This window comes from Phacochoerus africanus, chromosome 4, assembly GCF_016906955.1.
Source record: "Phacochoerus africanus isolate WHEZ1 chromosome 4, ROS_Pafr_v1, whole genome shotgun sequence".
In the NCBI taxonomy this organism is placed as follows: Eukaryota; Metazoa; Chordata; class Mammalia; order Artiodactyla; family Suidae; genus Phacochoerus; species Phacochoerus africanus.
The window spans coordinates 129,611,363-129,745,960 of NC_062547.1; the positions used below are offsets into that span (position 1 = coordinate 129,611,363).

General features: G+C 43.1%; 3 protein-coding genes and 1 pseudogene across 4 annotated transcripts; 3 read left to right on the forward strand and 1 right to left on the reverse strand.

The window, feature by feature from the left end:
- Positions 1–17,468: 17,468 nt before the first annotated feature.
- Positions 17,469–67,087, reverse strand: ALDH7A1 (aldehyde dehydrogenase 7 family member A1). Of its 2 annotated transcripts, none has more exons than XM_047778531.1 (18): positions 66,786–67,087; positions 60,700–60,753; positions 59,812–59,877; positions 52,074–52,154; positions 51,611–51,734; positions 48,680–48,812; positions 46,894–46,938; positions 43,019–43,096; positions 40,368–40,465; positions 33,476–33,517; positions 30,905–30,999; positions 28,619–28,703; positions 27,417–27,523; positions 24,155–24,271; positions 22,702–22,799; positions 22,401–22,474; positions 20,543–20,618; positions 17,469–19,030 (listed from the first exon to the last, which is right to left on the reverse strand). In XM_047778531.1, exons 1-18 carry the CDS (start codon positions 66,816–66,818, stop codon positions 18,976–18,978), a joined length of 1,461 nt encoding a protein of 486 aa, XP_047634487.1. In that variant the 5' UTR covers positions 66,819–67,087; the 3' UTR covers positions 17,469–18,975. The 2 variants fall into 2 exon arrangements, with proteins under 2 accessions (XP_047634487.1, XP_047634486.1); XM_047778530.1 differs by lacking the exon at positions 66,786–67,087 and adding an exon at positions 62,810–63,053.
- LOC125123886 (small ubiquitin-related modifier 2-like) lies at positions 38,185–39,568 on the forward strand (annotated as a pseudogene).
- A 60-nt stretch (positions 67,088–67,147) lies between the features above and the next one.
- PHAX (phosphorylated adaptor for RNA export) lies at positions 67,148–77,966 on the forward strand. The gene is made up of 5 exons (XM_047778532.1): positions 67,148–67,298; positions 68,837–69,450; positions 72,658–72,778; positions 74,250–74,333; positions 77,650–77,966. The coding sequence occupies exons 1-5, from the start codon at positions 67,203–67,205 to the stop codon at positions 77,917–77,919; spliced, it is 1,185 nt and encodes a 394-aa protein (XP_047634488.1). The 5' UTR covers positions 67,148–67,202; the 3' UTR covers positions 77,920–77,966.
- Positions 77,967–81,379: 3,413 nt separating this feature from the next.
- On the forward strand, positions 81,380–85,226 carry TEX43 (testis expressed 43). Its single transcript, XM_047774484.1, has 3 exons — positions 81,380–81,503; positions 82,037–82,145; positions 84,982–85,226. The coding sequence occupies exons 1-3, from the start codon at positions 81,391–81,393 to the stop codon at positions 85,189–85,191; spliced, it is 432 nt and encodes a 143-aa protein (XP_047630440.1). The 5' UTR covers positions 81,380–81,390; the 3' UTR covers positions 85,192–85,226.
- Positions 85,227–134,598: the final 49,372 nt, after the last annotated feature.

Below are 134,598 nucleotides of genomic sequence, written 5' to 3' on the forward strand. Positions count from 1 at the left end.
AGTACTTGGATTGTCAATCCTATGACTTTCGTCAGTTTCCTCAAAAGATCCAGTACTAGTTTCTGAACAAATACACTGATACAAATGTAGTGATTGGAGGGGTCGAAAGGAAAGCGTTCATCATACACTGGCCAGACTTGTGCTATTGCAGTTTTTTCTCCGCCTCTCCCTGATCTCTGCCCTTTGCCAGCCTCCTTGCTCACCCCCGGTGACCTGCCCTGAGCACAGAGCACAGGCAGCAGCCCCTCCAGCCAGCCAACCTCTCCAGCCTGGAGGCCTAACTTCCATGCCCAGTGGGGCTTTGCAAGCATTGTCTCCACAAAGATGAAGTCCCCTCTATAAGGAATTTACTAACTAGCTGCAAAGAGAGTGTTTTCACTGATTGCATCAAGTGATAATCACTCGATTTCATTTATTAGGTAATTTGAAAACTTAGTTCTCAGTCAAACACACTAAAAAGGATCACAATATGCCATGCCATTTGGGCATAAGAATTATTTTATGCTGAAGACTTTTGAGTCCCTGAAATCCCTTATCTACCACAAAGCAGAGCCTCCTCAAAGAACTCAATTGACATAAATCCCCTCCCTGGGAAGAACACTAATCTAACCAGACAGACAGACATTGTTGCAAGACTACCATGTCTCCATCTAGTCTCCTAAGGGTCCATTTATCTTTCCAAACATCATTTGTTCTCCCCTACATGCCTTTTCTCTCACCTCCTTCTTTTACCAAACAGGGTAAGACTTCAAGTCTAACTGCATCTTCGAGATTTTCATTTTTGTAAAATTCCTCATACATGTAAAATTATTATTATTATTTTGCTTTTTTAGGGCCACCACATGCAGCCTGTGGAAGTTCCAGGCCAGGGGTCAAATCGGAGCTGTAGCTGTCGGCCTACACCACAGCCACAGCAATGCAGGATCCGAACCACGTCTGTGATCTACACCACAGCTCACGGCAACTCCAGATCCTTGACCCACTGAGTGAGGCCAAGGATTAAACCCTCATCCTCATGCATACTAGTCAGGGTCATTATAACTGAGTCACAGTGGGAATTGCTGTAAAATTATTAACATCAGTAAAATCTGTATAGTTTTCTCCCATGAAGCTGCCAATTAACAAGTTTTGTACTGAACCTAAGAGGGTAAAGGAAAAGTTTTTTCTCTGCTACAATGTCAGGTAAAGTCCATGGACATTTGTACCATTCATCCAGTAGAACAATGAGAAGAATTTTGCATTTTAAAATCAGACCTGGTCCAGCCAAAGGACATTGATATTCTTGATATTCTCAGGAGTTCTGGAAGAAGAGGCAATATTCCTAAACCAAAGACAGCAGACTTTCTAAACCCAGTGATTTATGAGCTCAAAGGCAGTTATGAAGTGTTGAGAGCATGGGTTCTGGAACCCAAATCTCATGATTCCAATTTCTCTTCTGTGACTTACTAAGAGTGAGGTTTGGCAAAGTTCCCTATCTTTTTGGCATTAGTCGCATTGCCTGGAATGGAGATAATGACTCACATTTCTGCAGGTCTGTTGGCAGCATGCAATGAGATAATGTACACAATGACTCAGTAACAGTGTCACCCAGTGCTCTTTGCGGCCGCTGAGGTGGCATCATGGGAAGAGAGCCCGAGCCTTGACTACCAGGAATATTATATGCATAATTCCCCCTTTATGATGTTTTTTACTTAAGGATCACTTCTGTTGGAACTGAGCACCTCATAACTGAATGTAATTAAGAACAAACCTGGAGCTCCCATCGTGGCGCAGTGGTTAACTTATCCGACTAGGAACCATGAGGTTGTGGGTTCGATCCCTGGCCTTGCTCAGTGGGTTAAGGATCCTGCGTTGCCATGAGCTGTGGGGTAGGTCACAGATACGGCTCAGATCCCGCGTTGCTGTGGCTCTGGCGTAGGCCAGCGGCTACAGCTCCAATTAGACCCCTTGCATGGGAACCTCCGTATGCAGCAGGTGCAGCCCTAGAAAAAGACCAAAAAAAAAAAAAAGAAACAAACCTGAGGTTTTTCCTTATGAATGACAAATTATATGAATATTGTCTTCCTCATACCAAGAGTAACAGGGACTTGTCACAAAGCTTTTTTTCATAGGAAATGTCTTCAAGCCACAGAAAAATCTGGCCCCTCAAAATTCATCCTCATATTAGTATTAAAATTTCACAGATGAGGAAGCCAGATCCTGAGACACTAAATGACTAAATACATCACAAATGACTATGTCACAAACCAGCTATAATATGGACAAGATTAATATGACCATTTTTTAAAATAACCCAGTTTGCATTTTTGTTAGATATAACAATACCTCAAGAATTTACATTTTGCCTTAAGTTATGCAAACTTTCTCTAGAAACTTTGAAATAAGTTTGATTTTCATCTTGCTAGGAAAACCATTGCTTAAAGGCAAGATACTGGGCCCAAGAGCCTTTCAAAATCCATGCAGTGCTATGATGCTGTGATTTTACTGAGACCTGAAGTTTTAAGTTCAATTGTACGACCAGCGTTTGTGATTACAGCGTTGTCACTGGTAACCTGCCTCCATATTAGGAAGTTTAATGCACATATAAGGCTGCTATTAAGGAGGGAACAAATTCATTACTAAGTTATCTTTGATAAGAACTAATTGACATCCACAGAGTGTTGTGAAATTACTGTTTTCTGGATTTTAGGGGAATGCAAATCAATTCATGTATTACTAGTATTAAATGTCTTTATTTAAGAATCTGGTCCTAGGAGCTCCCATTGTGGTTCAACGGAAACAAATCCAACCAGTAACCATGAGATTGCGGGTTTGACCCCAGGCCTCACTCAGTGGGTTAAAGATCTGGCACTGCCATGAGCTGTGATGCAAGTCACAGATGTGGCTCAGATCCTGCGTTGCTGTGGCTATGATGTGGGCAGGTGGCTGTGGTGTGGGCAGGCAGCTGCAGGCCATTTAAAAAAAAAAATCTGCAAGTTCCCGTCGTGGCGCAGTGGTTAACGAATCTGACTAGGAACCATGAGGTTGTGGGTTCGGTCCCTGCCCTTGCTCAGTGGGTTAACAATCCAGCGTTGCCGTGAGCTGTGGTGTAGGTTGCAGACACGGCTCGGATCCCACGTTGCTGTGGCTCTGGTGTAGGCCAGTGGCTACAGCTCTGATTCGACCCCTAGCCTGGGAACCTCCATATGCCGCGGGAGCGGCCCAAAGAAATAGCAAAAAAAAAAAAAAAAAAAAAAAAAAAATCTGGTCCTAGGACATAAGATTTAAACATCCAGATTCTATTTGAAGCATCTAAGACACTTTGTTCTCTGCATCACCCAGGTAACAATGAAATTCCTCATTTGCTCCATTAGTTTCTCCCCCTACACAATTCATTTACATCACCTCAGTTATCCAGATGTCAACCCCAGAATTCTCAAGCAACCAGACTATTGCAGACCCTGATAGTTTGAAGGGAAAGAAAGCATTGGTGATAAAGAGGCAAAAGTCAACCAAATAATTAAAAGTGAAACAGCCTGAAGATTAACTAGAAACATAACTTTTGGAGGTCTGTCAGAAAAGAAAGAGCATCTAGGTTTCTGATGACCAGGATTGGCTCTTTGTGGAAAGTCCCTAAAGCAATGGGGGAAGAGAAGATGACTAGAGAAAAAGAGCAAAGGAAATGAGAAATGGCTGGTGGTAGCAAGGAAACCACAAGCACCATGGAGCCTGGCAGCACCCACTCAGCAGAAAAGACATCAGAGGGGTCTCCCCCTCTGAGTGGGTCACTCACGCTTCTACCAGCCCTGCAAGTGCCAACCTCAGATCACTCTGTGTGGGAGGTGCCCTGCACTGGACAAATAGCCTGGAGGCCAACCAGTCCCCACTATCTCAGTGGGAGGAAGGTTGCAAGACTTAAGGAGAGCTCATTCAGTACTGATCACACCCTCCAACTTCGATACTAATTACCATTTACTGAGCAGTTACTATGTGCCAAGTCCAGCTCTAATTACATCTTCAATTCATTCAATTCTACCTCTGAGGTTGATATGCTATTTAGCACCCTGTATTAAAAACAGGTCCTTTAAGAATCAGATGCCAGGGAGTTCCTGTTGTGGAGCAACGGAAAAGAATCCGACTAGGAACCATAAGGTTGCAGGTTCGATCCCTGGCCTTGCTCAGTGGGTTAAGGATCCGGCGTTGCTGTAGCTCTGGCGTAGGCTGGCAGCAACAGCTCTGATTAGACCCCTAGCCTGGGTACCTCTGCTGATGCGGCCCTAAAAAGACAAAAAGACCAAAAAAAAAAAAAATCAGATGCCAAGAGAGTTCCCGTCATGGCTCAGGGGTTAACAAACCCAATTAGTATCTATGAAGACATGGGTTTGATCCCTGGCCTCGCTCAGTGGGTTAAGGATCCAGAGTTGCTGTGGCTGTGGTGTAGGCCGGCAGCTATAGTTCTGATTCGACCCCTAGCCTGGGAACCTCCATATGCCTCAGGAGCACCCCTAAAAAGAAAAAAAAAAAGTGGACTGAGTAGGGAATTCCAGCTAGGTGGGGACTGAGCATTCTCCCGCAGAGTAAGAACGTAGAGGTGTCTTTTCTTATGACCCACCAAACAAAGCTTTCCACTTCACAAACCAACCTGAGAAGAGTGTCTCTTTTCTGACACCTGTGTAAACCCTGGGACATCACCCACCATGTAAAAGAGGTCCCTGGCTTACTCAGTTTATCGTGTTTTGAGTAAGCCTGCCATCAAGTACCACCCAAAGCACACCAAATCATTTTTGCCATATGTGTCTCCCCATACATTGTCTTTTTCATGAAAGCCTGTGAAGTTTGACTAGTTAGGACTGGATACTGTGACTCTCAGGGCTCAAACTCTGAAAGCAACTCACATGCCAGGTTGGCACATGCCATATTCCCAGTGGCCCTTTCAGTGATTATCAACTGAAGATAGTGATCGTGGCCAAAAAAACATAGTGATGCAAAACAGACCACCTCCCCAAATGCCCCGCTGATCTGCCAGCGGAAGGGGGGGCATATTAATTTCTCAGAGAAATCAGCTTAGCACTCTGACTAAATATAGAGCTCTGTGAGATTCTGAAGAAACTAGGAGGAGATAGATAATGTCATGTTAAGGTGTTACAATGTAATTAATGGTATTAACATTGTGTACAAATTCAATTCTGTTCTCTGTGCCTCAGAGAAGGCTGGGGATAGGCCAGGAAAGAAAGACAGACAGACAGAGAGAGAGAGAAAGGAGGGAGGGAGGGAGGGAGGGAGGAAGGAAGGAAGGAAGGAAGGAAGGAAGGAAGGAAGGAAGGAAGGAAGGAAGGAAGGAAAGGAAGGAAGAAAGGAAGAAAGAAAGAAAGAAAAGAAACGGACTGATAATTAAAAAAGAGTAAGTTGGGAGTTCCTGTTGTGGCACAGCAGAAATGTATCCAACTTGGAACCATGAGGGTGTGGGTTCGATCCCTGGCCTGGCTCAGTGAGTTAAGGATCTGGCGTTGTCGTAAGCTGTGGTGTAGGTCACAGATGCAGCTTAGATCCTGCGTGGCTGTGGCTGTGGCATAGATTGGCTGTGATGGTGTAGCTCCAACTGGACCCCTAGCCTGGGAACCTCTATATGCCTCAGGTGCAGCCTTAAAAAGAAAAAAAAAAAAAAAAAAGGAGTAGGCTATATACGACTAGGGATATAGAATTTTTCCATTTTTGCTTTAAAACTACCCATATAATTAAAGGCCCCAGGGGACAGAATTCCAGCTCTCTTGCCAGTCCCATGAAAGTGTGTGTGATGGGTCCTGCCCACCTCCCCTGTCTCACTCCAGACCAGCCACACTGGCCTCTCCTTCCTGCTCCTGGGAAGTCTGTCATATGTGCCAACCTCTTCCTGCTGAAGGCGGGAGCGACTGCTTCTCCACCCTCTCAGCTTCTCCAGCTGGGGTCTATGAGCTGTACCGACAAAAGAGCAATGGACAATACAAATTCTCAATAAGGCCAACCTGATGACCCAATGTGCCTTCTGGGCAGGGACATGCAGAGGTAGAAGTTTTTATTTTAATGTACCAGGACTTCAAATAGATTGATAAAGTACCCAATTTCATGATTGTCTGAGCTTAGTAGGGATTCTTATAGAAAATATACATTTTTTTAATCACTTAAAAACAGAAGCGGAGTTCCCGTCATGGCACAGTGGTTAACGAATCTGACTAGGAACCATGAGGTTGCGGGTTCGATCCCTGGCCTCACTCAGTGGGTTAAGGCTGTGGCATTGCCATGAGCTGTGGTGTAGGTTGCAGACTCGGCTCGGATCCCGCGTTGCTGTGGCTCTGGCGTAGGCAGGCGGCTACAGCTCCAATTCGACCCCTAGCCTGGGAACCTCCATATGCCACTGGAGCAGCCCTAGAAAAGGCAAAAAGACAAAAACAACAACAACAATAAAAAACAGAAGGGAAGGCATTTTCTCTAAAACCATGGCTCCCAAACCTGTTTATCTAGAGGTATAGCTCCCAGAGGGCCCCCTTCCCATTGTCTGCATGTCACCACAGCCGCCGCTCCTTGAAAAAAGACAGAACTTCCTTGTTCCTTACAGTTAAGAAGGTAAATGAAGCATAGTTTAGACACCCAGCATATGCGGGAAGGCACTTGTTTACAAAATAAGGAAATGTGCCCCTGTCGAGAAGTTCTTACTCATATAAGCTATATTAAAGTAGGCAATAAAGAAATTCAAACCCTATAAAGGGCATCAGGAAAAAGAAACTGCTTCCAATGACAGAAATATAACCAGCAAAAAAACTAATTGGTTGCCTTCTCCTTATGCCTCAGAGTGAAAAGTTCCACTGCCTTTATTGCCTGTTGGAGGCTCACAGCCTAATGGGACACATCAAATATATCAGCATTTAATGTACTAATTTGTTATTAATATTTCTTTTTTTTTGTCTTTTTTTTAGGGCCACACCCTTGGCATATGGAGGTTCCCAGGCTGGGGGTCTAATCAGAGCTGTTGCTGCCAGCCTACACCACAGCCACAGTGTCTGTGACCTACACCACACCACGGCAACGCCAGATCCTTAACCCACTGAGCGAGGCCGGGGATCCAACCTGCAACCTCATGGTTCCTAGTTGGATTCGTTTCTGCTACACCACGATGGGAACTCCTGTTATTAATATTTCTAATCGAAGGGGTAAGAGGGGAAAAGGGACATGCTCCACCTTGATGAGTGGATAAATATGAAATAAATTAGCAAAAAAAAAAAAAAAAAGAGAGAGAGAGAGAAGCTCAGCTGAGGCTATTATAAGATCCAGAACACCTCTACTGGGCATGGTTGGCTATGGTCATCTGAGCTAGATTTGGATTTTTAATCCCAATCTCTCCCTGGTCCTCAGAAACGCACATGTTAAACAAAGGTACCTGTTCCAATTAGGTGTGGCTGCAAGGAATAAACAACACACCAAAATTACAACAGCATAGGCAAGAGAGAAGGTTATTTCTGTGCCTCAGAAGAGTTTAGGGTCAGCAATTCAGAGCTGATGTCTGTACCCAGAAGTCCAAGCTGCTCTGACACCCGGCCACGCCTTGCGACCAGAGACTGGAAGATGCTGCCTTTCTTCTCATCAGCCATGCACCCACCACAAGAGGGAGAGGATGGATGCTGGATTAGGAAATGAGCCACCTCTGCCACGTCCAAATTCTACCAAACACATGAAGGGGATCACAATATGCCACCCCCAAAATATGCCCCTTTGGCATAAGGATTATTTTGAGTTGAAGGCACCTGAGGAAAAGCAGACAAAGGAAAAGCTCTCCGCCCATGCCCCACCTGCCCAAGGGTCTAACTTGCCCTGGGAAGGTGTCCTCCTCTCTTATACCCAGAAGGAAAGAACAGCCTTTATCAGCAGGGATGGAGAGGGCACCAAGACGAGTCTGCATAAACTAAGCTGTACTAGGTAAGCCTTGCCTCTCATTAGTTTCCCCCTGTATATGTATCCCACAATTTACTACTCCTAGAAGCCCAAACACCTTTTCCTTGGTCTTGTCACTTCTCTACAATGTGTCAACCTCTTGTTAAAATGCTAGGTAAGCCCCCAAAGGTAACTACTTCTTTGGGTCTTCATTTGTAAGAAGGCCTCTGTGCACATAAAAAGTAATAACAAAGAGTAGTTCCCGTGGCTCAGCGGTAATGAACCCAACTAGTATCCATGAGGACACAGGTTCCATCCCTGGCCTTGCTCTGTGAGTTAAGGATCTGGCACTGCTGTGAGCGGTGGCATAGCTGTGGTGGACCTAAAAAGACCAAAAAAGAAAAAAAAAAAAGGGAATATCAAATAAAATTTGTATTTCTTTTGTCTCGTTTGTTTTTTCCCCTGTGTTTTTAGGGCTGCACCTGCAGCACATGGAGGTTGCCAGACTAGGGCTCGAATCATAGCTGCACCTCCTAGTCTATATGCCACAGCCACAATGCCACATCTGAATGACATCTGTGACTAGACCCCATTAACAGCAATGATGGGAACTCCTTTTTTTTTAATTAATCTTTTTTTTTTAGTTTCATCCCCAGCTCCCAATAAATGAACATAAAAAAGTGGAGGAATTTTTTTTCCTTCCCTTTACATATATTTAGAAGCCAAAACCTCCACAAAGCATTGATTTATTTGCTTACCTAACAAACATGTGCTGATTCCATACTATCTGCCAGGTAGCCTGTTCCAAGCAGGAGAAACAGAGAGCTTGAATAAGCTAGACAAGGTCCTGCCCTCACAGAGCTTTCCTTTAGGGAAGGAAACACATGAAAATTACAGCTGCCTTGTAACCCCAGGGTGCAGAGAGGGAGACCTCAATTTCACCCTGGGTTGCGGATGATCAAACAAAGCTTTCTGTTACCTTCCTTGTTAAAGAACAAGGAAGAAAAAGAAACTAGAAGAAGACCATTGAGTGTCCAATAATAAGCCTGAAGCGAAGTTCCTGTAATGATTATTTGACTCTGAGCCACAGTGCAGCTGGCTCAGAGCTGCTCAGTGGTAAGCAAAGGTCAGCCAGGGAGACTTTGCTGGAGGAAATCGTTTGTCGTTAAAAAGCCCCTTTTATTTCTGGAAGCTACTAAAAATCCAAGCCCTTCAAGTCATTTAGGCAACTCTGAGGGAACAATTAGGCTTTCCACTACTTCAATGAACACACTTCACAGAGCTGAATTCTGCTGGGGGGACTAGGTTATTCGTAAATGCCCAGGACCTGACCAGCCCATGGACTAGGTTACTTGTAGATGCCCAGGACCTGACCAGCTCATTAACTAGGTTATTTGTAGATACCCAAGACCTGACCAGCACACTGACTAGGCTATTTGCAAACGTCCAGGACCGAGGGGATGCCTGAGAGGCACGTGGGCTGTGTCGGCTTGACGGTGGGGCCTGCTCTCTCTGCCAAGCCAGCACAGCCAGCATGGCTCTGTGCTTTGGTGAGCACGAGTAAAATGAAATCCCTCAAGGAGGAAAGGAGGCAGGGTGCTTTCGAGAAAGCGCTCATTAAATGTGTAGAAATCAAAAATAAAATAGGGAATGAGGCCAGGAGGTGCTCAGCTTACCTGTGTTCTCAGGAGATAGTGTAATGATCTGCCACTTACCTGGCAGGGAAAGCGGAGGGCAGAGGAAGACAGAGGGAGACGTCTTCTCTGTCTGACTCCTTGCACGGGGCAAACTGCGAGAAAAAAAATGTATCATCATTCCTACAGAGTCTACAGTCCAGAAGCTGTAGAGAGCTTCCTGGTACTGTCTTCTTAGAGGTTCTTTTCCACTTGAAGAAGTTAAAATTATTTCACTCTATTTGGGGGTCGCCAGAGTCTGGATTTAAAACACCAGGGAGTTCCCATCGTGGCTCAGCAGCAACAAATCTAGTATCGATGAGGATGCAGGTTCGATCCCTGGCCTGGCTCAGTGGGTTAAGGATCTGGCATTGCTGTGGCTGTAGTGTAGGCCAGTGGCTATTGCTCTGTTCAACCCCTAGCCTGGGAACTTTCAGCGAAGGCCTAAAAAGACAAAACAAAACAGAGCAAAAACAGGGAAATATTGTGATGATTGTGTACAATTTTTTTTTTTTTGGCTGCACCAGGGGCATTATGGAAGTTCCTGGGCCAGGGATGGAATCCAAGCTTCATCTTCGACCTACACCACAGCTTTACTGAATCCTTTATCAACCAACACTGGATCCTTTGATCCAGCACACCCAGCCAGAGATCAAACCTGCACTGCCCAATGCTTAACCTGCTGTGGTACAGCAGAAACTCCTAATTTTTCTAAGTTGGGACAGATCTCTCCTTCAAGACAAGAGAGAAAAATCTTCCATGAATCATCTTGGTTATTCTTAGAACAGTTTGTTATATTTTTTAAATGAAAGCCATTAATTCTGAGGGAAGTATAAAACTAACATCTGACTCTCCAACTTGCATGGCAAAATAACGTGAGATGCATGCCTGAGACACAATCCCTCACATTATCCCAGGGAAAAATAAAGTAATATGTTGTCTCCTCCCCAAAAAGGAAACAGGCAAAGCCTCTCACAGGCTCTTTTTGAAATCGTGAGCAAAGCTTACTTCCCGGCTCACAGCTAAATGTCCTCATGTTTGTAGCATACTCAAATGACGCCTAAACTGGAAAAAATGTCTCCTCTTTCCACTCCGAAGACTTTCATAGCTGAAAGCCAAACAATTTGAGGATGAGTTCACCAGCTTAAGTCAGGTCAAAAGGAGACAAATTCAGTGGGATGGCTATTAGGCTCTCTGCAATCCAAGATCCAACCAGTTCCAGTCATGGTGCTCGAGTTCCTGTCTAAAGTCCTGGGCTAAGACTTCCTTAAAGGGACTTGGAGGTCATCTCGGGAAGCACTGGAGAGCCCCACACACCTGCAGTAGCCCAGTCCAACGCACTTGTACACCTGAGACACGCCCATCCCTCCTCCGCCTCCTCCCTTCCAGGTGTCTACCCTGAGAGTGCAGGTCCTGGACCTGCCCGATAGGGGCTGGTCCCCTAGACTATGTGGTCTCCCCCAGAGTCTGTTTGCTGAAGGAATGGCCTTTGAATCAGCAACAACCCCTATCAGTCCAGAACTCTGGGCCTTTTTCGGGGGGGTTGCACCCAAGGCATATGGAAGTTCCCAGGCTAGGGGTAGAATCGGAGGTAGAGCTGCCAGCAATGTTGGATCTGAGCCAAGTCTATAACCTACACCACAGCTGATGGCAACGCCAGATCCCCAACCCACTGAACGAGGCCAGGTATCAAACCTGCGTCCTCATGGATACTAGTCTGGTTCATGACTCCTGAGCCTCTTAATTCACTCGGCACCCTTGGGTAGGTCCAGGCCTAGACCAGCTCCACGCAGAACACAGGGAGCTCCCCGCCTTCTATCAGTAACCCCACGTGTCTGTTACACTTTATACAAGAAGTTCTCATGTCTGATATCACATATGTACTTCAGAGTAGCGCTAGGGAGAGGGGTGGGGAGGAAGATTACGCCCATTTTATAGAGGAAGAGGGACCTTGGGAGAAAGGTGGTTTTCCCAGGGTTCTGTGGCCCAGAGCTGGGAATCAATCCAGCTCTTCTGAAGCCCTGATGCGAAAGATTAAGAATTGACTGAGCCAGACTAGAGAATGGAGCAAAGAGGAGTTCCCATCGTGGCGCAGTGGTTAACGAATCCGACTAGGAACCATGAGGTTGCGGGTTCGGTCCCTGCCCTTGCTCAGTGGGTTAACCATCCGGCGTTGCCGTGAGCTGTGGTGTAGGTTGCAGATGCGGCTCGGATCCCGCGTTGCTGTGGCTCTGGCGTAGGTCAGTGGCTACAGGTCCGATTCGACCCCTAGCCATATGCTGTGGGAGCGGCCCAAAGAAATAGCAAAAAGACAAAAAAAAAAAAAAAAAGAACGGAGCAAAGAGATAAGGACTGGGAAGCACACGTCTGGCTCCCCCCTCTCTCCTGTTTCCCACTTTTCTTTTCCAGCACTGACTTTTCCAGGTACCTTCTCATTCCATTTGGCCTGTTGGCTCCCCACAGGATTTCCTAACTTCGCCAGCCCTGCCTCCAACTGTCCCATTTGTCCCGACTCCTCTCTTCCATCTCCCACTCTGTCCTACCCAACTTTGAAATTTCCCCAATGGGCTGCTTTTGGAAGCTGATTGCTGCTATTTTTGTTATGAAGGGATGAACAACTGTCCTAGGACATGATAGCAGAAGGAAGTAAAAGGACACATGACAGGTGTTCCAAACAGGGGGCGGAGAGGGGTATTTTTAAAAAACAGTGACAGGAGTTGCTAGTTACCACCCCCCCCCAATATCCATTCTGCCCCCTCTCAACATAATAGAGCACCCGAGTTTTGCTGGAGTACATGGTTCCCCAAAAGAAAGGTTTCTCCACCGCTCATTCGGCTGTATGTGCTATGTGACTAAGTTTTGCCCATGTGAGTGGAACTGAGTATGCAACTTCCAGGTCACACCCTTAAATGGAAGAGTGCCCTCCCCGTGGCAGCGATAAGCCATCCTACACAAAGCAGAATAACAACCAGAATTTGCCTGAGGCCCAGACACCACCAGGTCACCAGTCCACCCTGGCCTACTAAAGAGAGAGAAACTACCCTGCTGAGCCTTCATTCTTAGAGTCTCTGTTAGAGCTGCTAAAATCATATTCAAAATACCAGGGCCCTGCCTAGACATCTATATGCTGTTTCACTCTTCTTGGTAGAAAAAAAATGTCTACAGCCAAGTAGGGTTAGAGTGAGGCTAAGCCTAATTCATCAGAGACTAAAGAATAAAATGGAATCCTTGGGCTGGAAGGAAATGTGTGAAGCTGGGAAGGATTACCCACCCTGTGGCCTACCTGTGGCTCATTTGAGAGCACAGCCCCCACCTAAAGAAACGTCCATTTGATTTTTTTTTTTTTTTGAAAGCCCACTCCTAAATATAAACCAAGCACATAGGCCAATCTCGGCCCTGGGACTCCAGTTTTTTACTTCAGATTTGGTCCAGCCTCTTCATTTTACAGATGAGAGCGAGGGCACCAAGGTCAAATCACTCCTCTAAGAAACTCCAGCCCCTGGAAAGCACAGCTGTGTCTAGAACACAGGTGTGCCTCCTCCCAGACCTGGGCCACCCTAGTTCACGCCTGTGTTGTTCAAGAGTCAACTGTGCATGTATTTCCCAGCTCTGTCCTCCGAGGACCTAGAAGCAGTGACATCTTCAGGTCAATAGGCCAGATCTTGACTTCTAAACTCAATTCTTGACTAAAAAGAATCAGGCTCTTGGGAGAATTGGCTGATTCCAGGGCTGGGATAGGACAAGCCCAAGACCCACATGGGACATCTTGTTTCAAATAGAAAGGAAGTGCTTCAAGAACAGGGACACATCCAAAGAGCACAGAAGGCAGCTTGAAGGGAATCCTGCTGGTCAAATCAGGAACATCGAAATGTATTTGAAACATCAAAATAAGTAATGAAATAAGTGGATTATAACTTACTGGGACACAATTAAGTGAATCAATGGAAAGTCTGATGGAGAACTGAACAGTTTCAAGGGCCTCCTCCTAAGATGTTAATTTACATTTTTATGATGGAAGCAGCTGGTAGACATCACTCTAGTCAAAACACCAATGGGAACATGAGTAATAGACAAACGGCAATCATGCACCACCTGACCCAATGCAGTGAGGGGAACATGGCGTCACTTCTGCAACTGTACTGCCCGAGATGCACAACCTGAACCTAATCATAAGGAAACATCAAGTTGAGAGACATCCTACCAAAACACGCGGTGGTCATTTCCAAAGCATCAAGGAGCATCAGGAGACTACAGGAAACTAAGGAGACATGACAACATGACTCCTTTTGCTATAAAGGACTTTAGTGGCTCAAGTCACACAAGTTGAATGGATCCTGGAATCAGAAGGTAACATATCAATTTCCTGATTCTTATGCTTGTATATGATCATGTAGGAAAATGTCATTTGTGGGAAATATGCTAAAATGTTTGGAGTTGGTGTGGCACCAGGCCAACAACATATTCTCAAACGATTTAGAAAGATAAAGTTTGTAGGTTCATGATTATTTAAAAAATAAAAAGCATTACAAAAGAAAAAAGGAAAGATCAGCCATTGAGAAATAGGCAGGCAGGGAAGGAGGGCGTTGGGAGAAGTCCTGTTTCAGGGGCGCACTTTATATCACCAGAGCACAAAGTCTGGGTGCAAAATGCAGTCCCCACGTTTATCGGCTGTGAGACGGGGAAGTTGCTTACCCCCTTAGTAAACTGAGGATCGTAATACCTACTTTGCAGATCGTTATGAGAATTAAATGGCTTCTATGTAAGTGCCCAGATTATAGTTTAAGTAAATCAAAACGGCCACTGGAGTTCTTAAAAGTGGAGTAACTTCATACACATGCTCACTGCAGGCAGGGAGAGTGGATAGAAATAAAAATTGTCTTTTTTAAGACACTACTCTGCAATTATAGCACTTGTTTCCTCTCTTGTTTGGGGAGCTCATGTTTTACCTAAGGAAAGTAATCACCTGCAGCTGAGGTGATCTGTGTGGTTACCTGATGGGAGGGAGGGAAGCGGGTTACCAGCAGCGTAGGAATGGAAACAGCGCATACAGAGTGGGGCACTGAGTTCAGCACATGCTTGAGGAACACAAAACCTTTTCCATGGTGTCTTCCTGGATACCAAAGAGTAGACACAACTCACTCCCCTGCCAAACTGAGGCGCTTGCTCTGGACAACAGTGCCACCTACAGGTCAACACCGTGAAGACAACTTAATAGCGCCGTTCCTGGCCAGATTTTTAGAATCCTGGAATTCCCAGAGTGAAAAGACCTTCAACCAGCAAAGAGCAAACGTTAAGGAGTTATTGGATCTGTGCTCCTATTTTCAGACATAACCTACCTTGAAAAGTAAATGCCCTCTGCAATAATTCACATGACAGAGAAATCCAATTGACAAAATCATAAAATATGTAGTAATAAACTTTAAAGAATTTTGACAAGAATCCTAAGTACCTGAATTCAACACACATATCACATACCCAGATTTTATTAAGTCACGAGTATTATAAATTGGTTCTTTCCTAATTTATGATCCCAAAAACCTCAAAAGAACTTCACTTTTCAAAAATCAGAAAAATGTGTCTACATTTCATTAAAGAAAATACATTTAGGAGTTCCCGTCGTGACGCAGTGGTTAACGAATCCGACTAGGAACCATGAGGTTGCGGGTTCGGTCCCTGCCCTTGCTCAGTGGGTTAACGATCCGGCGTTGCCCTGAGCTGTGGTGTAGGTTGCAGACGCGGCTCGGATCCCGCGTTGCTGTGGCTCTGGCGTAGGCCGGTGGCTACAGCTCCGATTGGACCCCTAGCCTGGGAATCTCCATATGCCGCGGGAGCGGCCCAAGAAAATACATTTAAAAATAAAATAAAGGAGTTCCCACCGTGGCACAATGGGTTAGGCAGTGTCTCCACAGCACCAGGACGTAGGTTCAATCCCCGGCACAGCACAAAGGGTTAAAGGATCCTGCATTGGCACTGTTACAGTATAGGTCGAAACTGCGGCTCAGATCCAATCCCTGGGTAGGCAACTTCCATGTGCCTCAGGGTGGCCAAAAAAGAAAGATATCTGTAAGTGCAAAACATGGCAAACACCCCAATAAAATGAACCAACAGCTCTTACGATTGCCAGGCACTATTACTCTTGTAACTTTTCGTCTTCAATCTTTACAGTTAAGAGTGGGCATTATTACCATCCCATAGATCAGAAGCGCTAACCACAGCTCATGTTCACTGTGGGGGGCTGAGAACTGGCAGTATGGCTACAAGGCTGGATGCAGGCAGGGAGGGGCAGACAGTCACAGGGGTTCAGTTTCACCAGGAAGCAGTTCAGGACTCCCAGCACCTTAAAACACATGGCCGGCCAGTAATAACACATACCAATGTACATTTTAGCTCCTATAATTAATACCAATAAGTAACTTTTATTAAGTCAGTAAAAAAAAGGGAGTTCCCTTGTGGCACTGAGTTAAGGATCCAGCCTTGTCTCTGCAGCAGCCTAGGTCACAGCTGTGGCACAGACTCAGTCCCTGGCCTGGGAACTTCCACGTGCGGCAGGTGTGGCCAAAAAAAAGTCAGGAAAAAAGAACAGAGGGCCAAAGGCAAAATTTTTAAATAAATGTTTTGACAAAAAAAATGTCCTTATTGCAGAAAATTTGTGAATTAGTTTACAAGAAAGCTTTCAGCGTCAGTTTAACTTGATTTCTATACCTAAGGTCAGAGCTGGCAGTACCCCTCTCACCAGTATACTGGAGATTATTATTCCAAATTGGCTACCATGGCATGGCTTTAATATGTATACAGGAATGGAGAGCCCCTCTAAATATCCCTAATTGGAGAAAAATCACAAACATAAAAATTTTAAAGCTAAAACATTAACACTGCTTCTGTTTAACACTGAATACTGGTTTAAAAATAGCATCCTTGGAAAAAAAACAGGATATAAAAGTATTTCCATCAAAATCATACACAATTATTTCACAAAATGAAAACAGCCAATTGTAAATGGTTCCCAAAAATATTTTAAATAGGGCTTTATTTTCTTCAGACCGCATTACACACTCTAAAGACTGGGCTACAATAGCTAACATTGTGACTTATAAAGAAAAACCATAGCAAGGTTTTTTAAGCAAATGCCCAAACTGCATGATTTTCTTGAGCAACTGCTTATGTTCAAATGTTTGAAGAGTTTCCGTTGTAGCTCAGGGGTAGTGAACCCAACTAGTATCCGTGAGGATGTGGGTTCAGTCCCTGGTCTTGCTCAGTAGGTTTTGGATTCGGCGTTGCCAAGAGCTGTGGTATAGGTTGCAGACTCAGCTTGGATCTGGTGTTGCTGTGGCTGTGGCATAGGCCAGCAGCTGCAGCTGAGTTGACCCCTGGCGACTTCCAAATGCCATGGGTGCGGCCCTAAAAAGCAAAAAAAAAAAAGAAAAAAAATTATTAAGAAGTTCCCACTGTGGTACAATGGGGTCAGCAGCGTCTCTGCAGTGCTGGGCTGCAGGATCCATCCCTGGCCCAACACAACAGGTTAAAGGATCCAGCATGCTGCAGTTGTGGCATAGGTCACTACTGCAGCTCAGATCTTAACTCCATGCACCACAGGGCAGCTAAGAGAGAAAAGTATGTATGTATCACGAGTTCTCTTGCGGCACAGTAGGTTAAGGATCCAGTGGCTTGGGTCACTGCTTTGGCATGGGTTCAATTCCTGACCTGAGAAATTCTGTATGCCACAGGCCAAAAAAAGAAAATATGTATTATGTATCAATATGAGGTAACCCACTTTGAACTTCAGGATAAGGAAGTTGGTTTCAGCATAATCATTTCATGAGACATTTAAAAAGGGTTCCTTGTTCAATAACAGGGAGGCGACATCGTGCACCTGGGGCAGGGTGGGCGAGGACCATGAAATGGATTACAAGCATCTGATTCTGACTTTTTTTGTTGTTGTTAGTTTTAATTTTTAATCAAAAGTTATACATCTTCTTGATATAAACTCAAAAGCTCTACAAGACTTGTTATGGAAAAAAGCAATCTCTTCTGTCTCGGTGCCCCATTCCTCATTTGCTCTCCTGAAACAATGATTTTTCATTGATAGAAACAATGATAGAATATACCTATCTTTTTAAGCCTATATTGTGATTTCTTACTTTTGTAATTTTAGGCATTACTGATTTTCCACTACCAAATATAAACTGCCTGCCTTTCTAACCTACCCTCAAACGCTGAATTTTTCCTGCCAACATGCTTTCCAAACACCTATTGTCCACGTCTGGCTTAATATTCCAGGCTGACAAGGCATACTTCGGTGAATGCTAGTCCCCGTGGGGCCATGGAGCATGTAATCAATACCCTTGCTTTCCTGATAAATTTATAATGGCTTTGTTTTTTTCATCTGCTTGCTTCTCCGCCATAACTCAACTCCAAACTCTCTGCCAGTTGTCTAAATCTCTCCATACATCCTGACACATGAGGTCCTGGACAAATGTCACTGTCTTTGAAGGCTTCTGCCCAATCCAATCTGGCAGGAATCAAGTAGGTGCTGGCTGCTACCCGTTAGGGAAGCAGAGACTGCTAGGAAGATAGAATTACAGGAGCCAGCGTGGGCTCAAAAGGGCCCCAGGCTGAACCACTCCAGGGGCTCCTGAGCAGCTTCTCAAGAGAAGGAAGCTGACTCTGAGCACAGAGAAAGTGAACTGTGCTGAGTTCAGCGCCAACATGTGCTGCCACACGTGGTTATTCTCCTAGAACAAACCTAAGGGCAATCCCAGAAGTCTGACAGCTACAGAAAACGGTCGGAGGTTGCATAAGAAATCCAGATGCACTTTGCATGGAATTCCATGTCGTCAGGAGGTCCAGGCAGGAGCGAAATGTCTGTCCACACTACACATTGCTTCTGTAGTGACCAGCTATCCTGAGCAAGAAGCGGTGATGGTGCTGAACGCCCTTGGTGTCACTGCACAGGGCTGCTGTGCTGTGCTCCTCCACCAGCAGGGGGCACACCCCTCTGCAATCACACCTTCTTAATACCTGCTGAGGAGGGCGACCTGAATCAATACGCGCCGACTTCTTTACCTGCTTGGGAGATGTTCCTGCATCCACTGACAAGACTTCTATTTTCTTCCTTATTAAGGTCTGTGTTTTTTCCAAATTCCTACCATGGCAAGTATTATTTCTTCTAAATTATAAAATAATTCTAAACTTAAAAAAAAATTGGTAACTACTAGTAACATAAAAATTCATCTACTCTTTCACTAAATAAGGCTGTCATGCTAATTTTTATTTTAAAAAAAAAGTCTCTTGATTAGGGCCTTGGAGGCACTGTCACATTCAAAATGATGCATTTACTCAAGGCACATCTTAACTTTCATTGCCTTCTTCAGAAGAGTTGCAGCAATGCCTGAAAGACTTGAAAGGTCGGCATAAAGCACTTTTACTGAAACTTGATTCCTTGGGCCAGAGGAAGGTCCTTACTGTAGTTGATGGTACTAAGAAGGGAAAAAGGAACAAAATTCAATAAAGGACAGTGTACACCTATCTTATGCCATTGAACAATGTAGATCTGTATATATTAACAAAGTGAAATATCCAGATGGTAAGCTGGGGGAGAAAAAAAAAAGTGAGCATACAAATGTTAGTATAGATCCAGTTTTGTACAAGAAAAAGGAGAGCGAAAAGCTGGAAAGACACACAGCACACGTGTTAGTCACGGTTTTCAGGGCGCAAGAATTTGGGACTGTAACTTCATCTTCTTTATGTGTCTGCTTAATTTGTAGTGAATTAGCAGGAAGAACACAAACATTGCCATTTTGATAGATAATAGAGGTTTCCCTCTTACCCACCTGGTTTCTCTCATTGGAGGAAAAAATGTCCCCATTAAACGTGTTGCAAAAAAGCTGCAGCTACAGGCTTGCCCACCCCCAGTCCCCCCATCTCAAGTACACAAGCAAAGTAAAAGGAACAAAACTGACTTCAATGAATGGGAATCAGGCAGAGTGTGCATGTTTGAGGCTGAAGCCACAGTCAAAGGACCTCAGAAACTCCTGACATATACATGAAATCTGCTAGGAGGAGGATTGTCTGTCTGTCTGTCTGTCTGTCTGTCTGTCTCTCTCTCTCTCACACACACACACACGATGCTGTGAGGTGAAGGATGGGCTAATCTGACAGCGGGAATCATTTCACATCATGTTATACCCTTTAAATACATCACTGTTTTTTTGATTTTTTGGGATTTTTTTGGTCAATTATACCTCAGTAAAGCTGGAGTAATAACAAAAATTCCCAACAGACATGAAGTTGCTAAGAGGTGAGCAATCAAGGAGGATAAACCCCCCAAGGTTCCAGAGCCAGTGAGAAGCAGTAAACAGGACTAGGACGGTATCCACGGGTCCCCACTCCATGCTCTTTCTTCAACCTAACACCACGCAGGCCTGACCCCACACACCACTTTATTGCACTAGGATAAAGCTATTTCTGTGCAAGGGGTGGGGAAACAGAAAACAAGCAGAAATCAACTCCTGGTCAAAACCCCGCAGCAGCAGCCTCCCCTCACTGGGTACCTTGGTGCTAGGTGAACGCGCTCATCTACTCTCGAGGCTCCTGCTCACTCTTCCCAGAGCTGTAGGACCCAGCGTGTTAGCCAGGCCCACCTCCACGTCTTGACGCCCCTGCAGTCTGCACGCATGGTAACCACACCCCAAGAGAAAACTCAACAGACAGACTCTTCCACTCTCTCCTGCCGGCTGACCCCCAGTCTCCTCCTCCTACACTATTTGTAGACAAAATCCACCATGAGATGGTTTCACAGTCTGGAGCTGGGCACTGGCAGAAGCTGGACAAGAACGAAGGAAACTGTTAGCAAGGCACAAAGGCTTTGGGAGGGGAGAGCTATGTGCTTGTATGTGTCCTGCATTCCAAACAGAGCAGAAAGCACAAGAGTGGAAAGCCCGTTGCAGAGGCTTTAAGACCGAACCCGTTTTCCCAAAGCCTTCTCTTACCAAGTAGATCTTCTCATGTACTGTTTCCAGGCATCACTGCCAGACTCCCTGCCGCCGCCAGTGTGCTTTTCTCCTCCTAGAGAAAGACAGGAGCAGCTCACGCGTCCTGAGCAGGGCCTCTGTGGGGGCGCCTACTCAGTAGCACCAGAATGAGGACACCAGGGGACCAGAGCCAGAGTATCTCCTCTGACAACAAAGACATAAAAGGCAGAGGCCAAAACAAACAGGGAAAAGGGAACCAAAAGGGAAAAGAAAACAGAAGGAATTAAGAAGAAAGAGAAATGTCAGGAAGCAGAAGAAAACCTTTAAAAAATTCTTACCATTAGACTAAGGTGCTCAGGGTGGAAACCTCTGGACAGGGAAAATATAATTTTATTTTTTTCATTTATGCGCATCTGTATGTAATTTTCTACAATATAGAGAAATTGATTCTATAATATTTTTAATGTTATAGTAATATCTTTAGAGAGGTTACAAGAATGATTCCATAAAACGAAAAAAGAGGGTACTGTTTAAAAGTGTGTGATGTCTTGTGTCTGCAGCAGCACAGGTTTGAGTCCCACCCTCAGCACAGTGGGTTGAGGATCTGGCATTGCCACAGTTGTGGTTAGGTTGCAGCCGAGCCTTGGAGTCAATCCCTGGGGCCCAGGAACGTCCATGTGTCATGGGTGCAACCAAAAAAGAAATTTTTTTTTTAATTTAGAAAATAAAAGTGTACCATCAACGCACACTTGATATTATTTTGAATAACAGCAGAGAAGAGGAAAATGTAACAGATGGACTAGAAGAAAAGTTTAATGAAACCTATTGTTTAAAAAAAAGCCTAGGAGTTCCTCGTGGCGCAGCAAGCTAAGGACCCAGCATTGTCACTGCTATGGCTCAGACTGCTGCTCTGGCGTGGGTCTGATTCCTGGCCCCAGAACTTCTGCAAGCCATGGGTATGGCAAAAAAAAAGAAAAAAAGGAAAAAAGGCTAAAGTGATAAAAAGAGGAAAAAATTAATAACATTGGAAAATCCTTCACAAGATAACGTTCAAGTAATAGGAGTTCTAGATATTAAAATAAAGAAAAATCAAGGGAAAAAACTGTCAAAGAAAATCTACTAAAATAAAATAAAACTGTGAAACTTTTCAGAACTGAAAACTGTGAGTCCCAATTGCTGGCTCACTGACAGTCAAAAAAAGCGTTTTCACAAAGATCTCCATTGAGGTGTATTACTGAAAAATTTCACAACATCAGACATAAACAATAAACCTAGCATTTTTGACAGATATCAAAGTGGATTGGACTTTTCAACCACAGTAATGGAAACCAGAAGACAAGTAAGTAATAGCTTCAGAAGTCTGAGGAAAATTTACAATCTGGGCAGAAAAGGCACAGCAGGCCTGCTTATAATGTTGGCAGCTGTGGCCCTCAAATAAAAAAGGAAAAGAAAGAAAAACTGAGGTAACTTCAAAGGTCAATTTCCTTTTCCTTCAGTAAGAATCTCTAAGTAGTTACATCTGGGAGAGAAGGTTCCTTAGAATGAAGCTATATTTGGCAACAGCATCCTTAAGGCGGTAATGAAGGTTAAAGGAAGTCATGAGGGTGGGGTTTTAAGACAACAGGACTCATGCCTAAGAAGAGAAAGAGACACCACGGGTATACAAGCACAGAGGGAAAGGCCCTGTGAGGACACAAGAGGAAGGCAGCAGGAGAATCCAAACCCACCTACACCTTGATCTTGGACTTCCAGGCTCCAGAACTCTGAGATAATACCTTTCTGTGGCCTGAATCCCCCGAGCGGGTATTTTGTTACGGCAGCCCCAGCAGGCTAAAACCCTGCCCATCATGGAAAAGGGGAGTGACCCCCTACATACCAAAGGCACCTCCAATTTCAGCCCCACTCGTTGGAATGTTGACGTTTACGATGCCACAGTCGGATCCTTTTGGTCTGTGTGTAAAATGGGGGGCACAGTGAGAGCACAGTATAGGGAAGTGACAAACGCAAAAAAACAAATATAGAAAAATTGATAAATAATCCAAACAAAACCTGTAAAGACTCAGTGCAAAAGGAAAAAAAAAAAAAAGATTTTCACCCATGATGGTTTTCTTTTTTAAAAGTCCACTCACTATACAAATCAGACTTTAAAAAGTTTTCAAAGTAGTCAAAGTTATTACCCAAGCCAGCGGAAGATTCTGCCCAAATCCTTGGTAAAGATGCTACTTGAAAGTCCCTGTTTTACTTCATTATTCCATGCAAAGACCTCGTCTTCATTCTAAAAGGACAGACATTGCAAGTTGTTAGATGAGTCACAGCCTTCAGGTTCAAGTTCACTGGTGGTGAACTCATTTTATGAGATTTACCAGTATAATTTTGGTGCACAGAAGGAAACTAAAGAGTCAACATCTCCGTAACTCTTGTTTCTTTTGCACAGTGCTTTATGGGATTTCCCCCTTAATTTTACTTAGAGAAAAAAAACCCTTGAGTACATTTTTCCAAGCAAGCCACTACATGTAAGAGCCAGTATTTACTGAGCTCTTACCATGTGCAATACACTGACTGAGGCACTCAGCATGCACACAGTTATTTAATTCTCACCCAATGACACAGGTTCAATATTATTCCTAATTTACAGATTAGGCAAGACAGGCTTACATGGTTTCCTTAGAAACTCATTGTCAAACACACAGACACACCACAAAACATGAAATCATACTCGCTAGTCACTCTATGTGCAACAATGATAGACAATTTAAAGCCAGATTTTAATTAATGCTATCATATAATTGCAACAAGGTATAAGTGTCATTATCCTCTGTTAATCATGGCAGAGTCAAGCCTTGATTCACTTTCTAAACATCTGGCACAGTAGGGTCTGTCCCGTGCTGGCAAGAAAACCCTCTAATTACCTTCATCTGTTAAAACCGTCACAGGCTGTCCTCGGATACGGTTCTAAGTGTAGATCTGTAGGCTGCCTTGTATCTTCTCATTTTGTCCACTGACCCTTAGCACTCAGATTATCAAATTACCTGGTCCCTTTTGTGTAGAAGCTGACTTCAAAGCCCACACAGCTCAGAATCAGGTGATACAGACAATGGGGGCTACATTCTCCATAAATTCCAACACTGACCCTCTGCTTGTCCCAATTACCTGGCAGCTAGCTTGATATGCTCTACTATACATAAGCGTTCATTCCATCAGTTTGTCCTTAACTTTCAAACCTCTACTATTCAGAGTGACTTTCTAAAACCCCCTTAGGTAGTTCCTGCTGTGGCTCAGCAGGGTAAGATCCATGAGGATGTGGGTTTGATCCCTGACATCGATCAGTGGATTAAAGGTCTGGGCACTGCCTCAAGTTGCAGTGTAGGTTGCAGATGCGGCTTGGATCACTCGTTGCTGTGGCTGTGGAGTAGGCCACTGGCAGCTACAGCTCCAACTTGACTCTTAGCCCAAGAACCTGCATATGCCACGGGTGCAGCCCTAAAAAGCAAAAAAAAAAAAAAAAAAAAGAAACCAAAAACGAAAACCTCCCTAAAGGTTAATCAATTTAAATTTAATGTGACTTCATTTTCTCTAAGTCGTCTCAATTTTTTCAACACTCAACTAGAGAAAAGAGAGACAAAATCTTACCTTGAATTTAAAGACATAGAGAATTGGGGCAAAAGTCTCTGTGTGTACAATGGATGCCCTGTGGTCAAGACCTGTCACAATTGTCGGTTCTACGTAATTTCCAGGGCGATCCATAACCTGCAGTAGAGAAACGAAATAAATCCAAAGAGAGCATTTTGTTTTCTGGTACTTGGGGTCAGAGGATACCATTATTTGCCTGTACTTAGGAGAAAAAAAATAAATGCCATTTATAAGTGAATTATTTCTCCAAAGTAACTTCCCGTCATGAAAGAAAATTTTCTGTTTCCTCCTGGTTCTAACTTGGTCAGAACAAAAAAAAGAGAGTTAAGGATAGAGAACTGGACCAGGTATCATGATCAAGTCACACTGAAAAAAACAGTTACAGGTAGTTATTTTTGAATTTATATAATCTAAAAAAGCGTTCATCTGGAGCTCCCATTACAGCTCAGCAGTATCGAACCCAACTAGCATCCATGAGGATACAGGTTTGATTCCTGGCCTCACTCAGAGGGTTAAGGATCTGGCGTTGCTGTGAGCTGTGGTCCAGGTTGCAGACATGGCTCAGAACCTGAGTTGCTGTGGCTGTGGTGTAGGCTGGCAACCGCAGCTCCAACTTGACTCCTAGCCTGGGAACTTCCTTATGTCCCAGGTGTGGCCCTCAAAAAAAAAAAAAAAAAAGACAAAAATAAATAAATACCCACTATGTTATAAACTGTACTGTATTCTCATTCTCCATTCCCCCAAATTCTTATTTTAAAGTCCTAACGCCTCTAGTGTAACTAAATTTGGAGAAAGGTGGAGTTACCGTCATGGTGCAGTGGAAAGGAATCTGACTAGAACCATGAGGTTTCAGATTTGATCTGTGGCCTCGCTCAGCAGGTTAAGGATCCTACATTGCTATGAGCTGTGGTGTAGGTCGCAGATGCGGCTCAGATCTGGCATTGCTGTGGCTGTGGGTGTAGGCCAGCAGCAACAGCTCGGATTAGACCCCTAGCCTGGGAACCTCCATATGCCTCGGGTGCAGCCCTAAAAAGACAAAAGACAAAAAATAATAATAATTGGAGAAAGGACGGTTACTGAGGTCAGGTTAAATGAGGTCATGTGAGTGAGGGCCAGTCAGACAGAACCAACATTCTCCTAAGAGGAGGAAGAAGAGACACAAAGGACCTCGTCTCTACACAGGAAACAAAGACATGGAGAGAAGGTGGCCAGGTCTGCAAGCCAGGGACAAAGGCTTCCCCAAGAACTAACCCTGCCAGCACCTGGATTTTGGAATCAGCCTCCAGAACTGTATGACAATAAATTTGTTGTTTAAGCCACCTCGTCTGTGATATCTTCTTATGGCGGCCCTAGCAGAGTAACACATATTAATACAGAAATCCAAAGCTCCAAAGGGCGTACTGCAGACAATTTCCTAACTAACCTCCACATAACCACATCACTAGTTGGTTTCTACTTTGCATCTATGAAATATTCTGACACCTGCGGCCCTGCTTGGCTGCTGATCAACTCTCCAGTGTACCTGTTTAATTGTGCTCTCATCCTCTGACCTGTCTGTTTACCAAGAGTCATCTGTATCTACTTCCAACCCTGTGCATGGCAGCTGTATTTGTCTTTCCAATACCGTATTGCATCATGTAACTTAAGTAAATATTACACAAAGGGGAAAAGTGAACTACTTTTAAAGATTAAATGCCTAAAAAATTACAATGTAAATAAGTAACAAAAGAATACATATATGCACACGCCCCCCCCCCCATCCAATGAGATGCGGGTATGTCAGGGTTAAGAGACTAGGGACAAGGATTCTGCCCTCAGAGAGCTTTGCAAGAGACTCAGGTCTCAGTGATTTTTAAACAAAGAGAAAATGACTTGTAGATAATAAACTACAGGTATAGCTTATTCAAGGACAAGGAAAAATTCCTACCAAACATGAAGAAAACACCTCGGATCTATATCTGAAGTCCAATAAATAGAGTGAAATGAAATTCACGTTTTACAGCAAGACAAGAAAAACATAAACATCAAAAATTTTCTCTGCCGTTTGGCCTCCTCTTCCCCTGTACTGTACATTGTGCATCTGTACTGTCTTCAATCAAGCCTCCCCCATCGGCAGAAACATCTGCTAAACCATAAAGAGCAGCATTCTTCCAGCATCTATAAGACAACGTCCTACAAGATAACATTCCTTCTTGATCTCGTAAGGGGCCGCAATGACACTTACACCTACATTTTGTATAGTGTCAGTAGTATGTCATTTCATGTACCGCCCTCAGTCTCAAAAAACTTACATTACTGTGTCTTGACTTCTAATAAGCAGAACAGTTTTTAAAGCTTTCTGAGATGCTATCCCAGGTTATAATCCTCCATTTGGCTCAAATAAAATTTTCCCTTTCTTTCTTAGATTGACTGATTAATGTTTTGTCAATAGTAATATGTGTTAAAAATGTTTGTGTATGTATTTGGGGGGCAGAGGAGGTGGGGGGCAGCTGTAATGTCTTTTTTGACTCCTTGCTTTAAATGACTTTTAAAGTCACAGTTAAATACAGGTTTTTGGTTTTTTTTTTTTTTTGGCTTCACCCAGGGCACTCGGCAGTTCCAGGGCCGGGGATCAAACCCACACCACAGCAGCAACCTGAGCAACAACAGCGACAACACCAGATCCTAAACTTGCTAGGCCACCAGGAAACTCCTAAATATAGATTTTAAATTGCTCTGAATATAGAGTCTGCTACTATACCATGAAAAGGAGGTTTCTCTGGTCTTCAAATCCCCAGGGACTCAATTTCAAAGGCAACCATGACTCAGTACATATCCTTCAGAAATGTTCCACGCATTTTTACATTGTCATTCTTTTTTCTTTTCTTTTGAGGGACACACTCACAGCATATGGAAGTTCCCAGGCTAGGAGTCAAATCAGCAGAGGCATAGCTGCCGGCCTAACACCATAGCCACAGCAACATGGGATCCGAGCCGCATCTGCCACCTACACCACAGCTCATGGCAATGCCAGATTCCCGGCCTGCTGAGTGAGGCCAGGGATCAAACCTGCATCCTCATGTATACTAGTCAGATTTGTTTCCACTAAGCCACAATGGAAACTCCCTACATTGCCATTTTTTAAAGCATGTACTTCCCCATCACAAAAGGGATGGAAAAAAGAAAACTGGCAGTGGAGGACCCTTTACCAGCTTACCCAGAGCCCTGCTTGTGCAGAAGGGAAAGTAAAAACCTGTCACTGCTGAGGTCCAGTTGTCATTACCTTGCCACCATAGACCACTGTGCCACCTTCCTTCTTTGCTTCCTCCACTGCTCCAAGAAACATGCTCACTGCCTGTTTGGTGTGGAGTGGCCCATAGAGAACATTAGCTGGAGAGAAAAAGGAATACTCTTCATTTCACCCTAAATGGCATCATTTTATTATTATATCAGCTTTCCCAATGAACAGACCAATCCCTTCATTCACCCTCTCAGTTTAGACCAGGAGTCAGCAACCTTTCTCTGCAAAGAGCTAGCGTATTTAAAGCTTTGCATGGCATCTGCGGTCTCTGTCGTGACGACTCTGCTCTGCCAACGCAGTGCAACAGGAGCCACAGAAGACACGCAAAGAAGCAAGTGTGGCTGTATCCTGATAAGTTTTCTATACAGAAACCCAGAGGGCCAAACCTAGGGAAAGAGCTCTCAGTTCATGAGAGATATTCCTTATAGAGTGATCCCTCTCTAAGAGTTTTACAGGCTCAGCCTGGCGTATAATTTAGGGGAGAGGATGATGCTGCTGCCTTTTGTCTGGTTGCCAGAAACCAGAGCATTAAAGGTGACCCCAGGACAGATGAAGAAGAAAGGTTCAGGCAGGCCTCAGTGAGGAGGGGGAACGGGCTGGGCAAAGAGCATTTCTAGCAGAACAGAGCCTGGAATGCCAGGAGCACTGAGAGAAGGTAGAAGCTGGAGCTCTGGGAGCAAGGGGACAAGCGGTGCACAGGGGGTAGAAAGTCCCTGGGGAGGCAGCCAAGGACAGATCACTAAAGACTGTGAGCTTGCACAAAAGGATCTTAAAAGAAATGGAAATTTTAGTCCAACAGCAACGAGTGTTTTGAGCAAGACAGTGAATTATTGAATAGCATTGTTTTGTTACTGTGGCAGGCACAAGTGGAAGCAAGTGTCAGGTAGGTGATTTTTACAGCCTTGCATGAGAGTGAATGGTAGTGGCTTGGACAGAAGCGAAGATGGAAAAGCTCATCAAACTCAGCCCATCTCAACACCATCTCCCAGGCTCAATCACCAGCCCACAGCAAGCACTTAGAGTCTCACTTAGGAGCAGACATGTCACCCCAAATGCCCAATAACCTGCTTTGCATTCTCTTGGGCCTCTCAGGAAAGAGGGAAAAAAGAGAAGTAGAAAATAAGAAACACTTGAACCACCAGCTGTGAAAAAAAGAACATCTTTGAAATCAACCAGATACTCACCATCCCATGGGTTCCCAACACGGATCTGAGCATAGGCCTTCGTGAGTCTATTAACGACTTCATCGTGGATGCTTTCATGTAAAAACTAAATGAAAAAAGGAACATTCCAGGGATTGTACATATAAATATTCTATTAAATCGTACACATAAATAGCACAAATAAATGCACAAAATTGTTAGCACTGTATAGTTTTTCTCAGTTGACCGCTGAACAGCATGGGTTTGAACTTCACAGTTCCACCTGTATAAAATTATTTTTTGAGAGAAAACGCTACAGGACGACAGGATTCCCAGTTGGTTTTATCTACGGGGATGGAAGAACCATAGTTATAGAGGGTCAACAATAAATCACAGAGGTCCGTGGTATTGAAATGGATTTTTCTATATACCACTGCTGTTGTTACGGAAATTGACTTGGGTTATGACTCACAGTATCTGCCAATATTTAACACTAAAAATAAATCAGGGCTATGTGTATTGGCTCCAGGACACAAAGGAAAAATAAAATTGAACTGAATAAAGAACTGCTTGACTTTTATGTCATTTCATGGTTTACCATGTAGTTAAGATTATAATCTTTTAGAGTACCACTGCTTCCTTCTTAGCCTTAATGAGATAAATGTTTAAAATGAACAAATTTAAGAAACTGTAAATGCTTTATGACCACCAGAGCTTAGATTTTTTTTTTTTTTATAACTGCAACTGAGTAATATAAAAGCAAACAGGTTCAATCTCTGGCCCCGGAACTTCGGCATGCCGAACTAACTAAACACTGAGGAGCTCTCAACATGGCACAGTGATTTAAGAATCCAACTGCAGAAGCTTGGGTTGTTGCAGAGGCACAAGTTCAATCCCCAGCCCAATGCAGTGGGTTAAAGGATCCAGATTCAAAGGATCCAGATGCAATGGTTAAAGGGTCAGATTCAATCCCTGGCCTGGAAAGTTCCATATGCCACAAGTATAGCAGTAAAAGATAAAAATTTCTGAAAGACTGGTATTCATTCATTATAAAATACAAGAAAAACTGAGTATGAAAAGATATAGGAAAAGTAAAGATTTTATTTCCCTCTTATTTTAATTAATTTAGTTGATGCCAAAGTTGTAAAGAATTTGTTTATATTCATTGCGGGCGAGAGGAAAAACCCACAGCCAGCTGCCTCCATAATTCAACTATAAATTGTTTCTTTTAATTATATGAGAAAAGCAGAATAATTTTTAAAAAGACAAATGTAGCTAAACTTTATAAACAACTGAAACTCATGCGGCAGTTTTTCAGTGGCATGAGTCATAAAAATCCAAGTTTTATCTCATACAAAAACTAAAATCTAGGAGTTCCCATCGTGGCACAGTGGTTAACGAATCCGACTAGGAACCATGAGGTTGCGGGTTCGGTCCCTGCCCTTGCTCAGTGGGTTAACGATCCGGCGTTGCCGTGAGCTGTGGTGTAGGTTGCAGACTCAGCTCAGATCCCGTGTTGCTGTGGCTCTGGCGTAGGCTGGTGGCTGCAGCTCCGATTGGACCCCTAGCCTGGGAACCTCCATATGCCGCAGGAGCGGCCCAAGAAATAGCAAAAAGACAAAAAATAAAAAGAAAGAAAGAAAGAGAGAAAGATCTGTAAAAAAAAACAAAACAAAAAAAAAAACAAAACTAAAATCTAGCTCAAATCTAAGTGTGGAGATTAAACTTCCCAAGACTTGAACACTGAAGTGAAGCCAGTATCATCTCTTATGCACTTAATGTATCCTATTATATGCAAGCAGACTATAGTTACATAGAGAGAACACACACACATTTACTTTGCAAAAAACCATGGCCCCATCAAGTCAAATCCAAGACTAGACTTATAGGCCCCCAATTAAAATTGTTAAAATACTTTACTACCTAAAATGTTTTTACCAAAAAGCCAAGACTGTCTATACCTTTTAGCTAATACTTCTGACTTTTTCCAAGTTTTAAGCTTATTTTAATTCTCTAACTGAAATGGAACTTTGTCCACATTGTTCCAGGTATAGGACTAAAACCATGTCTTGGCTCTCAAGTCCACTGCCCCCAGTGAGGGCCAGACCACTTTATTTACGGCAGAGGTAAGGCAGAGTCCCTGGCTGGGCAGAACATCTGCTGTGAGCACAGAATAGAGCAATAGGGCCAGAACGGCCAACCAGGCCCAGGGACACGTTTCCAGCAGTGCTTCCACCGCACCTCCTTACTGGTATAATAGGTTTAAAAAAAAAAAAATCAGTGTTGGAAGAGCGGGATACCCTCACGTGCCCACAAAGACACACTCACCAGGCGCCTCGCAGTGGTACACCTCTGGCCGGCTGTCCCCACGGCCGCAAAGAGAGCTGAGGGAACGACTAAGCTGAGGTCCGCATCCTCGAAAGCTTAGGGAACAGAAACACACCCATCAGTGTAAGGAAGTGGGCAGACGAGGGACTCTATTCCCTGGTCTAAGATGATGCCTTTAGAAAGTGCACTAAGAGAACATTAGAACTACCCGTAAAATAAGCAGGTTCCGGGGAATTCCCGTCGTGGCTCAGCAGAAATCAATCTAAGAAGCCTGAGGACGCAGGTTTGATCCAATGAACAGGGAGTTCCCCTTGCGGCTCAGCGGGTTACAAACTCAACTAGTACCCATGAGGATGCGGGTTAGATCCCTGGCCTCGGTCAATGGGTTAAAGATCTGGCATTGTCGTGAGCTGTGGTGCAGGCCGGTGGCTACATAGCTCTAATTCCACCCCTGGCCTGGGAACCTCCATATGCCGTGGGTGCAGCCCTAAGAAGACAAAAATAAAAATAAAAAATTAAAGTAAGCAGGTTCACACTGCAGAGGCAGCTCTTCTCCCAGGGAACATGCTATGAGAAGAGAGCAAGGAGCTCTCCCTGCTGTGACCTCTTCATCTCTCCAAGCTTCTGATACTGACGAAGCCCCCTCTGCACCCTCCCGTGGTCTCTCATCAAAGACCACCATCACCTTTGTCAGTTTTACCTGCCTCCAGACTTACCTCACAGCCCACTTAGACGGCAGCTTCCCTGGGTCCACAGGGAGCAACGGGGCCCTTCCGATGTATTATCACCGTCAAACCAAGCTCTCCAACATCTACGCCCTCACCTGCCCTCAGTCTGTTCCGTTAAATGCCTCTCGCTGTCCCCTCTAGAGGAGCTTTTTCAAGCCCCTCAAGCTCTTTACTCCTGCACCAGATGACCTCACCCTCTACTTGGTGGAAAATCTCAAAAGGGATCAAAGACAAGGTTCTTTCCTGCTTCCTCTGCAACTCTGAAGAGATCAATGCAAAATCACTTTCAGATTCCTCTGTACTTTTGTCTATTCCTTCCTCCTTCTCTTCCGTCTCCTGAAGAAATAACTAACATAGTCTTTACAAGGTTAACCCTTCCACGGATCCATGGTATCATTTATAATTCCCTCCTCCTTTTATCCCTTCCAGAAACTCACAGCCCCGATTCCCTCCTACATCTTCAAATTTCCCCCATGCAATCTAATACCATTCTCAGATTATTATGACAGTTACAAAGGCAGTTTATAGAACTGAACCCATAAGACCAGGGTTTTTATCCATCTCCACCACTTTTTAGATATGTGATGCAACCTTTCTAATAAAGCATCAGTTTTCTCATCCATAAAATGGGATAATAATATCTGGGGTACTAAGGGATAACAGTAAGGAGTTAGGCAAAGAGCTGTGTGTGGGGGTCTGATTGCCGGGATATAAATGCTGGCTCTGTCACTTGCTAGCCTATCACTTCAGGGACGTAACCATTTTAAGTCTCAGAGGATAACCTTCAAATGAGATTAATAAAGGTATCTGCCACATGGGATTATTGTGGGGATTAAATGACATACTGCATATGAAACAGAACACAGCTGGCAAATACCCAATGATAAATTAATGCTAATTTGTATGTGTGTGTGTTTGCCTTTTCTAGGGCCGCATATGGAGGTTCCCAGGCTAGGGGTCTAATGGAAGCTGTAGCCACCAGCCTACACCAGAGTCACAGCAATGCGGGATCCCAGCCACATCTGCGACCTACACCACAGCTCACGGCAACACCTGATCCTTAACCCACTGAGCAAGGCCAGGGATCGAACCCACAACCTCACGGTTCCTAGTCGGATTCGTTAACCACTGAGTCATGACAGGAACTTCTAATTTCTAATGTTAATTTTTTGATCAACTGTTTTTACAAGATTAGAAATTTATTCAGAACCCTTCACCATAAACTTTGTATGTTTCTGGTGTACACCACAAAAACATAAACATTTAAACATGATGATAATGATGACAATATACCATTAGCAAGATTTCCTTTTTTTTAATCACAACATCCATGATTCTATGACGTCTCCACCCAGGGGTGTTCATTGCATTATCCAAAAGTTATGCTGGTAGACTATTTCCTTTTGTGACAAATAATGGAAAAAGACAACCTCCAAAGCTATAGGGAAATGATAAAACGCTGGTGTTCCTTCCCAGTACAGAAGTACTTAATTTTCCACTAAAGACAAACTAATATTAGAAACAGCAGGTCACGAAGGAATTACTTATTCTAGAGAAACTTGGCAAGTTTTCAAAAACAGCAGCAAAAACACGAAACAATGCCATACTTGCAAGTCTCACACACAAGTTCTAAGCCTGAGGTAACATTTTCCAAACATGAACACCTTGTCCTCCTAGTTCCTCTGCCTTCAAACCATCGTGTCCTATTTCACAAGGAAGATTCCTCAACATGGGAATTAGACAAACATAACGCAGAAAGGAGGGTCTTTCACAAGTTCTGTGTATTCAGAATGACTAATAAAGATATTTTAAACAGAAAACAAAAAAGAAAGGGCGGCCTTACCTATAATGGCATTGTTTCCTCCAAGTTCTAATAAACTTCTCCCTTTAAAGATACAGAAACACCAATGAGTGCCTATTTCAGTGGTTAATGAGCACAACTAGATGGCCTCAAACCATAACCTATCCCAATTGTTTTATTTCTTGATTTAAAACATAGCATGAGAATAAATCAACTGTACTTCAGTTAAAAAAAAAAAAAAAAACACTTTTCCAAGTTCTCTTGTGGTGGAGGGTTAAGGATCCTACATTGTCACTGCAGCAGCTCGGGTTGCTGCTGTGGTGTGGGTTCAGTCCCTGAGCCAGGAACTTCCAGATGCTGCAGGGTGGCCAAAATGATGAAAGAAAGCTTCCCAAGGAAAAATATTTAGCATGAACACTGCATCAAGTTTCCTGATTTTAATAACTGTTATCATGGTTATATGACTGTCCGTGTTCTTGGGAAATATACCAAAATACGTAGTGGTAAAGGAACACCATGTCTTCAATTTTATCAAAAGGTTCAAAAATAATATGCCCTCACAGCATGTATGTATACATTTATGTATTTATGTTTATGTTGCTAGAGAGAAAATTATAATTTTTTTAAGGGCCGCACCCACGGCACATGAAGGTTCCCAGGCTAGGGGTCCAATCAGAGCTCCAGCCGCTGGCCTACACCACAGCCACAGCAACACCAGATCCTTAACCCACTGAGCAAGGCCAGGTATCAAACCTGCATCCTCATGGATCCTAGTCAGATTCGTTTGGGCTGCGCCACAACAGGAACTCCAGAAAATGATTTTTAAAATGAGGCAAAATGTAAGCAATTGGTAAATCTCTTTGAAGGATACACAAGAAGTCCTTGCATTAGCCTTGAAATTTCTCTAAGTTCGAAATTACATCCCCCCAAACTCAAGTTAGTATGAAACGATGCAGTTACAGTGGAAAATTGTATGAAAATTTCCTAAGAAATTAAACACCACCACATGATCTAACAATTCTATCTGTGGGTACTTAACCCAAAGAAGTCAAAGGGGGACTGCACAGTACTTGTGGCAGCATTATTCACAGTAGCTAAAAGGCAGAAGAAACCAAAGTGTATGTTGAGAAACGCACGGCTAACAAATAGTAGAACTGCCATGCACTGGAGTATTATTCAGCCTTAAAAAGGAAGTTGTGACACATGCTATAACAAAAATGAAATAACCCAGTCACAAAAAATAACCACTATATGATTCTACTTCTAAGTGGTTCTTAGAATAGCCAAATCCGTAAGACGCAGAAAGCAGAATGCTGGCTGCCAAGAGCTAAGAGAAGGAAGAAAGGGGGTCTTAATGAGTAGACCTGGCAAGACAATGAAGTTCTGGAAATGGATGGTGGTGATGGTTTCACAACAATGCGAATGTAAATATAACTGTACCTAATGCCACTTCTCATAAAATAAGTTTATGATAGATATTTCAAAACAAATGCTATGTTTTAGGTTATATATTTCTCTCATTACAATAAAAAAAAGGACGTTCCTTGTGGCACAGGAGGTTAAGGATCCAGTGTTGTCCCTGCAGTGGCTTACGTCAATGTCGTGGCACAGGCTTGATCCCTAATTCCAGCCTGGGAACTCCTAGATGGTATTGGTGCAGCCAAAACAACCAAAGTTTAAAAATTATGTGCTCATTGTAGAAAATTATTAAAAAAAAAAAAAAGGCATAAAGGGGAGTTCCTATGGCTTAGCATAAACGAATCTGACATCCTTGAGGACACAGGTTCGATCCCAAGCCTCACTCAGTGGGTTAAGAATCAGATGTTAACGTGAGCTATGGTGTAGGTGGCAGACGTGGCCCAGATCCCACATTCCTGTGGCTGTGGTGTAGGCCGGCGGCTGTAGCTCAGGCCAACGGCTATAGCTCCGATTCGACCCCTAGCCTGGGAACCTTCATATGCTGCGGATGTGGCACTAAAAATAGGAAAACAAAAAACAGCATAAAGAATCAAGCAGGAGAGTTCCCATAGTGGCGCAGTGGAAAAGAATCCAACTAGGAACCATGAGGTTGCAGGTTCAATCCCCGGTCTCGCTCAATGGGTTAAGGATGTGGTGTTGCCGTGAGCTGTGGTGTAGGTCACAGCTCGGACCCCATGATGCTGTGGCTGATGTGTAGGCCAGAGGCTATAGCTCTGATTGGACCCCTAGCCTGGGAACCTCCATATGCTGTGGGTGCGGCCCTAGAAAAGGGCAAAAAAAAAAGAATCAGGAGTTCCCGTCATGGCTCAGTGGTTAACGAATCCGACCTGAGGTTGCAGGTTCAATCCCTGGCCTTGCTCAGTGGGTTAAGGATCCGGCATTGCTGTGAGTTGTGGTGTCGGTCGCAGAAGGGGCTCAGATCCTGAGGTGCTGTGGCTCTGGTGTAGGCCGGCAGCTACAGCTCCAATTAGACCCCCTAGCTTGGGGACCCCCATATGCCGCAGGTGTGGCCCCAGAAAAGACAAAAAAAAAAAAAAGACTCAATCAGGCAAAAGCTGTGGTCCACAGGGCACTATGAAATCACTCCCAATATGATACAGTGCTTTCTAATCTCCTTCCTATAAATTTTTATTTAGTTGAGATCATACTAATTAATTTTGCTTTATTTTCTGATTAATAATTTTCGCCTTTTCCCAAAGTTATTCAGAGCTATTTTTATTTTTTTTAATGATTTTTATTTTTTCCATCATGGCTGGTTTAGTGTTCTGTGAGTTTTCTATTGCACAGCAAGGTGACCCAGTCACACATACATATATACATTCTTTTTCTCATATTATCACGCTTCATCTTAAGTGATTAGATATAGTTCCCAGTGCTCTACAGGAGGATCTCTGCTTATCTGTTCCAAAGGCAATAGTTTGCAAAAGCTTTTTTTTAAATCACTGCATAGCATTTCATCACAATGATGTGCCAATTTTTATTTAGCCACTGCCCTCGTATTGGATATACTGGTTATTGATTACCTACCTCTTGATTATCTACATAAGTCAGGGCCAAAAGGTATGGATATATCAGATCTGCTGATACAAAGTACCAACATACTTTCTAGGAAAGGTACACAGGAGCCTATGAATGCCATTCTCATCTTACACTCTTGAGCATAAAGACTGGCGATGTGAAGAATTCCCATAGTGGTGCAGTGGTTAACGAATCCGACTAGGAACCATGGCGTTGCAGGTTTGATCCCTGGCCTTGCTCAGTGGGTTAAGGATCTGGTGTTACTGTGAGCTGTGGTGTAGGTCGCAGACTCAGCTGGGATCCCAAGTTGCTGTGGCTCTGGCATAGGCTGGTGGCTACAGCTCCGACTAGACCCCTAGCCTGGGAACCCTACATATGCCCAAGAAATGGCAAAAACACACACAAAAAAATTGGTGATTTGTTTGCCTGAATTTAGAGCTATATTTACTACTGACCTCTTAAATATAAACTTATTTTCCCTTAACTGCACTTTAAATTCAACTTCTACCTAAGTAACTTTTTAAAAAATTTTATTGTAGTTGACTTACAATGTTGTGTTAGTTTCAGGTTAAGAGCAAAGTGAATCAGTTATATATCAATATATATCTCAGTTATATATCATATCTTCAAAAAAATTAAAGCAGTTGAAAAGTAAGTAAATACAACTTTCCAAGAGAATGGGAGGTTGGGGAAGGCAACCTTCGTGATTTTTAATACATGCTAACAGACTGCCAAAATTATTCGCAGTTAAGCACCAAGTGGCTATTAAAGAGGAGCAAGTCACTGAAGGCTACATAACCCGTGTAGTCTCTGCTCCCACAGTTGATTTAATGGCAGCTTGTTGGGCACAGCAGAGCACTGTGCCAGGGGCTAAGAAAAAGGAGGAAACACATGCTACTCGTAACATCAGCTCCTCCTGCCTGGCTTCAAGCAATAAGTAGCCGAAGAGACGGAACCATAACCTCCACATCCTTTCAGTTCTCTAGATGCTCCCTAACCATGTTCAGAACCACCAATCCCCTCCAGGAAAAGCATCGACAACTTAAGACGGATGAATTACTTAACAACTGTAATCCGCCTAATGGTTCTACTTACTAAAGAACAACCAACTACTGCTTTGAGTAAGAAGGGGAAGGGAGGAGGACGGTACCTGCTAGGGAGTGAGGCAGGATTAACCATCCTGAGCACCACTGCACACACTTACTGGCCATCTGTTTATGTCTGAAGAAAGACCTATTTAAATACTTGCCCACTTTTTAATTGGGTTATCTTTATAGCACTGAATTCTGAGAATCCTCTATACAGTCTAGGCACAAATCCCTTATCGAAAAAAGGACTTGCCAATATTTGCTCCCATTCAGTAGGTTGTTCTTTTCACTTTTTTGATGGCACGCCCTTTGAAATAGCTAAGTTTTTAGTTTTGATGAAGCCTAATTTATCTATTCTTTCTTCTGTTGCTTCTGCCTTAAGTGTCATATATAAGAAACCAAGGACTAATCCAAGGTTACAAAAACATTTACTTCTACTGGTTTTGTAGTTCTAGTTCTCACATTTAGGCCTTTGATATATTTTAAGTTAATATTTAAGTACAGAGGTAGGTAGGGGTCTGACTTCATACCTAAGTATCTGGGTATCTAACCGTCCCAGCACTATTAGGTCAAGACCATTTTTCCCCACTGAAATGTCTTGGGGCTCGTTCCGTGCAGACCTGGCACCTCTTCTGTGAAGTGGCAGCTGAGACTCTGGCACTCACCATGGTCAAAGAAGAGCCCAAGGAAGCGTCGACTGAGAACAACGACCATATTAATTGGAAGGTGGTGGGGCAGGATGGTTCTGTCGTGCAGTTTGAGATTAAGAGGCATCCACCACTTAGTAAACCAATGAAAGAAAGACTTTGTAAACAACAGGGTTTGGCAGTGAGGCAGATCAGACTCCAGTGAGATGGCAGCCAATCAGTGAAACCCACTACTGCACAGGTGGAAATGGAGGATGAAGAGACAATTGATGTGTTCGAGCAGCAGACAGGAAGTGTCTACGAAAAAGGATTCCTCCAGACCAAGAGACATTCTCAATCAGAAAACTGCAATTTGGTTCCACCACATCCTAACAACTACTGCATAGCTTTCTCCGTTCTTTCGTATTGCATTTTAAAAAAAACTAAACAGCCAATGGTATGTTTTGTTCAACATCAAATGGAGATGAGACAGGGAAAAATATAGGTTCAGTGAAAATACCCCCTGATCTCCAGGAGTGGCATGCTCATTCCGTTCTTTATATTCCAGTGGGTTATTTTGCTCTATTTAACGACAACAGCAACAAAAACCATAAAGATCCTTGCATCCATTGTTCTATTGGAGAATCTTAATGTTTTGCATTCATCATTGCAAAACCAAAGATAATTTTATAACTTTTTTGTACATAGCTATTACCTGTAGGTCAATTTGTCTGTAAGTAAGGATAAATTACTCTAAAAGAAATGAATCCTAAATTTTCCTTTTAAGTCAAGTGTCTTGTTGTTTAAATAAACTTCTTGTTTAAAAGAAAGAAAGAAATGCCTTGGCATCCTGGACCCTAAATTTAAGAGTGAATTTCTGGACTCTCAATTCAATTCCATTGATTTTCCTATCTTTATGCCAATATACACAGTCTAGATTACTTTATTTTTGTTAATAAATTCTGAAATAAGGACGTGTTCAGTCCTCTGACTCTTCCCCGCCCCGACTGGTTTGGCTATTTGGAGTCCTACACATTTCATATGAATTTTTGGATCCAGTTGTCATCTCTACCAAGAAACTAAATGACACTCTGAAAGGGACTGCATTCAATCTGCAGATCACTTGGGCAGTAATAATATTGTTTCAATAAGTGATAATGGGAGGTCTTACATTTATTTAGGTCTTTCAAAATTTCTTTCAATGATGCTTTGTGGTACTATGTATGACAGACTTACACTTCCTTTGTTGAATTTATTCTTAAGAATTTGATTATTTTTGATGCTATTGTAAACAAAACGGTTTTATGAATTTCATCTTCGGAGTGCTCACTGTTAATATATAGAAATAACAATTGATTTCTGTACATTAATTTTTGTATCCTGTAACCTTGCTGACCTTGTTTATTAGCTCTAACAATACGTAAACTTTCTTTTAAAAGCAATGCCCATGTAGAAAAATAGCTAACAGTAACTATTCAAGTCCCACTAGGGTTAGAGTCTAAATTCAGCAAAATTGCCAAAAACTAACCGTCACTATTATCCAAAAAATACCTCTTTTTAAAAAAAATTTGGAAAACCTCTTAATGAGCCATACAGTGGGAAATACAAAGCTTACAACCCTCTTCAGTCTTACATGCATGAAATATAAATGAGAAAAAAGATCTGAGTCTTTTTTGACACATTCATGCTGGGCCCTGTACTCACTGATTCTGTTTTAAATCATGGGGTTTTTTTTGTTTTGTTTTGTTTTTTGGCCCCCACCATGGCATATGGAATTCTTGGGCCAGGGAGCAGATCCAAGTTGCAGTTGCGATCTCCGCTGCAGCTACAGCAAAGCTGGATCCCCAAACCTACTGTGCCAGGTTAGGGATCAAACCTGCATCGTGGCGCTGCAGAGGCGCCGCCAATCCTGTTGTGCCACAGCAGGAACTCTTGAATTGCGAGTTTTCTTTTTCTCTATTTGCCAAACAAGTCTGAGAGAAACTGCTAAATATATTTGATGTGATTCTACTATGGTCATTTGGGGGGAAATGACATCCTCTTCCAAATTACACTATTATATTTCCTATCTCTCAACTATTAACCCACTATTAATTGAACCCTTCCTTTTACTTGGACATTCGAATAAAAATGGCTAACGTCTCCAAGGAAAAAAACGCAAGCTTTAGATTTCACATCCATACCTGAGGCAATTAAAACGATCATTTTAAAGCCAACACTTACCAAACCTCTCCTGTACCATAAGGGCCACTTGTTTTCCCACCTGAGTGCTTCCGGTGAAGGACAGCAGGTTCACCTGCTCATCTTTGGCCATTGCTGTGCTGCAGGGGAAGAGGCATTGTCACCCAAGCAAAGAAACCCAGCAATGAGGAAACTCGATGGTACCAAGCAGAAAACCCCCTGGAAAGACCGTCAGTCAAGACACAAGCCCTTGTCATGGAAAGACAAAGCCCTTGCCCTGGAAAGGCACTCAAAAGACACAAGGATCCATCCCAAGGAAGCAAGGCAGACTCTTCAGGAAAACAAACTCGATTTTCACACAGAGAACCATGCAGTAGGACATGGTAACCCGTTCTGGGAGCTCTCTGGAAACAGCATCACCTCGATGCTGTCAAGGAAGATGTTCCTCCTTGTAAAAGTGACCGATGACCGGAAAATACGAACTTAGCAACTCCTCCATGAGCATGCCAGTTATTCTGCAGGCTCTTAAAACTGATTCCTTGAGAATTAAAAGGTTAAAGACTGTAGGGAAATACCCTGAATTTCCTTCCTGGAAGCTGACTTACAAATGCTGTGCTAGGCTTTCCAGTTTCTAAGGCATATAGACCAGACACTACTGATCTGAACCTCCTGGTTCACAGTTCAGTGCCTCAAAGGGCTTGATGTGGCCAAGCAAGGCAGCCACAGTGCCAGACCAAGCTACGGCTGGATCTGCTTGATGAGCTATGCACAAAGGCTTCCCGAGACCAGCCTGGCACACGAGCACTGACGGGTAAGGTGGCTGCTGCCGAAAGCCTTTCTTTACACACTGCTGTTATTATCTGAGCTGTTTCAAGGCCAATAAAAAGGACTGGATGCCCAAGTACAAGGACAGAGTGGGTCAAGGGCCAGAAGACCCTGTCTTAAATGACATTTAGAAAATACTTCAGGAGTTCCTGTCGTGGTGCAGTGGTTAACGAATCCGACTAGGAACCATGAGCTTGCAGGTTCGGTCCCTGCCCTTGCTCAGTGGGTTAACGATCTGGCGTTGCCGTGAGCTGTGGTATAGGTTGCAGACTCAGCTCAGATCCTGCATTGCTTTGGCTCTGGCGTAGGCCAGCGGCTGCAGCTCCAATTTGACCCCTAGCCTGGGAACCTCCATATGCCGTGGGAGCGGCCCAGGAAATAGCAAAAAGACAAAAAAAAAAAAGAAAAAGAAAAAAGAAAATACTTCATATGCACTCTTTACGTGGAAGTTGTATTTTCTAATATTTTCTCATTTATCTGAAAAAAGGAGTAACTTATTACTCCTCTTGGACACTGTTAAGTGTTAACAGTATGGTCCAAGTGCTGAAAGACTAACACTCTGACCACTTAGATCCAGTAAGGGTTCTCAGACCTGACTCCTGTGAAACATCACCTAAACAAAGTCAAGGCTGGAAGAACCAGTTTTCACCATGGTTCACAGAAATTATAGTCCGTTCCAGATTAAAAAGAGGTTGTGACATTCTGCCAAGTGGAAAAAGCCAAACACGGAGTTCCCTTCGTGGCTCAGCAATTAACAAACCTGACTAGGATTCATGAGAATGCGGGTTTGATCCCTGGCCTCACTCAGGGGGTTGATGATCTGGTGTGGCCATGTGCTATGGTGTAGGTCACAGACTTGGCTCGGATCCCACGTTGCTGTGGCTGTGGTGTAGACCGGCAGCTATAGCTCCAACACATCCCCGGCCTGGGAACCTCCATATGCCACAGGGGCAGCCCTAAAAAGCAAAGAAGCAAAAAAAAAAAAATCTACCTGTGAAGCCAGCTTGGATCCTGCATTTATTTATGTGACTGTGGCCTAGACCAGCAACTGTAGCTCCAATTAGACATCTAGCCTGGGTACTTCCCTATGCCATGGGTGTGGAAAGAAGGAAGGAAGGAAGGAAAGAAAGAAGGAAAGAAGGAAAAGAAAGAAGCCAAACATAAAGGCCAAATGTTGTATGATTTCATTTACATGAAATATCCCCAATAGGCAAATCCAGAGACAGAAGATAGATGAGCAGTTGCCAGGGAAAGAGGGGGAGGAGTTAGTGCCTACTAACAGGTGCAAGGCTCCTTTTGGGGGGGAACAAAAAACGTTCTGGAGTAAGGTAATGGGGATGGTGGCACAACACTGTGACTATACTAAGAACCACTCAATTGTACATTTTCAAGACAGAACTTTATGGTATGTGATCTACATGGCCATTTTTAAAGAACAATAAATTAGAAGCTTTGTTTCAGGGGTTCCCTCTTTTGGTCAGCTGGCGAACCCAGAGAACAAGGTCAGTTCTTAGTGGGGAGTAAGGCACCGCAGCACAATTCCACAGTCTTGCTTTGTAAGCGAGCTCATTTATAAATCTGGCCTCAGGAAGCCATGGACTGCACGTCAGCAGAACAATTTGCTATTTTAGGATATTAACAGCTTATAATGCTAGTTCTGGGCAATGACCAAGACAATTCTCACTCATCCTTCAGCACAGGCTACTCATTCATACGGTAAAGCCCAATGAGATCCCTAACAATAATGACTCCAAAAACCCATTCTCACCTCCCTAGCTATACTGGGTTTTGAAATTCTACTAAAAGATGATTCTAGTTGACCAACCAGGGTCCTTCAACAGAAAGATACCCTTGGCCAGGTGACATACCCAATATCCGCTCCACCACAAGTCAAGGAACAAATAGCACCAGGCAGCTTGTTGTCTTCCAGAACCTTGGCTATTATCCTAGAAAAGAAAAAGCAATCACTAAGGAAAAGAATGATTTGATTTCTTACCATTTTTTGAAAAAGAGCAGTAATTCCAACCATGTGACTTTGCAACCTTCCAATCCCTTAAACATCCAGACCTGGATTTCTCTTCACATACTAACACTTAAAAGCAGATTTTTTTTTTTCCCCTAAAAGAAACTTAAGAAGAAGAAGACATGTAAAATTAATAAAAGAATCTAAAGCATTGGTTAGAGAAGTCAAGTGATTATTGTTCTCAAGTATTTTCTGTCCAATTGTGAAGACATATCTGGTTCAAGATGGTCAATTGATCACAGAGCATTTGTTTTGGCCTCTTGCCACCAAATCCATTGAAATGATGGTAGAGAAATAAAAAGGGAAATATGGAAGAAAGCTCAGAAAGATGAACAAAATGCAAAGTAGTTACCACTAGCAAATGAGATGTTTTAACCATCTCTGCAAAGCAGAGCCAGCCAGGGAAGTGGTCAAGGATAAAAAAGGGAAAAGACGTCCAAACCTAGAGAGGATGCTGAGGAGATGGAGCAGAGGGCACTGGGCTTGCCTGCACAACCCCAAAGACGGTCAGGACTGGTGTCCACCCGCTTCACACCAACCTCCTAGGCAGGCAACACCAGCACCCTCCAAGCTAAAGCTGAAGGACAAGCACAACTTTCTCCTCGTCTCCTTACAACTCAGCCTGTCAAAATGAGAAATACAGTTCAATGCCACTTAAATCTGATTTTGAACTGTAAAAACTGGCTCCAGTAATTCTGACATCTCTGGAAACATGGTTCTTCCATTCATTTTGAGCTTCCTAAGGAGCACAGGCCTCAGGAGAGCAGTTTCTTTTCATCAATAATTCCAACTGGCTGGCTACTTTCTAGTGTGTTTAAATTTCAAAAAGATCGGAGTTCCCGTCGTGGCTCAGTGGTTAACGAATCCGACTAGGAACTATGAGGTTGCGTGTTCGATCCCTGGCCTTGCTCCGTGGGTTGGGGATCCGGTGTTGCTGGGGGCTGTGGTGTGGGATGCAGACGCGGCTCGGATCCCACATTGCTGTGGCCCTGGCATAGGCCAGCAGCTACAGCTCTGATTGGACACCCAGCCTGGGAATCTCCAGTGCAGCAGGTGTGGCCCTAGAAAAAGACAAAAAAAAAAAAAGAAAAAAGGTCCAGGAGTTCCTGCTGTGGGCACAATGGGATCGGCCACACCTAGGGAGCACTGGGGACTGGGGTTGTCACTGCTGAGGCTAGGGTTCAAACCCTGGCCCAGAAACTTCTGCATGTTGTAGCCAAAAAAAATTTAAAACAACATTGAATGAAGAGAATACCTGATGCTATCCTGCTGACAAGCTATGTTCCTGACCTATATCATTCTTAATAGACAGAGGTAAGACAAGTGGTCATTTTATGAGTCTGAATGTTAGATGAATCTAAGAACTCCCAGAAAGGATGTTACAACACCCTGGGTTATTTCAGGCACAATTTAGCATCATTTTACTTATTGTCTTCTAAAAAAAATCAGGTATTATTCTCCATTATCTTAAAAAAAAAAAAAAAAGAGAGAGTCAGGGTCCTATATAAACACCTCAAACCCTTTAACGGTTTAAAGCAAATACATGAATAAAATATTTAAAACTACAAAGCTACAGTAACCTAGAACATATGAAACCAATATCAAAATTAATAATAATTTAATCAGCTGCAACAACTGGCAAGTCATCAGTTACATCCACATTATCTGGTTTTAAGGTTTGGGTTTTTTGTTTGTTGTTTTGGCCACAGCATGCAATGGCTTGATGTGGGCTCTCAGTTTCCAGACCAGAGATTGAACTCGGGCCACAGCAGTGAAAGCATCAAGTCTTAAGCACCAGACCAAGGAACGCCCTAAGGTTTATTTTTTAAAATTGCTTGGGGGGAGTTCCTGTTGGGGCTCAGTAGAAACGAATCCAACTAGTAACCATGAGGTCGTGGGTTCAATCCCCAGCCTCGCTCAGTGGATTAAGGATCTGGCATTGCTGTGGGCTGTGGTATAGGTTGCAGATGCTCCTCAGATCCTGAGTGGCTGTGGCATGTAGTCTGGCAGCTGTAGCTCCCGTTTGACACCTAGCCTGGGAACCTCCATATGCCTCAAGTGCAGCCGTATAAAGCAAAATAAATAAATAAATAAAATAAAATTGCTTGGGGAATCTCACAATTTTTACATGTTTTGTATACTAGGATTCTCTGTAGTATTTAATCTAAACACCCTTGCCTCAAAGGATATTGTTTCCTGAATATCACATATGACTTTCAAGTAAATAACTAACACACACTAACGCTCCTCTAGCCAACTTTTCATTTCCTAAGCCGGTGTTCCTAAATGATCTTCCTACATCAAAGGCCCTCTTACGTACAGACTCCATCACAAGCTCTCCACCCACAATCCTAAAATCAGAGAACACAGACCATGCAAACAATGGAACACCAAGGGCGCGTTACCACCCTACCTGAGAAGACACTGTCTTTTATACATTCTCTATATTCTAGAATGATAAATGAGTAACACTGATGTTATGACCTAATCAGTTGTCAAGTTCCCAAATAGGAATAAACAAAATAGTAATATTTTAACCGAAAGGTGAAATATATTTTGGATAGTGTTAAAAGAATCACTGGAATCGTTTATTTATTTATTTATTTATTTGTCTTTTTAGGGCCGCATCTGTGGCATATGGAGGTTCCCAGGCCAGGGGTCTCACTGGAGCTACAGCTGTCAGCCTATGCCAGAGCCACAGCCACTCGGGATCCGATCCATGTCTGCCACCCACATCACAGCTCACGGCAACGCTGGATCCTTAACCCACTGAGCAAGGCCAGGGATCGAACCCGCAACCTCATGGTTCCTAGCTGGATTCGTTAACCACTGAGCCAGGACGGGTACTCCCACTGGAATGGTTTAATAACTATTTCTTCCTGCTTTGCTAACAGTTTATTTAAAAAAAAGCAATAAAAGTATCAGGTGAATAAAAATCCGAACCATTATCATACTGAATAGCTATAGCACAGAGCCCCTAAATCTAAGACTGTCTCCTCTTCACTGGATTTGTTTTTATTTTGCAAATGACAAAAAATGTTTTACAAGTTCAAGCTCAACATTTCTATCTGTATCTGGCATAAATGACTTAAATGAATGATGTGCCTCTCAAAAAGCTCTGTGAACTGCCTAAAGATTAAAATATATACATATATACATATATATACATATATATATGTATATATACATATATATATGTATATACATATATACATATATATACACATATATATGTATATATATATATATACATACATATATATATATATATATATATATATATATATATATATATATATATATATACAATAGGAGTTTCTGTCGTGGCCCAGTGGTTAACGAATCCGACCAGGAACCATGGGGTTTCAGGTTTGATCCCTGGCCTTGCTCAGTGGGTTAAAGATTTGGTGTTGCCATGAGCTGTGGTGTAGGTTGCAGACGAGACTCGGATCCCGCGTTGCTGTGGCTCTGGCGTAGGCCGGTGGCTACAGCTCTGATTGGACCCCTAGCCAAGGAACCTCCATATGCCACAGGAGCAGCCCTAGGAAAGGCAAAAAGACAAAAAAAAAAATATGTATAGACATAACCAAAAAAAAAAAGTTTATCCAAACTCGATGCTGAAATAAATACTTTCATGTCAGATTAAAAATTCATTGCCTATCAATCACCCTTCTAAGATCCTCCCATACTGAGAAAAAAAGAAAAACCCCACATACTTACTTTGTGACGGCTACACTAATGAGCGAAGTTGTTGGAGCGCCTTTCCTTGTGAGGGATTAAAAAAAAAAAAAAAAAAAGACAGCTTAATTTGTAGAAATCATAAATACCTTTTTTTTCAAGCAGATGCAAACCTCTTTATGACAAAAAGTTCTCTCCAATGAAAAACTGAGCCTAGTAACTGAAAGAGAAATCTACCCTTCTGTTTCATGTCTCTGGGATCTTAAACACTGTAAAAATGCAGAACTTTTATAAATAGAAAAATCACACCAAGCAATTTTGAACCTACTTGCACTCATCACAGGAACTGTTACAGGAACTGTTACAGTAACTGTTCTGTCTGCCAATTACGGAAACTGAGTAAAACAGAGATTGATCAACAGAAACTTTCGCTTAGAAGGCCCAGAGGGCTGAGAAGAGCTACACGGAATTAGCCTTTGGCAACAGGGAGCCAAACCATTAATCCTCCCAACCGGGCCTTTCTTTTTTAAAATCTTTTGAGTGCCTTCAACTGATTACTTCATTAAATCAGTACATATTGGAATGATAGATACAAAATGGGCAAAGGCAATTCTCCTGGGTTGCCTGATCTAAGTTCCTCCACTGAATGTGAGAGTTAAAAACAAGCAACTGTTTTGTCATCTATAAAATACTGACATTTCCCAGCTAACGTTTACTATCACATATTTTAGACAGATGTAACATTGACCAAGTGCCTCAGAATCACTTGGGAAATCGCTATTAAATTTTTATTGAGTTTAGAAAAAAGAATCGCGAGTTCCTGCTGGGGAGCACTGGGTTAAGGATCCCGCGTTGTCTCTGTGGCAGTGAGAGTTCAATCCCTGACCCAACACAGTAGGTAAAGGAACCAGCGTTGCCACAGCTGTGGCACAGGGTGAAGCTACAGCTTAGATTCAATCCCTGGCCACAGTATGCCACGAGTGTGGTTGAACAAAGGGAAAAAAAAAAAAAAGAATCAAATTTCAAAAGAATATTATGACTCATCCCAAGTTCTTTTTTTTCCCTCCTACTTGTTCACTTATTAAGTGTCTGTCAGTGTAGATGATAAAGATGTTCTGCTCGCATCTTTTGGCAGAGCAGGGACATTCCTTCAAATTTCATGAGTGGTAGAAATGGGGGGACTACTGGGGCCCCCAAGACAGCTTCAGCATGGGGGCTGGTTGCTGGTGAACAATAAAAACCAAAAAATCGATTATGGAGGGGGGGCGAAGGACAGAGATTGAGTTCAATCAGATGTACAGTGATTTAACACACAGCTATGTCATGAAACCCCCATAAAAACCCTGCACATCGAGCTCAGTGGAGCATCCTAAGAAAGCTGCAATCATTAAATACTGTGCTTTCCTGGGTTCTGAGAGCCATTCTACTGCATTGCTAAAACTAAGCATTCATGGGAACCTCCAGATTTATAGACAGTTGGTCAAAACTGCAGCTGTCCTGGGGACTGGAAAAATGTGCAGCTTGCATCTCAAGTAGGGACAGTAGATGGAGCCTGACACTAAGTCCAGGTAGTTAGTGTCAGAAGTGAACTATAGAGCTCCTGCTTGGGGTGGAAATAACTGGGAGGAACAGAGGAAAGGGCTGGGTCGAAAAATACAAATTGTACCAGAGAATACTTACTCCTGAAAATCAGCATCTCACAATAGCAGGTGTGATTTACCATGGTAATTGAAAAAGTAGTAGAAAACATTTCAAAACATTTTACAATACTTTCTGTAATACCTGAAAATGGCTACTTTTACCATCCAACAAAGTGGGTCATTCTTACCAAAGGCAGGCATTCCCGCAGATCATGGCGATGGCGTTGTTCCAGCCGTATACTGCCACGGGGAAGTTGAATGCAGTGATGATTCCAACCAGGCCTACGGGATTCCACTGCTCGATGAGCGCGTGGCCAGGTCCTGAGGACAGGGAAGGCGTGCGACATGCTGAAGCACGTTAATTGCATGCCTGTGCATTCATCAGAACAAAGTCTGCAGTCTTTCATTTTCAGAACAAAGGTGCAGCAGACCAAGGGAGGGCTCCAGATGCCTTGGGATCTTTACATAGCTGTGGGGTCACTGATTCGTTAATTAGCAAACAACAGAAGCTGTTACTACTACACTATCCCATAACCTGTGAGGATGTCCGTGATGCCTCTATTCCTCATAGGAGCTCTGGATCAGGGCAAGTGTCAGTCCCCTCTGGGAGACAGGGACACTTCACAGAGCAGATGAGAGATGTGCCCACGGTGACAGGAGCGACAAGGGCAGCGCATAACCAGAACACAGGATTCAGGACTCTCAGGGCCCTCCCTGTTCATGACAGGGCCTGAGGTGGCCCTCAGCTAACCTCTCTAAATTCAGGACAAGCTGGCTCATGTATAGGGCAAAAAAAAGTTCTAATAATTACATAAACATTGCATGAATGAATTGCACTCATCTTTACATACATACAGAAAAACCAAAGCTACAAATATGTGTATTTTATAGTCAAACTCTCAAGTCACCATAATCCTAGAAGGGCCTTATTTATTTATTTACTTATTTTTGTCTTTTTAGGGCCATACCCAAGGCATATACAAGGTCCCAGGCTAGGGACTGAATCGGAGCTGCGGCTGGCAGCCTGCCACACCAGATCCGAGCCACGTCTGTGACCTACGCCACAGCTCACAGCAACGCGGGATCCTTAAGCCACTGAGTGAGGCCAGTTATTGAACCACATCCTCATGGACACTAGTCGGGCTCATTACCGAAGATCCATGACAGGAACTCCCACAAGGGCTTTATTTTAATCAAAGCCAGGTGAAGCAGTGAAGAACCTCCCTAAACTGGCAGTATGCAACTTTTCTAACCGGAAAATATCTATTAAAAGTGTTCAGGGAATGCCCATCATGGCTTAGTGGAAATGCATCTGACTAACAACCATGAGGACACAGGTTCGATTCCCGGCCTCACTCAGTGGGTTAAGGATCCAGCGTTGCCGTGAACTGTGGTGTAGCTTGCAGACGGAGCTTGGATCTGGCATTGCTGTGGCTGTGGTGTAGGCAGGCCAGTGGCTACAGCTCCAATTCAACCGCTAGCCTGGGAACTTCCATATGCCCTGGGTGTGGCCCTGAAAAGACAAAAAGTAAATACAAGTATTCAATGACATAAAATTAAGCTTGTCTTTGTTCCTGGAAATCACCATTATATATCTAATTAAGGATAATAACTGTACATTTGAAAAGAATCCCCTCTTTCTACAGTGGGGAATTTGCCCAATATTGCAATTAAAAAAACAACAACTGGAACATATGATTTTTAAAGAGTTTCTTGGCATTCCCTGGTGGAGCAGCTGGTATTGTCAGTACTACGACATGGGTTTGATTCCTGGCCTGGGAACTTCCACATGCCGTGGGGGCAGCCAAAAAAAGAAAAAGAGAAAGAAACTTTATTTCCCTGATTCTAAATGTAACATAATCCCCATCATGGAAACTGCAGAAAGGAAGAAAAACAGAAAGAAGATGGTAACAACAATCATGGCTACTACTTTGGGAGACCACCTGTACTTGCAATGCAGGCACAGCAATCACCTGTTTTGCTCCACTAATACAGCAAACACTACAAATCACATAAGCCCTTGTCCTCATCATTCAGGACAGGTTGGTCCTTGCAGCACAGTTGCGCTATAAGACGCAAAACCCCCTAAATATCCATAGGGAACTGGCCATTCTCACAACAAATAGATAGCCATAATAATAATTAAAAAAAAGAAAGATAAGATGTCTTACCGTATGAAAGAATTTCTAAGACACATAAAGTAGGAAAAATGTATAGACTAGAGAACATACAGTTTCCTAATTTCTGTGTTTCTAAAAAAGACCCATTTGCCTGCATGTGAATAAAAGCTCTATGCTTCAATACTTCCACAGGGATTCTACGGAGTACCCTGTGGGGAGGAAGGAAACATTTCATCTTTTACCCTTTTGCTCCTTTTTAACTGTGTGATATGACTACACTACCTCTTCAAAAAAGCTCAAGTACTTCAAAAACAAGTGAATACAAATCTGCAATACAGTGTGAGGTTGGGGAAGGCAATCATCATGATTTTTTAATTTTAACACATGTTAACAGCCAAAATTATTCCCTCAACCTTTGTCATATGACTCGGCATTTCGGTCCTTTCTAATGCTTCCTACTGAGAGGACAATGAACACCTTTACACATAAACCTCCGTCACATTCCACATTATTCACTTAAGAGTCTTGAAACTGGTATTACGTATTTAAGGCTCTCTGGATATTTGTCAAAGTTGTTTTCCAGACAGACTGCTGGATCACATTGCCCAACGTCCCCGGAAGAGTGTCAGTCTCACCCACGAAGTTGCCAATGCTGAGTTTTATTTATTTCTATTTTCTTGGCTACATGCACATCATTCCAAAGTTTCCTGGGCAGGAGTCAAACGTGGTGCCACAGCAGTGACAACGCTGGAACCCCAACCTGCTGGGCCACTAGAGAACCTCTGTCTTTAAAAATAATTTTTTGAAATTTTTTAAGTGTCTTGATCTCATGTTTTCACCAGTTTTGATTTCCATTTCTTAGTAAGAAGATAAAAGATGTTTTCATATACATGTGAACTACTTGAAGTTCCTCTTTTGCGGACTGTTGAGAGCCAGAGAACACTTTAGAACATCTCTGTCAGGCACAAAACTCTCAGCTGAAGTGACTTGAGTGCTTACTTTCAGAAGGCAGGATGGGTCCCCCAATCATCCGAGACAAGCCAACGGCATAGTCACAAATATCCACGTACTCTTGCACTTCTCCCACACCTTCCACCAAGATTTTCCCCATCTCCAAAGACACCTAGAAACACACGAAGCCAAGCAGCATTTTTTTCATAAGAATTCAGGTTTCAAATATTCAATTTATGGGGAAGGAAAAGTAAAACATTTTGCTTCTGTTTTGTAAAAGTTATAAACGTCAGAAAGTCTGTCCTCATTTTGCTGAAGAATTTTAAAATCTAAGAAATACCGTCACTTTTTCCTATCTTGTTAATCTTTCCTCTAAAAAAAAAGATTTTTAAAATATTTAAATTGCTTTTCTTAAAAATCACAATCTTAATTTTGAGATTAAGGTTGAGAACTAGTGGGCAGCCTTATTCTCCACACAAAGGATTGCACATTTACTACAAAAATACTTTACCAGGCTTCCTAGTACTTGGATCTTTTCCCGCAAGGCATCACCGATCTGTCTCACTATTTCTCCTCGCTTTGGAGCAGGAATCTAAGGAAAAAACAGAATCTTAGCATCTGACTCGAAGAATAAACTCGTGTCTACAGCACAGCATTCATAAATGTGCTTTAAGTGGGAGTTCCCCGTTGTGACGCAGCAGAAACGAATCCGACTAGTAACCACAAGAATGCAGGTTCAATCCTTGGCCTCTCTCAGTGGGTCAGGGATCTGGCATTGCCATGAGCTGTGGTGTAGGTCGCAGATGCAGCTCAGATCCCTTGTTGCTATGGCTGTGGCCAGCAGCTGTAGTGCCTATTTGACCCCTAGCCTGGGAACTCTACATGCCTTGTGTACAGCCCTAAAAAAAAAAAAAAAGAAAAGAAAAGAAAAGAAAAAGAAAAAAGTGCTTTAAATAAGATAACTGAACATCAAAGACGTCAAGACAACTGCTTTGATCCTATCAAGACTGTAACATGGTAGGCCCTAAAATCTGTACCAGAGACCAAGAAAATATCCAGATATGTTCCTGGCAAACAAGGTTCTGTGCCAAGTACAGAGGGAAATTCAGATTGAACACACCCTTTTGAGATGACTCCAGAAAACTCAAAATGCCTTTATGATTCCCAGTGACATTTTCATATAGGTCAAAGTGACTGCATGCCCAAACCCTACACTTAGCTTACTGAGAAAACTAGCATTCCATAAGCCATTCAAATCACACCATTCACTCTCCAAGTATTTTCTGAGCACCTTCTATGTGACAAGTGAAGTATTCATGGAGCTTATAACAGAGGCGGGGGGGGGCAGCAAATAATTACAAATTGCCACAAGGGCTAGACCGACCAAGGAAATAAACAGGGTTCTGAAACAGAGGAAACAAAAGGTTTAGAGGATAAATGTATACATTACTTCATCTAAAAGGTTTTTGGGGAGTTCCCTGGTGGCCTAGTGGTTAAGGATCTGCATTGTCACTTCTATGGCATAGGTCTGATCCCTGGTCCAGGAACTTCCTAGCGCTGCAGCAAAAAAAAAAAAAAAATAGTTGTCAGGCAAAATCTCCAAAATGAGATTGAAGCTAAAACCAGAGGTTAGGACAAGTCAACCAGGGGAATTTTTTTTTTCAAGGAAAAGAAAACCATGTAAGAGATCCATGGAAAATAAAAGCTTGATAGAGTTCCCACTGTGTCACAATGGGATTGGCGGCGTCTTGGTAGTGCTGGGACACAAGTTCAATCCCTGGATCCAGCGTTGCCACTTGGGTCAAGACTGTGGCTCAGATCAGATCCTTAGCCTGGGAGCTCCATGTGCTGCCAGGCTGCCAAAGAATGAAAAAGAAAAGAAAATTTTGTTGTACAGATCTTGGGATGATTGGGAAGTACACCATGCCTACAGCTAGCCAGAGCTTTAAGAAGTCTGAATCTTAGAGTTCCTGTTGTGCCTCAGCAGTAACAAATCCTACTAGTATCCATGAGGACTCAGGTTCGATTCCTGGCCCTGCTCAGTGGGTTAAGGATCCAGTGTTGTTGTGAGATGTCATGTAGGTTTCAGACTCGGTTCAGACCTGGCGTGGCTGTGGCTGTGGTGTAGGCCAGCAGCTGCAGCTCCAATTCAACCTCTAGCCTGGACACTTTCATATGCTGTAGGTGCGGCCCCAAAAAGACAAAAAAAAAAAAGGTAGTCTGACTCATACTCCAGATGCAATGGGAAGTCTTTAATGGTTTTAAGAAGCCAAAAAAAAAAAAGCCCAGTGGTTAACGAACCCAACTGGTGTCCACGAGGACTCGGGTTCTATCCCTGGCCTCACTCAGTGGGTTAAGGATCCAGTGTTGCCATGAGCTATGGTGTAGGTAGCAGACACAGCTCAGATCTTGCATTGCTGTGGCTCTGGCATAGGCCAACAGCTACAGCTCGGATTCGACACCTAGCCCGGGAACCTCCATATGCTGAGGGTGTGTCCCTTAAAAAAAAAAAAAAGGCAAAAGACAAAAAAAAAAGATCACTGCCTAATTCATGGAGAATAAAATTGGAGGGGAAAAGAAGAGAAGAAGGGAGACTAATTAAGAACATATTCTAGGAGTTTCCGTCGTGGCTCAGTGGTTAATGAATCCGACTAGGAACCACGAGGTTGCGGGTTTGATCCCTGGCCTTGCTCAGTGGGTTAAGAATCCGGCATTGCTATGAGCTATGGTGTAGGTCACAGACCTGGCTCAGATCCTGAGCTGCTATGGCTCTGGTGCTAGGCTGGCGGCTACAGCTCCAGCCTGGGAACCTCCATATGCCGCAGGAGCAGCCACAGAAAAGGCAAAACAACAACAACAACAACAAAAAAAACATATTCTAGTCTCCAAGGCAAAAAAAAAGCAACTTAGCCTTAAGACTGAAGCAAGGGAGACAAAAAAGTATATTCAGGATCTACTTTGGAAGTAGAGTGAACAGAACACACTGATGGGGAGTTCCCATCATGGCGCAGTGGTTAACGAATCTGACTAGGAACCATGAGGTTTCGGGTTCGGTCCCTGCCCTTGCTCAGTGGGTTAACGATCCGGCGTTGCCGTGAGCTGTGGTGTAGGTTGAAGACGAGGCTCGGATCCCACGTTGCTGTGGCTCTGGCGTAGGCTGGTGGCTACAGCTCCGATTCGACCCCTAGCCCGGGAACCTCCATATGCCGCGGGATCGGCCCAAGAAATAGCAAAAAGACAAAAAAAAAAACCACACTGATGGACCAGGTGGGAAATCAGGGAATGAAAGAACTAAGATGACTCCAGGTCTCTGGCTTGACTAGCTAGGTAGAGGTAAGTAGAATTACTGAGACGAAGACAACTTGGAAGAACTGTCAGGATTTTGTCTGTTGGGCCATAACAAGTTTGAGATGCATGAATGGAGGAGACATACTCTCTCCAGCTATGCCTTCACCCCTTCTCACCCTTCCAGCTCTTCCTGATTCATTCCACCAACTGGACCATCTATAAGCATTAATCTAGAGTTACGTGGGGGCAAGGAGGAGGGGAGGGAGGCGGCTTTTTAAAGTTTGGGGTTAAGATCCAAGACCCAAAGCCTGACTGGTGTTTGCCAACTGACAAGGAGAGAAAGGAGGACAGTGAGCACAGCAAATGCGAAGGCTACAAGGTAAGTGAGTATGGTGGTTTCGGAAAGCCACAAGGACTTCAAAGAGGCAGGCGAGGAAAGGAGGGGCTAAACTGCAAAGGACCAGGGAAAGGATCCAAAGAGTAGGGGGGAAATTACTAGAGGGTTTCACAGGGTGGGCAAGAAATCACAAAGCATTTTAAAATACACTGTAGATGGAGTGGAGAAAAATGGGTCAGAGGGAGATAAGACTCAGGCAGGAAAATGATTAGGCCGGAGGAGAGATGGTGGCTGTCTGGCCCACAAGAATAGCAATAGAGATAAATATAATTCAAACTGTTTAGGACGTGGTATCCGACTGACTCTCAACCCTGGCTGTATATTCATTAGAATCACCACCCAAAGTTTAAACTACATTCCAAGCCAGACCACAGAAACCTGGTTTTTTTCTTTTTCTTTTTCCCTCCAGCTTCCAGGATGATTAATAGGAACAGCAAGAGAAGAGAAGAAAGCCAGGATTAGGAATGAGGTGAGGGCTACTACAAGGGGGGAACAGGAAAGCAGGAAGACAGCCACATTCCTGTGTGTGCTTGAACAGTCCCAGCCTGACAGGGCATCAGTAACCTCAGGCCCTCCTGAGATGGGCTTGCCCTCATCCCTGCACGATTCACTCTGAAGGGAGGTTTAGAACAAGCAACAAACACAGCCATGAGACGGGAACGATCAGCTGAGACCTTGGGGACATACTACTAAGAGAGCCATGGCAAAGCACTACCAAGTGTCTGTGGTCCCTTTATTCAGCTACAGAAGCCCCATTAACAGTCCCCTGTCATCAAGAGAGAACAGAGTCTGGCTCTTCCTCACCAGGAATAGAAAGGAAAATGACACAAACGGGATAAAGAGAGGCAGGAACACGTGGCATCTGGATTGAAACAAGTTCACAAAAGAAAGCAGCAGAGCCAGTATTCCCAACTAGGTTCTCTGTAGTTAGTTTTATTTAACGGGACAAAAATCAGTCTTTAAAAACTACCTTTTGGAGTTCCTGTTGTGGCTCAGCCAAGGTGAATCTGACTAGCATGAGGACTCAGGTTCGATTCCTGGCCTTGATCAGTGGGTTAAGGACCTGGCATTGCTGTGGCTGTGGTATAGGCCAGCAGCTACAGCTCTGATTTGACCCCTAGACTGGGAACCTCCATATGCACGGGTGCAGCCTTAAAAAGAAAAAAATAAAAAATAAAAAATAAAATAAAATAAAAACTATCTTTTCACGGAGTTCCCGTTATGGCTCAGCAGACTGAACCTGACTAGTATCCATGAGGATGCAGGTTCCATCTCTGGCTCTGCTCAGTGGGTTAAGGATCCGGCAATGATGTAAGCTGTAGTGTAGGTCACAGACATGGCTCAGATCCCAAGTTGCTCTGACTGTGGCATAAGCTGGTGGCTGCAGCTCCCATTCAGCCCCTAGCCTGGAAACTTCCATATGCTGCAGGTGCAGCCCTAAAAAGTAAATAAATAAAAATTACATTTTCATACTTTTTTCCTTAAAAAAAAAAAAAGAAAGAAAAAAGTTCCCTTTGAAAAACTCCAGGCTTGGAGTTCCAGTCGTGGCACAGTGATTAATGAATCCAACTAAGAACCATGAGGTTGCGGGTTCGATCCCTGGCCTTGCTCAGTGGGTTAAGGATCCCGAGTTGTTGTGACTCTGACGTAGGCCAGTGGCTACAGCTCTGATTGGACCCCTAGCCTGGGAACCTCCATATGCCGTGGGAGCGGCCCTGGAAAAAGCAAAAAAGACACACACAAAAAAAAAAGAGAGAAAAGAAAAAGAGAGAAAAAAAGAGAGGAAAAAAAAGAGAGAAAAGGCTTAATGCAAATGAACTAAACAAAACAAGAGTTTGTCCTCACTCAACAGGCAAGGTCAGCCAGAAGGATCAGGGCCAAGCAGAAGCAGCCCCACAGGAGTGAGACTCCAAGAGGAAAAGTGTGTACAAGGGATCAAGCCTTGGTCTGTTTTTGTTTGAGGACCAGCAGCCCCATTGGCAGAGACCCTGGGGTCATGGTTAGGAAAGGCTCTGCTTCTTCCCAAACTTTGGACTCAATTGCTTAACTCCAGTTCTAACAAGTGGGATGGCCAACTGACTCCACCATTGCCCAGGAGAGCCACCTGCTCCCACTTGGCACCCCCACTCTACTCGGAGGACTAAAAAGTAAAAGCAGAAGGAGAAAGAATGTTAGGTGCAGAGGCTGGCATCGGTAAGTAAAAGCAGATGTCAAGTAACTTGAATTTGTAAATAGCAACAACAACAAAGTACAGCACAATACTAAAGAAAGACGTGACAGGAGTTCCCAAGTGGTTCAGTGGGTTAAGGACCTCCACTGTCACTGCAATAGCTCGGTTCACTGCTGTAGCATGGGTTCAGTCCCTGGGAACTTCCACATGCCTCAAGCAAGGTCAAAAAATAAATAAATTTAAGCAACTGAAAGATAATTTTTCTATTAATTGGTTATATGTCAATTTAATGACAAGACAAGCCATAAAACCCCTAAGAAAAAATTTTCCTCCCAGAGATCCCATTATGGCTCTGCAGTAATGAAGTCAACCAGTATCCATAAGGATGAGAGTTCGATCCCTAGCCTCACTCAATGGGTTAAGAATCCTGCGTTGCTGTGAGCTGCGGTATAAGTTGCAGGTGTAGCTCAGTTCTGGCGTTGCTGTCGCTACCACTCCAATTTAACCCCTAGCCTGGGAACTTCCATATGCCGCAGGTGCGGCCCTAAAAAGCAAAAAAAAAAAAAATTCTTTCCCTACAGTTTAACCCTAAAACTGCTCTAAAATATAAACTCTATTCATCTAAAAAAAAAAAAAAGCACTCAGTTGTCCCTCAGTATCCAAGGGGGACTGGTTCCAGGACACCCACAGATTCCAAAGTCTGTGGAAGCTCAAGTCCTTTATAAGAATGGCTTAGTAGGAAAGTCCGCACTCCTTATCCGCACATGTGGAACTGGCCAATGTAAAATAAAATGACACTGCTTTGGCCACTATTCTCTATTTTACTAAGGTGAACTTGACTTAGCATACCATTTACCTCTGGAAGTGGTATTTCCTTTGTTCAAGGATATTTTTGATTGTGTATGCTGGAGCCCTGAGTCTAACTTAGAGCCAGAATTAAAGAAAAAAAGCTTCTTTCTGCTTGCAGAGGCAGTCTCTTGGCTGACAACAACCTTGCAACCCAGCCCTGGGCACTCCTGGACAGTCTGCCCCTCCACACATCCCCATCGCAATCATTGATGGGTGGGGCAACCACTGGCTCCACACTCCCAAACCCAGCAGCACTTGGTTTTATAAATCAATCTCACAGGCACTCAGGTTTGCCCGGCCTGTAAGCACTTTAAATGATTAACTCCTTTAACCCTCACAATAACCCTAGAGTTAGCACACCTGATCGCCCCCTTTTGCAAGACAAAGCACAGGAAGGGGAAGTAATTTACCCAGGGGTAGAGCTGGGGTAACCATGTGAGATATTCCTACAGCTTGAGGACCTCACAGACCAAAAGGGATATTCAGGGGATGGGGGAAGTGGGTGGGTGGGGGGTGCTGGGACATCCAGACTAAGCCAGTTTTTTACTCTGCCCTCCGCTAGAGCCTGGCCCTCATGTAGTGACAGCTCGGTGTGGTCCAGCCAGGCTCCATCCACAATTCCTCCACTTGCTCAGAGAACTACCTGTTTCAAAGCTTCATCAGACTATTGAGGAGCTGGAGCCTTGCCCTGTGGGACCTGCTGCAGCCAGGCCACTGCTGCCCTTTGAGACAGGAATGTCAAGATACCTGCTAAGATACCACTGAAATGGAGTTTTAACTAAAGAACAACCCCCCCTTGGCTAAGAAGGCAACTGCAAGCCTTTCCAGCTGTGCTTATCACTATGCCACCCCTCTTGTAATAATGTAACAACTGTGTGCTCTCTGTCCAAGCCAGCAGCCCTGCTAATCTGGTACCCAGCACTGCTTATCAGTTCCGCTTCTGTAACCTTGCTTGCTCAGTTTCTTAGGGAGGAACACTGTCTGCTTGGGGATGGGGGAGGTCCAGGATGCTTAAATGGAAAAATCAAGACCTTGTAGTGTATCAAAGTTACTGAGAACAAAGACCAGGTGCTCAGACTCTGGAGGTGACTCCTCTGAGCCCGCACCAGTGCTGAATAAACCTTGCTTTTCCATATCTCCGAGTGCTGTTTGTCTCCTTCCATTGCCATGGTTTTTGCGGTTTCCGCAACACCACCATCCCCTATGATGATGTCGGCAGGGGGAGGGAGGGAGGAAAAGGGGCAAATGGGTATTTTTAGCACCGATATTCCATTCTCTTTGCTCAATTATAAATTCAAGCAACTTCAGCTGGAGAATGTTCATTGATCAAGTTAATGCCTCATCAGTACAGAAATCTAGTCCATTTAAAATTACCCAATTACTGGACGCCAAATATGGAAAAGGGACTTCTCTAGGACAACAGCAGAGGAAACAGTCACAGCCCCCAAGAAGCTCCCGTTGTTTCAGCAAGAGGCCGGCCCATCAGAGGTCTCTTTACCTCACTGTAACTACAGGAGAAAATCATGGCATGGCCTCCATACTTACATCTGCCCAGATCCTCCAAGCTTCTCTTGCTTTCTTTACAGTTTCTTCATAGTCAGCCGCGCTGGCCTAAATAAATAAAGATTTAGAGGGAGATAGAGGGAAAAGGAAAGGACAGTGAAGATCTTCTAAGACGACAGAGATTATTTAAGGAGATGAATGCGATTATCTCCAGACGCCTCTAAGATTTGCACTTTAAAATGATTTTCACAACCTATACTTCCAAAAACTTGCTGGAACTGACGAAATCAGCATCTACGCTTTTTTGAGGCCCCCTCAAAGCAAAGTCGAAGACCCTCGTCTGTGAGCCACACCTGAGGTGTGTTAGAAATTCAGAACCTCGAGCTCCAACCCAGATTTAAGAGGTCAGAACACTCAATCCAAGGGAAGTCCCCAGGTGATCCAGAAGCACAGCCTTCGAAGGGCCTCCTCCCTGGTTCTCTCTAGGATTCACCTTTTCTGGGGCACATACACCCCCACTAAGTGGATGGTCCCTCCCAGATACATGTTAAAAAGAAACATTATTCTGAAGTTCCCGTCGTGGCGCAGTGGTTAACGAATCCGACTAAGAACCATGAGATTGCGGGTTTGATCCCTGCCCTTGCTCAGTGGGTTAACGATCCGGCATTGCCATGAGTTGTGGCGTAGGTTGCAGACGCGGCTGGGATCCCGTGTTGCTGTGGCTCTGGCGTAGGCCAGTGGCTACAGCTCCAATTGGACCCCTAGCCTGGGAACCTCCATATGCTGTGGGAGCAGCCCAAAGAAATAGCAAAGACAAAAAAAAAAAAAAGAAACATTATTCTTTGACTTTGTAAATCTGCATTGCTCGATTAATGGCACACGCTCCCCATGGGCAGTCTGCATTAACCATAAACAGAAAAACCCACTTACCTGTCTGACTCTGGCTATTGGCTCATTGTTAGCAGGACAATAGGTGGTGATAACCTAGAAACAAAAAGATGACCACCATAAATAGAAGACCTAATCCCAAAGAGGGGGCAGACCAAACTGGGGGAGGGAGGGAGAGGAGAGGAAGAAAAACAAAGATTATCCAAACTATCTGAACTCAGAACCTTTTCATTAACTTGTTACAAATAAGAGACTCTACAGAGCACTTTCTTTCTTTTTGCTTTTGCTTTTTAGGGCTGCACCTGCAGCACATGGAAGTTCCCAGGCTAGGGGTCAAATAGAGCTCCAGCTGCCAGCCTACACCACAGCCACAGCAATGCAGGATCCAAGCCTCGTCTGCGACCTACACCACACCTCATGGCAACACTGGATCCTTAACCCACTGAGCAAGGCCAGGTTCGAACCTTCGTCCTCATGAATGCTAGTCAGATTCCTTAACTGCTGAGCCACGACAGGAACTCCTATAGCTCTTTCATTTTTGACCTGAACATTCAGAACCACCTTTTTTGCAAAACCCACCTTTGCCACAATAGTAGGTATATAAACAAAAGCCTAAAAGGTAATCCATTATTTTGCCTCTTTTTCCATTAACAATAGGCCAAAGTTAAAAGTTTAACTGATTCCCTCTCTCCCTTTCTCTGCCCACCCTCTCTCTCTCTGGTCACAGGTGAAATGGCCAAGGCTAGACAGCCATGGGAAAGGCCTGTGACCACATTAACTAAAGAGGTCAATTAGAAAGAAAAAAACTCAGGTGTAGCTTTAAAAAAGCCTTCAGGAAAGGCTATTTTATCCGTCAACCTTGTGAACTGGAGATTGGCACGTGCCATCTGCCTCTACAAGGATTCAATCAGAAGCCACTGCAGCTGCTGACTCTCAACATCCATGAAAGGAGCTCAGGGCACAGAGTGGAGAAAAGGCAGGGTGGGCTCTGGGGAAAACTGGCAGAAGAGGTCTTCAGACAGGTATTTTCAGGGGAGCATTTTATGAACCCAATTCTAGCATCTCCTCATACCTAGAAAAGTACTAAAATCCTTCATGATGACGTCTGCTCCTCATGACCAGTGGTAGCCTGAACGAGAGACTACAGCTACTTTCTGTAAAATGTGTGCTTGGTTGCATGGACCTCCCCCTTCACCAAAAATCACGCAAATACTCACCCCCCCCCCGCCCATCACCTCTTTGGAGCCGTATTTCAAAACTATCAGAAATGCTGCCTCCTGGGCTAGAGTCCTCATTTCGTCCCAAATAGAACTTAATTCTCAGCTTTTAAGTTGTGCCTATTTTTAAAGTCGACGGCCTAACAATGTGATGCCACAGGAAAAACAGGATGAACCAACAATGGGGCTGGGAGGATTTGGGGAACAATTAAAAGCACCTGTATCACCTATAGTCACAGATAACCAAGACATGTTTCCTCTAACAAAGCAGTTTCATTGAACTGTTGGATGTTATACAACATTTAAAAAAAAAAATTTCTGTATTCAGCTCCCCCCAAAATGTGGGCGATAATAACCTTACCCTTACATCATATTCTCCAAAACTTTTTATTGAGCATTAACTGGGTGTCAGGCATGGTGTTTGGATCTGAAAATAAAGAAATGCTGAAAACGCGGCCTTCAAGGAAACTCAGAGCCCAACGCAAACATGAGGGGATTTTAGCAGATCCGAGCCTGCACCCCAAAGGATTTCAGGAAAGACTATATAAAACTACACTGTAGCACATTACCTGTGGCTCACGTACCATGTGAGGAGCCACAGTCAAGCATGTAATTCAGCTAATTTCCACCGCTAAGCATGTGGCATTTCTCACAACCGAGCGCAGAACTCTGCCATGTTGTTTCAAGTATGCAGAAGTTCAACCCTAACCAGATCCAAAATGAACTCGATCCTGCAGAGAAGACAGGACCTCAAATAAAGTCTAAGAGTGTTTTTAAGACATTCTACGTGAGAAAGCTTTAAATGTGGAGCTTCAGGAAAACTTCCCACCCAATACAACCGCCGGCAGCGTCCACAAGGACTCTGGCTGGGCGGCGCCGGGTGGGCCTCCTGGAGCCAAGGGAGGCTGCAGAGATTTCCCGGGACGCCCGCATACCTCTCCCCGGCCTCCCCAGCTTCCGTTATACACGCCCTCATTTTCCTCGCGGAGCCCCAGCTCCTTGAGCCAAGCATACTGGGGCTGATTGATGAGCAGCGTAGACATGAAGGCGGCAGGCCGGTCCCAGGGTCCTGAAAGAATGCGCTTCCTTGCAACGTGCACAAACAGCTGACCAGAAGCGCGCCACATACTGACACAGGGAAGAGCACCACGCCTGCGGCCCTGAGGAGCTGCACAAATAGGGCTCCGCCCCCCATCCGACGGAGCCCATTGGACAGGCCCGGACCCGCTCCCGGGACACGCCCCCCGCCGTTGCCCTGCCTATAGGTCCTCTCGGGAGCCGCGGGCTTAACCCCGGCCTGGAACAATGGTGAAACCCAGAGGAAGTGAAAGGGCTACTGCCATCTGGTGAAAGACGCCGGGAACAGCGGCATCAGCTAGAAATTTTTTTAAGCAAAATAGCGACTCTAAAATACAATCGGTTGGAAAAGGGCTTCTCAGACTGTAGTACGTAAGTCATCACCTGGCCATCATGTTAAATGCACATTTTGATTTGGGGGTATGGACCGGAACCTGAGTCCCTGATTATGACACTGTTGTTCCCCGGAGTAGCCAAAGAAGGGGTTTGGGGTTTTTTTGTTTGTTTTTTTTTTTTTGTGGCAGAGAAAGGATTGGTTTTTATTGCTTTGTTAAATTATAAATCAGAGTTTTCTCCTAATTCTCAGACATTTTAACAGAGTACTTAAGTCTCACATTCCAGCTGCCAGTAAGATTCTTTGTACATGTATCCCCCAAACATATCCTTCCATTCTCTTCTCCTCCATTTGATTCAAAAAATGAAAAGACATTTACAGATGCACTAAATTTTAGGAGCAGCACATAATGCTCTCAAGGATGTTCGTTTCCTTCGCTTCACTTAGTCAAGGAGAGAGGTTCAGGATCTCTCTAAACCAATTCTGGGATGACAGACCCCAGAAACTGCCTATATGGAAAAAAGGGATTGTATCACCCTTCTACTTTCTTTTTTCCAAACTCACTTAGCCTGCCAGATGGGAGGTCAGAAAAAATCACCAACAATGAATTTTGATGGTGCAGAGCAGAGAGAGACAGAATTAAATCAGTCATATGAAAGCACATTTCACACATGAAAGAGAATCAAATGGATCCAATATGAAAGCATATATAAAAACTGCAAAGCCCTATAGAAATTCAAATGAAGTGGCTGAACTTGGGACACCTTGAACCAGTTGTGTATTAAAAGTGGAAGAGTTAGCAAATGGCTGATTCTGCTTTTCAAATAACTTATCAAAGGCATCATAGGCAGATGATTAAAGACTGGTGTAAGCCTAAGTACAAATGGCCTGTGTTGGGAAGTCCTCTGTGAATGCTAGCTGTCTTCATTTTTCAAAGACAGCTGGTCAAAAGGCAGAGGGATGTAACATAAACATGGATGCTTGCCCCAAGGAAGCAGTAAACTGGAGAATTCACCACCACCCAAGATACAAATTCATTGTTCCAAATTCAGAATCTGATTTGTCAGAGCATGAGTGAGTGACACTAACTATTGCTCTAGGCAGACCCATACAAATTAAGTTCACCAAAAAAATGATGCCACAACTAAAATGCTAGATTACTTCACAGGGAAAATTATTTTCAAAAGGACCAACCATTCACATCCTCCAATCACTGCATTTTCTCCCAGAGGACATACTGCCTATCCAGTGGTTTAATGAGCCCAGAATCAGAAGAAGAGTTATTGATTAACGATATATGATTCCAGCATTCAGTGGCATCAGACTAAGATAGTCTCCCCAACATCCAAATTAATCTATAGATTCAATACAATCCCAATCAAAATACTAGAATTGGCAAGCAGATTCTAAAGTTTAAATGGAAATGCAAAGGTTCTAGAATAGGTAAAACAATTTCAGGGGGAAAAAAAAAAACCCAGCAAATTTATATTACCAAATTTCAACAATTACTACAAAAATCTTACCATTATTTTAAAGCTACAAAAAAAGGTACAGTAATCAAGAAAGTGTCACATTGGTATAAAGATGGACATCAGGATCAATGGAACAGAATAGGGAACTCAGAAATAGACCATCATATATATAAAGAGAGAGGGAAAGAAAGTCAATTTGCAATGAAGATGTTAGAGAAATTGAAGGGAGAAAGAATGGTCTTTTCAACAAATAATGCTATATTACATGGATAGATAGTCAAGTGCAAGAAATAAATAAATAAACCTTGACTTTTACTTCATGCTATATACAAGAATTAATTCGAAATGGACCACAGACCTAAAGGTAAGAACTAAAACTCTAAAATTTCTAGCAGAAAATATTGGAGAAAGTCTTCAGTGTGAGGGACTGTTCTATGTATTACACGATATTTAGCTGCATCCCATACCACACTGTAAAATGTAAAAAACAGCATGAAAATGTACTTTTACTTCACATCATACACAAAAATCAATTCCAGAGGGGTTGTAATTCTATGCAAAAAGATAAAATAATAAAGTTACCTAAGAATTAGAAGACCTGGTGTCAAGACTCAAATCTTCAACACTTTAGCTGTGTAATCTCTCTGTCAAAATAAATTGGACCGGGTAATTTCAAAATTCCTTCACAGCTTTTAAATTCACATTTCAAAAATCAAATTCAATCTTTTCCATAGAATCTAGAGACATATCCTAAGGAAATAATAAAATAAGTCTGTAAAAAGACATGTTAATTGCAAAACTGGCTACACCCTAAACCTACATACACCATCAGAGACTAAATAAATGATGCTACCTGCATGCAATGGAAAACTAGGGAGTCATCTAGGGAGCTAAATGAGTGCCTGTTGTGCTGCAGCAGGTTAAGGATCCAGTGTTACCACAGCTGTGGTGTAGGCTGCCGAGCAGGCTCAGATTCAATCTCTAACCATGGGACTCTCATATGCCTCCAGCACAGCCAAAAGGGGGACGGGGGGGGGGGGGGGGGGGGGGGAAGGGTAGATCTTTATATTTTGATATAGAATAAGTCCAAAATAAGCTGCTATATATATATATTTTTTTTTTTTTTTTGGTTGCGGGGTTGGGGAGGGGCTTCCATATGCTGCAGGCCTGACCATAAAAATTAAAAAAATAAAGAATAGTAAAGGGTACAAATAAGATCCTCTTCATGCGAAAAAAATAATAAATTTCAATAAATATTTCTTGACCATCTTTATATACAGGAAGTCACCTGACTGGACATAGGTGGAAAAAATAGTGAATAAAGCAGACATTTTAGTGGAACTCAGACGAGAAAGAAAAATACACATGGCAATTGATGCCATGAAGGAAAAAAAAAAAAAAAGAGGATGAGAATGACAGTAGAGGACTCTATTTTAGCGAGGGTGGTCAAAGACCTTTTATTAAAAGGTGGCATTTATTTGCTGTGCACCTGAAACTAATACAACAATGTAAATCAACTACAATAAAATTACAAAGAACCAAGGTGGCAGGGAGTTATCCGATTGTCTAGCGGGTTGAGGCTCTTGTGTTCTCACCACTGTGGCTCTGATTGCGGCTGTGTGGTTGTAGGTTCTATCCCTGGCCCTGGAATTCCCACAACTGCCTGGATGGCAAAAAAGAAAAACGAACCAAAAAACCAAGAGAGAACCTGAAATGTTGCACTCTCATTTAAAAAAGAAAAAAGAAAAGAAAAACCGGTGTTATTTAATCAGAATTCTGAATCATCTGAGAGCATAACCTAGGTAAGAATAGGGTGTCGGGATGTTTGAGCGTCGGCCAGGCAGAGGGAATAGCAACAGCAAAGGCCTTGGGGCGGCGAAAGGAACAACAGCGTGAGCAGCGACAGTGTGGCTAAAGAGCCGCTGGGGAGGGACACCAGACTGAGGGACCTGCAGCCCTGCTGGCTGTGCAGTGAACTCAGCGTGTGGGGGAAAGCCCTGGAAAGTCTCAGCAGGGCGGCGACCTCACCTCCCGTTTGGAAGGCTCTCCAGGAAGCTCCATGCAGAGTGGGTCTCAGAGGAGCGAAAGTAGAAGTAGGAAGGCATGCCCGGAGCATCTAGGTGAGGATTGTGAGGCCGAGGAATGAATCCCCCAAGGCTGCCATCCGCCCGCAGGTTTAGGTTAGAAGGAAACAGGTCAGAAGAAAAGGCGCCAGAATGCTGGCGCTGCAGGGCACTCCATTTTCCCAGAGTAGCGCCAGGGAACGCTTTGCAATGACGAGGCGACATCTGCGAATCCCGACCCAGGCGTCTGGGCCAAGCCCCCACCGGCCGCCGGGGCTGCCACAGCCCCCTCACGGGGGCGCCCGAGCAGCCGCCGCCCGCCGGGCCCGCCCGCCGCCCCGCCGGAAGTGCTCTCCGGCCCGCTGCGCGGCGCCCCGGGAAGATGGCGCAGGAGGCCGGCGACATGGAAGATGGGCAGCTTTCCGACTCGGATTCCGACATGACGGTGGCACCGAGCGAGAGGCCGCTGCCGGTGCCGGTGAGTGCGGAAGACGGCCGGGTGACTCTGGGCTGGGAGGGCGGAGCCCTGGCTGCGAGGAGCCGCAGGCTTCCCTCGGCGCGAGCCGGCCTGGCGGGGAGGGTGAGGGCCCGGCGGGCGTCCTCCGGCCCGGCGCGCGGAGCTGAGGAGTCGGCGGCGCGCAGAACCCGGGCGGCGGCGGCGGCGGGGGTGGCGGCGGCAGCGGCAGCGGGCCTTCTGAGCCCCGCCGGCATCTCTTTGCAAGGCGGGGCCCACGAGGTGTGCGGCCTCTTGAGAGGCGGGCGTGCGACCATCTCTTCCCCGCCTCGCGTGATCCGCTCCGCGTTTTCTAAACCTACAGGCTTCCCCACATCGGCGCCACTAGGTTTTCCCAGAAGGGCAGATTTTGCCCAAGCTATAGAACTGGAGGACATCGGTGCGCAAACAGCTTTGGCGCTCCTTTTCGCCCTGAGCAGATAGGGAGTGAGGACCTGGGGTGAAGTTCATCACCTGCTCAGGGGCCTGGTCTTTCATATTCCCATGGAAGACTATGGAAGCTCCGTCTTGCCATAATGTGGCACTAGGTTTTGTGTTAGCTTCCTAGTTTTCTACATAGGTGTTTGTCTTTGCCGCCCTACTAAGTAGCAAGCTCTTGTGGTTCTAAATGCCTGGCTGCCCGCTTTCAAATTCTAGCGCCGCCACCGGGTGATGGGTATTTTAGCCGGTGGCCCCATCTTTAGAATAGGAATGATAATAGTATGGCACTGATAGGCTGTAAGGTTTCAGAGGAGCCTGAGTAATGGCCGACCAGGGTTAGTGTCATTATTATTTCAAGATTAAAAGACTTATTTTCTTGACCTGAATCCCCCCACTCCCACTTCTAGCATATAATAGGAACTCAACAAATTGTTTAACGTTTAGTTGGCAAAGCAAAGGTGATTGCTTTTGCATAGAAATGTCTTAGGAAAATCCGTACCAAGATATTTTTATTTTTCAATCTCTTTTAGTTTATATTGCATAGATTAACCCATGACTTGGTAAACTTAATGCCAGGAACTCTGCGGTTTTAAAAGTATTTTGTCAGAAATTTCTACCCATAGAGGAGTTTATTGTCTAGTCTGAAAGAAGCATAATTACAAAACCGTATAAAGGTATTGATGTGTCCAGGTGCATGGCAGGCATCTTTGGAAAGAAAGAAAACAAATTCTGTTTTAACCGCTATTAATGATTACTGTGTAAGACAATTTCAAATGACATACTGACAATAACTGAGAAGATTAAAAATCTTCTAAAGGTGAGAATTGAGCTTTGGTAACTTTTTAGAAAGAGGCCTTAGAACTAAGTGCTGCATTAGCTATGGAGAAATAAGAATTTGTGGCTTTAAAAATGTAAATTACTTGTAGACCTTTAGAAATGCAAGGACTAGATTGGTTCAGAGCTCTTCGAGGATGGATTTCTACTTCAAAATGGTCCAGCCACCTCTCTAATTTTTTTAGTAGCACACAGTGAGTGGAGTTAATGTGTTTTGTGGAGTTGATTGTATTTTCTTTGACTTGCAGAAAGCACTAGGTGGGGACTGCGCAGTGAGGCCCTTCCCGGGTACTGCAGCAGTGTGTGCGCCGGTATCACATTATCGGACTGTGAAAAGTGTGGATTCAAGTGAAGAGAGTTTTTCGGAGTCAGATGATGATAGCTCTCTCTGGAAACGCAAGCGACAGAAATGCTTCAATATTCCTCCCAAACCAGAGCCTTTTCAGTTTGGCCAGAGCAGCCAGAAACCACCTGTTGCTGGAGGGAAGAGGGTTAACAATATATGGGGTGCAGTGCTGCAGGAACAGAATCAAGATGCAGTGGCCACTGAACTTGGTATCTTGGGAATGGAGGGCACTATTGACAGAAGCCGACAATCCGAGACCTACAATTACTTGCTTGCTAAGAAACTTAAGAGGGAAGCTCAAGAACATACAAAAGAATTAGACAAAGAGCTGGATGAATATATGCACGGTGGCCAAAAAACGGGATCAAAGGAGGAGGAAAACGGGCAAAGTCATCTCAAAAGGAAGCGACCTGTCAAAGACAGACTAGGAGACAGACTAGAAATGAACTATAAAGGCCGATATGAGATCACAGAGGATGATTCTCAAGAGAAAGTGGCTGATGAAATTTCTTTCAGGTGAGCATTTACGTTTGGCTGCAAGTGAGCACTTGACCAACTGTCTTCCATTTGTAGGGAATTACATGGATTCCAAGTATCTTGATGATGGGTGTTCCTTTTTGAGATTTTAAAATTCAAGGCGTGAACACCGAGCTTACATGCATATATTTGGGTGTTTTTAAATTTGGACAGAACTGATAGAATAATTTTGCAGGTTTTTATAAACTTTTTGGCAATTCTTTCCACTTAGTGCAATAGAACTCTTTGAGTAAGACACGTCTCTCTTTTTTTTTTTTTTGGCCCTGCCTCTGTCCTATGCAAGTTCCCAGGGCAGGGATCTTTAATGCCTCCTCCACCAGGAGAACGCCCAAAAATGCATCACTGATTTTAAATCAGTGAGGATGTTGGAGTGTTATCAAGCATTCATGACTTTTTTTTTTTGAAAAAACAACTTCATTGAGGAATATTATAGATAATTCAGTTGTAGCCTCTCTTCCTTCTGGTGTCTGGTCCCCTTGTGGCTGAAGTTGGTGGGGGGGCAGGGCTTGCTGTAGGCTTCCTGATGGGAGGGACTGATGCCTGCCCACTGGTAGGTGGAGCTGATTCCTATCCCTCCGGTGGGTGGGGCTTTGTCTCTGGGTGGATTAGGGGCGGCTGTGTGCTGGGGGGGTCTTTAGGCAGCCCGTTTACTGATGGGCGGGGCTTTGATCCCACCGGGATTGTTGTTTGCCTTGGGGCTTCTCAGTGCTGATGGGTGGGGCCAGATTTTCCCAAAATGGCCACCTCCAGAGAAAGGCAAGTTGCTGAATATTCCCGGGAGCTTTGCTTCCAGTGCCCTTCCTCCACAACAAACCACATTCACCCCTGTTTTCCCAGGAGGTCCTCCCAAGAACTGCAGTCAGGTTAGACCCAGATTCCCGTGGAGACTTTGCTTTGCCCTGGGACCCAGTGCACGTGAAAGTCTGTGTGCGCCTTTTAAGAGTGGGGTCTCTGTTTCCCCCAGTCCCGTGGAGCTCCTGCGCACAAGCCCCACTGGCCTTCAATGCCAGATGCTCTGGGGGCTATTTCTCCCTGTGCCAGATCCCCACACGTGAGAGTTTGATGTGGGGCTCAGAACTCTCACTCCTGTAGGTGAGTCTCTGTGAAACAGTTACTTTCCAGTCTGTGGGGCTTCCCACCCGGGAGGTATGGGGTTGCTTATATCGCGTAATCGCCCCTCCTGCCTCTTGATGTGGCCTCCTCTTTGTCTCCTGGAGTAGGATATCTTTTTGAAAGTTTCCAGTCCGTTTGGTTGAAGATTGCTCAGTATTTGGTTGTAAATTTTGTTGTTTTTAGAAGAGAAGTTGTGTTCCAGTCCTTCTGTTCTGCCGTCTTAATCCTGTCTCCCCATCTGAGGCATATTACATACTTCTGATAAAATTCACCTATTTCAAGTGTTGATTTTTCAGTAATTTTATCAGTTGTATAACCATTACCATAAAGCACTTGAAAACATCTCCATTACCTGCTAAGATCCCTTATACTTATGAGCCCATTTAAAATTAGTTCCTGTTCCCATTCCCACATATCTGCTAATCTACTTTCTGTTGCTATCTATCAGTTTGCATTTTTCAGAAATTTCATGTTAATGGAATCACAGTGTCATCTCTTGTGCCTACCTGATTTCACTTAGTGCAGTGTTTTTGAAATTCGTCCATGTTATAGCAGGAATCAACAGTTTATTTGTGTGCGCATACACCCACACATCCATATTGGCTATTGAACTTTTTGGTAATTATAAATAATGTTGTTAGGAACTTTCATGTACTCATGTATGGATATGTATGTTCATTTCTTTTGGCTAAATAGGAGTATAGTTGTTTGATGTGTGGTAAATTTACATTTCATGTATTTTTAAAAGTTGAAATTTTGTTTACTTTTGGGGGGGCACTCCCCACATCATGTGGAAGTTCCCAGGCCAGGGATTGAACCCTTGCCACAGCAGCTACCCGAACTACTGCAGTGACAACGCCAGATCCGTAATCCAGTGCGCTGCTAGGAGAACTCCTAGTACTGGCTTTTTATAGTACTGAGAGAGTTTGGAATTTGAATGCTGGAAAGGAATTTAGAGATTTTGTAAACCAAAGCCTTCACCTTTTTTTTTTGGCTTTATTTAGGGCCACACCTGTGGCATAGGAGGTTCCCAGGCTAGGGATCTAATCGGTGCTACAGCTGCCGGCCTACACCATTGGCTCACAGCAACGCTGGTTGGTTAACCCACTGATCAAGGCCAGGGGTCAAACCGGAAACCTCATAGTTCCTAGTAGGATTCGTTTGTGCTGCACCACGACGGGAACTCCAAAAGCCTTCACTTTACAAATACAAAACTGAGGCCCAGTAGTTATGTGGTTGCTCAAAGTCACAAATTTAGTAAGTGTCAGACCTGGAACTAAACTCTAGTCCCTTTGTTCCTAGTCTAGTGCTCTTTCCACAATAGCGAAGAAACAAAAGAAGCCATGGCTGGTTAGGACTGATTAGGGAACCGTTAAGACTTCAGTAATTTTATTCCTCCCTCATCTCTGTGGAATATGGGCTCTAGTGCTTACTTAGGGTCCCTGTGTTTTTACCTCTCATTGCTAAAATGAAAATAATATCTGTTTTGTAAGGTTCTTGAGAGAATTAGCTGAGATGTAATACATATATATAGTTCCTAGGATTGTGCTTATCCCATAATAAGCCTTTGGTAAATATTAACTATATCATTTGTTTTAAGGCAGGGAGGCTGTGAGAGACAAATCCAATCCATTTTAAAGATCCAGGTCATCTCTGCAGTTAGGAGAGCTAACTTCTAGGCATAATAATCAAAAGCGTGGTATGATCGAAAGCATTTGTTATTTGTTGTGATGCGAGTGGACTGCTTATATCTTGCTTTTCGTCTCGCATTCCCCTTGCTGTGTGTGCATGTTTCTTTTGAAATCTGCCATAATCCAATAAGGCAAAGTGAGGAGGCCAGTTATCGGACCTGAGATGGAAACTTGAGGCTCCTCTGTTCTTGGGTGACCCAAGACAGGAATGTTTCCGTATCAGTAATTCCAGGGTTAAATAGTGAAGATTTTGAAAAGCAGACATTACGAGATTGGAATGTTAATTCTAGCTGGGAACTAAATAGGAGACTAAAGTAGATGTCCTCAACTTTATACAACAAGTAACGTAGTTAATATTATTACCTCATTTGCTCCTTAACAGGTTGCAGGAACCAAAGAAAGATTTGATCGCCCGAGTAGTGAGGATAATTGGGAACAAAAAGGCGATTGAACTTCTGATGGAGACTGCTGAAGTTGAACAAAATGGTGGCCTTTTTATAATGGTAAGACTAATTGCTTCGTTGTTTCTGGTTTTGTATTATTTCGTATCTTTTTTTAATAAAATGTACTTGTCTCTCTATTGGTTCTCTTATTTATAAATTATTGCAGTGTGTTTCAGGTTTTTTAAAAACTTCATTAATAATGAAAAACTTGAGTTTAAAAATGCAGTAGTCAGTTTTTGCAGTTAATGCTTTCCTTACAAAAACATGCATATATTGTAGCCTGTTAGTGTGCAGTCAGCAGCAAATCTCTCACAGGATTCATTAAGGGTAGGGTTGAAATTTTAAGAAAAAAAGTGGTGGGTGGGGGTGAGACCTGGAAGCTCAGATTTTGAGAATATGGCGTTTGGAGTTTGGGGTGTCTTGTTTTGAATTTTGGATGTGCAGATTACTAGATGTGACATTTGGCTAAATTAGTTGACGTCTCAGAACTCAGTCTCAGCTACAAAATGGGATTGTTCTTCTATTGTAAGGATTTAATGAGATAATGTATATAAAGTACCTATCACAGTGCCCAGAAGTTAATTAGCAGTGATGAATAAAAACGTTATTTTTGGTTCATTTAATTCATGAATTCTTAAAAACTGGTTCTTGGGGGCAGAAAAAAAATCTTGCTATGTAAAAAGCACAGATAGTTTTTTGTTTTGTTTTGTTTTGTTTGCTTTTTAGGGCAGCACCTGCAGCACATGGAGGTTCCCAGGCTAGGGGTCGAATCAGAGCTACAGCTGTCAGCCTACATACACCACAGCCACAGCAACACAGGATGCAAGCCATGTCTGCAACCTGCACCACATCTCATGGCAACACTGGATCCTTAACCCACTGAGCAAGGCCAGGGATCAAACCCGTATCCTCATGGGTCCTAGTCGGGTTCGTTAACCACAGAGCCAGGAAGGGAGCTCTATGTGCAGACAGATATAAAGTATAATAAGACCAGTGAGATAATGGAAATCTACTGAATGTTGGGAAGATACAAGTCTGATTTTACTTTCTTTTGGTGCAGTTTTTCCTTATACAGTTATTTATTGCTATGTACGATGCAGTGTTCTAGACACAGGAAGCTTATGTTGTAGTTGGGTGTGAGAGGGGAATAGTCCATAAAGAATAAGTGTTGTATCTTCAGGAGTGCTAAAAAGTGACAGATGCTGGGAGGAAAGAAAGAGAGCAAATGAAAGTATAGCGAGTAGAGGAGGACACTGCAGTTAAACTGGGGGTGGTCACAGTAGATCCTAATAGCTCCTTGGGGAAGACTCTAAAAGTTGCTTTGGGAGTTCCCTTGTGGCTCAGTGGGTTAAGGACCTGTCATCATCACTGCTGTGGTTCTGGTTACAAATGAAGCTCAGCTTCCATCCCTGGCCCAGGGAACCTCCACATGCTGTGGATGTGACCAAAAAATAAAAATAAATTGTTAAAAGTTGTCTTGGCCATTAATCGGAAGAGTCTACACAGGTAATTCTTCTCTTCCTCTTTGTAGAATGGTAGCCGAAGAAGAACACCTGGTGGAGTTTTCCTGAATCTCCTGAAAAACACTCCTAGTATCAGTGAGGAACAAATTAAGGTAAAAATGATAATGTCCTTAATTATAAGTGGACTTCCCCTCAGCCTCTAGCTTCATTTTCTACTAATCTCCATTACCTGTTCTACCTTATACTGACCAATTTTTCCATTGTCCCTTTTTTTTTTTTTTTTGTCTTTTTGCTATTTCTTTGGGCCGCTCCCATGGCATATGGAGGTTCCCACACTAGGGGTCGAATCGGAGCTATAGTCTCCGGCCTACGCCAGAGCCACAGCAACACAGGATCCGAGCCTCGTCTGCGACCTACACCACAATGCCAGATCGTTAACCCACTGAGCAAGTGCAGGGACCGAACCCGCAACCTCATGGTTCCTAGTCTGATTTGTTAACCACTGCGCCACGACAGGAACTCCCCCCATTGTCCCTTTTCAAGTAAAACTTGTGCTTTTTGTAAAGCTCTGACTCCTCTTTCTCTTTCCTTTTAGAGCCAAGGTCAAGATTTCTATTATGGCAATTTTTCCTTGTCTCTTAGCACATAATAATACTTTTTTTCTACCCTTCCTACAACTTTTTTCTTCTCCTACAACTTTTTATTAATGAAAAAATTTAAGCATGCTGAATAGTTGAAAAAATAATAGGTTGAATACCCATATACCTATCACTTAGATTCAGGTATCGTTAATATTTTGTTGTTCTTGGAATTCCCCTTGTGGCGCAGTGGAAGCGAATCTGAGTAACCATGAGGTTGCATGTTCAATCCCTGGCCCTGCTCAGTGGGTTAAGGATTCTGGAATTGCCATGAGCTGTGGTGTAGGTCGCAGAGGAGGCTTGAATTTGGTGTCGTTGTGGCTGTGGTGCAGGCCAGCAGCTGTAGCTCTGATTCAACCCCTAGCCTGGGAACCTCCATATGCCACAGGTGTGGCCCTAAAAAAGCAAAAATATATATATTTATATGTATATATATATTTTGACATTTTTACTTTACCTGTACAATTTTTTTTTTCTGTACCATTTGGAAATAAGGAACAAATGTCATGACACTCAGCCCTAATTGTTTCACCAATCATCTCCCAATAATAAGGACAATATCATATATACCCACACCTTAGAGAAATAAAAAGTTTCTTAGCATCATCCAGTATCTATCTAGACCATAGCCCAATTTCCTGAATTGTCCCAAGAATGTATTTTCCAGCTTTTTCACTCCCCAAACTAGGATCCTATTTAGATTTCCACATCCTATTTGTTATATCTCTTTTGATCTGTTTAATCCTACATTTTCCTCCATGATTAGACCCTTTGAAAAGTCCAAGATGGCCATCTTATAGAAGGTGCTGCATTCTAGTGATTATCTCTGCATGCATTTGTTCATTCTCTCTCTCTCTGGTATTTCTTACAAACTGGAAGTTGGGCACTTTAGTATTCTTAATCATTTTGTATTACTAGAATGTCATACGGGAAATCTAACACAGTGTGGGTTTTTCATAGCTTAAAAATTTTGTGTCTTTTAATTCGTTAATTAAGGAACATGACTTGCATTTAGCACATGTGACCATAATTGAGACCTTCTTAGGAGGTGGTACATACGCAACACATCGACAATATTTGAGAAATTTTGTATTCTTTGTATTTTAACAGTGGGTGATAGAGGCAATTGGGAAGTGTTTTAGCTGTATTAATATAATGCTAATGATAACAAAAATAAAAGTCATTTCTCTTGAGCTGATGCTCCATGTGAACATTTTTTGCCTCTGCTCAGGGTTTTTGTTTGTTTTTTCCTGGCCGTTCATTCTCAGTCATTTTTTTAAACTCTGCTATTGAAATTCCTATAGGACGTGTTACTGTTGTAATTGAAATCGCTCCTCCATAACTGCTTTTTTCCCTTAACGGAACAATTATTTTGACAACATAAATTTGTAATGATGTAAATTTTCTGGGGAACACAACTTCTGAGTGGTAGCACAAAGCTTATACCTTAATGTTTTCCCTCTTCCCCAATATAATCCCTGACCAAAGTATGTACTTAGAAGGAATGTTCTTGGGTTTTTGTTTGCTGGCAAAATGTCCCTCTCTTCTGCTTCTTTTGTTGTCACAGTTTGGGGATGGGGTAGGTGTGTGTGAGTGGAGAGAGGTCAGTATGCTGCTAAACATCCTACAGTGCACCCAGCAGATGGCCCCACAAAGAATTCCTTGGCTTGAAATTTCAGTAGTGCCATACTTGTGAAACCCTGTACTAAAGATTCTCATATTTTCATGCTGTGAAATCCTTTTTCTGGGAGTTCCTGCTGCGGTGCAGTGAATTCATGATCCTGCTTGTGTCTGGTGTTGCTGGTTTGATCCCTGGCCCAGTGCAGTTGGTTAAGGATCAGGTGTTGCCGCTGCTATTGCATAAGTCACAGAGGAAGCTCATTTTTGACCTCTGGCCTGGGAACTTCCACATGCTGCAAGTGCAGCTGCAAAGGAAAAGAAAAAAAAAATATCCTTTTCTGGAACCATGAAATGTGTCCCAGTTGCTGACTATATTATTTTTATGCCTTGTGGTAAAAATTTTTGACAAAGATTTACATTCTCACATGTTAATTACAGCAGTGTTTAAGGGGTGAAATTTTTCTTGCATTGTATAGGTTACATGATCATACTTGGTCAAACAATTCAGGCCTGGCCGGTTTCTTTCTTTTTTTTTTTTTTTTTTGGTCTTTTTCTCTTGCCATTTCTTGGGCCGCTCCCACGGCATATGGAGGTTCCCAGGCTAGGGGTCTAATCGAAGCTGTAGCTGCCAGCCTACACTAGAGCCACAGCAACTCGGGATATGAGCTGCGTCTGCGACCTACACCACAGCTCACGGCAATGCCAGATCCTTAACCCACTGAGCAAGGGCAGGGATCGAACCCGCAACCTCATGGTTCCTAGTCAGATTCGTCAACCACTGCGCCACGATGGGAACTCCCTGGCCGGTTTCTTAACATGTGCAGTCACATGAAGTTATGATGGCATCTCAGAATTAGTAAAGTATTATACCAATGACTTCTGTTTTGATGTGATAAATTATATTTTATTCAAGTCCTAAATATAATTTTCCTACTGTGTATTTTCATTTAGAAAACCTTTCCCTATAGATGATGTATTGTGGTGGAATAAACATGGGCCCTAAACCTAACGCCAGGCTGAGTTTGAATCATAGCTTCATCCTCAACTTGCAGTGAGGATTTACTTAATACCTTGGACTCTGTCTAATTATGAGTCTAATACTTGTTTGCTGTTGGTGAGAAATGGAGGTAATGAATGTAAAGAGTCTGCCTTGTATTAAACTTTTAATAAACGGTAGTTCTTTTTTACCTAAGCTGTTCCTTTATTGTAGGACATTTTCTACCTTGAAAATCAAAAGGAATATGAAAATAAAAAAGCTGCTAGGAAGAGGAGAACACAAGTGTTGGGAAAAAAGATGAAGCAAGCTATTAAAAGTCTGAATTTTCAAGAAGACGATGATACATCTCGAGAGACTTTTGCAAGTGACACAAATGAGGCCCTGGCCTCTCTTGATGAATCACAGGAAGGACACGGAGAAACAAAGCTGGATGCAGAGGAAGCCATTGAGGTTGATCATTCTCACGATTTAGACATCTTTTAGTACATTTTGTGTACTTCTCAACTAGTGTAATAAACCATTTCTACTGAGATTGCTTTATTTTACTTTGCACTGATGAACATGAAAATCTGGAGAGAAAACTTTTTTTTTTAAATAAATGAGTATATAGGGAGATGGATGTGATTGATAAGAACATTTAAAACTTCCTGATGTCTGACAAAATACTGAAAAGTGTATAGCAGAGGATTTAATTTCTCAGTCTGTTGCATGTACTAATTATTACTAGTTGATCAGTTTTGTCCAAGTCATTATAACATGCCATCCAGAAGTTTTTCTGATTTATCTTTGCAGTGAATTATGATTGATTTCAAAACATTCCATTAAAAGATCCTAATATGATGTAAATTGTTAAGCTATTATAAATATATTCACATTTAGTTTTTCTGTGTTCTGAGAACTCTTAGGCAGTTTTAATGATAGAGACTAAAATTAAGTATACTAGTGGCTCTTCCCACTTACTTGTTTGTCCAGAAGTAAATAAACATCAGAAGCATTTCAAATAAGTATTGTTTCTTAACGTTATTTTTGACTTCTTATTAGTTACCTGGGTCATATACTAAATTCTGAAAATGATCCATACCTACATAATTACAATACCATTTAAAAAATTCCCAGTGGTGGCCTGCCTAAGATTGTTTTACCTTATGTTAAGGAAGTTAGGTATTAAAAATGTTTTGTCTGCATGATGTTTTAAAATTATTCATTTTAATTTAAAGAAATAAAGATAGTTTACTTAAGATAATTCTAAGAATTGACTATAGTTTTCAAAATAGGCTAAGCAAAAATATGTAGGAAGCAGTTAATAACTTTTCTTTGCAGCAATGTACTTGAAGTCTTTTCAGTAGTTTCTGAAATACATGATCATTGAAGTTGGATCTAAGTAAGCAAGGAAAGAGGAAAGTGGTTTTTGGTTGCTTTTTGTCATAAGAATGCAAAAATAAAATTGGAGTTTTGGCAGTCTTTAATGGGTTTCAAGCGACTTTTTTAATCACATGTTCAGAGTTCCCGTTGTGGCTTAGCAGTAGCAAACCCAGCTAGTATCCCCCACCTGCTCAGTGGGTTAAGGATCCAAAGTTGCTGTGAACTGTGATGAAGGTTGCAGACCCAGCTAGGATCCCATGTTGCTGTGTCTGTGGTGTAGGCTGGTGGCTACAGCTCCAATTTGACCCCTGTCCTGGGAACTTCCATATGCTGCACCTGTGGCCCTAAAAAGACCAAAAAAAAAAAAAAAAAGTCGTAGAATTGTTATAGTCAAGGAAAGAAATATTTTAAGTAGGTAACTATTTAAATATTGTCCCTGATATTTAACCTTTTATTTATTTGAAGAATTTTTAAAAATTGAAGTACATTAACTCACAACATTACATTAGTTTCAGGTTTACAATGTAGTGATTCAGTGTTTTTGTACATTGCAAAATGATCACCATGGTCCTTGAGACTGTGAGGTGATTTTAAAGATATAGCATATTAGGAAAGATAATTAACATTCAGAAATAGAAATGCCACATACCCATGTAAATACTGCAAATTTTTCTACTGAAAGTTACAAGGTTTTGTGTGTGTGTGTGTGTGTGTGTGTGTGTGTGTGTTTTGGGTTTTTTTGTTTGTTGGGGATTTTTTTGTGGTGGCACATGGAAGTTCCCAGGCCAGGAGTTGAATCAGAGCTGCAGCTGCCCTACACAGCTCGTGGCAACACTGGATTCGTAACCCACTAAGCAAGGCCAGGGATTGAACCTGCATTCAGATTTTTGTTGTTGCTTTTTAGAGCCGCATCCTTGGCGTATGGAGGTTTCCAGGCTAGGGGTTGAATCAGAGCTACAGCTGCTGGCCTACACCACAGCAACGCAGGATCCGAGCCTTGTCTGTGACCTACGCCACAGCTCACCGAAACACCAGATCCTTAATCCACTGAGCAAGACCAGGGATCGAACCTGCAACCTCATGGTTCCCAGTCAGATTCATTTCCACTGCACCATGACAAGAATTCCTGCATTCAGATTTTTAACCCACTGAGCCATAAGAAGAACGCCAAAATGACAGTTTTTAAAGGTTGTGAATGCCTGAGGCTACTTCATATTCAGTGGATTGCCCCTCCTCTTCACCTGCACAGATTTCAAACTTATATATAGAAACCAAGCCTTTGATTTTTAAGGTTATTTTGACTATCCAGATCTAGGAATATCTCTCACAAACTATTGCCAGATATATATATATATATACTCAGTTAGTCCTCTCACCAAACTGCAGTATATTGCAGTCATCCTTCCTGCTCAGCCTAACATTTCCCTATTTAGGAAAATGTTTCCTAGTTAGGCTCTTGGACTAACAGCTATAACCCTCCATGTCTGGTCTAGAAATTCAAGTGCTCAGCCTCACTCATTAACCTTTATTACAATGAGTTTTGGGAGTTCCTATTGTGGCACAGTGGAGCCGAATCCAACTAGGAACCATGGGTTGAGCGTTCGATCTCTGGCCTCTCTCAGTGGCTTAAGGATACGGCTTTGCTGACATCTGTGGTGGAGGCCGCAGACACAGCTTGGATCTGGTATGAGCTGTGGTGTAGGCCAGCAGCTGTAGCTCCAATTAGACCCCCCAGGCTAGGAACCTCCATGTGCCCCGGGTGCGGACCTAAAAAAAAAAAAAATGAGTTTTGTAATCTAAAATACTCAGCAATATAACTCAAATCTTAGAGGATAAAATGTATTAAATTGGTTTAGGTTTAGGCAAGTTTGATTTATTCTCTTCAAGTGTATCCAGGTATTGAATGAAACAAATGGGACACATAACAACCATGTGTTGTATTTAGAGGGAAATCAGCTAAGGGTAAATAGTGTTAATACAAAGTGATTATTTGTGAATAATAATTATTTAGTCCAATATAGTTTTCTAGGATCTTTGTCAAATTTGTAGTATGTCTACAAGCATTCTCATTTTTCTAATCGTTCATGATAAGAATGGTGGTATACTCAAAGGTTATTTTAAAAACTGAAAATAGGAGTTCCCGTCATGGCGCAGTGGTTAATGAATCCAACTAGGAACCATGAGGTTGCAGGTTCGATCCCTGGCCTTGCTCAGTGGGTTAAGGATCTGGTGTTGCCGTGAGCTGTGGTGTAGGTCGCAGATGTGGCTCGGATCCCGCATTGGCTGTGGCTCTGGTGTAGGCAGGCAGCTACAGCTCCGATTCGACCCCTAGCCTGGGAACTCCATATGCCACAGGAGCGGCCCTAGAAAAGGCAAAAAGACAAAAATAAAATGGCTAAAATTAAAAAAAAAAAAAAGAAAAGAAATGGCTGAATACATTTAAAAAAAAAAAAAAAACACTGAAAATAGCTCTAAGTGCCACGCTTAACTGCTAGAGGAACTGCTGTGGGTTGCTATGAAGTTAGCAAAACATTGTTACATCTGAGGCAGCAATAGCATCATAATTAGACCAGTAGGTTAGTGAAGTTCTAGATGAGAATTCCTGTCCTACTGGCAGTCATGACTTCAGGCAAAGACACTTGGCCTGTCTTACCTAAACTTAACAGCAACTCTTCTGAGGAGAATTTATATAAGTCTGCTCATAAGTGAGGACTTAATGGTTCTGGGGCTTGGGGTGGAGTTTTGGGAGGTTTTGTTTGTTTTTTATCATCTTGGAGCCACACAGATGAGGACACTTGGCATCGGTATAAAAAGTTGTATGTTCCAGAGCCAAACAATATGAGTGCAGGGAAAGCACGTCTGACCTGAGTGGAGGGCCTGTACTAAATTCAGAAGTTAAACTCGTTACTGTTTTTGGTGACCAGCCAGAAATTCCTTTAGGCTATGAGTAGGCCTGAGACACATGATGGTGGGCTGCCTTGCCGCTTCAAATCAGGCCAAAATGCACATCATAGCAAATTGTAAAGGACAGATATCTAGCCCACATGTTTGATCTTAGTGATAACTCGGGGATTTAATGGGTTGGTTATCTACTAGGCGACCCTCAAAGTGACGCAGCTCTGTGCTGGGGTCTGAACGTCAATGGGCACAACAAAACTGCCTTCATTCCCTAAAAGGACGCTAAAATGATTATCTTTAGCTCACAAGATGTCTTTTTTCTTGCTTTCCTAATTTTCAGGTTTGAGGCAATTCATTTGCCACGGTTTTCATTAAAGCAAGGGCTCATCCCAAGATATTATGTAATGCCTTGGAAAGAAAATATGAAATTCAGGAAGGTGAATCTGAAGGTATTTTCCTATATAAGGATTTATAATTTAAAAATTAAGATCTATACTATTTAATATTTTCTGTGACTAGACATATAACTGCAAAAGCTATTTGGAAATTTATTTTTCATTTTTCCCAGCTTTATTGAGGAATAATAGACAAATATGACTGTGTGTATTTAAAGTTACAATGTGATGATTTGATATACATTGTGGAATGATTATCAGTTCACGATAATTAACACATTCATCCCCTCACATAGTTAAGTCTTTTTGCTTGTATTGAAACTGCTTCAGATTATCAAGATCAAGAGAATTAACACATTCATCCCCTCAGATAGTTGTCTTTTTGCTTGTAGTGAGACTGCTTCAGATCTACTCTGAACATCTTTCAAGTATGCAATACTGTATTATTAACTATAGTCACTGTGCTGAACATTAGACCCTTAGAATTTTTCGTTTTGTTTTGTTTGTTTGTTTGTTTTGGCCACACTCGAGGCATGTGGAAGTTCACAGGCCAGGGATCCAACAGGGATCAACCCGAGTCACGGCAGTGGCAGCACTGGATCCTTAATCCACTATGCCACAAGGGAACTCCTAGCCTAGAACTTATTCTTTAAACTGGAAGTTTGTGCCCTTGTCTTATTTTTCTTTCCCCCAGGCCCTGGTAACCACCTTTCTATTCTGACAGCAACTATTTGATGTGCCTTCTCATAAACTTGTAAGAAAAAGTTAAATAGTATATAGTCAAGGAACCCAATCACAAAGTTAAAATAGATAAATTGAACAATTTTAGAACTATGTGTCTACCTTTTCCTCTACCTAATGCCAATTCACAGTTGTTAGGAAGCTCATCAGAAGTTGGCACCACAAAGTCTCCACTGTGTCACAGAGTGTTAAGAATCCAACTGCAGCATATCAGGTCACTGCAGAGACACAGGTTCCATCCCCAGCCCAGCACAGTGGTTAAAGGGTCTGGTGTTGTTGCAGCTGTGGCTCAGATTCAGTCTCTGGCCTGGCCTGGGAACTTCCATATGCCACAAATAGGGCCATTTAAAGGAAAAAAAAAAAAATTACACTTGGAGTTCCCATTGTGGCTCAGTGGAAACAAACCCAACTAGTATCCATGAGAACACCGTTTCAATCCCTGGCCCCGCTCAGTGGGTTAAGGATCTGGCGTTGCCGTGAGCTGTGGTGTAGTTTGTAGCAGAGGCTTGGATCCCGAGTGGCTGTGGTGTAGGCCGGAAGCTGCAACTCTGATTTGACCCCTAGCCTGAGAACGTCTATGTGCTGAGGGTGTGGCCCTGAGAAGCAAAAATAAAAAAGGAAGAAGTAGGCACCACTAATATTAAAGCTACAGTCAAAGCGTATATTTTTAGAGTTGTACCGCACAGTCAAGTTGAGAGCTAGGGCAACAGTTTGGCTAGATTCACAGATAAGACTTCTTAGCCATTCAACACTCCTATTCAGTAGTTAATAGTTTCAAAACATTTTCCAAATTCAGATTGACCATTCACTTGTTTCTTTAAAGGAGAATAGAATATTTTGTAATAATTAGATTTTAAGAGGATATTTTAGGTTGAGATTCCTACAAATGTGTTCATATAACTAATTTGCAAATTTCTTTTTGTCTTTTATTTTTTTTTCGGGCCGTACCTGCGGCATATGGAAGTTCCCAGCCTAGGGGTCAAATCAGAGCTGCAGCTTCCAGCCTACACCACAGCACACGGCCACACCAGATCCTTAACCCACTCAGGGAGGCGAGGGATTGAACCCGAGTCCTCATGGGTACTAGTCAGGTTTGTTAACCACTGAGCCACGATGGGAATTCCGAAGAACCGTTTTGAATGCATTAAAACATTGTATTATTCTTGACCTTACTCTTTAGAGCTATAAATTCAGTATGATGTTTTCCTAATTTTTTCCCTTCTGCAACTTAATTGACATGGCCTAACAATTTTTAAAATATAATTAGGGACTGGCATATGGAGCAGTCTACCTTACAGAGTAAAAGTGAAAGTGAGAATTAAAATGAAGTGAAGGTACACTAAATTCTAGGTATGTTTTCCTTCTAATATCATCTCTAGCATCTCAAGATGATATAACAAATGATATTAGGAGTTGGTAGGTGCGAACTATTACATTCAGAGTGGGCAAGCAGTGAGGTCTCGCTGTATAGTGCAGGAAACTATATCCAATCACTTGTAATGGAATATGATAGAAGATAATATGAGAAAATGTATATATAACTGTGTCACTTTGCTATACAGCAGAAATTGACAGAACTTTGTAAGTCAACTATAATTTTAAAAGTTTTTAACAATGAAATCACAGCATAGGAGAGATGGAGCTACACCCGAAGACCAGGCCAGACTGCTGTTCAGTAGCATGCAAGAATAAGAAATAGATATACAGTTAAGACAATAACCTCGAGTAGCTGTTATTTATCCAGAGCAGTTTCAGTAATAGCTGCATACTATAGAGATATTTAACTTGGTAGTTGGCAAAAGCTTTTTCATTCCCATATAATGTTTTATTCAACGCTCAAAAACTCCCTTAATATCCCATTTTATATTGAGAAAACTGAGTCTCCTGATGGGTAAATGACTTGTCCTGTCTAAGTAGGATGCTAAAGTTCCTTAATCTATCTTTTTGGGCCCCAGTTCATAGCACTCACTCTTACTGGTGGTCAGAAGACACCAGAGATCATTGCTTTCAAAAAAGGGTAGTGCTTTGCCCACTAGACCTGCTTTCTCAACAGGAACAGTTAGAAAAACTATTGGGCAACATCCATCTTAATCTAATTAAATGATGTTTGGTGTGATATATAGCAGTTTTTTTTTTTTTTTTCTCTTAGCATGCAGAAGCATGTAGGATCCATGCCGGCCCTTTAGAAGATACTCTGTTTTTGAATCACAGCGAAAGGCTTTGCCATGGGGAGGACCGTAAAGTCGTCTCGAAGAAAGGCCCACCAGAAATAAAAATCGCAGATATGCCTTTGCATTCACCTCTTTCCAGATACCAAAGCACTGTGATTTCCCTCGGCTTCAGGAGGCGACTGGTCTGATGAAAGAATAAAACGATAAGAGTATTTCAGTCTCTCCCTCTCTCTCTCCCATAAATGTTTAAGTCCTTGTACATTTGTATTTTGCCTACAGTTTATTCAGTTTGTTCAAGGGCTATAAGTCAAAGCGTACTTTTTACATTATAATAGCTTAGAAGGGAAATGGACTTTTAATAAGGGAACTCCTGATCTTTACCTGTTAGAGATATTGTGATATTATAGAAATGAGAGGTAAAAATTCTTCAAGGCCTCTGTAGTTAACAAATTTCAAATAGAGTATTTCATCAGCAAAGGGGAGCTTAAACCCTTTGTGTACCCTCATCAGTACCTTGCACTTTACTGAGCCTCAGAGGAATTTCATCTGATACATAAAATTTGGAAAATTGAAATAGAAAAAAAACAAGGGAGAACATATTTAAAGAGGAAAAAACTATCTTTGCCAGGGAAAAATTAAAAGCCATCATTAAAGCACTTTAGAAAGCATAGACTTTGGAATTAGGCTGACCCGGGTTTGAACTCTGACTCTACTACTAACTGTGGCTTCAAGGAAGCCCCATGTACCATATCCCTGTCCCTCAGTTCTCATCTGGAAAATAGTCTGTTAGTTGTCATATAAAGTGCTTAGCATGACACTAAAGAACAAAGTTTGGATTTTTATTAGGCCTGTGGATAGACATATGGATTGGATTTTGAGTTAAATTTTGGCCATATCATGGCTAACTTATTTGCAACGTAGCTTTCTCCAAGAGGAAGAATAAAGGAGGAGCAGGAAATAGAAAATCCCCTCAAATGGGAGGAGGAAGTTTCTTCACCCACCATCTTGGTTTTAGGTACCTTTGCTAAGAAAAAAGAAAAAAAAAATCACATTTCTAATTTCTTTTAGGGACTAGGCTAGAATTTCTATTCTGAACTGCATCATTCAAATAATTGTCTCACCAGGAGTCTTACATGAATCAGTCGAGCTCTTCATCTACCCGACTCTTATCTTTTCAGACCTACTCTTTTCTCCTGACTTTATTCCCAACAGTTACCTAACATCAGAAATTACCATCAACTAAAAACGTCTCCATGTTCTCGTTCTCTGTGTCTTGGAAATCACCCTCTCCTCCCCCAAAACCATGCAATCGTATGTGTTCCTTGTAGGTGGGTTGTGGTGTCTTTAACAGCTCTTGCCTCTTTCATTCCCATGAGGAGTACTCTCCTCCTTGTACCATGTGTCTTATGATAATGTTCCAATTTGTTGCCCCTTCTCTCAGCTTTCCCATAAATATATGGAGACAGTTCAGTTAATCCTTCATGTTGTTACTAGAGCCACCTGGCTAAAGTCTCCTGTAATCCTTTCCTCTTCCTGCTCAAAAATCATTCATGAAAAGTTCTGAAGTTGGATGTGGTGATGGCTGCACAACAGTTTGAATGAACTTAATGCCACGGAATTAACACTTTTTTTTTTTGCCTTTTCTAGGGCCACTCCCTCGGCATATGGAGGTTCCCAGGCTAGGGGTCGAATTGGAGCTGTAGCCGCTGGCCTCCGCCAGAGCCACAGCAATGCGGGATCCGAGCCACATCTGCGACCTACACCACAGCTCATGGCAACACCAGATCCTTAACCCACTGAGCAAAGCCAGGGATCGAACCCCCAACCTCATGGTTCCTAGTCGGATTCGTTAACCACTGTGCCATGACGGGAACTCCAGAACTAACACTTTGAAAGGGTTAAAATGGTCAATTTTATGCCATGATCACACCCACAAAAACCCATTCATGATCCACACACCCAGAGCATAATGTTATAAAAGGACGGTCGCCATCTAAGCCCACTCAATCTTCATCAGTAGCGTATCTGATGATACTCCAGAGTACCGGACAGTGAAAGGATGGACATTGGTAGTCTTGCTACCCATGACATGGGTACCACCATCCCACACACCTGCACTCATGCTTCTTTCTCTGAGGTTGTTTCCTTCTGACATCAACAGGCATAGCCGGTGTTTCACCCAGATGCCACCTTCTGTTTTCCCAAGCCTGTCTGACATAACCATCCAGTGACCTCTCCATTCAAAGCCGAGCTCAACTGTGTTTTGTCCATCTTTCAGATTGGAAATAACCCCCTCTTTCTCCGAGCTTTGATGGTACTTTCCATCACTACTCTGCCTGTACCAATCTTTTGAAGGACTGAGACCATTCCATAATTCTCCTGGTATTTCCTCACCTTCTACCACTAAGCGTTGTGCAGAGCAGACCTGCCATGGATGTTTATTGAATGGCTGAAGTGGAAGACATAAAGAGGATCAGGAAGGCACAATGGAGATGCCTGGAGAGCTTTGCACCACACCTGACTCTACACACCCAACCCCCACCCCCAATCTGCCCACACAAGTGTTCAAAGGGCGTTTCGTGCTCTAGTGTAACACATTTTACTTTGCTGGAGTTTTGTGGAGATATTGGGTTTCCTGACATTTCATTTCCACTAAACTCCAACTGATGAAGTTTTATGTTCACTGTAGGACCAAAATGTAGTGGACTCAGTCCATCTTCCTTAGATTCTCTTAACAACCTCTAGGAACGGAGTACTGTGTATTTTTGTTTGTTTTGTTTTTAGGGCTGCACCCATGGTATATGGAGGTTCCCAGCCTACTGCTTGAATTAGAGCTTCAGTTGCCGGCCTACACCACAGCCACAACAATGCCAGATCCGAGCAGTGTTTGCGACCTACACCACAGCCCATGGCAACGCCGGATCCTTAACCTGCTGAGCAAGACGGGATCAAACCCTCATCCTCATGGATTCCAAGTCAGATTCATTTCCACTGTGCCACAACAGGAACTCCCGTGTATTTCTGTTTTTTTTTTTTCTTTTTGCCTTATCTGGGGCCGCTCCCGAGGCATAGGAAGTTCCCAGGCTACAGGTTGAATCGGAGCTGTAGCCACCAGCCTACACCAGAGCCTCAGCAACGTGAGATCCAAGCCACAACTGCAACCTACACCACAGCTCACGGCAATGCTGGATCCTTAACCCACTGAGCAAGGCCAGGGATTGAACCCGAAACCTCATGGTTCCTAGTCGGATTCGTTAACCACTGAGCTAAGACGGGAACTCCTCTCGTGTATTTCTAATTCCACTTATTTATTGGGTCCCCTGGCAGTTTTTGGCTATTGGGTGGTGTAATCACATAATTTCAAAGATAATGAACTAATCTTGATACAATTGTACATGTTTATGCGACATTATCTTCTGAAAGAACTGTTGCTGAGCAATATTTTACCTTCGAGAAAGTAACCTTGGAAAAATGTGTGGTCACCCATGATAGAGTTTTGTCTCTAGCATTCCTAGAAGTTAATATTATGTAACCACCTTCATTATAAAGAAGCAGCTTCGCTGTAAATGATTTGTCTGGGTTAACAGTAAATTCTCTGGCCTTCTTAGCCAGAGAGGAAAAGAAGATCACTTTTACATTGGAGAGATATTTAACTCACATAATGAAAAAACAGAACCACAAAACAAAAAGTTTTGACCTGATGACTGGGGCCTCTTATCAAATAAAAATATAAATTCCTTATTTCAGGAAAAGCCTTCTTCTCACAAAGACCTTAAAATATTCCAACCAATTATCATAGTTTGAATCTGTGGTTCATTAGGGAGAAAAAAATTTCAATTACAAGTGAAGTGGGAGTTCTCATCGTGGCTCAGTGGAAACAACCCGACTAGTATCCTTGAGGATGCAGGTTCAATCTCTGGCCTCCATCAATGGCTTAAGGATCTGGCGTTGACTTGAGCTGTGGTGTAAGTCGCAGATGCAGCTCGGATCCCACGTTGCTGTGGCCAGCAGATACAGCTCCAATTAGACCCCTAGCCTGGGACCCTCCTCATGCTGCGGGTGCAGCCCTAAAAAGACCAAGAAAAAAATAAGTGAACGTGGTTTTTTTCACAGAACTTTAAGTTTTCATGACTGGAGAATATGAAACATATGTGGCAACTGAATATCTATGAATAGCAATGAGACTAAGTTGGCTGGGGTCTTCTATTCGTGTTCCCACATTCATTCTTGCTCTCATATTCTTGTTTATTAAAAATTTATAGAGCATATATTAGTGACAGATGCTTAATTTGGAGGATGAATGATAGGTTTCCTGTCTATTTCTACTAGAAATTTTGTTCTGCAGTGGTTTTCAAAATTTCATGTACATCAGAATTGCCTGGAAATTTTATTCAAACACAGATTTATAAACCCAAGCTTCAGAGATTCTGATTCAGTAGGTCTGAGACGGGGCTGCCAAATCTTCTTTTTTTTTTTTTTTTCTTTCATGCTCACAGCATGCAGAAGTTCCTGGGCCAGGGCTCGAACTGTTCCACAGCAGCAACCTGAGCCACAGCAATGTGGGATCCTTAACCGCCAGGCCACCAGGAAACTCCCAAATCTGCATTTTTCACAAACTTCTAGGTGAGGCTTATGTGTGGTTTACACTCTAAGTACACTGCACATACAGAGGAAGTGCTGCTGTACAAGAAGCCCATATAGAGCTGCCTTAAATCTTGTGGTTTGTCCAATGGTAATCAAAGCCACAGCCCACCTAGTGGATTCAGATTTAGAGGAGGTGGATCCCAGGTAAATGGTATCCACTACCTGTCTGCAGTACTGGTGCTGCTGCTATTTCATCAGTTCAGCCTTTTACCTTCTGTGTCTGTTCCAAGTGACAGGTGTTAGTGCTAAACAACGTGTTAATTATTGTGATTACTGTCCCTCCTTCAAAGTTTTTAGACCTATCCTTTGAAAACAGAACGGGCTGGAACCTGCGAGAGAGGAACCATTCATCACCACTAAATACAGAATGCTAAGTCTGCAGTGCTGCACCAGAGGCTGGTCACGGAGAGTATGTTCTAGGGGCAAACAGACACAGCATTGATACAAAGAACATGAAGTCGGCAAAGATTGCTTAACAAGAGGCAAAAGCCCTAGTTACAAAGAAAAGATTTAAAATTTGGATTTTGCGTAACAACCTATATGGGAAAAAAGAATGGATAGATTTATATGTATAACTGAGTCACTCTGTGGTACAGTTGAAACTAATACAACATAAGTCAACTATACTCCAATAAAATTTAAAAAGTAAAAAATAAATAACATGGTAATTAGGTAAAACTAAAAACTTGTGTACAGTATTAGTTGGTCTGTTTCTCTTTTGTTTGTGTGTGTGTTTGATTTTTTAAATGGCCACCTCTGTGGCATATGGATATTCCCGGTCCAGGGATTGAATACAGGCTGCATCTGTGACCGATGCTGCAGTTGTGGCAAGGCCAAATCTTTTAACTCACTGTGCCAGACTGTGAACCTTTGAAACTGGCACTCCAGAGATGCCATTGTGCCACAGCAGGAACTCCTCTGGTCAGATTCTTAATCCACTGTGCCACAGCGGAAACTCTGGTTGGTCTGTTCTTAACATCTATCTCCTTTTTTTTAGGGCCTCACCTGTGGTATATGGAAGTTCCTCAGCTAGGGGGGTCTAATCAGAGCTGCAGCTGCTGGCCTACTCCACAGCCACAGCAATGCCAGATCCTTAACCCACTGAGAGAGGCCAGGGATCAAACATGAATCCTCATGAACACTAGTTGTGTTCGTTTCCGCTGAGCCACAACGACGATTCCTTCACACCTGTTTTCTAAACCATGTTAAAAGACAAAATTATTTCAACTTAGGTTCACATCAATTTGAAAGTTCAGGAGTTCCCATTGTGGCTCAGCAGAAATGAATCTGACTAATATCCGTGAGGACACATGTTCAATCCCTGGCTTCACTCACTGGGTTAAGGATCTGGTGTTGCCATGGGCTGTGGTGTAGGTTGCAGATGCAGCTCAGATCCCGAGTTGCTGTGGCTGTGGTGTAGGCCAGTGGCTACAGCTCTGATTCGACCCCTGGCCTGGGAACCTCCATATGCCATGGGTGCGGCCCTAAAAAGACCAAAAGAAAAGAAAAAAAGTTTAATTCCATTCTCATTGTGCAAACCATAACATATTAATTTTATACATAGAAATAGAGCATTAAATTTTAAATTGCCAGACAGAAGACAGTACACATTTCTCTTTCTGGTGATTTTCAGGGAAAAAAAACCCTGTGACTTCAAAGCCTCTGCCAGTTCTTCATGCTGCTGATGGGGCGAACTAGGTATAAATGGCTTTTTTGTATTATTTCGTTAAGAAAAGCATCTCATAGAATTTTCTAGGTGATGCAAAGATCTAAAGAGCCTAGGTTACTCCCTCTATTGTGGGTAAGAATTGTCTCAGGACAAATAGGGCTCAAAAGGATGGTCATGTCCCAGGTTTTGAGTGAGTCCCTGGGATGGGTCACCAATAGGGTCCCTGGCTTTGAGCAGGATAGAATTCAAGAGTGAGCCATTGAAAAGTGAAAGCAGGTTTATATTAGAGAGAGATACAACAAATGGATTCAGAGCAAAATCAGCCAAGGAGAAAAGTACATGGAATGAAGTCCAAGGAAGAGCAAGCACTGATTTCCAAGAGTCCTCTTTCGGTGGAGTCACACAGCATATGTTTAATTCTTCAAGCAATGAGCTGTGACAACTCTGTTCTCTCTTTGATCAGGAAAATACATTTATTCATCCTTTGTTCTTTCTGGGGAGTTATGATTATACTTTGCAAGTATAGCAAGATTCATTGCATTCCTGGGATTGGAAGACAAAGGTCATGATTGCATTAGAGTGGTCTCAGGTAATAACAGGTGCCTTTTATCTTAAGTGATTACTAGTTGATCAGTGCTCAAGTGGTGCTACCTTCCAGAGCAGAGCAAAGCTTTAGAGTCAAAGAAATCAGGCGGGTTCCAGGAGGATGCAGGATTTGAGTGACAGGTAAGATATGAGCTGATGAAAACTAGAAAGGACATTGTACATGCAGAAAATCATAAATAGAAGCCATGAAGAAGGGAAAAGCCATTGTGTTTACGGGATGGTGAGACTATCCTGGGCGGAGAAAAGCTTCCTGGTGGGAAATAAAGGTAATCTTAGGAAAAGGGAGCCAGCTTATTGAGGACCCCCAAATCAGTAACTGAAATAGATTAATAGAATTACATTAATGATCATGAGCATTTGATAAAAATTAATCTGGCAATAGTTCAAAGGGTGGATTGGAGATTCAGAGATAAATTTGAAAATAAATCCCAGCATTCCCGTTGTGGTGAAGCGGAAACGAATCTGACTAGGAGCCTTGGGGTTGCAGGTTCGATCCCTGGCCTCGATCAGTGGGTTAAGGATCTGGTGTTGCCGTGAGTTGTGGTGTAGGTCATAGACGCAGCTTGGATCTGGCGTTGCTGTGGCTCTGGCGTAGGCTGGCAGATACAGCTCTGATTAGATCCCTAGCTTGGGAACCTCCATATGCCACAGGTGCGGCCCTAAAGACAAAAGACAAAAAAAAAAAAAAAGGAAATAAATCCAAGTGAGAAGCCCCAATTTGGATCAAAGGTATATGGATGGCGAATAGGGGACTCCTTTGAGACAGGTTGTATGTGGTGAATGAGCACATACAGATAAGGACAGCCTTATCCTGGAAAGGCTTTGAGTTGGACTTTGGTAAGTTACTTTCATAAATGAGCCCAGTAAGGCACTATTAGAGCCATTTTAACCTCCAAGAAAAGTTATAAAACACTTTCTACTAGAATGCAGAGGGTGAAAAAAAAAAAAATCAGTGTGTGGTGTAGGAAGTAGCAAAAGGTGCAGTGTTGTTTCTTTGTTGTTTTTTTTTAATGGTGAAGTATTTTAAGAAAGCCATTCAGTGTGACTAATCAATCTGTTTTCCCTTTCAAAGATGGTTCATTTAAGTGTAGCCTACTTAGGAAAGAATAAATAAGACACCCAAGGTCGAGACTGGACCTGCTTTGTTACCTTATAAAAATGCATGAGAGCAGTGATATCTAAAATCTGACACACTCATATCTAAAAGATACGATACAGTGGGAATGAGATATGAACTGACAGGCAGGTGTGTATTTTTAATGACAGCAATAACATTTCTAATCATGCCACTACCTCACATTTTCTCAGTGCAAAACAAAGAGCATTATTAATATGCTTTGGAGATGTAAAGTGCCTTAAGAAAGCAGGTGTCAGAATATAAGCCATGGGAGTTCCCATCGTGGAGCAGTGGTTGACAAATCCGACTAGGATCCATGAGGTTGCAGGTTCGATCCCTGGCCTTGCTCAGTGGGTTAACGATCTGGTGTTGCTGTGAGCTGTGGTGTAGGTTGCAGTTGTGGCTTGGATCTCACGTTGCTGTGGCTCTGGCGTAGGCTGGTGGCTACGGCTCCGACTGGACCCCTAGCCTGGAAACTCCATATGCCGCGGGAGCGGCCCAATAAAGGGCAAAAAGAAAAAAAAAAAAAAAAAAGAATACAAGCCAGCTGTGGCCTGTGACAGGCTGCACTGTCAGATTCTCAAGCTCAGACTCTCCCTTCCCTCCCTTCCCTCCAATCCACTCTCATAGGCCTTCTTTCTGCACTTGAAACAGGCTAGGTTAGTCCTCATCTCAGAACTACTAGGAAGATTTTCCCGTGGCTGCCTCCTTTGCATCATTCGGTTTTTAAACTGTATCTTCTCCTCAGGGAGGCACAGCAGATGCTGTTGTGTGCCCTGCCGGAGGCCCCTTCAAAGACTGTGCATTCATCCTCCAGATGCTGGGGGTGTGGGCTGCTCGTGACTCCAGGCTTAGTTTTATTATGCGGAATGGCCATTGGCTGATAGGAGCCTTCTCATCTGGCCCTGGTGTTAGAGATAATGGCATTACCTCCAGGGGAGGGTGGCAGACAAAGGCTAAGTGATGAAAGCATGTAGCTGCCTACTCGCGTGTAGGTGGGACAATTTCTGTGCATGCAGTTTAGGATTCAAAGCATCCCATGGGATCAGGCTGAGACAAGACTTCTCCTAAAGTCCTATCTTGGCCGAACTACATCCTCTTCTGTCTCCTACGCTTTTCACTCCCTAAAAATTTCTCCTTAAGATCCTTTAAGCAGGGATTCCCGCCTCAGGCTCTGCTCACAAGGAAGTGCTGAGAGAAGTGCTCCTGCGAAGCCGACTAGATCTAGATGTGGCGCTGGATCACTCCTCCACTAGATGGCAATGAGAACCCTGTCATTGGCGGAGTGAACTATTGTTAGCGCTTGACTTGCTGTAGCGGTGCAGACTGAGATTTTCACCTGCAGTGAACTGGGACAAAATACAGGTAGAAGAGGCTGCATTCAATTGTGCCATGGCTGTGGTATTTAACATGTATGAGGAAAACAGGGGACAGCTTGGCACAAAGGAATGCTTATGCCATTTTTTGCCACTCCTTGAGTCTGTAGTTATTTCAAAATGAAACGTTAAAAATGAAAACTGACAAACAGCAATAATGTGAAAACAATACTGTGTCCTCGGTGGAATGGTAGACATTGGTTCCATCTTTAAGGACTTAAGGGATAGAGAAACAGTGGTTCCCACATACCCTCCATCGGATTCAAGAGCTTGATCTCTTCAAATACCAAATGAATGTTGGCAGATGACATGGAACTCAACCAAATAGCAGCCCCAGTTGAAGCTGTTTTATCAACTGTGGTGTCTTTATTAGAACAGATTAACATAGATTTGGTAGGTTGTGTGTAGACATAACTGGGATGTTTTTGTTTTTGTTTTTGTTTTTTTAACAGCTGCACCTGGGGCATATGGAAGTTCCCAGGCTAGGGGTTCGAATTGGAGTTGCAGCTGCTGGCCTACGCCACAGCGACAGCAACGCCAGATCCAAGCAGTGTCTGACCTACACCACAGCTCAAGGCCACGCTGGATCCTTAACCCACTGAGCGGGGCTCAGGGGCCAGGGATCAAACCTGCATCTTCATGGATACTAGTTGTGTTCATTACCGCTGAGCTACAACGGGAACTCCTATATTCTTTTCTATGCCCATCAGAAAGGTGAATGAGAATCAGCTTGCATTCACGGGGATGGATAATAGTACAGATTCACAACTTTGCCTTAGGGCTACGTTAACTCTCTTCCTCTCTGTCATGATGTGGTCCAAAGGGGCCTGGATCATGTGGATATTCTGCAGAATTTCACATTGGGCAGATATATTGATACCTGAACACTGAGTGAACCTGACAGGAAAGAAATGGCAAGTGCCCTGGGATGTGGTAAGAGGCATACACTTGGGAAGGGAGAAGAAAAATCCAAAAAAAAATGAAGGAACCTCTTACATTGGCAAAGTTTTTCAGGGCACAGTGTTCTGTGCATAGTAGGACATTTCTCTGGGAAAGGACTAATTATTACCCCTTGTGCTTCCTGCCACCAAGAAAAAAGCACACAGCATGGTAGGCATTTTGGAGGCAGTATTTATCACATTTGGGGACCACTACTCTGAGCTATTTATTGGGTGATGAGGAAGTTTCTCAGCGTAAGTGGGACACAGAGAAGAAAAGGGCTCTGTAGTAGATCTAGATTACGGCATAAGAAACACTGCCACTTGGGCCATATGACCCAAAAGATTTTAAGGAACTCAATGTATCTGTAAAGATGCTGTGTGAAATATTTGGGAAGCCCCAATATAAGAATTGCAGGGCAGAGCTCTGGGATTCTTGGACAAGGCCATGTCGCCTCTAGCAGAGAACCATTTATACACCATTCAAAAAATAGCTCCCAACACACTCATGGGACCTGGAAGAAACTAATTGATTATGAGACTTCAAATGACTATGAAACTTAAGCTGCCCACTACAAGCCAGGTTTGGACAGACCAAGTAAGTCATGAGACTGGGTACACCAGCCAGATCCATCGTAAGATGAAAACAGTATATCTGAAACTGGGTTCAAGCAGGTCCCCCAAGCATAATGAATCTGTGCAAACAAATAGATTAGGGTGACTCTTATGCTCACTACTCTTACATAAACACTTTTCCTTCAGCTCTTAGTTACAGCTTCTTAAAGTTTCCTTAAGACCAGCTGATGGAGAAAGGAAAATCTTCATCTTGGTATATGAACATAGGTGGAAAATAGACTGCTCCCATGCTACAGCCCACTGGGCTGAAAAGATGGCAGTGGGGGGAAAATTATTTCAGTGGGTAGAGCAGCAGATGGTGCTCCTGGTCATTTATTCTGTGAAGAGAGAAAAATGACTCCCCCCGTCCCCAAATGTTATTCACATATTCATGGGCAACTCAAATGGCCTGGCTGGTCCGTCAGTGGCTGGGAGAGAACAAGGCTGGAACGTCAGGAAGCATATGATATCACTTATATGTGGAATCTAAAATATGGCACAGGAATTCCCATCGTGGCGCAGTGGTTAACGAATCCGACTAGGAACCATGAGGTTGCAGGTTCGGTCCCTGGCCTGGCTCAGTGAGTTAACGAACTGGCGTTGCCCTGAGCTGTGGTATAGGTTGCAGATGCGGCTCGGATCCCGCGTTGCTGTGGCTCTGGCGTAGGCTGGCAGCTACAGCTCCGATTCGACCCCTAGCCTGGGAATCTCCATGTGCCTCGAGAGCGGCCCAAGAAATAGCAAAAAAGACAAAAAAAAAATGGCACAAACAATCCTATCTGCAAAACAGAAACAGATCATGGACATGGAGAGTAGACTTGTGTTTGCCAGGAGGGAGTGGGATGGATGGGGAGTTTGGGGTTGGTAGATGCATTTGGTAGTGGATAAGTCATGGGGTCTTACTGTACAGCCCAGGGAACTGTGTCCAATCACTTGGGTTAGAACATGGTGGAAGATAGCATTTTATTATTTATTTATTTATTTGGTCTTTTTGCCTTTTCTTGAGCCGCTCCTGCAGCATATGGAGGTTCCCAGGCTAGGGGTCGAATTGGAGCTGTAGCCACCGGCCTACACCAGAGCCACAGCAACGCCGGATCCTTAACCCACTGAGCAAAGGCAGGGATCGAACCCGCAACTTCATGGTTCCTAGTTGGATTCGTTAAGCACTGCGCCATGACGGGAACTCCGGAAGATAGCATTTAAAAAAAAGAATGTGTATATGTATATGTATGCCTGGGTCACTTTGCTGTACAGCAGAAATCAAAGGGATATTGTAAATCAACTATAACAAAATTTTTTTCTAAAAAAAGAAAATCATGAGGCAGATCTGGAGAAAGCTCCTGAGTGAATCAGTGGGAGTGGATGAAAAGTGCTGGTTAATGCCCACCAGAGAACATTTGCAGAGGATGAGGCACTAGCCAATCAAGGCTAGGAAACATCACCAGCAGATGCTAGCTAGCTTCTACCCACAGCCACACCAGCCCTTGCACAGTTGAATTACGAATAGAGTAGCTATAATGCCATCAACGGGGTTAAGCATGAGTTCCCCAGCATGGGCTCCTTCCCCTCTAAGCAGATCTAGCTACCGGGGCTGCATGTCCAACCACCAGTAAAGAACAGCAATGCTGATTCCCCCAGATATCACATCCCTTGAGAAAACCAACCAGCTCTACCAGACAGCCTTCATGATGGAAAAGAGCAACAACTCATGATTACATTTATTGTAACGTAAGGACCACCTGCAATAGTCCTGGTTGTAGTTTATTCCAGTAACCCCCCCCCCCTTTTTTGCTTTTTCGGGCTGTACCTGTGGCATATGGAGGTTTCCAAGCTAGGGGTTGAATGGGAGCTGTAGCCACCAGCCTGCGCCAGAGCCACAGCAACGCCAGATCCAAGCTGCATCTGTGACCTACACCACACCTCACGGCAACACGGGATCCTTAACCCACTGAGCAAGGCCAGGGATCGAACCCACAACCTCATGTTTCCTAGTCGGATTCGTTTCCGATGAGCCAGAGCAGGAACTCCAACCCTCCTCTTTTAAGTACCCAGAAACCTTGCCAGCCAGAATGCTGGAGGACCTGCAACCAAATGGGGTGACATTTATACGAGAAACAATTGACTCTTAGTGTTGTACAAAGGCTAGACTGTAGCAGATGCAACTGATGTCTTCCTAAATCCCCTTTCTGGACTGATGTGCCAGTGCTGACTGCTAAAGGCTCACACCTGTGCTCTTCCCCACGGGCTTGCATTTGACTGAAGGGAATTGCCTAAGTCAAAGATGACTCTTCCTTCCACAGCGTACAGAGGCAGCTGTTCAGCCCTGGACTACATTTCCCAGCCCCTCTTGCAACTAGATGGGGACCTGTGAATAGCTTTCACACATGGAATGGAATGTGAGAGGAAGTGAAGTGTGTTCTCTCAACACCAAGATTGAAAGCTTTCTCAGGTGTTCTTGTCGTGGCTCAGTGGTTAACGAATCCGACTAGGAACCATGATGTTGCGGGTTCGATCCCTGGCCTTGCTCAGTGGGTTAAGGATCTGGCGTTGCCATGAGCTGTGGTGTAGGTCACAGATGTGGCTTGGATCTGGTGTTGCTGTGGTTTTGGTGTAGGCTGTCAGCAACAGCTCCAATTCGACGCCTAGCCTGGAAACCTCCACATGCTGTGGGTGAGGCCCTAAAAGGACAAAAGACAAAAAAAAAAAAAAAAAGCTTTCTCAACTTGTTTTCTCTCCATCCTCTTCCTGCAAGCAGAGGGCATGGAAACTCTGGGAGGGGGAGGCCACAAGATAAAAGGAGCCTGGGATCCTGAGTCACCCTGTAGAAGACTGTCACTAATCAGGAACAGGTGTATTGTTAAGTGATAGGGGTTGTTTTGTTGCAGCAGCAGCATTACTCTAATATCCTCTACCTGTGAACCCCAGTGGGATTCCTGACACCCTGGGAAGTTGGACTGGATGCTTCTGAAAGTCCCTTTTTTTTTTTTTTTTGGCCTTTTTGCTATTTCTTTGGGCTGCTCCCGTGGCATATGGAGGTTCCCAGGCTAGGGGTCTAACCGGAGCTGTAGCCCCTGGCCTACGTCGGAGCCACAGCAACGCAGGATCCGAGCCGCGTCTGCAACTTACACCATAGCTCACGGCAATGCCGGATCCTTAACCCACTGAGCAAGGGCAGGGATCAAACCTGCAACCTCATGGTTCCTCGTCGGATTCGTTAACCACTGATGGGAACTCCTGAAAGTCCCTTCTGATACAGATTCTCTGGTACATTTCTTCTGAAAAATGACCAAATTGTTTATTAATTATTGTACGCAAAGGTTATGTTGTTAAAAAGTATCATTTTCGAGTTCCCACTTTGGTTCAGTGGGTTAAGAACCTGACATAGTGTCTGTGAGGACTCAGGTTCGATGCTTGGCCACGCTCAGTGGGTTAAGGATTCAGAGTTGCTGTGAGTTTCGGTGTAGGTCACAGAGGCAGCTTGGATTTGGCATTGCCGTGGCTGTGATGTAGACCAGCAGCTGCGGCTCTGATTTGACCCCTAGCCCGGGGAACCTCTGCAAGCCGTGGGTGTGGCCCTAAAAATAAAAAAGGAAAACCACTGGTCAGAAGAACTAGATTCCAGCTCTGGATCTTCTACCAGTCTACTACAGAGTCTGGTAAAATATAGCTTTACTTCTCTGAGCCTCAGTTTTAACTGTAAAATGCAAATAAAAGCAATGTGAACAAGGTTGATATAACTGCAAACGTCCTTTCCAGCTCTTGTTGTTATTGCTTCTTTGTATTTGTACTAAAATCAAATCTCTTCAAGGAATATACAGCAATAGCTCTTTATAGGCTGGGAGAAGTGGGAGCACAGAACTTTACGCATTAAATATTGCACCAAACTTAACCTATACTAAATCTTTTAATCCTAGGGTATTTTATTACTTGGACTTCAAAATTTGGAGATGAGTCAAAGACACTAGGTTCTTTGCGTTTGGCTCTAGATATAGTCAAATTATCTCAAATAGCTCAAATACTCCATTCAATTGAGGCAGTAATTGGGGATGATTTGTTTCAGAAGAGTGGGAAATGGGGCCAAGTGAGTCCAGTGGGAAATGGCTTTTTGGCACTGCCAAGGAACACTCCAGGGCACCAGGCCATGACCATGTCAGTGACACAGCCCATGCGGACAATGAATCCAACAGTAAGCTGTGGGCGGATTCAAGTTTTATTTCCTTTACAAATGAATAGGCTGTGTTCCAAAAAACTCTGTTTACTAGTCTTAGTATTTTTTTTTCCTCCCCCGGCATATGAAGTTCCCAGGCCAGGGATCTTATCTGAGCCACAGCTGGACTTACACCACAGCTGCTGCAACACCGGATCTTTAACCCACTATGCCACAGCAGGAACTCCAGTAATTATTTTTGAGAAGTTACCAAACCTAAAGAAAGTCATTTAGCCTTTTTTTTTTTCTTTTGGCTTTGACCACTACATGCAGAAATTCCCAGACCAGGGATAAAACTCAAGCAGTGACAACACTGAATCCTTAACTACTAGGCCACCAGGGAACTCCAAGAAAGTCATTTTAAAAGGCACAACATGGGAATTCCCGTTGGGGCTCAGTGGAAATGAATCTGACTAGTATCCATGAGGATACAGATTTGATCCTTGGCCTTGCTCAGTGGGTTAAGTATCTGACGTTGCCGTGAGCTGTGGTATATATTTCAGATTCGGCTTAGATCTGGCGTGGCTGTGGCTGTGGCTGTGGCTGGCAGCTACAGCTCCGATTCAAGCTCTAGTCTGGGAACCTCCATATGTCGTGGGTATGGCCCTAAAAAGACAAAAGACAAGAAAAGAAAAGAAAAGTAACTTAAGCCAACTATAGATAAGGAATGGATTGAGAAGTATCTGGGGTTTTCTGTGACCTTTTTGGGGCTGCCTTTTGACTTAACCATTGTAGAATATGCATATTTTCACTGGGCTGATTTTCCCACAGGTGAAACTAATGAGCAAGTCTCAGAGATTGGAGGAGATGTTGGATTCAATCTAGGCTGTTGGAATATGACTTCTTGAATGGCCATGCAAATTTTTGTCAGATTCCAGGGATAAGATGCAGCTCAAGCAATGTCATCTGATAAAGTACTTCGAGGGACAGAAAAGGCAGGTACTTCCCTGAGTCTCTTAACCAAGTATTTGGCTCTGTTCAACTGCCCACAAACCTGGCTCCCGGGGTTAGGGTGTTTATTCCTTGAACTCATAATACTAGTAGAAAGTGAATGGCTCTTTCCTTAAGCACTAAGAGCTAAGGTATTGCTGGCTTTCTCTGCTGAGGATCTGCTCACAAATCTCATATTTCCTTATATAGAAATATATCAGACCGTGAGAGGATGCTTCAAGAATCCATAAGGCATCCAGAACATGATGTAAGGACCACCCAGACTTAAAGTCTGAGCGCCATCTGCCCCCATCTCCGATTGCCTTTTACCTTTTATAGCCAGTCGTTTGCCAGTTAATGTTTACTCTAATAATACAGGAATTTTCATTCCATCCTAGGGCTATTTTCACTTGCTTCAGGCCTTCTCAGTGTCACTGTAGACACTGTGGTGTCAGACTCCAAAATGCCCATCCAGCCCCAGTGCATCTTAGATGTGCTAGGAGCCTAAGCATTTATTTTACTTTATTTTATTTGTCTTTTGTCTTTTTAGGGCCACATCCATGGCATATGGAGGTTCCCAGGCTAGGGGTCTAATCGGAGCTATATCTGCCAGCCTATGCCACAGCCACAGCCACGCCAGATCTGAGCCACGTCTGCGACCTACATTGCAGCTCAAGGCAATGCCAGATCCTTAACCCACTGATCAAGGCCAGGGATCGAATGCGCAACCTCATGGTTCCTAGTCAGATTCATTTCTGGTGTGCCACGATGGGAACTCCGGAGACTAAACATTTAAAACTCATTTTCTTCCATCATGTTAATTTCTCCTGTCCTTTGCACTGGTTTCCTATTGCATACATAATTATGTGTAGCCTAAGCCTGCCATTTCTTAAATCTGAGTTCACATTTGCATTTTCTAGTACTGATGTCATATATCCAACTCTAATATGACTACCTGGAAAGGTTTAAACTCTCTTACCTTATGTGCTGTGTTTTGTATTATGCTTTAATTCTCCCTCGAAAGTTTTTCCATGAGCAGTTCTGGTTTTGTTTTCTTTCACAACCTCTCCTACCCCAGGTGCAGAGCCATTTACAAAGCTAGTTTTCAGTACACTTTTGTGGGAACCAAATTAGAAAATGCAGTCCCTCGGGTAAAATTCAAGATTCATTCTCTCACATTTATGTGTCAGGCACTATTCTAGGGTTAGGGATTAAAAAGTGAGCACAACAGCAGGAATAAATGTATGAAGCTCAAATGAAGGCAGCTGGGGTGAAGATGAAGACATTAAACGTATAAATGTGCAACATAATTTAGAATGTTACATGAGATGTGTGCTATGGAGAAGAACAACGTCTGGGGGTAGGGGGTGGGAAATACCAGAAGTGGTTGCAATGGGGGGAGAAATTTTAAAGAATGATGATCACAGAGGGTTTTTTTTTTTCTTTTTCTTTCCTGGGCTGCACTTGCAGCACATGGAGGTTTGCAGGGTAGCCGCCAGCCTCTGCCAGAGCCACAGCAATGCGGGATCCGAGCCCCGTCTGCAACCTACACCACAGCTCACGGTGATCCTGGATCCTTAACCCACTGAGCAAGGCCACGGATCAAACCCGCAACCTCATGGTTCCTAGTCGGATTTGTTAACCACTGAGCCACGACGGGAACTCCACAGAGGGTCTTCCTGAGAAAGTAACATTTGAACAGAATATTTAAAAGAGGCTTGAAGCTACTGAGGAAAAAGGCATTCTAGAGAAACGCACAAGACATGCAGAGGCCCTGAGGCAGGAACTTTTGGTGTTCTGGTAATAAACACTAAGGAGAGCAGAGTGAGCCAGGCAGTGGTTGGTAGATGAGCTGGGAGCGTCTTAGTGGACCATTGGCTATTGTGAGGACTTTGGCGTTTACCCAAAGTCAAATGCAGACTTTTCAGTGCACTGAGCAGGGAAAGTTCAGTGATATGTATTATATTTTAAAAAGATCTCTCTGGAGTTCCCGTCGTGGATCAGCAGTTAACGACTCCAACTAGGAACCATGAGGTTTCGGGTTCGATCCCTGGCCTTGCTCAGTGGGTTAAGGATCAGGCGTTGCCATGAGATGTGGTGTAGGTCGCAGACGCGGCTTGGATCCTGCATTACTGCGGCTCTGGTGTAGGCCGGCGGCCTCAGCTCCAATTGGACCCCTATCCTGGGAACCTCCATATGCCATGGGAGCAGCCCTAGAAAAGGCAAAAAGACAAGATAAAAAAAAAAGAGAGAGAGAGATCTCCAATTTTTGGAGAGTTAAGTGGTAGGCCAGGGTGGAAGCAGGGAAACCACTTAGTGGCATTTATGATAATCCAACATGCTGACTTGGACTAGGGTGGGGTGAGGATTTTGAAAGAAGGTCAGATTCTAGGCATTTTAAAAATAGAGCTCTTAAGAACTGCTGATGGTTTGAACATGGAATATGAGAGAGAACCAAGGATCATTCCCAGGGATCCTTGAGTCAGTACAAGGATGATGTTGGCATTATTGAGATGGCATAAACTGAGAGGAACAAATTTTAGAGAGTGGGATGGAGGGAAGATCAAAATTCGTATTAGGTTATCAGTGATACTTGAAAGTAATTCTGGTCTTTACATTTAATAAGAATGTTCCTTTCTAGCACACTCGGTTTTATCTCAAAGCCTTTTTCTCCTAGTACTTTTATAGCACAAATCCTGGAAACCATAGATGACTGACAAATTAAACTACATTTTAAGTTAGAATGGGAAAAACTACCGAAAGTCAAGCCTAAATACAAGTGACAAACTGTGAAACCATATTTGTGTAGCTTGTGTTATAGTCCTAGGTTTCCTAATACATAAAGAACTCCTGCAGTTAAATAAGAAGCAACAATAACAACCCAGTGGAAAAAGGGACAACAGATGTGAACAGACAGTTCATGAAAAAAAAATCCACTATAAAAAAAAAAACCATGGGAGTTCCTGTCGTGGCACAGTGGTTAACGAACCTGACTAGAAACCATGAGGTTTCGGGTTCGATCCCTGGCCTGGCTCAGTGGGTTAAGGATCTGGTGTTGCCGTGAGCTGTGGTGTAGGTTGCAGATGCAGCTCGGATCCCTAGTTGCTGAGGTGTCGTGTAGACTGGCGGCTACAGCTCCGATTTGACCCCTAGCCTGGGAACCTCCATATGCTGCGGGAAGCGGCCCTAGAAAAGGCAAAAAGACAAAAAAAAATACTATGACATTCAATGTCACTCATTTAAAGCTATAATTAGATAACTTCTTCCCTATCAGATTGATAAAGATCAAAAAGGTTAATAACTCAGGATATCGATTAGGGCATAAGGAGATAAGCATTTTCATATATAAACTTCTATGGAGGAAAATTTGGCAACATCTGTCAATATTTTATTTATTTTTGTCTTTTGTCTTTTTAGGCCCGCACCTGAAGCATATGGAGCTTCCCAGGCTAGGGGTCTAGTCGCAGCTATTGCCACCAGCCTACGCTACAGCCATAGCAATGCCAGATCCAAGCCATGTCTGCGACCTACCCCACAGCTCACGGCAATGCCAGATCCTTAACCCACTGAGCAAGGCCAGGAGTTGAACCCGTAACCTCATGGTTCCTATTCGGATTCGTTTCTGCTGCGCCACGATAGGAACGCCCAACATATGTCCATATTTTAAATGAATATACTCTGAGTAGGCAATTTGACTTCTAGCTATGCATATCAGAAATGTAGTCACATATTTCTGAAAAGGCATATGTACAAGTTTCTGTATTACAACATGGCATGCAATTTTAAAAGATTCAACACAACATGTATAATAATAGAGTAATGGTTAAATAAATTATGGTACATCCATTGTAAATGTCCATTAAAAATAATAAGGGAACTTTGCAAAAAATATTATTAAGAGATAAGTACATTATTAAAAATGAAAAAGCAAAGCGAAGAATGCTTTGTGTAGTAGGCTTCTATAGGTTTTTAAAAATATGAGAGAAAAAAATGAAAAAATAAAATATGAGAGGAATAGAATGTACACATGTATGTCTATAACTGCGCGGACTACCTCTGCATGTACATATGGCAAACTGAAAAACGTGATTGCCTTTGGAAAGCAACTAGGGGGCTGGAGAGTAAAGTCAGAAAGAAAGTTACTTTTTAACCAGCAGTTTTATTTTTTATTTTATTATTTTTTTCTTTTTAGGGTCACAGCTGTGGCAAATGGAAGTTCCCAATCTAGGAATAGAATCAGAGCTGCAGCTGTCAGCCTACACCACAGCCACAGCAACGCTGCTGGTCCAAGCCACATCTGTGACCCCTGCCACAGTGTGCGGCAATGCTGAATCCTTAACCCACAGAGCGAGGCCAAGGATACAACTCACATCCTCGCAGACACTGTGTTGGGTTCTTAACCTGCTGAGCCACAACGGGAACTCCTTAACCAGCTGTATTAAATCAAGTTTGCTGGAAACAGACAGCAATAGGTAGAAACAGTTTCTTGGGGAATGTTCTCAGGAGATACACCTGCGAAAGGAATGTTGCCCTGTGACATCGTTACAGAAGCGCACTCAGACGTCCTGCAGTTTTGCATGAACTCAGGAGCCAGGATGATGCTCATGCACTGTCCCAAATCCAGACAAAGAAACTAGGACTCTGCATCCCTGTTTCAGCCAGTCTTCAGTCTGGGCCTGCCCTTTGGGAGCCACGTCATCTTGGGAAGCAGCTCCCTGCAGCTGGTGCCAATTCCCAGCAACGTTCCTAGCAGCAGGACTAGGGGTTCCTGAGCTCCGAAGACAGGACTGAGGTAAAGTGCCTGAATTTGTTCCAAAATAATTAGATAGAATAGCTTGGGTGGGGTAAGCAAGAAGCCAGTACTCAACTCTGAAAGTATAGGAGGCTGGCACTGAAAGTTCCCCATTGAAACTATCTTTGGAGGTTAGTGGCACTGTTTTATTATTTGTTTGTTTGTGTCTTTTCTAGGGCCACTCCGCAGCATATGGAGGTTCCCAGGCTAGGGGTCTAATCGGAGCTGTAGCCACCCGCCTACACCACAGCCACAGCTACGTGGGATCCGAGCTGGGTCTGCAACCTACACCACAGCTCACGGCAACGCCAGGTCCTTGACCCACTGAGCGAGGCCAGGGATCGAACCCATAACCTTATGCTTCCTAGTCGGTAGTCGTTAACCACGGAGCCACGGTGGGAACTCCGGCAGCACTGTTTTTGAACTTTGACATCAGTTTGACCTATTGGTGCTCCCATCTCATCCAAGAGGGTCTTTAGTTTGCTTTAATGAACCCATTCTCCTTCAGGTGGCAGAGGAGGAAAGAGAAATAAGCAGAGTAACCAGGATTTGAGAAAGCAATTTACAACTTTATTTTAAATGAAAATGCCATATTTTATTTCCCTGCCTAATTTTAGCTATAGAGTCTTAGCTACATTGAATTTGAAGCCATTACAATTTATTTTATTTTATTTTTTTCCAAATTTGTATTATTCCTCTTTTGGCCATGCCATAGCATGTGGAAATTCTGGGACCAGGGGTCATCCTAGAGCCACAGGAGTGGCAACACCAGATCCCTAACCCAATGAGACACCAGGGAACTCCAAAACCATTACATTGTTAAGCAGGTTTGGCAGGAGTTCCCACCGTGTCTCAGCAGTAACAAACCCAGCTAGTATCCATGAGGATGCAGTTTGATCTCTGGCCTCTCTCAGTGGGTTAAGGGTCCAACCTTGCTGTGAGCTATGGTTCAGGTCACAGATGTGGCTCGGATCCTGTGTTGCTGTGGCTGTGGCATAGGCCAGCAGCTGCAGTTTTGATTTGACCCCTAGCCTGGGAACTTCCATATGCTGTGGGTACAGCCCTAAAAAAAGGAAAGAAAAAAAAATGTCTATGTTCAGTACCTTTGTCTTTTTCTTGTGCCTCTTTTCTTAATTATGAAACTAAAATGTTCATATGTAAATGTTCATACAGAGATGACAGTCTAGGCTAATGAGTGTAGTTGTGAAAAGAAAGACAAAAGACCATTTAGTGTTTCCCAGTCCTTGTCAGGGTGAAGCCACATTGTATACTTTTAATTTGGCGGCAGACTCCCACCTACTGGAATATAAATTTGTCCCCCTGAGTTAATTTATTAATTAATTTAGGTGAGTTGGGGCTGCAGGAATGTGTGCCTATTCTATGCTGGACTGTTTCTTCTATGAACAACAACAAAAAAACATTGCTTCAAGCTCATTTCTAAATTATTTCCTTTTTTTAATGATAGTTGATTTATAATACTTCTTCATCTAAACTATTTCTAACATTAATTATGTTCATATGTTAAGTCTTCTGTGGTTTCTGATTTCAGAGTGATTATAGTTTTAAATGGTACTTCTCCAAGCTTTTAGTTTTTAGTTTTGGGGACCCTTTGTATTCTTAAAAATTATTGAGGACCTCAAAAGAATTTTTGTTTATGTGGGTTTTATCCATTGATATTTTACTGTGTTATACTTGAGAACCAAAATGAAAAATTAACGAATGATAAACTGACATGTTAATGTTTTTATGAAAAATAGCTTTTTTCTTAAAAATGAGATGAGTGATCAAATTTGTGCCTTTCTTTAATGTCTTGTTTAATTGAAGGCTGCTGAAGTCTCATAGCTGCTTTTGCATCATTCCGTTGCCCTATCATCAAACTCATAGCTTTCAGAAAATTTCATTGTACACTAGCATAAGAGTGAGAATGAAAAAGGCAAATAATGTCTTATCATTATGCAAATATACTTGATCTCGTAGCCCTTCGCCCAAAGGTATTAGGGACCCCCAGGTATCCCAAGATCCCATTTTGAGAACTGCTACCAGGTCAAGTATGTATTTGGGAAAGCTTGCCCACAGAGGAAAGTTTGAAGGAGAGTGGACCCACCTGACTCAGAACCATGGACACCCCAGCAATTTGAGGTAATTGGCTATCAACCACAACCCACAACATGACAACAGCCGCAGAAATAATTCCTCAGAAACACATCTTAAGGGCTAAACTCTACCCTTGCTGTCATAGTCTGTTCAGGCTGCTATAACAGAATAACATTGATTGGCCAACTTAGAAATATGAAAAAATTCAGAGGTCCCATCGTGCCTCAGCGGTTAGTGAACCCACCTAGCGTCCATGAGAATGCAGGTGGGGTCCCTGGCCTCGCTCAGTGGGTTAAGAATCCAGTGTTGCCGTGAGCTGTGGTGTAGGTCACAGACACGGCTTGGATTCTGCCTTGCTGTGGCTGTAGTGTAGGCCCACGGCTATAGCTCCAGTTCGACCCCTAGCCTGAGAATCTCCATATGCCGTGGGTGTGGCCCTAAAAAAAAAAAAGAAAAAGAAAAATTCATTTCCTACAATTATGGAGGATGGGAAGTCCAAGGTCAAGGCACAGGCAGATGTGGTGTCCGGTTCCTGCCCGACGTCTTTCATTGTGTTCTCACACTGAGGAAGAGGTACGGGGCTCTCTGGGGTCTGTTATAAGGGCACAAATGTCATTCCTGAGGGCTCCACCCCATGACCTAATCACCTCCCAAGATCTGCCCTCCCCTCCAAATACTGTCCACATTGGTTAATTCACATTTAAAATATCAGTTGGGTTGGAAGGAGAGGCCATGCTACATTCGATAGACTTTACCCCCAAAATATTCTAACTGAAGTTCAAAAAGGTTCTTAAACAAAGATTTAAAGTTCTCTCAGGACACAAACTATTTTGAGAAAAAGAGGAAATTAGCTTTAAAATTAATATTTAATAGTAAAGTTTTTGCTTATAGCCTCCATTATGACTTAATATTATTGCCAGGTATTTTGTTTCCCCACTATCTAAAACTTGTTTTTCCAGATAATGCTGGACATAGTTTGTGGTTTTAATCTTTCTAATGCATGATTTTTCTCTGCACTTTTTATTATGGGGTGGTATTTATTTCTATTCAGTATGACATGTTGAAACAAGCAGTGTTAGTCAACATTCTGCTAATAATGCATCATATTTTAAAAATTTATTTATTAATATCTGACTATGAAAGTAAAATATCTCTTTGAAAAAATTTAGAAAAAGAAAAAAATCCAGAGAAATACAAAGAACAAAATTAAAATTATATATATTCCCAGCTTCCAGAGACAACCACTGACAATATTTATGGCCTAGACCTCCAGCTTTTTATTCTATATGTGACATACCTTTCTCATCACGGTACACAGGTGTCTTCAAAGCAGGTGTAGCAAACAGTTAAAATGGGACCCATTTGCTTTAAATGTTTGGCGTAAACTGGTGACAGACATTGCAAAAACTCGTGGCTTTAATTTATATTAAAAGAGCATCTTATGAACCTAAGAACTTATTGTCAGAAAATTTTTTTTCATAACTTACTAAGGCTAGGAAGAGTTAATTTATTGATGCTACTAATCCATCTAGATTTGGGTCTCAAGGTCAAATTCCTTGTCATGAACGTATAAGCTGGAGTTTACCAATCTGTTGGCAAGACTGTACCTTTGCAAATTGTAGGGCCTGATCCACATACCACATGACTTTCTACAGATGCTGTGATAAAAGAAGCATCTGATGAGACCTTCCAAATGAACCAAATATGTTCTCGTATGTCTCATTGTTGTTCAGCTTATCACGTTAATTACCCTTTTTATATATTTTCTCTGACGTGCTCATCCAGTTATTCTCTGAACAGATGGTCTCTAGAAGTTACCTCATTCAGAATAGGGTAATTAAGCATGAAAATTATGATATGAAATATGGTCCTATTTTCCATAAAAAAAAAGGCTACTAAATCCTGCTCAGGGTGGGTTTAAACACACAGCGTCTTCAGGTTCGTTGTGTTTAAACTGGGGAGGGAAAGAGACCTATCCTTGGGTGAAAATGGTTACGAGAAGAGTAGAAGCTGTTGTTCCTGTATTTCCAGTTAGTAAGGGAAGAACTCTCAGAGCTCACTGGCCCTCCAATTTGCTGAGGTTTTTAGTGGTAATACGTCAGGTTTTTCTAGGGCTTGATCTTTCTGCATGAAACTTGTGAATTATAAGACAATTGTGAAGTATTTACTGCTTCATGTAATATACATCCAGTTTTAAGACAGACATTTGGAAATTGCATGAAATCTTCAGGTTGAGTCCAGTCTATGGGAGGATCTATCCAGTGACGGGCAACAGAGATAAACCCCTACCTAAAGCGTAGTTTTGGAAACTCAGCGATCTTTCGTAGGGAGGATGCAATTCTAGCATTTAATGAGTGGGATGCCGGGATGCTAAACTACCAGAAGGGTTGACATGTCTCACACAACAAAGAATTATGCCCCTTTTGCATGACTTTCCACTGCAAATGTAAATCACTTGCAATTTGGTAGATTTTTAAAATGAAGAGCTTGTTGCTATTATTGTTGTCGTTTTTACAAAAGGTTACCAAAAATACCCTATAATTTAGGGAAAGGTGGTATAGAGAAGCAAACACAAATGGATGAAAGATACAGACTTTGAATAATTTACCAACCCTGATCATTCTTCCTATGTGATGCATGATTATAATTCTAAAACAATTGGGAGTTCCTGGCTTGGCCCAATGGGTTAAGAATCTGACAGCTGTGGATTGGATTGCTGTGGAGGTGCTGGTTCAATCCCAGCCCAGCACAGTGTGTTAAAAAATTCCGTATTGCCACAGCTGTGGCTTGGCTTCAATCCCTGGCCCAGGAACTTCCATATGCCATGGGTACAGCCATTTAAAAAAAAATCTAAACAAAAATTGCTAATAAATAAACTGGAACGAGGAGTTCCCGTCGTGGCGCAGTGGTTAACGAATCCGACTAGGAACCATGAGGTTGCGGGTTTGGTCCCTGCCCTTGCTCAGTGGGTTAAGGATCCGGCGTTGCCGTGAGCTGTGGTGTAGGTTGCAGACGCGGCTTAGATCCCGCGTTGCTGTGGCTCTGGCGTAGGCCGGTGGCTACAGCTCCGATTCAACCCCTAGCCTGGGAACCTCCATATGCCGCGGGAGCGGCCCAAGAAATAGCAACAACAACAACAACAACAACAACAACAAGACAAAAGACAAAAAAAATAAAATAAAATAAAAATAAACTGGAACGAGAGCTACTAGCATTCATTAAATAATTTCCCTTTTTAAAAATATTTCAAGGAGTTCCTGTCATGGCTCAGTGGAAACAAATCCCACTAGGAACCATGAAATTATGGGTTCGATCCCTGGCCTTGCTCAGCGGGTTAAGGATCCGGCATTGCTGTGAGCTGTGCTGTAGTCTGCAGATGTGGCTCAGATCTGGCATTGCTGTGGCTGTGGCTTAGGACAGCAGGTGTAGCTCCAATTAGACCCCTAGCCTGGGAACCTCCCTATGCCTCAGGTACGCCCTAAAAGGCAAAAAAAAAAAAAAAAAAATTCAAAACTTGGTATCCATTGCAATGCATCACTTGTAGTAGTAGTGTTGAAACTGGGTAATGGCATGAAATACTGTTTTGCAAATCTGTAGCTCTGAGAATCTCATAGCCCCAGTGGGGTGTGAATATTAACAGTATCCACTTCTTCATTTGGAGGAATAACATAACTCCTCATTTTCTCTGTTAAGACAGTGTGTTCTCTTGGCACATGATCCTTGCTTCATTTAAATTTCTTTCTCTTATCATCTTCAAATATGGATCACATTTCCTTCTATTTCTTTTTTCTGTTTTTCTTCTATTGAATATCTTCTGAACCTCTTCTCTTAAATCCAGTCCTATCAATGACACGTAGTTGCAAGGATTTGACTATTTAATATCTTTCAGTGCTTCACCACTACTCAAAACTGTGGCCCAAGGTCCAGCAGCATAAGCCTCCCCTGGGAGCTTATTGGAATTGCAGAGTCTGGAGTTCCCGTCATGGCTCAGCAGTTAACGAACCCGACTAGCATCCATGAGGATGCAGGTTTGATCCCTGGTCTCGCTCTGTGGGTTAAGGAGGCCGGTGTTGCCGTGTGCTGTGGTATTAGTGGCTCTGGCATAGGCTGGCAACTAGAGCTCCGATTGGACCCCTACCCTGGGAACCTCTATATGTCATGGGTGCAGCCCTAAAAAACAAAAAAAAAAGAGAGAAAGGAATTTCAGAATCTCAGCCTCCTCCAGAACCACTAAATCCAGATCAGCATTTTTATAAGATCCCCAGGGCATCCGTATGCACTCAAGTTTGAGAAGCTCTGTGATAAATGTAGCCATGCCCTATGGCTCACTTAATGAAACAGTGAAAAATTACTTAATATTTTATTACAAATTGTGTTATGGGCTGAATTGTGTCCCCTTAAAATTCATATGCTGAAGCCATGACCCCCAGGACCTCAACTTGTGATTGTATTTGGAGGCAGAGCGTTTACAGAGGTGATGAAAATGAAGCCCTTAGCATGGGACTTAATTCAATTCTGAGTGGAATCAAAACTGTATAAAAACAGACACACTGATCAATGGAGCAAAAAGAAGGCCTAGAAGTAAACCCACACATATACAGTAAATTTATCAATGATAAAGGAGCCAGGAATATACAATAGGGAAAGGATAGTCTCTTCAATAAATAGTCTTGGGGGGAGTTCCCATCATGGCTCAGTGGTTAACAAATCCGACTAGGAACCATGAGGTTGCGGGTTCAGTCCCTGACCTTGCTCAGTGGGTTAAGGATCCAGCATTGCCGTGAGCTGTGGTGTACATTGCAGACGCGGCTCGGATCCCGCGTTGCTGTGGCTCTGGCGTAGGCAGGCTGCTACAGCTCCGATTCAACCCCTAGCCTGGGAACCTCCTAATGCATGGGAGAGGCCCAAGAAATGGCAAGAAGACAAAAAAAAAAATAAATAAATAAATGGTCTTGGGAAAAGTGGACCCCTATCTTACACCATACACAAAAATCAACTCAAAGTGTATTAAAAACTTCACCGTAAGACCCAAAACCATAAAACTCCTAGAAAAAGGCATACGGGTGATTTCCTTGACACTGGTCCCTATTTCTTGCTCCTTTCACTTCTACTGGTTTAGAAAATATTATGCACTTTATTTTTCTCACTGGTAATCCCTAAAATTTAAATAGCCAAGTATTGATAGATGCAGACTATTGCCTTTGGAATGGATTAGCAATGAGATCCTGCTGTGTAGCCCTGGGAACTATGTCTAGTCACTTATGATGGAGCATGATAATGTGAGAAAATAGAATGTATACATGTATGGGTAACTGGGTCACCGTGCTGTACAGTTGATAGTTGACAGAACACTGTAAACCAGCTATAATGGAAAAAAACAAAAATCATTATACAAATTAAAAATAAATAAATCTCCAAATATTGTTTGACAAGGTAAATAACTGAGGATTTTGTCCTCCTCCTGAACAGTTCAAGAATTTCAGTGTACTTTATTCATTTTTTGCTTTTTAAGGGCCGCATCTGCAGCATATGGAAGTTCCCAGGCTAGGGGTCTGCACCACAGCCACAGCAACATAAGATCTGAACCACATCTGCAACCTACACCACAGCTCATGCCAAGGCCAGATCCTTAACCCACTGAGCGAGACCAGGGATTGAACCGCATCCTCATGGGTAATAGTCAGGCCTGTTACTGCTGAGCCACAACTTCCTCAGTGTACTTTAATGTTGAGAGTACCATTCGTATCTTTACCTCTCGTGGTTGCCCGGTATTTTAGTATATCCCTCTTGATCCAAGAGTTACATAGGAGAATTTGTTTTCTTTACATATTGGGGTAGAAAAGACTTTATTTTGTGACAGTGTTAGTAAGTCTATTTTATTGTGTTGTGATTAGAAAACACGGCCTGGCCTGTATTATTATTGCTCAAAATTTGTTCGGGATTTTTATGGGCCAATGTATGGTCGATTTTCAACGGGCCCTTGAAAATGAAGCTATGTTATCTTTTTCACGGAATCACAGTATACCGTGTTTCATTAACTCCAGCCACAAATTTTTTCTTTCACATCCTTGGTGGAGATTCATCTTTTAATTTTGGCACCTTATAATTACTCTTGGCCTGATGGCAATCATAATGCAGTTGTTATTGCTGGCATAGGCACAGACTCGGTCACAGAGGTTTATATCATTGACCCTTCAACCCAGTCATGTTTACATTGCTGGCTCTATACATATTGGGTTTAATTACCATTTTAAATGTGGTTGAAAAGGTTACAGTGTATTGTGGCATTGAAACTAAAAGTTATTGGGTACATAGAAAGGCTTGAAATATGTAAAGTTGATATTAGTAAAGCAAATATTATTGATGGAATGACTACAATTCTACCTTTTCATGCAAAAAAGAACCAAAGATTATGCAAAACCTTAAAACAATAAAGGATACAACAACTATGTGGAGATGAATCTGTGTGGAATTTTCTTCTCAAGATACATGCACGAGGATACCTACTGCTCACCAAAGGGAATAATTGAATTTAGGAGAAAGTGCTAAATCCCTCAAAAAAGATGAAATAAATTTAATAACAAGCATAAGAGAGTAAGACGACTTCATGCATTTTGCAGACTGTAATTAAAGCATTGTGTTAGTTTGATGGCATTTATTTTCTCAGTGCTGTATTAAAAAATGACATGTTTTTACAATTAATGGCATCTCACATTCAGTGAAATGGGATATACTGACGAGCTCTACCTTATTGTGTTACTCATTTTGTCTATATTCTCACATCCTTTTTAAAATTTCTTTGATCTGCCTTGGATGCAGAGATGCAAATTAAAGTTTTCTGATATAAGTGTATCTACTCTCCCTTGTGTCTCCTATAATTTCTGCTTTTTGACTATTGGACAATGCTTTAAGTGCATATGCACCACAACCGTTACATTATCATTTAATTTATTTCATTTAATTTTATAAGTATCATTAGTATCATTTCATCGTTTTTTGGTATGAATTTCTATTGCCTTTTAAGATTGCAACTCCTGCTTTCTTTTTATTTGTGTTTGCCTAGTTTACTTTTGCCTCTTAATTTCAATCTTTGTGAATCACTTTGTTCCAGATGGGTTTCTTTTACATGCTATAGTTTGGATTCTTGCCTTCTGCTTTAATCTGAACGTCTGTATATTTCTAAAAGGTAAATAATCACTTTTTCACTTGACCAACATATTTGCTCTTTTTTTCTGTCGTTTTCTTTTATAATTTTAAAATTCTTTCATGATGTAATTTGTTTGCTTTTATGATAATTCTTTTATTTGGAGAGATTGGTGGTTTTAGTGACCTTTATAATTTATAATTGTTACTTAAGAAAATAGATGCTGCCAATGGGTATGGTCTTTTTGGAGTGATAAAAATGTTCCAAAATTACATTGCGGTGATGGTGACACAACTCTGTGAAAACTATTGAATTGTATAAGTGGGTGACCTTTATGGTATATAACTTATACCTTGCTAAAACTGCTAAAAACCCAAATAGGAAAAAATGCTTTTTTCTCCAGTAAAACGGTTTAGAGTTCCATACCTTTCAAACATGAAAAAATCCAAATAATACTAAAATGTGATATATATAATATTCATGATATTAGATTATAAAGAAAAAAGTAGGGTGTTCCCGTCGTGGCGCAGTGGTTAACGAATCCGACTAAGAACCATGAGGTTGCGGGTTCGATCCCTGCCCTTGCTCAGTGGGTTAAGGATCTGGCGTTGCTGTGAGCTGTGGTGTAGGTGCCAGACACGGCTCAGATCCCGTGTTGCTGTGGCTCTGGCGTAGGCTGGCGGGTACAGCTCCGATTCGACCCCTAGCCTGGGAACCTCCATATGCCGCGGGAGTGGCCCAAGAAATGGCAAAAAGATCAAAAAAAAAAAAAAGAAAGAAAAAGAAAAAAGTATCACAGGAATGAGCAAAGATAGTTGAAAAGCATTGCTCTGGGAAATGGAAAACAGAAATGGGATGTTGGGATGACATGGTTGGGGTGGGGAATAGCTGGGATTTTTAAAATAATAAATCTTATACAAATATTTGAGTCTACACTTTGTGCATATAATTTTTTGCAAAAATAAAGAAAGAATATATGGTCAGCCATGTTGGATGTCACCAAAAAACTAGATTCACTAACGGGAATTAAATACAGAGTTCCTGTTGTGGCAGAGTGGGCTAAGAATCCAACTTCAGGAGTTCCCATCGTGGCGCAGTGGTTAACGAATCCGACTAGGAACCATGAGGTTGCGGGTTCGGTCCCTGCGCTTGCTCAGTGGGTTAACAATCCGGCGTTGCCATGAGCTGTGGTGTAGGTTGCAGACGCGGCTCGGATCCCAAGTTGCTGTGGCTCTGGCGCAGGCCGGTGGCTATAGTTCCGCTTGGACCTCTAGCCTGGGAACCTCCATATGCCGCAGGAGTGGCTCAAGAAGAGACAAAAAGACAAAAAAAAAATAAATAAAAGAATCCAACTGCAGTGGCCTGGGTTACCGGTTCTATCCTGGGCCTGGTCATGGCAGGTTTCTGTAGCTGCAACTCAGATTTGGTCCCTGACCTTATGCTGCTGGGGCAGCCATAACATTAATCATCATCATAATAATAATAATAATAATAAAAACAGATTAATAACATTAATTTTCCCAAGAATTGCATATGTTTTAATTATCCTCTTTTTAATGTGCTTTATCTTATGTATAGAACCTAGAGGAATTAATCTTATAAATATTTTTAGTTCTTTATGAATTGCAGGTTATACATGGCCATTTTCTCTAAAGTCATTCAGTTGCAGAAAACTTTGACGTATAAATAATGTGTAATCTCCATTCCTTCCTAGCCAATGGCACTGATATTCTTCACCTGTTCCTGGAGGGGCTCTCCCAGTAGCAGGATATTTATTTATTTATTTATTTGCTTTTTAGGGCTGCACCTGCAGCATATGGAAGTTTCCAGGCCAGGGGTCAAATCAGAGCTACAGCTGCCTGCCTACACCACAGCCACAATAAGGCTGGCTGGATCCAAGCCACATCTGCTACCTACACCAGAGTTCATGGCAATGCCAGATCCTTAACCCCAAGGCTGGGGATCAAACCCGTGTCCTCGTGGATTCTAGTCGGGTTCGTTACCACTGAGCCATAACAGTGACTCCCCAGCAGCTGGATTTGAGTCATCCTTGCTTTAGGAGATGGGCTCCATTATTGGCATGTTAAAATTATAAAGCCTGATCTACGTAAAGACTGAAAACTTCAGACACACATTTATAATTCTCTGCTCTCTTCTCCCCACCCACCCCTTCTGACCTTCTGACCAAATTGAGATTGCACTGGAGAAGGAGTTCCCATTGTGGCTTAGTGGGTTAAGAACCTGACTAGTATCCATGTGTGTGTGTTCAATCCCTGGCCTCTCTCAGTGGGTTAAGGATCTGGTGATGCTGTGACTGTGGTGTAGGCTGGTAGCTGCAGCTCTGACTCAGCCCCTAGCCTGGGAACTTCCATATGCTGTAGGTGCAGCCCTAAAAAGAAGGGGGAAAAAAAGATTGCATGGAGGGAAGGAGAGGAAGAGAGGAGAGATGGACATAGGAAGAAATGGGCAGAGAAAAGCGTGAATGTTCAGCCTGAACCAGGAGACCCAGTGTCAGGGGCAGGTCAGCTCCCAGAGGCCACTCAGCCTCTATGCACGTGAGCATCCTCTCTCTCACTGCTGTGCTGGCTGGTCCCACCCAGAGCAGTCGGGATACCACACACTGCTTGCTGGTCCGGAATGACCAGCCTCTTTCCCACCTCCCACCCCACTGGCTCCATGTGCTCGACTGTCCTTTGGGTGGCTATTTCTGACAGCCCTCATCGGAGCAAGACTGGACCAGACACAAGTAAGGAGCCATCTCCCACTGAGTTGGGTGGTGGGGAAACACTCTCCAAGCCCTGTTCTCTCCTGGGGTTTGGCCATTAGGAGGGGGCAGAACTTAAGGACAGAGAAGAATGGACATGTCTTCATTTACTCTTCTGGTTACTTTTCAAAGATCACCACCTAACTCTGCTAACTCCTCTTCTAGAATGCCACCCAGAACCCTGCTCTCTGAGTAAGGAGGGCGCAACGGCCAGTCCTGGATGGATCCTGCCCATCTGCCCCCCAGTGAGGAACCCAGTGTCTTTCTGCAGACTCATTTAACATCAGTGGTTTTCTTCTATTCTTCAGTATTTTTTCAAGAAGCTTTCAAATGAAACCCTTTTCCTTTCTCTACTTTTAGCGAAATAAAATATTTCAAGTGGGAGTTCTGATTGTGGTGCAGCAGAAACAAATCCGACTAGGAATGATGAGGTTGTGGGTTCGATCCCTGGCCTTGCTCAGTGGGTTAAGGATCCGGTTTTGCCATGAGCTGTGGTGTAGGTCGCAGATGCGGCTCGGATCCTGCCTTGCTGTGCCTGTGGTATAGACTGGCAGCTGTAGCTCCAATTCGACCTCTAGCATGGGACCCTCCATCTGCCACGGGTGCGGCCCTAAAAAGCAAAAAAAAAAAAAAAAAAATCAAGTCTATAATCACCAAAGTTGGCCCAGAATATCCTGTAATCTTCCCTTTGTGGCATCACATGTTGGATAAAGTGATGATTAGGTTGAGGCCAAATGTGATTTCAAATACCAAAGAATGATGAAGCATGAAGTAATTTGTTTTGAACTAATAAACTAGTTTCAGCTGAATTGTTTGTAAGATTTTTTTTTAAATGACCTAATAGGTTTTTAAAACGCATAGAAACTCATTTACTTGGAAGGACTTGACAGATTCCACTTCCTGTGTTAGATATGCAGACATTGGTTCTTGCAAGCTCTGTAACATTAGCACTGACCCTTGACTTGGGTAACACTGATTTCTGAGGTTTTAAACACTTAATATAATCTAAACTTAGACAAAGTGGCAACAGTTGAGTGCTTTGAAAAATTCTATAAGGCTTCCTAAACATTGCTAACCCTTACTTTAGTTCTAATCTTTTTCAAACACTTAACTACTGAAAACTGAATTATAATTTTATGTTTTGAGTTAGACTTTATAACCATAAAAGTAGCTATTTTCCTGACAGGGTCTCAAAAATTAGTCTTTAAGCTTAACACAAATATTCTACCTTGTTTTCCTACAACTCTACTGTTTTCAGAACTGAAGCAGTAAAGTTTTTTTTTGTTGTTTTTTTGTTTGTTTTTTGGGGGGCCTTACTTGCCTCATGGAAGTTCACACATGGGAGCTACAGCTGCCGGCCTGAGCTACAGCTGCAGGCCTACGCCACAGCCACAGCAATGCGGATCCCTGACCCAATGACCAAGGCCAGGGATCGAACCTGCATCCTCAGGTTTGTTTCTGCTGTGCCACAACAGTAACTCCAGTAAAGATATTTCTAAACTAAACTAAAATTTTATGTGAAAACCAAAAAATGGCTATAACTCTTAAAGTGTTTCTACATTTGCATAGCAAGGCATAACTGCTAAGACATTAGAGAAACTGCCATCCTATTTGGAATTTTAAAAGGTACTTAATTACTCTTTTATGAAAAGACACAACTCATGACTGAAAACACTAGATTGTTTTGAATCTGGAGACACAGATTTAATAATATTGGATGGACTATTTCCTTTGTTGCTAGAATTTACCCCTGAGGGCATTTGAGTCTTGCAAGAGCACAGCAGCTGCCTTGAGCAAAGCAAAAGCAGAGTTTAGCAGGAGCTCATGTGAAAATGATTTAAGGAATGCAGGCAGCAGTTATATCAGTATACACCCATTTTGAGGTTTCCACCAAAAAAAAAAAAAAAGAAAAGACACGACTATTAAAAGAAAAGCAGAGATGACACTTGCAATTGCTCGCTCTCTACTCCAGAAACATGACATTCAATTCTAGATGTCATGTCTTGTAAGGAAAAGAGACAACTGCAAAGTACTTAGAGAATCAGGAGCACGAAGGGCCCTGACACAAGTCACACAAGGAACAGTTGAACAAACTAAGCAGAACGTAGTTTGCTTTGAAAAGTGATATCCCAAGTGGCTGGCTGCCTTTAAATTTTTGAGTGGTATTTTGTGGAGGATGGATTAGACTTAACCCGTATGGCCTCAGGTATAGAACTAAAGAGTGAACATTACATGGAGACAAATTCAGGCTTAATTTTCAAGAAATTATTTTATTAACATTTCCAAATGTAGAATGAAATGCTTCAGAAAGGAGTGAATTCTCTTCTTGAGTGCTGTTAAAATAGGCTGGACCACTCCTGGCAAGATTTGAATATTGGGTGTGTCGTTAATCAGACAATCTTTAAAGGCTTAGCCAAAGTCCAAAGTGTAGATTCCAGCACTTCGGAGGAGCAGTATAAATGCTCAGTTCCCTTCAAAATGTAACTGAGTTTGCATATGATGATTTGGGGGTGCAAGCAATGCTTCTCACTTGCATATATCCTCAAATTATCAGCAAGTTCAATTTCTCTTGGCCCCCAAACCCCCATCCCAAATATGTTTGGGAATCTCTCAAAGTGGTGATACGGAACCACGTTTATTTTGCCTGATGCCCAGCAAGCCACATGGCGAGACAGCAAAGTTTGAAGCAAGGAGAGGCACCAAAATTTTATTGCGAACCTTTTAGTCACAAGGCAGCCAAACAAGAAAACACATCTCAGGTCCACCTCAGGCAGGACTCCAGATATTTGCGTGATAGAAAATACTGAAGCAGGGTGGTCTGAACTGACAGAAGCCTGACAAAAGGTAACTGGGAAAAGGTGTGGTAATCGTGTTCTGCGCAGGCGTAACTAAGCTCCAGGCGCCTGCACATTCAAAAATGGAGGCGCTTAGCACCTGTGAGGTGGGGTGTCTGGCTCTCTGAGGTCAAAAGGTCACCAAGCGGACACCTGCGCATGCTCAGTTGGAGGGCCGGTGGTCCTATCCAGTCTTCATCAGCTCAGCAGAAGCGAGACACAGCCGACTCCAGTTCCTGGAAGACAATGCAGGCAAACCTCTTGAGGCCACATGGTGCTTGGAGGACTTGCAAGTCTTAAAATGACCTTGAGGAGTTCCATCATGGCTCAGTGGTTAAGGAATCCGACTAGGAACCGTGAGGTTGTGGGTTCGATCCCTGGCCTTGCTCAGTGGGTTAATGATCCGGCGTTGCCGTGAGCTATGGTGTAGGTTGCAGACGCAGCTTGGATCCCGAGTTGCTGTGGCTCTGGTGTAGGCTGGCGGCTACAACTGATTAGACCCTTAGCCTGGGAACCTCCATATGCCTTGGGCGTGGCCCTAGAAAAGATCAAAAAAAGAAAAAAAAGAAAACGACCTTGATTAGTGAAGGCAGGTGAAATGGACTCTTCAGTGCTCCCTCATTTCAAGGGGCAATTCTCTTTGCTCGTTTCTCAAGGTTGGAGCCCAAACATAGATGCTCATCCTCCACTCGGTCACTTGTGCCCTGGAGACATCCACCTCTGAAGACGGTTGCTCTAGAGCAGAAGGAACCTCCATGCTGCTATTGCTGTGCCCAGAGGGATGTGGCTTGGGGTCCGAGCTGAAACTGGGTAATCCAAACGATCTCTGCTCACATCTGTTGCTGTCACATGCTGTTGCTTGTCTTAGCCAGAGCAACACGGCTGAAACTGCAGCTCACGAACACAGATCCTTCTCACACTTTCGGCAGCTCTGCAAGATGTTTCAAAGAACAAAGAGGAGCAGTACTGATAGTGTACAGTCATAGGGTCTGAACTCCCAACTGAACAGACTTTTAGATTCTAATCACACAGCCAGTGCCCAGGTGCAAGCTAAGTTCTAGTGTATTTGTCCCTAAGCGTAGTAATCACCTTACACTGCGTTGGGCTGTCAGGAGAGAGACCTAATCAGGAAATGTGGAAAGATTAAATGCATTCCCACAAAGAGTGCTGGCAAAAAGAGCAAGGATTTCTAGGAGTTCCTGGCGTGGCTCAGTGGTTAACGAATCCGACTGGGAACCATGAGGTTGCGGGTTTGATCCCTGGCCTTTTCAGTGGGTTAAGGATCCGGTGTTGCCGTGAGCTGTGGCGGAGGTTGTAGACAAGGCTTGAATCCCACGTTGCTGTGGCTCTGGTGTAGGCTGGCGGCTACAGCTCCGATTTGACCCCTAGTCTGGGAATCTCCATATGCCGCGGGAGTGGCCCAAGAAATGTAAAAATGACAAAAAAAAAAAAAAAGAGGAAGGATTTCTATATCATGTTATTGAACCAAGTTTGGAGAATGGAAGCCTCTTTGACCAAAATGATACATTATCCTGGATTTATTAGCCAACAGGGAAATTGCTGCTTACTGGTTAGGGTGGAGGGTTCTGGGGCTGGTCTTCCTGGGTATACATTCAAGTCATATTACTTCTTAAAGCCTCTGCTTCCTCATCCTTGTATTAGAGATTCTAAGTTGTGAAATTATTAGCAGTTGTGAAATTTAAATGATCCCCCCCCCTTTTTTTTTGTCTTTTCAGAGCTGTACCCAGAGCATATGGAGGTTCCCCGATAGGGGTCAAATCGGAGCTGTAGCCTCCGGCCTATGTCACAGCCACAGAAATGCAGGATCTGAGACATGTCTATGACCTACAACACAGCTCATGACAATGCCAGATCCTTAACCCACTGAGCAAGGGCAGGGATTGAACTCGAGTCCTCATGGATACTAGTCAGGTTCGTTAACCACTGAACCATGAGGGGAACTCCGTGATCCATATTTTTTTTAAAAAAGGTTTAGAAAATAGAACTTGGAGTTCCTATTGCGGCTTAGCAGGTTAAAAACCTGACACAGTGTCCTTGATCCCTGGCCTCACCCAGTGGGTTAAGGATCCAGCGTTGCCACAAGCTACCATGTAGGTTGCAGATGTGGCTCAGATCTGTTGCTGCAGCTGTGGTGCAGGCTGGCAGCTGCAACTCCGATTTGACCCCCAGCCTGGAAACTTCCATATGCTGTAGGTGCAGTCGTAAAAAGAAAACAGAAAACAGAATTCAATAAACTCTAGCTATAAAACAGATGCCTCTGGAGAAGATTTGCTCTGCTGAGAATCCTGAGATTCCCAGGTCCAGCCTGGGAATTCCTAACAGAAGGCTCTCTGCTAAAAACCTGTATTAGTAATTGAAGGGTCATCTTCTACATGACCTAGTTATCTTCTTTTTCTTATGAACATCTTTAGGAATGTACTTTTTCCTTAGACTTATCTTCCGTTTACCTGTGCTCAAATATCCTTGTACCTACAAGACTGCTGGACTCATGGGGAAACAAAACTTTATTTTTTATTTTATTTTTTTTTATAAAATTGTTTATTTATTTATTTATTTATTTGTCTTTTTGCCATTTCTAGGGCCGCTCCCGCGGCATATGGAGGTTCCCAGACTAGGGGTCGAATCGGAGCTGTAGCCTCCGGTCTATGCCAGAGCCACAGCAACGCGGGATCCGAGCCGCATCTGCAACCTACACCACAGCTCACGGCAACGCCGGATCGTTAACCCACTGAGCAAGGGCAGGGACCGAACCCGCAACCTCATGGTTCCTAGTTGGATTCGTTAACCATTGCGCCACAACAGGAACTCCGGGAAACAAAACTTTAGATCATCTTCAAAAAGCCTGTTTGAATTTGACCCAGTACTTGAACCAGATTGCTCTTGCTAGGTCCCTCCCTGTCCCAATTCCCCCTTCGAGTGTGCCCTGCATACCCTGGGATTCCCTGCCCAGATCGCCTTGAGAAGCTCATTTTCAAAGCTTGGCTTGTGTGTGTGTAAAACCTGGCTGACTGGTCCCTACTCCATTTTCCCAAGAACGGGCCACACCACTAGCAAGCATGCTTGTTCTTACCTCCAAGGGGTGGAAAAGCATGTGGATAGAGCTTGGACGTGAGGATGAGATGTTCTGGCCGGTACATGGATAGGAGTGGGAAGAGAAAGTGCATGAGTCATGAGGGGCCCAGAGGTGGGGCTGGATCAGGTCTTCCTGTTTCTCTGAACTGGGGTAGAGTAGACTGTACATTTGAGATTTTTTTTTTTTTTTTTGGTCTTTTTAGGGTTGCACCCGCGGCACATGGAGGTTCCCAGGCCAGGGGTCTAATCAGAGCTGTTGCTGCCGGCCTACACCAGAGCCACAGCAACACAGCATCCGAGCTATGTCTGCAGCCTACACCACAGCTCACGGCAACGCCAGATCCTTAACCCACTGAGCAAGGCCAGGGATGGAACCCGCAAGCTCATGGTTCCTAGTCGGATTCATTTCTGCTGTGCCACCACGGGAACTCCACATTTGAGGAGTCTGAACTGATATCTGGAATTTCAGGTCCTTCTGAATGTAACTATGTCTGGGTGTAAATAATGATGCCCTAATACTCTTGCACATATGTAACTTTAATGTCTCCAAATTCCCTTGCCCTCTGGATTATGGTTTTCTTCACTATGCAAACAAAGTAACAGTCTCTTGGTTCCAGGTAACTTCAGAATGCCTGGTGCCTGCTAGTAGTTGTGAGAACTCCTGGATGGGAGCTGGTGTTTAAATTACTCTGGGAGTTCCCGTCGTGGCACAGTGGTTAACGAATCCGACCAGGAACCATGAGGTTGCGGGTTCGATCCCTGGCCTTGCTGAGTGGGTTAAGGATCCGGCGTTGCCGTGAGCTGTGGTATAGGTCGCAGATGCGGCTCGGATCCTGCGTTGCTGTGGCTGTGGTGTAGGTCGGTGGCTGCAGCTCCGATTCGACCCCTAGCCTGGGAACCTCCACATGCCTCTAGAGCGGCCCAAGAAATGGCAAAAAGACCAAAAAAAAAAAAAAAAGTTTAAATCACTCTGGAGGTGTACTGTCAGCTCAGTCCCAGCTCCTCATGGCCTATAGACTCAGATCACTTCCGGATCGTCCCTGCGGGCTTCTGTTTGCTTCCCCACGAACAAAAGCTCAGTACACAACCATCTTAGGTTTTTATGTTCTATAGATTTTAACTCATATTCTAAGGAAGTAAGAGTTTAATTACTTGCAGAAAAAGAATCAAATTTGAGCTTATCAGACATTGCTGGGCCTCCAGTTCACTAATCATTCTAGCCACAGAGAACTTCCTTGCTTTTCATCTCTTGCTCAAAGCTCCTAGTTGCTTCCAGGATGCTGGGGTCCATTTCCCCATCCTGAGAGTTCTTCTCCACATTTTCCTCTGGTTCTTAGTTCAAGAGCGTCACCCCTTGGAACTTCAAGGTCAAACCTAAAAATTCCCATTTGACATTCAGAAGCACTGTGCTTACTTTTTTTCAGTCTATCACATTCAGACTAGCCCAGAACCTTCAGTCTTAGGACTACAAGTCTTAGTAAGGTCTGATAAACTTAGAAAGGGAGAGAGAGGAAGGAAGGAAGGAAAAAGAAAGGAGAGGAGGGAGGGGGAGGGAGGATGGGAGGCAGGGGGAAAAAGAAGAGGGAGGGGAAAAGAAAGAGTAAGAGGTGAAGGGGTAGGAAGGTGAAGATAAGAGGAGCAGGGGAAGAAGGAGAAGAAAAAGAAAGTCGAGTCCTGCTTAAAAGGCAGACTGCTGGTTGTCCACTGTGACTGGCTGCAAATTTTCTTCCCTTTACACACACAAGCCTTTGTTCTTAGCCCTGCATATTTTCTTAGGCCAAATCCCCAGAATTAAACTGCTGAGGTGAGGGTATGAATGTTTGTTAAGCCAAAATAAGATCTGCTAAGACATGGTATCAAAGTCACCTGCTCCAGCCCCTGTGGCCTGGTCCGTGGACTCTCTCCTTGACTTGGTTCAGGCCTTCTCCTGGCCCCTCAGCTTGCCTTGCCCACATCCCATTCACAAGGCTGTTCCCTGACACCCTCTCCCTAAAACCATCTAGAGATTCTTGTGATGATCAGAGAGCTCACCTTGCCTTATTGCTGGCATTAGAATGTTTCCCGTTGTTTCACTGTTAAATAGAATGTTGGCTTTTGGTTTGAGATATACATTTTTAAGAACCTTAGGTCAAGAAGATATTCATTTTGTACTAGTCAAAAGAAAATTTTTTTTTTTTTTTTGTCTTTTTGGGGCTGTACCTGTGGCAAATGGATGTTCCCAGGCTAGGGGTTGAATAGGAGCTGAGGCTGCCAGCCTACACCACAGACACAGCAACTCCAGATCAGAGTGTCATCTGCAACCTACACCACAGGTCATGGGAATGCCAGATCCTTAACCTACTGAGTGAGGCCAGGGGTTGAACCTGCATCCCCATGGATACTAGTTGGGTTCTTTACCACTGAGCCACAAAGGGAACACCCTGGTCAAAATTCTTGCTTTCAAAATCCCAAACAGAATCTTGGAGGCTTAAGATACAAACTAGTCCCAAAGAACAACAAAGACTGGGAATCATAAAATTGGGAGTTCTTTTGAAGTTTTGCTTATTTCTGGACTGAGAAGTACCCAGTAATAAATCTCTGTTTTACAAGTATTAATTCATCTGGTCCACCTGGTATTTGAACTTTCACTGCAACTTTCATACCAAGTGGACGCCAATCAGCATCTGTCTAAATGCCAGTAATAGTCTTGCCAATTTTCTTTGACTTCCTGCAGCATTTACCCATTCTTACTAGTTTAATCCCTTGGGTCATCAGAACAAACCTATTGCATTCTGGTCTCTCTACCTGGAATGCTTTTTCCTACCTTCAAAAACATGATGCTGGAGTTCCTGTTGTGGCTCAGTGGGTTAAGGATTTGACACTGTGTCTGTGAGGATGTGGGTTTGACCCCTGGCCTGGCTCAATGGGTTAAGGATCCGGTGTTGCCATGAGCTATGGCATAGGTTGCAGATCTGGCTCGGATCCTGCAATGCTGTGTCTGTGGAGTAGGCTAGTGCTACAGCTCCAATTCAGCCCCTAGCCTAGGAATTTCCATATGCCGCAGGTGCAGCCCTAAAAAGCAAAAAAAAAAAAAAAAAAAAAAAAGAGTGAGAGAGAGAGACACAATAGTACTGATCTTTTCAACATAAAATCAAATTTTGTTTGATGATCTAAAAGAAAAAAAGTGCTGGAAAGCCAGACTTCAGACAAAATTATGCCCTAAGAGGAGTCAGGTTGCGATGCTTTGGCTGCCTTGCACATCCTGAAGACTGCCCCTCTTGCTGCCATCAGACGGTTCTATTCACCTCTACTTCTGTCTTCTATCCACTCCTGACTCAGAGTCCCAGGGGAGAATCTCTGGCTGACCAGATTTGGGGTGGCACTTGCACTATTGTTCCCAGGGTCACATAACGCAAGCACCTGGATTTTCTATGGGGCCCCCATTTTCTACCAAGATTCACCCAAATTCCATATCCCAGAATAGGAAGCTGATGCTGGATAGCTAAAAATAAAAATGACAAATATCTACTACTCATCTATTCTGACTTCAAAAAATTTATGTGGGAGTCAATATTGATTTCCTTACCAGAATTTGAAATGACCATGTGATTTTTTTGCTTCAGACCTATTCCTACAGAAGCTATATTAATAGATTTAGCTGAACAATCTTCCTAATCCTGAAATCAAACTTGCTTGGTTGTGACATTGTATTCTTTTAATATACAGCTGGGTTCTATTTGGTAATATTTTGTTTAGGGTTTTCATAGTTAATTCATAGGTGAGATTGCAATACATCATCCTTTTCAGGTTTTAATATTGATATTTTGATTCTATTATAAAACACTTTGGATGATTTCCCTCTATTCTCTGAGCAGTTTCAATACTTGCAAATACTTACATACTGCATATATTAATTAATTTAATCTCTGCAACAGACATATGAAGTAAGTTATTTCTATTTATGCAGGATAAAAATGGGAGAGTGGTGAAGTGACTTGCCCAAGGCCATAGTGGTCATCAGCATCTGAGTGACATATTCTTTGAAGACCAGAAAGATTTTACCTGCGAGATATTTTCCAGGAATGGTATTTATTTGGATAAGATGCTCTTTGACAATTTAAGAAATAAATTCCAAATCAGTGGTTCTCAAAGTGTGGTCCTCAGACCAGGAGCACCCACATCACTTAGAAAGAGACCTGGTGAATCAGAAACACTGGAGTGATTCCCAGAGATCTGTGTTTTGACACCCCTCCAAATATTTCTGATGCATGTTGAAGTTTAAGAACCCATGAGCCAGAAATATAACCTGATTAGTCAAACATTCAATGGAACACGGCTCAGCCAAAAGGTAAGGGCAGATTTGAAGTTGGAAACTTCGGGGGTGTGTTTGGGCTTTGTTTGCATGGCTTTTCCTTTGGGGAACTGGTTCTCTCCCAGAACAGCGCAATCATGTGACTTTGGTGGGGCTTCTAAACCAGGACCCTATTCCACAGTGGGCACAGAACATTCCAGGGACTCCTAATATCCCATTTACCTGGCTTTAGCAGGCAAGGGCATGGGACCCAAATCAGGGCAGTGAAAATCCCTCCCGGGATTTTACACTTAGGGTTGGAAGAAAAATCCCTTTGCTTTTTCATCAGGGGTGGGGTGCATAGATGTTAACTGGGGGGTGTTATCTGATAATTTCCCTGTCATGTGGAAAAAGCCCACCTGCATAGAAGAGGATAGGTCCAGAACAGAGATAAACTTGAGAGAACTGACAAGCTCAGCTGAGACCCCGGATCTGTCACCCTGAAACCAGCCATACCCTGAATTTACCAGTTATAATACAAGCCAGTAAACTCTCTTATGCTCAGACCATTTTGAGTTGGGTTTCTGCCACTTGCAAAGGAAAGCATGCTGCTTAGTGTATTATAGGTAGGGCTTATATAGAGGGTGTTAACCTATTTCATAATCAGAGTACTTTAATTTTCATATCTTCTAGTATTTTGGCAACACCAAAGGGCTTATCTAAATTATGCTTTTATACTACTTCGTACTGTAAGCATTCTGCAGCTAAAATAATTTGCTTTTTGTATGTTGTTGGTCCATTAACGTGTAATTTTTTTTTAACCCAAGCCATTACTTCCATCTGTCATCAGTCAGAGATGACACTTTGTTTCTCCACAGCTGGCAGCTGCCACAGACATCATCAAGTCTACACTGTGGACTCCTTTGGGAGTTTGTTCACTTGGAAGAAAACTGAACAGGGCAGACCTTGGCAGCTCTCTTTCTTCTATTTGGCTTAACCATAAAGAAAACCCTGACACATAGGAAACATTCAATAGATATTTATTGAATACATGAAAGAGAACCTGGGAGAAGCTTAAAGTTACAGTTAAAAATGAAAAACACTGAGAGTTTTATTTCAGCAGCTAAATTCAGTATCTGTGCATGAATTAGGGAAAAGTATTCCCTTTGGCAAATGTGAAGTGTCTGGGGTGAGTGTGGTTACAGTAACAGAGGTTGGATCATGGAGTCTTTTTGTTTGCCTTTTTCTTTTCTTTTTTTAAGGGCTGCACCTGCAGCATATGGAAATCCCTAGGCTAGGGGTGGAATCGGAGCTGCAGCTGCCAGCCTACACCACAGCCACAGCAATGCCAGATCCAAGCCTCATCTGTGATCTAAACCACAGCTCACAGCAATGCTGGATCCCTAACCCACTGTGTGAAGCCATGGATCAAACTGGCATCTTCATGAATACCAGTTAGGTTCATAACCTGCTGATCCATAACAGGAACTCTGGATCATGAAGTCTTGAAGCCTTAGGCAAGCACAGCCAGGACATCTGTGCTGCACAGCAGGGTGTCTGGGCTCATCAGGTGGGAGGTAAACTGTGAAAATGCAGCCGATGCTGCTTATCTCTGACCCAGCTTCACCCTTGCAGCTGTCCAAGTGGATTACTGTATTGTCTTGGCTCCCCGCCGAGGCTGGCTTAGATGTGTATTTTTGAAATGTTTGTGGCTGGTGAGATTCCAAGCCTGAGTGGTGCTAAGCACTCACTCCGCTGAGATATCATCCCTAATGGGATATAAATTTTAGTGAGAAGAAAGCTCAGGGAGACCTATGCAGTCCCACTGGAGTGCTGGAAAGATGCCTTTCACAAGTTGTGGTTTTCTCTGGGTTTCTGGCATTTTTGAAAATTGCCCTTATTGAGAAAAAAAAAATTAAATCTCCTTGCAGATTCATTGGTCTGTTTCCTAGAACCAAATTTATTTAACTTTCAAATATAAGTGTCCTTTGGCTACTTGAGTCTAGAAAGTACTTACTTTAAAAAATGAACTCTTTGAAAAAATCCATATCTGCAATTTTTGTATATTCCAGCTGTAGTTTGCTTATCCTTTCTGGGCATTTTGAACATTCACAGAGTAGAAAAGAATATATTTCATGTTTGAATCACTAATCTGTTTTTAAAAACTTTTAACGAGGGGAGTTCCCATTGTGGCTCAGCGGAAATGAATCTGACTAGTATCCATGAGGATGAAGGTTCGGTCCCTGGCCTTGCTCGGTGGGTTAAGGATCTGGGGTTGCCTTGACCTTTGGTGTAGGTCACAAACACAGCTCAGATCTAGCATTGCTGTGGCTGTGGTGTAGGCCAACAGCTACAACTCTGATTTGACCCCCAGCCTGGGAACCTCCATATGCCACGAGTGCAGCCCTAAAAAGGAACACACAAAAATTTTTTTTCGATGAATTGATACTGCCACTAAATCAACACCTCGAATAGTCTGTTTTCATTGTTTCCTTTGGGTAATTTCCATAAGTACTCTAAGGTTTTGATTCTAAGTGAATTAAGTAACTAAAAGGTTCCAAATATCTAGAAATGAAAACTATCCAATATTCTTCTAGAGCTCTCACTGGGTATCATAACTGTTATTGTCCATATAGTAGACCCTCGATTTTTGCATAGTTGGTCCAGTTTCTTAACTCAAGCAGATTATATAAATGGCTCTGTTTGAGTGGTTTTCTGTAAATGCCACACCAACACAACCAAATTGATACAGTTCTGATGACATTTATCTTTTGTTAAAATACTCAGAAGATAATCCTATAGATCTGTTGCTGCAGACTGCATTTTGACTTTAGGGAGGAGACAATTTCACCGCCTTTCTTTAAGTAATAAAAAGAATTACATTACTTATTATGGAAATATACAAGTTCTAATTTGCCAAAATAAAGGTTCTAACACATACCAGGGAGGTTTTGGCATACCCTAAAATTGCTCTCTGCCTTCTCTCATTGTACACTTACCAACCGATCATGGGTGTCTTCTGAACAACGTAGCAGGCACTGCCTTTTGGCATGGAAAGCTTTGGGAATGTAAACCATGAAAACAAAAACAACACCTCTTCTTACAGAGCATTTTTGATAGATATGTATTATTACAAAATAGAAGTCAGTTATTTTGTAAAACCTTAGGAAAGTCACATAGCAAGTTCCCGGGCCAGAGAATGGACCAGCACCACAGCAGCAACCTAAGCTACTGCAGTGATAATGCTGGATCCTTAACCTGCTAAGTCACAAGACAACTTCTTAAAAGATTTTTAAGGAAAAAAATTATACTTTATATACAAACATCCCATACCCTTGCTCCTTTAATCCTGTATACTAGCTGTCAAGCCAAGTTCTAGAGTTTTAGGAGTTCCTGTCGTAGCTCAGTGGTTAACGAATCTGACTAGGAACCATGAGGTTGCGGGTTCGGTCCCTGCCCTTGCTCAATGGGTTAAGGATCTGGCATTGCCATGAGCTGTGGTGTAGGTCACAGATCTGGCTCAGATCCCACATTGCTGTGGCTCTAGCATAGGCCGGGGGCTACAGCTCCAATTCAGCCCCTAGCATGGGAACCATATGCCATGGGAACAGCCCCAGAAAAGGCAAAAAGACAAGTTCTAGAGTTTTAAACCTACATAAACACTATTGCTCAAAATGTATTAGATGTTACAGACTCAATCAGCCCTCTAAAGTAGTTGAATTAATTCTTTTTGGGTTTGTCAAAGCCACATGCCTCTGCTCCTCTCTATCTAATGTTTTGTAAGATTGACCTCAAACTTCTCTTAAACTTTCCTTTTCTTCCTATGTGTTCTATTCTGGAACATTCCAAAGCACTCAGCCTGACCAAGCAACATTCCATTAGTAGAATGTAAAGCTCCACTTTAGGCAAATACTAAATCTTCTGAAATTTCTCTAGAAATTTCTCTCTCCTCTGCCAGACTGGACACATTCCTTGTTCTTATCTTCTCTGCACCTCCCAACACCTGCCTTGGGCCGCCTACTCACTCTGACAATTCATTTTAGACACACCTCCCTGGATAGTGCTCTCTCAGGTGGACTGGATCCATACACTGTAGCTAGGGGTGAATAGTGCTTGTCCCCAAATTGACCCTGAATACTAGCAGGACCAGAAGACTAGCCAGTAGTTTCAGCGGGCCAGCTCTTCACAGATCTTTCGGATGGTCCACCTTTGCTTGGCGGTTTCTAATGAATGATTTCAGACTCTGTGAGTGAATAACTCAGGCCGTAGCTTTTAAAAGAGTAAAGCTAAAAAAAAAATCATGCTGCTTAACACAAAAATAACAAACATAGATTTCTTTAAAATACCTTTTATTGTGTCAAAAAGAGCTAAAGGCTATTCCAAAAGATAGTTAGTATGTGTAGATAAAACTAACTTGGAGTTCCTGCTGTGGTGCAGTGGGTTAAGAATCCAACTGCTGGAGTTTCCGTCGTGGCACAGTGGTTAACGAATCCGACTAGGAACCATGAGGTTGCGGGTTCGGTCCCTGCCCTTGCTCAGTGGGTTAACGATCTGGCGTTGCCGTGAGCTGTGGTGTAAGTTGCAGACGCGGCTCGGATCCCGCGTTGCTGTGGCTCTGGTATAGGCCGGTGGCTACAGCTCCGATTCAACCCCTAGCCTGGGAACCTCCATGTGCCTCAGGAGCGGCCCAAGAAATAGCAACAATAACAACAACAACAACAAAAAGACAAAAAAAAAAAAAAGAATCCAACTGCAGCGGCTCTGGTCACTACAGAGGTTCGATTCCAGCCCTGACTGGGAGCAGTGGCTTAAAGGATTCACACTGGGTTCAATCTCTGGCCTGGGAACCTCTGTGTGCCGCAGATGAAGTCATTGAAAACAAACAAACAAAAAACCCTAACTTAAAATTGTTTCGATCTCTGAATTTATTTTATTTTTTAAAAATTTACCAGGCTCTTACAAAGCACCAATGGCATCAAGATTCTGAGACGTTTTCTTTTTCTTTTTTCTTTTCTTTTTTTTTGTCTTTTCTAGGGGCATACCCACGGACTATGGAGGTTCCCAGGCTAGGAGTCAAATCGGAGTTACACTGCCGACTACGCCAGAACCACAGCAACGCCAGATCCAGATCCGAGCTGTGTCTGCGACCCACACCACGGCTCACGGTAACGCCAGATCCTTAACCCACTGAGGGAGGCCAGGGATCAAACTGGCAACCTCATGGTTCCTAGTCAGATTCGTTTCTGAGACGGGAACTCCAGAGATTAGGTATTTCTGACAGAAATTCCACAGATTTCTCAGGGCACTGCATGGGGAAACACATGATGTCCATTTGTTCCCTATCCAGTGATTTTAACTACGATCCCTGGATAAGAAGCTATTTGCCAGTTTTCTGCGCTGTAAAGTAATTTTCTCTGTGTAATTAAGAACATTGTGAGGAATTAGGTGTCTCAACGGCCAAGCCTCGAACCCCTCTCAGGCCAGGTGGGAAGAAAATTCACCTGCCCAGCCTGCGCAGGAGATCTCAGCGGGCGGCCCTCCCCGCTGGATGCTTGTGGGATCCACCAACTTCCCCCACTTTCACTGCTCTGCGGGGATTGCCTGATCGCTTCCTGGCTGGTGCTGTGATTTGGCCTTTTGTAAATGGTTACATAATGATCAGGATACGGCTCACTTCATTTATTTCTGTGTCTTGAAGTGTGTTGATTTGTTGCTTTTTCCATTTGTTTTTTTGTTTTTCTTTTTTTGGGGGAGTGGCCTGACGTGAAGCATTTGAAGTTCTCAGGCTAGGGGTCAAATCAGAGCCAGAGCCAGAGCCAGAGACACAGCCATGCCAGATTTGAGCCGCATCTGCGACCTACACCACAGCTCAGGGCAACACTGGATCCTTAACCCACTGAGCGAGGCCAGGGATCAAACTGCATTCTCATGGATACTAGTCCAGTTCATTACTGCTGAGCCACAACTGGGAACTCTAGTTTGTTGTTTTTTTTCAAAGAATAGTGTCCAGGTAAGGAGAGATCCAGGAAAATCGAGTGGCTTGGGGTTCAGTGCTTCTGTCACGTCACTGGGCTCCAGACTCACTGAATGAGGAAATGTGAAAGCAGCTCTTTTGAAAGATAACAATAAAGATGTAAATGCTTCTTGCTTTTAAATCAAACAATTTACTTTTGGAAGAGACCTAGGTGACCAGATACTCCATTTCTGGAATTTTATTTTATTTTTAATTTTTTAATTTTTTGTCTTTTTTTTAGGTTCGCACCCGTGACATATGGAGGTTCCCAGGCTAGGAGTCTAAACGGAGCTGCAGGAGTTCCCGTCGTGGCGCAGTGGTTAACGAATCCGACTAGGAACCATGAGGTTGCGGGTTCGGTCCCTGCCCTTGCTCAGTGGGTTAAGGATCCGGCGTTGCCATGAGCTGTGGTGTAGGTTGCAGACGCGGCTCGGATCCCGAGTTGCTGTGGCTCTGGTGTAGGCCGGCCGCTACAGCTCCGATTCGACC

What these genes read in the sequence shown, in the direction of transcription:
- ALDH7A1 (XM_047778530.1), bottom strand. Translation starts at nt 63,001, where the DNA reads ATGTGGCGCGCTTCTGGTCAGCTGTTTGTGCACGTTGCAAGGAAGCGC. An exon ending in TGTTGGGAACCCATGGGATG is followed by an intron (nt 27,524 to 28,618) that starts GTGAGTATCTGG and finishes TTTTCTCTCCAG; the next exon opens with CTAATGTTCTCTATGGGCCA. An exon ending in CAGTGGTCTATGGTGGCAAG is followed by an intron (nt 24,272 to 27,416) that starts GTAATGACAACT and finishes TCTCTACTGCAG; the next exon opens with GTTATGGATCGCCCTGGAAA.
- PHAX (XM_047778532.1), top strand. Translation starts at nt 67,203, where the DNA reads ATGGCGCAGGAGGCCGGCGACATGGAAGATGGGCAGCTTTCCGACTCG. An exon ending in ATGGTGGCCTTTTTATAATG is followed by an intron (nt 72,779 to 74,249) that starts GTAAGACTAATT and finishes TCCTCTTTGTAG; the next exon opens with AATGGTAGCCGAAGAAGAAC. An exon ending in TCAGTGAGGAACAAATTAAG is followed by an intron (nt 74,334 to 77,649) that starts GTAAAAATGATA and finishes CCTTTATTGTAG; the next exon opens with GACATTTTCTACCTTGAAAA.
- TEX43 (XM_047774484.1), top strand. Translation starts at nt 81,391, where the DNA reads ATGAGAATTCCTGTCCTACTGGCAGTCATGACTTCAGGCAAAGACACT. An exon ending in TTATATAAGTCTGCTCATAA is followed by an intron (nt 81,504 to 82,036) that starts GTGAGGACTTAA and finishes CCTAATTTTCAG; the next exon opens with GTTTGAGGCAATTCATTTGC. An exon ending in TCAGGAAGGTGAATCTGAAG is followed by an intron (nt 82,146 to 84,981) that starts GTATTTTCCTAT and finishes TTTTTCTCTTAG; the next exon opens with CATGCAGAAGCATGTAGGAT.